The sequence below is a fragment of the Cryptomeria japonica genome, chromosome 3 (genome assembly GCF_030272615.1).
Source record: "Cryptomeria japonica chromosome 3, Sugi_1.0, whole genome shotgun sequence".
Classification (NCBI taxonomy): Eukaryota; Viridiplantae; Streptophyta; class Pinopsida; order Cupressales; family Cupressaceae; genus Cryptomeria; species Cryptomeria japonica.
Genome location: NC_081407.1, coordinates 705,562,470 through 705,706,648, shown reverse-complemented (window position 1 = coordinate 705,706,648; position 144,179 = coordinate 705,562,470). Strand labels below are relative to the sequence as shown.

The 144,179-nt window shown below is 34.9% G+C and overlaps 1 protein-coding gene across 2 annotated transcripts; it reads left to right on the top strand.

The window, feature by feature from the left end:
* The first annotated feature begins 54,959 nt into the window (after positions 1–54,959).
* Positions 54,960–115,224, top strand: LOC131066528 (uncharacterized). 2 transcript variants are annotated; one of them, XM_058001305.2, is made up of 4 exons: positions 54,960–55,117; positions 55,650–55,997; positions 56,090–57,410; positions 111,629–115,224. In XM_058001305.2, the coding sequence occupies exons 2-4, from the start codon at positions 55,711–55,713 to the stop codon at positions 114,968–114,970; spliced, it is 4,950 nt and encodes a 1,649-aa protein (XP_057857288.2). In that variant the 5' UTR covers positions 54,960–55,117; positions 55,650–55,710; the 3' UTR covers positions 114,971–115,224. The 2 variants fall into 2 exon arrangements, with proteins under 2 accessions (XP_057857288.2, XP_057857289.2); XM_058001306.2 differs by lacking the exon at positions 54,960–55,117 and adding an exon at positions 55,218–55,296.
* Positions 115,225–144,179: the final 28,955 nt, after the last annotated feature.

Here is a 144,179-nt window from a genome sequence, read left to right as displayed (position 1 = left end):
GCGCTATTGATTCCATTCTGGCGCCTTTGTCACAGTTCTAGCGCTATTGCAACTGTTTTCGCGCTTTTGACTTTCCGGATTTTTCTATTATTTCAGCGCTACTGTGTAAAATAGCGCTTCTGCGACCGCAGACTAGCGCTATTGTATTAATTAGCGCTTTTGTAAAAAAAGGCAGAATAGCGCTATTGCGACAGAGTGTTGTCCAATTCGCTTTGTAACCCAAAATCAGCATTTAGGCTTGTGTAAGCCCACACTAACGCTTTGACTATTGACCAGGTGCAGGTTCTAATCTTTTTGTGTGCAGGGAAAGGAGTTAGTAGATGCTCTAAAAAAAAAATCTTTCTTTTTACTTTCTTTAAAAAAAATTGGCTAAAAAGAATTCATTTTTCCCTTATTGCATAAGTTAAAATAAACCTCACATCTCATTTTGGAGTGCATAAAATGAACCTCAAATTTGTTTTTGGTGCTTAAAACAAATTCATCTTTCTTTATTTGCAAGGTAAAAAGAACAACAAAATTCAAACATTTGTTTTCTTGCAAGTTAGGAAACACACTTTATTTGGTGCTTAAAACCAAACAATTCCATTTTCTTGCATCAAATCTAAAAATCACAAGCCACACTTCAAATTTTGGTGCAAATAAAATACACAATCCACTTGTCTTCATTTTGGCAAAAACAAATTTTCCTTCATGCAATCGTGTTTTTCATTAAGTTGACCAGGACTTTCAACTTCTAGATTACAAAACATATTGCTTTGAAGTTAAAAAGAACACCATGGCTGTTGGAGCAACATCTCCAAATAGTTAGATCACATTTGCAAATGCTGGATTAAAAGGAACAAGTGTTTTACGTATTTGGCATGCTTGTGCACAAAAAGTCAGTCGAGTGGTCCTACTTCTAACACACACTATCCTCTCCCTTGGCTCTCGTGGTCCTAGGTGCAAGAGAAAAGTGTTAGTAACGCTCAAAATTTTATCTTTTTAAGAGAGGCCTGCCAAGGGATCGATACTCTTGGGAACGACCTCGAGCGGTAAATCCTTCGAGCCGCTATAGAAATCAGGTGAGAGCGAAAGCTGTAGCCTTGGGTATAGCTGTTCCTACAGTGTAACTGGCCGAAAGGACAAATGGGCCCCACCACCAGTTACAAGGCTCTTAAGTGAGTCACTGCAGAATGAACTTATGTCCAAAGCCATCGAACATGACTAAACACCTTTAAGTAGTAGCCCACCTGTTCTATTGATTGAGAATATTTGAGGTATAATTTAGTGCAAGAGCATAGAAGGTTTTGCTCCCAAGATACTCACCATACATATTTCCTTGAGTAGAAACATAGCTTTTTGAAAAGTCACTTGTGGCTTGATAAAAGTGGTGACTCCCCCATCATAGGGATCATCTATTTGTTATGCTCGTGCAAGACTTAGTATATCACATCCTTACCTGCCACGGCAGGATTCATAAGGTATGTAGTACCAAAGTCGAAGAAATATCAAGATGTGGGCTAAATTTATCACAACTGGCCATTGGACCATAGGGATAAAGAGTGTTTGAAGTGTGTTCGTTTTACAGACCTAGAGCAAATTGAGCCGACTTCAGGCTTTGGAATTACACCTTAAAATACATCTAAAGGAAGGGTCAGAAACAAGTCCAAAGATTGGGTTAATCTAGACCCATACTCATTTGTGCCTTTGGGGGGCAACAATTTTGTGTTTGTGTGCTTGCTTTGTTTTCTTGTCAAAGAAAAATCAGAAAATCAATCCCAAAAACAAAGTATTCATCCAACATCTGTCAACACAACCAAAAATACCAAAAACACAGTGCCAACAACGAAGAATCACATTTTATGACCATTCTTCACATCTTGCGAAAGAAGAAGTGTCATCAGAATATCACCTTGAAAAGGAGACCACTAAGCTCAAAGGCTTTGATCAAAAGGAGGAAATTCTTCTATATCAATCGACAAATCTTTGTCTCCCATAGAGTCTTTCTACATCGCATACGTCTCTATCTTCAAGGTAAAACAAACGAGTTTGATTCCAAATCATTGAACCGCAGAGCTTTTATGCAATATAGAGCTCTGAGTTATCACAAAAATCAAGGAGGAAAGATTAATCCCAACTTCTTCCCAAACATCTGTATCACCTACAACACAGCTCGAGAAATGCCACCAACGCCTGAAAGGGAAGAGATAGAGTTTGTCCCATTTGTGACACAAAGTTTTTATTGAAAGATTGAAGTTGAAAACAAAAACATCCATCATCTCACTCATACATCATCACTTCATCATCAATCCATCCCAAAACTCTCAAAACATTAAGAGGTTCTTGTCCCACGATTCCTTTTTAGATATTGCTTGAAATCAAACACATCACATCACTTTTTAGATTGTTTCTACATCTAGGATAAGCTCATCCTAAGAGACACATCTACGCAGGTTAAAACTAGTTCATGAGTGAATCCTCTCATTGCTAGGTAGTCAAAATCTGTAACACATCTCAGATTTCTCTACACCTTATCACATCAAATCTTATCAAAACAAACAAGCAATTCAAAGAAGGAATTTCGGTTGCATCTACCTTAAAGTGCTAGAGATCTACATACCACCAATCCACTAAAATCATCAATCCTTCATCAAACAACTCATCATCATCTTCAATCAACTTCAACACAAACTTGCAAACAAAATGGCTCAAACTCGATCACGGTCAAGGCAACGAGAAATTGAAATTGAAGGGCATGACCCAAAAACAACCAATAATGATCATCAGATGTTCAAGAATCCACTTCCATCGCAAGATCAAAGGGGTCCTTCGACGTCCAGTCGAGGTCCTGATACCACTGATTATACGCAAGCTGCGTATAATTACACTGTAAATCACCTGTATGATGCCAGTGAAAAAATTGCAACTATCACCTTCAAAAATCCCACCTCAAATTGCAATGTTGTTACGCGTCGTGGCAAAGTTACCATCAAGGCAGCTCCACAAGGCACCACCTCCATCCCAAAGCAGTACAATCTTGTGGAACAATTAGACAAAACCCCTGCACTTATATCCATTTTGGAGCTGTTACGCCTATCGCCATCTCATAAAACAATCTTGGATCAAGCACTCCAAGAGGCGTCAGTCCCTGCAAATCTAAATACGGACCAATTTCAAGCCATGGTTGGAAGTCTAAAGTCATCACCTTGTCTCACTTTTTCTGAAAGTGACAACTCTTCCTTCCAGCAACCTCATAACGCCTCACTCCACATTGAAGGCTTCGTCAACCAACACAGGATCAAGCGAGTCTTGATCGATAATGGAGCAGGCCTAAACATCTGTACACTACAGTTGGTCACAGCATTGGGATATGCAATAGAATCAGTGGATCCTCGCAAGAAGATCACCATCAAGGCCTATGATGATGCAGAGCGTTCATCCAAAGGAGCTGTGGTACTACCAATCCGGGTTGGCCCTGTGGTAAAACACATCATTTGCCAGGTTCTGGACCTTCCTCTGCCATATAATCTATTATTAGGGAGACCTTGGATACATGCCATGCAAGCTGTTCCATCTACCTACCATCAATGTATCAAGTTCCCACATAACGGGGTCGAGATCACAATCCTGGGCGATGCAAATCCCTTTGCATTTTGCCATAATATCAGCCATCAACCAGAGATTACCGTTCCTAATAATAGGGAAGCCATTTCCTCCACATCATATGTAAATCCCGCCTCTCTTGCTAGTTCAAACACCCCTATACCCAAGCAAGAAAAGCTTAAGATGAAAGTCGCAGAGGAAGGTCCTGGAGAATACAACTTGAGTCAGCTCTTTTGTGTGGGACAAATGCCCACTTCTCCTAGAACACATGGTAAACCACAGCAGTTGCTCCAGCAACCACTAATCACGCCAGCATGTGCCTTAACGCCTTTCATCCTTGGAAAGAGTCAAGAGGAAGAAACACAAGATGAGGACCTAGCGGACTGGATCTATAAGGATCCCATCACCACTGACATACCACGAGTTACACTTCCTACAGAACAGTATGGCAAAGGCCTCCTCATTATGCAAAGAATGGGATATGATGGTCAGAGTGCTTTGGGATACTGCAAACAAGGACGACATGAACCGCTGCTGCCAGAGTTCAAGCCCAAAGGTAATACAGGCCTAGGCTTTGAAAAAGAGATCCTTCCTAAACTCAGATTTAAAGGAAAACCCAATACACCATTGTGCCCACCTACTGCAAAGAGGACACCTTTCATAATCAAAGCACCATCAAACACTATCCCCACGGCCCCATCGAGGCTCACAACTCCACCACAACCATCTACAATACCAATCATCCCACCAAATGAACCAGTAATACCACCAGCAGTAGCAACTGCATCAAAACCCGCCACGACATCTATGGCACCAGCAGTTCCTGCAGAAACCACTGAGTCACCATTGCCGATACTTCCAATAACAAATCCTTTAAACCCCATCACAGTTCCTGCAACACCGATCACCTCAAAGATACATAAACCAATCACACCTGCCGTGTTTAACTCTAAAGACATCCCAGTATGGTATAGCAATCGGATGCTGGAGAGTGATTCAGAGACCGACTCACATGAGTGGGAATTCGATTCAGTGCAACTTAACACTTCAGATGAGGAAGACACATCACCACCTCCACCACGCAAAGACATCCCTGTTTACGGAGAAGCACAGATAAAGACCACTTGGGTACCTGAGCTGGAAACATCTTCCACAGACCCTACGTCTCATCCTACGCCTGATTCTGACAGGAAAAGTACCATCAATGACCTTCACCATAACGTCTTAACCCTCACTGATACCTCTAACAAACTTAACCTAATCGATGAAGTAATGCCTATTATACACCCTGAACTCATCGAATGGAACCAACCAAATCCCCCATGTCTTGACCTCTTCCAGAACGATGAGGCTATCATTGACTTTTTAGAATTACGGGATAATCTACCAAGCGGGGATCACAAAGCTGGATTCGCCATTCAACTTAATAGCGCAGCATACTTCGGGGCGGATGCCAAACCCTTCAGCTGCAAAAATATAACAATAAAACATGGATCTTCCAGTGAAAACCACACTGTGGCACTGTTTGATCCGACAAAAGTAAAAAGAAAGAGCGTATCCAATGGTGAAAACCTCTCTGAGGCGCCTGAGGATGAAGGGTTTGACATTCTTCCTGCTAGTACACAACAGGAACGATCGACGATTCTCATTGAGGAGACTAAAGAATACAATGTAGGGACTCTTGAAAACCCTCATATCATACATCTGGCATCTCTTCTCACTCCAGAGGAACAGCCTAAGTTTATAGAGTTCTTCCAGAAGCGTCAGATCAACTTTGCATGGTCATATGCAGACATGCCTGGGCTTGATCCTGATTTAGTCATGCATCATCTCACAGTAGCAAAAGGAGCCAAACCTGTCAAGCAGAAGCTTCGTAAGATGCATCCTCAGATTGCCGTGCTAGTCAAAATAGAACTCAAGAAACTCCTGGATGTTGGTTTCATTAGACCAATTGATTATGCAGAATGGATCTCCAACATCGTGCCAGTTGGCAAACCAAAAGGGGGCATCCGCATTTGTACAGACTTCAGAGATCTAAATAAGGCATGTCCTAAGGATGACTTTCCCTTACCAAATATCGACATCATAGTGGATCTAACAGCAGGACATGCCATGCTTTCACTCATGGATGGCTTTTCGGGATACAATCAAATAAAGATCGCACCAGAGGACCAACATAAGACAGCCTTCACATGTCCATGGGGCACATACTGCTGGAATGTAATGCCTTTTGGTCTAAAGAATGCAGGAGCGACCTATCAAAGAGCAATGACCACCATCTTCCATGACATGATGCATACTATAATGGAAGATTATGTGGATGATTTACTAGCAAAATCACTTACTAGAGAAGGACATCTTCACATCTTAGATAAAATCTTTGATAGACTGGAACAATATCATGTTCGACTCAACCCAAAGAAATGTGTCTTCGGAGTGACCTCCGGGAAGCTTCTAGGATACATTGTCTCAAGCAAAGGCATTGAGGTCGATCCAGCAAAGGTTAAAGCAATAATGGACATGCCACCTCCAAAGAATATCAGTCAGCTAAGAACACTACAAGGACGGCTTCAATCTATCCGCAGATTCATTGCACAATTGGCTGATAAGTGTCACCCATTCACACACCTTCTACACAAGAACATCCGCTTTCAATGGGATGACAGATGCCAGCAAGCATTTCAGGCACTTAAAGACTATCTCATGAATCCACCATTGTTGATGCCACCAGATCCAAGTAGACCATTATTGCTCTATATCTCAGCAACAAGTACAGCATTGGGTGTACTACTAGCACAACATAATGCAGAAGGTAAAGAGTGTGCTGTATACTACATCTCTCGCACACTGGTTGGCTATGAACTCAATTACACACCTATTGAGCGAGCTTGCCTAGCAGTAATCTTGGCAGCCACCAAACTGCAGCACTATCTATTAACACACAAGGTACAACTCATTGCAAAGATTGATCCACTCAAGTACTTACTCAGCAAAGCAGCATTGACAGGTCGCTTAGCCAAATGGGTAATGATTCTAAGTGAATTTGACATCGAGTATGTGGACCGTAAAGCTATCAAAGGTCAAGTTATTGCAGATCAGTTGGCCGATGCGCCTCTCATAGGCGATCATCCCCTCATTTCCAATTTTCCAGATGAAGAGATATTCATGATCACAAAAGTACAACCATGGAAACTATATTTTGATGGTTCATACACTAGGCACGGCTCGGGGGCAGGCATTCTGTTTATCACACCTCAAGGTGATAGCATCCCGAAGTCTTACAGGCTCACATTTCCATGCACAAACAACATAGCAGAGTATGAGGCCTTGATCACGGGACTCAGGTTAGCCGTACAATGGAAATTGCAAGAACTACAAGTATATGGCGATTCCCAACTAGTCATTCGACAAGCAACAGATGAATATCAGACCAAAGATGATAAACTCATGCCATATAAGCAAATGGTGGACACTCTAAAGACATCATTTACTACTATCACTTTTGAGCAGATACCAAGAGATCAGAATCGAGCTGCTGACGCTATGGCTACTATCGCATCTCTCCTAGATCTTCCACAGAATTCAACACGCTACGAGTTCTTGGTAGAACAGCTTTGGATTCCCGCTTATGATATCCCCGAATCCGAAATGATATGTCGCCTTGTTTGTTCTGAATCCCCATGGTATGGTGAGTTCTACACCTATCTTCGCGATCATACCCTTCCTCCCAACCAATCAAATAATCAACATAAAACCTTCATTCGCCAAACTGCTCGATATACCATTATTGCTGAAACCCTATACCGACGTAGTCTTGATGGTACTCTCCTTCGATGTCTGGAACAAGATGAGATAACAAAGGCTTTGGAAGAGGTACATGAAGGAATTTGCGGGACTCACTCAAGTGGTCCATCACTAGCCAAGAAGATCATGCGAGCTGGATACTATTGGCCATCTATGGAAAAGGATTCCTACTACTTTGTTAGGAAGTGCAAGAAATGTCAAGTTCATGGCGACCTGATACATGCACCAGCACAGGAACTACAACCAATCACAACACCATGGCCTTTTTGTCAATGGGGCCTTGACCTTGTGGGTAAGATTCATCCATCTTCATCCAATGGCCATAAATTCATTATTACCGCCACCGAATATTTCACCAAGTGGATCGAAGCTGTTCCACTTACCCAAGTCACCGGCAAGCAGATCGCCTCATTCATCCTCAATTACATCATCTGCCGGTATGGTGTACCCATGTCTATTGTCACAGATAACGGTCTCCCTTTCAAAAATCAGGATGTCCGTGAACTTTGTGAGAAATTTCATATCCAACACCGCTTTTCCACTCCCTATTACCCACAAGGCAATGGTCAGGCCGAAGCATCCAATAAAAACATATTGAGAATCCTAAAGAAGACAGTCAATGATGCCGGCCGTGATTGGCATGTTCAATTGAATCCAGCATTATGGGCATATCGAACTAGCATTCGAACCCCTGCAGGTGCAACTCCTTATTCATTGGTCTATGGTGCAGAAGCTATCTTACCTATTGAGGTCGAGATACCGTCACTACGGGTTTCCTTGCACAATCTCATCGATGATGAAGCATACAGAGTCTCACGCCTTCAGGACTTAGAGTTACTTGATGAGAAAAGACAAGCTGCATACAATCACCTCAAAGCCTATCAGCAGCGCATGAGTAGAAGCTACAATCAACGAGTTAGATCTCGTACATTTGAGGTAGGTGATCTTGTTCTTCGAGAGAATCCTCGCAACCAACCAAACAGAGAACATCAAGGCAAATTTGAATCAAATTGGCTCGACCCATATGTTGTCACTGCTGTATTCGGGTCCGGGGCATATCAGTTGGCTACACCAGAAGGAGAACCGCTCGCAGATCCAATCAACAGCATGCACCTCAAAAGATTTTATACCTAAGGTGTACAAGGCATCAGGCTCCCCTACATATCAGAAAATACAAAAACATTCAAAAAAGTAAAGAAAAATCATGCATCCAAACGGTGAACAACCACTCCGGTGGCACCTTGGGTAAGTACGATGGTGAAAACCTGGCAAACAGGCGCCACTCATAAAGGCAATGGCTCCAATATCTTTCAGGCTCGTTGCGATCACATTCATGCACACATACATCTAGCATTTCACCTTTTCATAGTCAGGTCTACAAACTGGGGGCAATACCCTTACCCTCGTGAAGGAAGTGGATTCTACATTGTCTTATATATCATTACGCTCTTCATTCAAGCAATCATCAAGAAAATACAAAAACATTCAGAAAATGTCCTGAAGAAAATACAAAAACATTCAAAAATGTCTCACAAAATACAAAAACATTCAAAAATGTCTCACAAAATACAAAAACATTCAAAAATGACTCACAAAATCCAAAAACATCGAAAAACCCATCAAAAATCACACACAAACATGACAACACCTTGTACATATTCATCCAATCAGATGCAAAACAAACATTGATAAACTACTCACACAAATGACCATTTACCAATCACACCAAACCAATCGACATCAACAATCCAAACCTGTCTTTAACCAAGGATGCATCCTTCCTTACCAAAACAAAGACAAGATGACATTTTCTTTGACAAGAAAATTATGTTAGGCTATCAAATACTTGGTTGATTTGTGAGTACAATCGTTTGTTTATCTGTATCGGGATCTTTTCAGCATTGTTTTGTTTTGTTTGCGCATTATTTCCGATGAAGTTCTGGGGCATGTACTAATGGTGTCTACGTGGGAAGTTCACCAAGCTACGTGATCTTATGCAAAAATACAGTCATAGATCACTACGGCTTGCTGACTACAGCGTATACCTCGACCATATGAACATGAACCATTACCAAGGATCCATATTCTTTATTCTTTATGTATATATGCTGTTTGGTTGCAGGTACAATGCTCATCCTTTGATTCCTCTTCCTCCAAATTGGATAAAGGTTTTATTTTTTTAGTACGGTATGTACTTGTCTCAGGATCTGATCAAGCCTAAGATCAAGGAGGACGATCCAAGTCATGCACGAAAGGAGATAATCCTTGTCTGTTCCGCGAGCAATACTCTGGTCGACTTGACCCTTATATCAAGTCGTTTGTATTAACTTGCTATATTAAACTCCATGAAAGAAATACTCAGGTCATCTTGAATCATTGTGTCAAGATGCTTGTATTCTCTTCCAACATTTTAAAGCTCAATGATGAAAATAGAGCACTATGGATCGTCATCTCATCTCATCTGTATATATTGCATTTCGTTGCATTCCACCCATCAATACATTCATAATAGTTGCATATCATGCATACATAGTCATAATAATGCATACTCTATTTTCCTCTTCTTCCATAGGAATGTAATAGGTCCTCCATTTCTTCTATCTAACATTGAACCCCTCCCCACCCTCCCCATCTCAATAATCACCATCACATACCCTACATCGTGTCCCAATCAACCTAATCAAGCCACGTTCATCACCATCCATCTCTAAATAGGAGGGATTGTGTTTCCTATCCTAAGTCATCCAATAAGTCAAGAAAGTTACTCTATCTGCATAGGTACATCAACTCACGCACACCTAGACTATCAACAGATACTCTGATCAAGTATCTTCGGGTCTCACCAAGTAATCGATCATGGCAATCCTAGACTACATCAGGCATTTATCATAATGACCTAGTCTCAACGGGGCTGCCATGATTCCCCACAACCATCCATCACACGCACACACTATCAATTGATCAACCAATCAAACACAATCCAACGGACAATTACATCAATTGTCTAAGTCTCAACGAGTATTTTGCTTCATATACCTTGACTTCATCGGGCAATTACATCAATTGTCTAAGTCACATCAGGTCACTTTGATTCACTTACTCAGACTTTATCATGTCCAAGCGACCAACTGACATCAACTGTCACGCTTTGACTTGACCGGGGCAATTAAACCGATTGCACCAGATTGTCCAACCAATTTTGATCAATTGTATAGCATCAATCAAAACCCCACACTACATCTGCTATGTATCTCTTGCATGACCTCAGGGTACTCGCTGGCTTGTTGTTTCTTCATATTCACCCCATTTTCTCTTATTCTTTCATCATTAGTTCTAATTTCTTCTATTCTACATCCCCTCCAATTTTCATTCTTTTTCGAGAGATCGCCCGGTTTTTCAAAAAAATTCGGCCCATCTCTCGAGGGGGCATACCACCCATTAAATTCACATTTTATGGGGCATTTCTTCACACCAGTTTTTCTTTCTTTGAAACGATGCGATAAACCGCACCGTCTCAAAGAGGGGCAAATGTAGTCACATAAATCTGTCCATTTTAATTAAATGAATATTTCGTATTTATTTGATTAAAAATCCACTAGCCATCAATTAATTAAATTAATATTTAATTAATTCATCCCCAAACATTCTTCTATTAATTAAATAAATTATTCAATTTATTTTAATTAATTCATTAAATCCAATTCCAATCAATTAAATAAATAAATCAATTTATTTAATTAAATCCCCCTTTTCCTCTTTTAAATAAATTAAATAAAACATTTATTTAAAACATTATCCCCACCCCACTTGCATTTTCCTACAAATGCAACTTGCACACATTATTGAAATAAATGAATTTTTATTTTAATTAAATCCTATTTTCCCTCACCCACCAAATCCACTTGCAAAATCTAATCCCCTTCTAGATTCTTCTAACCCCTTCCTAATTAGCCTAATCCATCCTCTAATTATTGTCACATTCCTAAGCAAAATGAAGTCACTTCTCAAATGGCCCAAAGTCTTGGATAACCATTGAAGGTTTTCAACCTTCAACCACCAAAAACCCCAAAGTCTTTGAAAACCATTAAAGGCTTCCAACTTTCAACCACTTAATCCCCAAAGTCTCCAATAACCATTAATGGTTAATTCAACCCTCCCACATGGTTAAAACATTTGTTTGACTCAACCTCTATCCAACCACAAAGGTCTCATCAAGCATTTAATACTTTGACCATGATTATCTCTTAATCATTTGCACAAAGGTTTATCCTTGGATTAACTCCTAATCCAGTGGGTAATCCTAATTTAGGCTTGACCCTTAGCCTTTAGATAACCATGAAGTCTTCTCAGGCATTCAATGCCTCCAACCTCTTCTCTCAACCCAATCCTGTGTTGACACTTGTCACTATTTTATTGGTGTCAATTGTGCACATGGATCCCCAACTTTCAAGCTTGACCCTTGATTAAACCATTCAATCCTGGCCATCCATTGCTCCATTTTTCCTATAAATAGAGCCCATTCCTTCATAATCCAGATCCTGAAAACTTGTAAGCATTTAGACTATAGCCATTTTAGAGAGCATTTAGCATAGCATAACTAAATCTTGTCTTTTTGGTAAAATCAATCATTTTAGCATTAAAAATAGCTTTTCATTTCATGTTTTGGAGCTATACTACAATCTCAATCCTCCATAAGCATCCATAGTGCAAAAAGCTGCTGAGAGCTACACTATTTTGGAACTTGGAGAGGAGAGGAACAAGGGAGAAGAAGCTAATCTCATGCTAAGAGACAGTTGGAGATGTCTCATTGTCTTACTTCTTTAGTTAGATTCATTAGTATGTGTTTTTAGTATCTCTCTTGGAATGTCTTCATTTGTGTTTAGTTTTTGATTGATTAACTCTAACGTCTTGTGTGTTTTTGTGTTCTTTGATCTTGGACTAATCTTGTGCCATTTAGGAGGGCATCAGTAGAATCTTTGGACAAGTTCCAAAGTCTTATTCAACCCAAAATGTCCACTTAAACAACCATTGTGCTTCTCTTGCATCAAATTTTCTCTCATGGACCCTCTAGGTACATAAAGTTGTCCTACTTTAAACAAAAGACCATCTTGTAAGGTAAAATTGTCATATTCACCATGAAAATAATTTCTAAACTCTTGACAAACCTTGTAGATGGTAGAAAAGTCTTCATCATCTTGGTATAACCCTTTGAAACTATCCACTCCAATGCTCTTGAGTTGCACTTCTTGAACTTTTAGCAACCTTCTACTTAATGTATCAGAAACTTTATTGCATTGACCTTTCTTATATTTAATGGTAAAAGTATAGGACTGCAAATACTCTACCCATTTGATATGCCTATGATTCAACTTTTCTTGTGAGTTGAGAAAACTAAGAGCTTTGTTATCAGTATAAACCACAAATTCCTTAGGTAATATATAATTCCTCCACTTCCTAAGTGATTGTACAAGTGCATATAACTTTAAATCATAGGAAGAATACCTTTTCTTGGCTTCACTGAGCTTTTCACTGAAAAATGCAACTGGTCTATTATCTTGACTTAGAACTGCTCCAACTACTATATTGCTTACATCACATTCTATGGTGAAGAGCTTGTCAAAGCTTGGAAGAACAAGGACAAGTTGAGTAGCCACCTTTTTCTTCAAGAGTTCAAATCCTTTTTGTGCCTCTTTTGTCCATTGAAACTTAGTCTTTGTACCTCCTTTGATTGTATCAAGCATAGGTGCACATATCTTACTGAACCCTCTGATGAACTTCATGTAAAATTGTGACAAATCATGAAAACTCCTCACTTCACTTGTTGTTTTAGGTGTACGCCAACTGATTATGGCTTCCACCTTTAAGGTATCCATCTTCAAATCACAACTTGAGATTACAAACCCAAGATATACCAACTCATGTTTCATGAACTCACATTTCTCCAAATTGATAGTTAGTTGCTCGACACATAATTTCTTCAATACAATCTTATTATGCTTAAGATGTTCATCTTTAAACTTACTAAAAGTCAAGATGTCATATAAATAAAGAACAAAAAAATTACCAATGTAATCCTTGAGTACTTCATTCATGAGTCTCATGAATGTGCTAGGGGAATTTGTGTGTCCAAATGGCATAACAAGCCATTCATAAAGTCCTTCTGTGGTCTTGAATGTTGTCTTCCATTCATCTCCCTCCTTGATTCTGATTTGGTGTTAGCCACTCTTGAGGTATATCTTAGTAAAATACTTAGCACCCCCTAAACAGTCCATCAAATCTTGAATTCTTGGAATGGGAAACCTATACCTGATTGTAATCCGGTTGATGGCTCTTGAATTAGTGCAAATTCTACAAGTACCTCCCTTCTTTGGTGCCAAAATGGTGGGAACTACACATGGGCTGATGCTCTACCTTATTAGACCTTTGTCTAATAGTTCTTGGATTTATTTAGCTACCTCTTTATTCTGCTTCGAGGTCATTTTGTAAGATACCTTACTAGGCAATGAGGCTCTGGGTATGAAGTCAATTTGGTGAATTATGGCATGTTGAGGAGGTAAGGTTCCAGGTGTTCCATCACTTATGATGTCCTTGAACTGATTTAGTATCTGTTGCACTTCATTAGGAATACATACTTGTTTGTCCTTATTTTCCTCTTTTGGTTTCACAACAAGGGCAAACCCCACTCCTTCTCCTTCCTTGAGAGTTTTTATGAAATCCTTTTCCCCAACTAATAGCACATTAGAACTCTTGAATCTGCTCTCTTCTTGATCTCCTATGGACTGAATTTTATAGGTAACTCCATCTTTTTGAAAAGTATAGGAATTCTTTTCCCCATGGTGTATTGGTTTCCTATCAAATTGCGAAGGACTACCTAGAAGTAGGTGGCATGCATCCATTAGTAAGATTTCACACAAGATATTGTCCTTGTAGCCTCCTATAGTAAACTCCAACCAAGTTTGTTCATTCACCAAAACATGTTGCCCCTTGTTGAGCCAAGTAACCCTATAAGGATCACTATGTGGAATTCTTTGCAGGTTGAGTTTGCTTACTGCTTCTTCTGACACTATATTATCAATGGAACCTAAATCCACCACCGCTCTACACACTTTACCCATGATCTTTCACTTTATCCTAAACAAGGATCTCCTTTGACTAGGTTCCTCCTTAACAGGTTCTTTGATCAAAACTCTTCTTGTCATGAGATTCTCTCCAATCTCAGAATCTAAGCTTACTCTTGATGTCTTCACATTTGATGCATCTTCTTGAATATAATTTACTCTCCTTTCACCTCCTTGGGATGAAGAAGACTTCTCAGGACATCTATAGGCTGGGTGTCCAAGTTGATGGCAATTGTAGTACTTCATTGTGGTGAAATAGGACCCTCTTCCTGATCCACTAGACCTTCCTCTACTAGAGTTGTTAGATCCCCTCCCTCTATACCTGCTCTTTCTATTGGAATCCCCACTCTTCTCTACCAACTTGGATTCCCCTTGGGATCTTTGGTGTACACTTATTCCACCATAGCTACCTCTATGACCTATGCCATCTCTTCCCCTACCTCTACCTCTATTGCTTTTCTCTTGTTTCTTTTTACTCTTCTCTTCCACCTTGAGTGCCAATTGATAGCACTTATGGACAATACTAGGACACAACAAACTTATCTCTTCTTGGATATTCCACCGTAAACCATTCAAGTACTTGGCTATGTTGATGCTTTCATCTTCCACCACCTTAGATCTCAAACACAACTTCTGAAATTCTTCAGTGTAGCTGCTCACATCTAGTTCTCTTTGTCTCAAATTTTGTCTCCTCTTGGGTAATTGAATTTCATAGTCTTCAGGGATATAGGCTTCTCTCACCTTGGCTAGCATTCCTTTCCAAGTGGCAATTGGGTTCTTACCCTCCTTTTTCCTCTCCTCTTGGATGAACTTCCACCATGTCAAGGTTGCTCCTCTCAATCTAGATTTGGCTACCTTCACCTTTTGTGCTTCACTAATTCTATCAAATTTAAAGTGATTCTCCAACCCTTCAATCCACTCCATAACAACTTAAATTGGTTCCATTTTTCCATTAAAAAGTGGCACTCCTTCTAGGAACTTACCTCCTAAGGCTTTGATGGCTCTAAGGAAAGGTTCTTCAAGTAGAATAGGATCTGGTTTAGGTGTGCCATCCTCTTCCACCACTTCTTTACCCTTTCCTTTATTGATTTTGATAGTTACTTGCTGAGTCTTATCTTCTACTTCACCTAGTTTGTTCTCCAATTGTTTCAATATTATCCTGAGGAGTCTATTCTATTCCTCTTGGTCTTCTACCTTTTTGGCTAACTCTACATTTGTCACCATCCTGAGGCAATTTTCACCTATAGACTCAGTCTCTGACATCAAGTGGTTTCTTCCCAAATCTTAACTCGCTCTGATACCACTTTGATGGGGAGGATCTCACAAAAGAGTTGCACCTTGTTTAATAGGTAGGTAAAAGATATTTTAATGGTCTTCCATCCTTGTTCACACCCTTCTCTTGTCCAATATCAATTCAAACCACTAAACTCCTTTGGAGTGCTCCCTATCCACTTGTTTTCTCCTATTACTCACAAGCATGGTTGGGATTCACTAGACTAAATCCAACCATCAAGTTGTAAAAACCTCCAACATACACTTGTAGGGGTCTCAAGGGGTGTAGAGAAGGTGTTTCAATTCCTTTCATGTGGTTCTTGGATTGGTTTCTCTCCATTTCCCATCACTTTCTCCTATTCCTATTTTTTAGGCCTAGTAGCCCTAGAGCCCCTACTAGCCCTACCTTCATGGTTTTTGTTCAATTGCTCTGAAAATTTCCAAAAGAACTCCCAAAATATTTAGTGATGTCAATACCCTTTTGGAAAAACTTTTAGATTCAGTAGGGTAGGCTTTTTGGCACGTCTGTATAGGTACGGGCCCGAAAAATGGCTCTTTTTGAGGGTTTGAGAGTTAATAGTCTTCTCCAATAGGGTTTATTGGTTTCTACAACTTTTCACACCTCCTTGATTCTACTGAGACTCCAATAGGATTCTTTCTTTCATTTCAAACACTTGGCACATCCACATTTTATCTTCCTTGCAAGTAATGACAAAATTGAAAGTCAAATTCCTAGCCAAACTATGGCAGAGCTCGCCTAGGATATGATGGAAAACGGCTTCCAAGAAACCTCCAGGAAATTACAAAGAATATGTATACTAAAAATAGGCTCCATGACTTGAATCCCAAGGTCCATTCAACAAACACAATGGGATTTCAAGTTGGAACCATGTCTACAGTCTTAAACCCTTGCTCAAACCGAGAGTAGTGCAGTAGAAGACAGTTTGTAATCAAACACTAAACCTTCACTAAGAAAGATTAAAATCACTTCCTGAGCAACACAACAACATATACTAAACCACCATGAAAGGATAGTACCAAGATCAGATCATCTGGTACGGATTGTTATTACCAAAATGACAAAATCTTATGCAAAAACCTAAAAAATTGCCTTCAAATATTATTTAAAATTTGATGACGGAACTTCCAACCCATTTACAATAATTGAAAAAGAATTTTATATGCCTCCTTCCTCATAACCAATCCACCATCAGTTTCCTAACCACCAATTTGATCAATTTTCAAAAGTTGCTCAAAAAGTTGCAAAAAGTTGTGAAGCAACAATGACAACTTTTGCTCCATTTTGCATTTTTGCAACTTATGCATTTATATTCACTCTAAACACCCTAGGATGGTTCCCTAACTCAAACTAACATGAACAAATTCCTATTCAGGCCTTACAAATATTTTTACACTATTTTACAAAATAATGCCATTTTTGGCTTACAAGGGAACATTAGCCAAAACTGAGAAAACAAACAAACCTTGTTGACAAACACACTTCAAATAAATCCAAATCACACTTGTGGACCTATCAAAAGTCCATTATTAATTTATTGATCCCAAACATGATCACTCACTCCAAAATTTTGAAATATGCATCAATAAAACTAGGTAAAACTAGGTGCTCCTGCACCAAGTAGGCTCAACCTTTAAAATTTTCTCTATACACTATCTCAGTGACATTTCAATAACTATGAAATAGTTGTTTTTGGGTAAATGTACAAACCTCTATCACACTTTTATAGAGAAATTTTTTGTTAGGGTTTAAAAAATATTGGAGGAATAAATATTATTAAATATATGGTACAATATATGAGAAAAAATAACAAATCACAACAAAAAAGAGGTTGAGTGTGGTTTACCCAATGTGGGCTTCATCTATTGAGAAACAACCATCTACAAATGTTGTTTTACAAGCCAAAATAATAGGTGATTCCTTTATTAAATAATGGAAAATTATTACTTCAAGGGCATTGCCCTAGATTTCCCTAATGCGGGCACTACCTCTAGCAGCCCCCATTAGGGGCATTGCCCCTAGACCCATACCTTGGGCTCTATCCCCAAGACCTTTCTACAAGTATGATCAACCTAGACATTACAAGAGGGGCTTTTCCCCATGCACTCCCTCGTTAATTGATTTGGGAAAAAATGTGGGCAAAAAAGTCACAAAAGTTTAAGCCCACTGACATGATCAATTGCCACATACCAACAATATCCCACTTGTAAATTGATCAATCTCCACACCAAACAATCTCTCACTTTGATACTTATCCTGGATGAACATTTTTTTTCCCACTCTATTAACGCATGTGGAAACTAAGGAGGAAATCAGATTCTCTCAAGTTATGACTTTGGTCAATATATTTGCAGGATTCTAATTAGTGTGTATCTTTTCCAGCTTCAATTGTACATCTTCTAAAATTGAGCATATGAAATGTTACCTAATGCTAGTTTTAGATGAAGTTCACAAAAACTTGCCATTATCATATTCCTCATAAGAATTTATGAAGTGAAGTATCTTAATTGATCCTACAATACTTTTATCTCTTTGACACGATGTGCATGAATGTAATTGATTTGATATGCCATTCAAATTTATACAGAAGAGTAAGATAAACTCTTAACATTTTCGCTTCATGATATCTCAATGATATTTTAAGAACTATGACATAATTATTTATTACAAGAAAAAAATATACTAAACCAATTGTAAAGTCATATTTGTAATCCACTCTTCCAATAAAAGTTTCTCCAAATAACGTTTGGAATATACCATAACTAGGATTAATAAGATAATAATAAAAGACAAATCTTGAGATCCCATATTTGTTCATTCTAAGGATATATCTCATATTTTCATCTATTATTTCCATTACTTCCCTCTTTCTTTTTGTTTTCCTTTCTCCAACTTAGGAATATATTGCATAGCTTCTATAAATTACACAAAGAAGATGAGAACTATCGATATAATTATATAGAACAAGGTGGCACCATGGTTCAAAGCTAGGTAATTTCACACTAAGTTGTTCTTAGTTAGTACACAGAAAACTTTCATTGCTTTTAATTTCAATGGTTTTCAGGTGATTCAAAATATCACTCAACAAAAATTCCAATATGAGCCCATGGCTTTTTTTTTCTTTTTTTTTTCTCTTTGGCATGATTTATACTACCTTTTTTTCTTCGTTCACTTTATCAACGAACAATAACTCAATTAAATGCATCCAAGCTCTAATCTTGCTCCCTTTATGTTTGCTTTACTGAACCTCTTTCCCACTAGGATGTAGCATCTTAAATGAATAATCAATCTTATATATATTACAATCTTAAACTTGTCTCTATTGTATAAAGCCACAACTTGGGTAGCTTCAGCGACCTAATGATTTGGCAAACTTTCAATAACTGCATTCCACGAGATGACACCTACTGAAAGCGTTTTTAAAAACAATTCATGTTCCTTGTCTATGCTTCCACATTTTGCATACACTTCTAACAGTGTGGCTAACGTCCAAGATACTCATTTTGGTGCGAGAGGATGTTAGAAAATGTTTAAGATCATAGCTTTATACTTTCCATCGGCACATTTTTCTAAAAGCTTCTAGAACCCCCTTCATCGAATCTATTTTGTAGATATCCTACAATCACAACGGCCATGAGAGCACAGCTCGTTGGGGCTTTATGCTAAACAGTTAAGGAGCAATGTCTATACCTGCACACTGTGTGTCTACTAGATATATTCCAAATAAATTACTCTACCATTTATGCTCTCATGAATTCTCATTCGCTATTTTTAAAGATCCCACTTTGGCAAAACTAGGAAGATTCTACCAGAGGTCCTGGAATTCGGCTTTATGCCTGCCATTTACATTTGCTCGAAAGTTTCTAAAGCCATTTCAAACAATCCATTTCATGCATATCTCATTGTTTCAGATCCTTCATTTTAGTACAGAACGAGGAGGAGGAGTCAATTGAAAAGGACTCCTCGATAGTATTCACTTATCTCACATCATTGGCATCATGTGGGTAGTTGCCAAGGTTGGGGAAATCACCAATTGGTATGAATTCATTCTTTCTTCAGTGTTCAAGGAGTAGTTGTCAATTGCGAACAAATCACTGAGTACACTATTATCTCCCTATCAACATGTCGTGGGAGTTTACAAAACAAAGAGATGATATCGATGAGCCTTTCCTTTGTTTGGATGTATATTTTATTGCAGCTGTAAATGTCGAAGGATGTACATATGGCAACTATATTCTTCACGTAATACTAAGAGATGGGTTAGCGACTTCTATGAAATGAATGATACATACTAATATTTTGTTATAATGTACGTTTCAAGCAATCACTGATGTGTTGCCATCCATTTACAATTATCTCGGCACCTCGAGGAACGTGGTCATTTATTAATCCTTTCTTATTTGCAATGACATTTAGGGTATCCTACGTAGCCATTCTTTAATCAAAACTATATTATTAACATCGATAAGAATGTCGACAACGGCTGGGATTAACCAGCACACTCTGAGCTGAAATGTCAGATGTGGGTCAAATCCTTCCGCAAACATCCATTTCCTTTGATCAATCACCGTTCCAATCCATGCTCTAACATAGCCGGAACCCTGCCACAGCTGCCAGCCTGCAAATATAATTGTTTCTCAGACGCGTCAAGCCCGGTTGAAACTTTCCTCGTTTCCGCCTAAAAACAAATTTTAATTTGCATCTAATGTTTCCATTTAACAGGCTGCAAATATCTTCTCCTCATCTCAACAATCCATTAACTCGAAAATCTTATATTTTTTAATCTAGTTTTTTCTTCATTATGCTTCTAGTTTAAGTTCTAATATAGTATATCTTATTAACGTACATAAATTGTGATAATATAATCTATTTATAAATAATAATAATTATATGATAATATATATTTTTTGTTAAGGTATAATAAGTTTTGATAATGCTCAGAAACTCATAACCTAGATCAAAGAAGGATAGTTGCTTAAAAGAATACGTCATGAACAATCAACAACACAAAATTATCTACTACTACAGAGAATACAACATGATTAAAGATTAGCAAACCAACAACTTACCATAGGCAAGCACCAACAATGGAGGGCACAAGAGCTCATCATGAAACAAACATCAACGTACCAGCAACCAAGAATTAAACAAATTGATAACTTGAGGAATGGGTTTTGAATGACTCCCATAACCTTCATGCATAACACTATTAGATTTATAAATCTAAACAACCTAGAAGCAAAAGCCAACCCCATAAGAGTCCATCATACAAACTATAGCACTTACTAAGGCTACCAAAACAAACAAAAGAAAATTGCCCATAATCCTTGCCAACATGAACTTGAGCACAAGAAACTGAGTCAAGAGAGCGAACCAAAGAGAAGGGTATAGGCAAAAGGATAACCAACCCATAGTGGCAACCTCCTCTTTGTCAACTACCACAAGAAATGAATCAACCTCCTCTATGCCAGCAAGAAAAGGGTTCTCGCAAACACCAATAAACACATAAATAGTAAAAATAGTTGTCGCCATCTGCAACACAACATTCCCAACAGAAGAAAGGAAGAGAAGAATTAGGTCAACATCTAAAAAGAGGGGAGAAAACAAAGGTAGAAAGAGGGTGAAACCAACAGAACAACCACCTCTATGTCATTCACAACAAGAACCTTTGAGGTAACCTCCTCTTTGTCACCTTCTAGACAAGCTACACTAACACATACAAGCATCCAGAACACAGAACAAACACAACACCCAAACTAAAACATAGAAGACCCATCAATATAATATTTAAACAAGGTGTCAAAAGCCACCCAAAAGATGACTTTAAAGAGAATCCCAAAACCCACAAATAGGTCACCAAAGGTCAAGAATAAGAAATCCTCCACCATAGAGAAAAATGGTAGAAAAGGCCAAACAGACTTCACCTAAATAGAAATCGAAGAAGAAAGGGCAAATAAAAACATAGGAATGTCAAGATGGCCTCCAAACATGTTATCAAAACCACCACCATAGCCAACATACCCCACTCTAAATAAAAGCCTCCTTAAAAGATCAACAAGGAAAAGACAAAAATGGGGCAAAGACAATAATGAGGTAAAAATGCCAACTCAATCACAACCTCAACCAACATCAGAAACACAACAAAAACCACTACTCCTTCAAGATCATCTTCCCCAAAACCAGAAACAAATCTTTTGCCAACAGAACCCAAAGAACCCACTCTACAACCACTCCCTCTAACAAACTAGCTAGGATCCACCAAACAACAAACAACAACCTGGAAGAGCTCCAAATACCAAAGGAAGAAGAGAAGAACAACTCCCAAAATTGTAGAGGGAAACAAAAATCTATCTCTTAAAAAAAGGCACCAATGTCCAAAACCTGGAATGAGCCCACAACCTCACCACGACAAGGAAAGAAGAACTCCCCAGTCATAGCTAAGCACACCTCACCAAAATCAATACGGTACAACTACAACAAGACTAGATAAGGGAGATCCAAAAGCTAGGAAAGGATAGAGGAGACAACCGGCCCAACCAACAAAAAACTATACACCCCTACAACAAGAGTCTCCTCCCAAAATACCTTAACATTGCCCTATCCATACAAAACACCTATGCTACCCATATTGATGGCGGAAGGGAAAAAAACATCAACCATGGTTTAAGGAAACTCCAAACAATCAAAACAGACATCAAAACCAATTATGAAACAACAACAAAGATCTCATGCAAAACATCAATAACAAAAGACAACAGAAGAAGATGTACCCTCCCTATCAGTGTCCAAGTCTTCATCCTCATCCAAGACACATTCCTCAAATGAAACCTTAGCTCAAGCTCCTCACACACCACTCTTCATCCTTATTTTTTTATAATTAAATTACTAGGAGGGCCAGCACCAATTTTGATTAAATAAAAAATTTAAACATTGTCTATAGATAATTCAAATTGAAAGCATAGTTTCAGAGCTTGAAACCCTTATGTCATCATATACTGCATCACTGCTATTTTATATTCTATATAAATTCATAATTTTTTGTGTAAAAATCCAAAGCAGATAACCCAAAAAGATTAAACATCTTGATGCATCTTCTATTATAGAGATATCTATCTATTATATATGTCTTGGGACCTAAAAAACAAAACCTTCTAACCTCTTTCTACTCCCTCTATTTCTTTATCATCTGAAGAAATCGCCACCATATCACTCTTATTCCTTACTAACAAATAAATAAACCCAGAATGACTGGCAACAAAAGCCCAAGAGAAGGCAAACCCTTTGCAATGGCACCAAGCGCCCATTGTAGGCAAAGCATGCACTCCCATACCCCAAATGTAACCATTGTCTTCATCCTCTCCCTCAAGAATATCCATCTGCACCTCTACTCTTCCCTAAAACCTTGCCTCTACCACTCTCGATCCCCACTCTCCCCATACCTCTAATTGTAACAAATCTTTGCTTAAATTAGTATAAGTATGTTACTACCTTATAATATATATTATTATTATGTTATATATTATTATACTATTGTATATAAATATTATATAATATACAATATATTAATATTATATTATATATTATTAAGGGTATATATAATATAATATATTATATAGCTATATTTATCTATTAATTATTATATGATTATTATTATTATAATGTAGAATTATAATATATATTATAATATAATAATTTAATAATGGTGTACCCATTATTTTTTATTAGGGGAAAACATGTTTTGAAGGGCCCCTGAAACCCTTTACATTATTAGACCAAAAGATAGACATTAGAGAACACTAGAAAAGCAAAAGACAGTAGACATACAAAAGACAGTTGGTTGAAACACCAAAAGCCAACAGCAGATTGACACAACACAAAGAAACTAAACACCAGACAGCAAAAAAAGAAGAGAAGAAAAGCCAAGCCTAGGTGAAGTTCTTTAGCAACTCGATAGCTTCCAACTCCAATTGCTCCAAGGTCTCAGCAGTCCACTTGCTATCATCAATGTCCTTGCTTTGGTTTTGCTTCTTTCTGGTACTTGCGCGTGTTCTTTTTCAAGGACCCGCCTCCTTATCTTCAGCGGTACCATCCTTCTCCTCAGCACTGTCGTCGAGGGACTTTTCCCCTTGGAGAAGTTCGAGATTGCTGATAAGGCCCTTGATGTTGTCAGAGGTGGCCTTTAAACTCTTGTAACTCTGCTCCCCAATATTTTTTAGAGTCTTCTCAACCATTTCCATCCTCTTTTCGATTGCCTCTACTCTATCTTCTAGGGTTTGAAAGATATTGCGTTGGGCATTTATGATTTCCTTTGCATTGTTGATAGCTTTAGTAAGCTCACTTAAGCAGTCAAGAAGGGAATTGAATTTACCAGTGCCAATAGCTTCCAAAGCTTCAATTTTGCTAGCCTCCTAGACCTGTTTGGCTTTTATGCTTTTAATTTCCATTTGAACCCATAGGAAGACCTTATTGAAGCAGTCTATGCCATTTTTGAAACAGAGGTTGATATCTAGAGGGGAGCCATCCTAGTCCTTGTCTCCCACAGGATCCAAGTTCACCTCCAGACCCACCTCCTTCCACTATGTACTCTTAATTTGGTTCATGGGGGTGTTCTCCCTAGTCAAGCCCTTACTGTGATCCTTGGAGCCGGTAGGAAGGGGCGAACGTTTCTTAGCTCCCAACTCCTCACCTCTTAGCATCTTCCCCTTTTTCTTCTGGCTTGAGATAATTTGAACCTCCTCACTATCTGTCTCCATGTCATCTTCAATTTCCTCTTCTTCCTCATACCAACTGTCATCATCTTCCCCCTTTTGCTTTCGACTGATCGACACTTTACCCTGATCCTCTTGCCCATTTTTCCTTTTATGCTTGCTCGACCTAGTGAAATGGGGGTCCACCTCAACATCTACCTCTGTGTCATATCCTTCAACATCATCATCATCAGAGTCGCCCAAATCCTCTTCTGACTCAAAAACCTCAGCAATATTTAGTTGAACAATAGTGGTGTTCTTGATATGATTGTCAAGAACCACCATAAGACCCTCATGTAGATCTGGATTGGTCTTGGGATTAGAGATAGCATCCATAATCCCTGCATTTAGGGCACATAACAAGTAGTAGGGGAGGGAAATTTTCTCCTTGTACCAGAAATGATTAAGAATAACAAAGTGGTAGCTATCAAATCTGGTATATCTACCATCTAAAGTTATGAATTTCATGATAGAAAACAAAATCCATTGATTACCTTAGGGGAGTAGTAAGTGTGGCTTCCCTTCACCAGTTTCACTTTCTCCTCCTCATCCTTGGGGAATTTCTTCACAGAAGCATCTGACAGCTTCCGGTCCCTATAGAATTTGATTCCATCCATCAGCAGACCCATAGCCTCAGTGATCATGGTTTCATTAACCTTAACCTTCCTACTTCCAATGGTTAGGGTGCCCTTATTTCACCCCTTTTTGAAAATCCAAGTGATTTCCAACCTTCTTTCTTGCAATTTTTCCATGTAATCCATCATTGTTGTTGCTTGCAGCACAACCCAAACTTGGGGACGATCCCGCCATTTATCAATTTTTGTAGCCTCCATGCGCTTGCGATTTCCCCCCATCTTCTTATCGATATTAGCCGAATGTAAATTCCAGCAAATACAGCTCTTATCTGCAGACTTTCTTTTTAGCAAGGAAGAAGCCTCTAGAATCAAATAGATATTTCTTAATCTTCCGCTCCAAATAGAAAGTATCACCCACAAAGCATACAAGATGATATGGCAATTAATAATGTCCCTCCCTCTTAGTTTCTTATGATACCATTTCATGATGTCACGACCACCCCTACCATTTCAAGAAATGATATCAAATCCTACCTTATGGCTTATTATTATTAGTAATTATGGTCTTCCACATATTATTATTTATTATGGGCACTGGCTCTAATATAATAATATATATTATAGTACAATAGTAGATATTATTAGATATCTATATTGTATATAATTGAATATATATTATTATTTTTACATCAACCACCAACCATCTATCACTACCTCTTATAACCTTTTCTCATTTGAACACAACTATTGTTCTAGATACTTGTACTCTTCATTATATGGTACTAACCTTTCCCATTAGTGTTGCACCTTCTCATCTCACATATGGGAAGTCTAGTTATGCTTCTTCATTGTATGTGTAAATTTTCCATTATTACATCATCATGATGACTTTACTAAGTTGTCATATCTTTATGTTGCAAATTTTACCACTCCACGGTTGCCTCAGCTCCATTTTTTCAACTTCTTATCATTCCTCTAAAAGAATTAGGTTTCTATGAGTAACTCTCATCCACAAAATCTTGATGTTTCTATAATTTTATGGTTACAAGTAGCCAAGTTTTCTGCAAGTGCCTCTACACTATTATGACTCCCTCACTAGAGGTTACAAGGTCATAATCTCCTCCAATTGACTAGTTCCACCCCTTTACTACATGCAAATTATTGATATGTAATGCACTTCAATAATATAATTTACTTCATTGTACTTTAAAATCATAAATTAGAAGAAACACAAATCTATTTCAAAAAATATTATTAAACTATTTAATAAAGGATGATTATAAACACCTTTGAATCTAAGTATGTATAAATGTAAATCTAAATATGAAATAAAATTTGTATTTCTTAATTTAATCAGCTTCTTGATCAATCAATAATTTTTGAAACCTTCAGATGGTCTAAATAATGTTATGTTCATGTTGGCTTGAATACTTTAATCAAGTAGTATTCATGAAATCTTTAGTCATGGACATTACCTTCATATGGTATTTTATAAATAGATTTATCAAGATAGTAGTAATGAGCTAAGTAACTTTTAGTGATCATATAGTGAAGCCAAATATTTATAAATTATTAATAATGAATAGTATAATCATAACATAAAGATAAATAATTCATATCTTTGTTATATGACCTTTAGGGTATTGCTCTTTATTATTAGCCTTAACCAAATAAAAAATTGCAAGACGTTACATGTTCCAACCTTTATAAATCTTACCATCATCTATAATTTTATAATGTTTTAATTTGGAGCCAAATATTAAGTGATGATAAGTATATCATTCTCATTAACAATGTCTATGTAGTTTTTTTTTTAACAAACCAAGTGATATAATTAATCTTTCTTTTAGAGGGTTTAATATCAAGCTTAGCTCATATTTGTAAATTATTGATATTGTGAGCATGATCTTAAGTTTGTATATCTTTAGCTAAGATTCATAGGTTAAAGGGTTTCTATTTTTCCATGTCATGAAAAGTCTAATCTTAGTATCATCCCTTATATTATATTAATCATGGATTTGAATCTTGATTAATGACCTAATAAAGGAACATACTATCATCCTCACTACTTATGATAAACCAATTAGACTATTACACTTCACTTAATATAAATATTAGAAAAAGGATAATCCAATAGCTTAACTTATTAAATAAAATGATTAATAACATTAAAATTATAGCATTGTAAATTATACTCCTTTAATTATCAGTCCATTTTTACACACTCCTAGCACTTATTTTAGCATTTCCAATTTCTCTATGCATTATTGGACCTTCTATGGCATTATATTAATATTTAATTTAATATTATGATACCTATTTTACTTTAATACATCAATACTCTATTATTTGGGTCCTTATTTTTAACTGTACCCTTTATATTATTTTATTTTAGGCTTATATGGGTCCTATGACATTTTAAAGTTTAACATGCATTTTTTCCTACACTTAAATATTATCATTTTTCATATGAATTGTATCTCTAGTATTAGGGCCTATTTTTTGGGGTCAATGTTACCTACCATTAGTGACCAATGCTTTTTGGCCAAAATTTTGGGAGTTTAAAGAGTCGATATTGCTAAATTTTCAGAACTATCCCCAATATAAAAAATGATTATTTTAAGTTGGCCAAAAGGCGATTTTACCTTGAGATCACTATATAACACATCACTCCTAATTCATTTCATCATCTTCCATTATCTCATTATTCTCATCCAAGAGAAATTATTATTATTTAAGAGCAGATCTGAGTTCAAGGAGTAGCAAGCTACAACAAGGAATCTTCAATTATGTTTTTATTGTGATTTCATGATGGAATTTGTTATGATTTATCATTATATTTCATTAACTAATGGAGGACTTATCCTAATAGAATTACATCATCAATTGAGGGTATAATCAATTCAATTTAATATTCTATTCAAGCATTTCAATTCAAATTTATATCTCATATTCATCATTATTGTAGGGTTGTGTCTCAACCCAAGGTTTGACTAAGGAAAACTCCTATATAGCCCCAAACACCATTTTTATCCTCGTGTACAGATCTATGTTCTACTATGGGTTTTTGACATAGACTAAAGACAAGAAAATTTTCAAGACCCAAAGATAGAGATCCACTACAAATATGGGTAGAAATCATCTTGATAAGCATGCCTAGAAACTCAAACCTTTTGGATAGGGACACCTAATATCCTTGACATCCTAGTTCTAGCTCAGGTTTGGCAAAAAGAATGTTCAAAGTCTTAGAGTCCTAGATCAACTTTCAATGTTCAACTATTCATTAGTTAGAGAGGGATTCTTAGCCATAGTAACCTTTCTGTTTCACCTTACATTTATAACATAGCTTCCTCTCTACATCCCCTTTCCAATTCTATACATGTTAGTTCATTTCCATATTTGTATTTTCTAGTTTATCTTGTTTATTGTCAAATTTGTAACTTTTAGTCTATTTCTTTGCATCCATTTCAATTCAATCAATTAAAATCAATAGACAAGAGAACAATCAAACAAACATAGTGATCATCTCTCACAAAAAGGTTTGTATAGTTGAGGCTTAATTGGTTGTTCCCTAATATAATTGATGGGATTGGTTTTGATTCCTAGTTTGCATGATTAGACTAGTGAATCATTATTTCACTCAATTACATTTTGGCGAACCCAACATGTCTTACACATTCACATATCTAATTTTTAGTTTGAAATCTGATGTTTGTATGATATTTTTAGATTTACATACATTCATTACTTATATAGTTATATTTTTTAGTTCATGAACAACCATTGCTTAGTTCATGTAGTTGTACTAATTTATGTTCTTGCATTACTTAGTTACTTTATTAATTCCATATGTTAGGAAGCAAGTTTGGTTTTATGGAATTATTTGTTTCATTCCATTCAACATAATAAACACAAAAAGGAGACATTATAAAAAAAAATTAGGGGTAGCATTGACCTTCAGCTAACTTGTCTTTGAATTGTCATATATTTTTAGATTGACTTAAGATCGTCAACCATTTTTCAGGCAAGAGGATGATTACACTAGAAACTTTATTAATTCTCTTCCTTATAAGGATGAACTATTGATAACTAATACTTGTCCCTCTCCCAAAATTGGTCATACACATGATGACAATTTGGTGCAAGAAGAGACTTATCAATACTTATTTCAAAAATCTCCCTCTTAGTGATGATAAATTGCGGAATGATATTCATCCTTCTCCTAGAAATTATGAATCTCATAAGGATACTTTACTGCAAGGGGATTCTGTTATCCTACATGGGTTTAATATAATTGGAAATACCCTTCAAGAATCATTCCCTTCTATTTAATCAAAAATGTCATCATGAGTTCCTATTATGTTGCTCCTCACTATGCGGCATCATTCATGGTGGTACAATTTCAGGTGCAATCATACTTGGTGAGAAACATAATATCTTATTTATTCTTTTCTCTATTCTTGGGAGGCAAGAACAATTTTTCAATCATTCTTTCTTTCTAAGGATTTGAACATTTCCTTTTTTGAGTGGCATATTTTATAACTCGATATCCTTTCTTGAATAGATTTTTCCTTCATGAGAGTACATGTGTGTTCCTTGATTAGGACCTTTTGCTTCCTTCAAACAGTTGGTCTTTTATGAATGATCTCCCCTTAGTGATAAAAAGTTTACAATCCTTCACTAAGAATTCACCTTTTTCCTAGCAATAGGGAAGGTGTGTATTCTTAATCTTTGTCTTCTTTCAAATATTTCATCCTTATTAAAGATTTCATCTCCTTTTGGAGGTAGATATCTTTAGGAAAGGATCTCTTACTGCCTTTTTGAAAAGGATCCCTTTACACTTGTTGTAAGACATCTCTTTTACAATTATCTCTTCATTGCTTAAAAAAATAAGGCTTCTACAAGGATTTTTCTTCCTAGCTTCGGATGCATAAATTTTTTAAGGATATCTCCTTGGTGGTGAAGGTACTTATCCTTGTTTTATTCTCTTTCAACCTTAACATATCAACATAGGACTATGTTGACATCTTAAGGGGAGATATATATGTGGCGTCCTTATTTCTTATTTTGCAGTTGTGTTTTTGGATTTCCAAACAAGGGACTCTATTTGGTTATCCTCGTTCAATATTTATTAAATATTATTTGTCTTATATGAGTTTTTACATTCTTGAAACTAAACTTTCCATCTTATAGGAGATGTTTCATTCCTAAAACTAGAAATTTTTTATTATTTTTATTGTGTGCCTTATATATAGGTTGTTGCATTCTCAAAGCCAAAGACTTGTCTTATACAATATGATTCATTCCTTAAACTAGACAACATCATGAATCATCCAATGTAACACAACTTATTTTATAGTGGAATTCATGTCTCTTTCTATCATCTCATATGGCTCATAGCAATAAAATCCTTATTATACCAATAATCCATATATCTTCTTCTCCTTTTAGTTGGTGTACATCCTTGTTCTTTCTATAATCCACTTGTGCTATTGAAATAATATACTAAGAATTATATTAACAGTTGAGACATGTTGACATTAAGGTCTCTTCAAATAATTGAAATGGAACCATTTGTTTAAGTACTAACATTGTTTTTTTTCAAGGTTAATTGTATGGATTGGTATGCCTCAAATATAGTGTTGTCCTAGCTTGTCTTGCACTTAGATGTTCTTTCTCTTCACCTCTACCTTGCCATGAGTATGAGTGTAATTTCATACTATAATCAAGTCATAACTAGATATAGTACCATAAATTGTATTCATTTGATTATGAGTTCAATTTCACACTCTCCTAGTACTCATTTTAGTATTTCCCATTCCTCTATGAATTATATGATCTTTTATTGAATTAAATTAATATTTAATTCAATATTATGAGTTATATTTTACTTTAAGACATCAACGCTTTATTATTTGGGGATTTAGATTTAGTTTTCCCTTTATCTTACTTCATTTTAAGCTTATATGGGTCCTATGTTATTTTAAATTTCAATGCAGTTTTTCTCGCACTTAAATATTATCATTTTTCATATGAATTACATTTCTGGTATCAAGACCCTATTATCTCATGACCCTAATAGTTTGATCCTATTTTTTTAGGTCAATGTTACCTACCATCAATGATCAACACTTTTTGGCCAAAATTTCGGGAGGTTAAAGAGTTGGTCTTGCCATTTCTTGAACTATCCCCAATGTGAAAAAAATTTCCAAAAGGTCATTTTAACTTAAGATCCCTATAGAATAAATCACTCCTAATTTATTTTATCATCTTATATTTTATTATTATTCCCTTCTAAGAACACTTATTATGATTTCGGAGTATAACTGAGTCCATGGAGTAGCAAGCTACAATAATGCATCTTCAATTATATTTTATGGTAATTTGAAGATAGATTTTGTTATGATTTATTGTGTTATTGCATCAACACATGAAGGTCTTATCCTAAGAGCATTGGATCATCAATTGGAGATATAATCATTTCAATTAAGAATTCCTATTTTCTATTCGTCATTGTTGTAGGGTTGACTCCTTACTCAGGGTTTGACTAAGGAAAATCCCTATACATCCCCAAACACCATTTTCTCCTCTTGTGTGTAGATTCAAGTTTAGCTATAGGTTTCCTACAGATTCTAAAGAAAATAAATTTCTTAGGAGCAAGAGATATATATCCACTACATATTTGATTAGAAACTATTTGGACAAGGGCACCTAGTGTCTCCAACCTTTAGGACAAGTGTAGATAGCATCCTTATCTTGGAAATATGTTGGATTTGGTTAAGTGTTGTCATTGATGTCAACAATGTATCTCGGTTGGAGGCTATCTTGGTTGAATCTATCCAGGTTAGTCTTGGTGATCATCTTGGTTTTGGCTATGATTCTGATCCGGTATGATCAGATCTTTGGAATCGGTTTTGGATGCTTACTCGGATGGTTATTTGTTTTCCATATTCTGTTGGTTCATCTTTTCATGCTTCGGTAACTATTGCTTATGTTCTCGGTTGGTATTTCTTGGTACTGGTTAGCTTTACCGATAAGTGATATTTGGTGCTTTAGTCAAAGGATTTTGGTCCAGCTTATGGAATCAGTTTCTATCATGTTGAAGGTGCTTCTTGATCATATTCTGAGTGTTTGGTAAATTTTCTTTGGTTGACGTGTTGTTATGGTGGTCCTATTTGGATCCGATTAGACTAAATTTGTGTTACTTCACTAAGGGTTTCTATTGGTTGGTGAAGAGTGTTGGATTTTGGTCTTAGACAAATTTTCGGTAGATGGAATTGTTTGGTTACTTGATTTGGGTCCATGATATGTAATGCAAATCATAATATTGGTCCGTTGATACCGCATAATGTAATTTTTGTTATTATGGGTTTAAGGGTTTAGGGTTTAGCTGACCTTGTCAATAAGGTTGATGATCTGTATTTATAGGTGACTTATTCATGTAATTTGTATATCGATGGATGAATGGGATCGATGGTTATTTCTACATTATTAGAGGAAGGTTTATGTGTGAACAAGTGATATATCATTCGGTGAAGGTTTTTGTATTGCAGGGCAGACATCTGTGCTTAACTGGAACTGTATCAAGCATTAGGAGATGCTACTTTCACATTTTATTCTTTTCGGATTGTAGTCTGATGTTTTGGTAAGTTAGTGAGACTTCTTTTTGTGATGAGAAGTGAGCTTTAGGCGGTTGGCCTAATTGCAAGTGCAATCCCCATTGTAATTTCACATACTGCTGTAGAAGTATTATCTGATTGTTGGTAGGGTTTCCCACCATGGTTTTTCCCTTTATTGGGTTTTCCACATCAAAATATTGGTGTTGTGTGTATTGTGCTTTCATGTTCTATCCTTCATTCTATTAGTTTATTTATGCTCTAGTTTAATGGTTTTGATATGCATTAGTTCTAATTTCTGATGGTAAATTGATTCATCCTCCACCTCCCTCTTAGTTTACTCCCGATATTAGATCTGTCTAACACCTTAATTATGCCTTAATCTCCTAATTCTTTCTTAGATTTGGTAGGAAGTAAGTACAAAGTCTCTAATTCCCAAATGCAAATTTATCATTCAATGACTCATTAGTTCGATAAGGATGCCTAACAACAATGACCTCTCAATTTTAGGTTAGATTACAGAAACGGGTTCCTATCTACATCCCCTTTCCATTTTTGTACATGTTAGTTCATTTCTAGATTTTAATTTGCTATTTTATGTTTCCTATTTTTAATTTTGCAATATTTAGCCTATTTCTTTGCATCCATCCCAATTCAATCAATTCAAATCAATAAATAATAGAACAATCAAATTACTAGATTTCCTAGCTCTCACGAAAAGGTATTTAGTTGAGGCCTAATTGGTTGTTCTCTAATGTAATTGATGGTATTGGATTTGATTCCTAGTTTGCATCACTAGACTAGTGAGTCCATATCTTACTCCATTAAAAAAATAGGAAATAAATATAAATATTCTTTTATTACTTTAGAGACGCATAAATAATTTTTATATTTGACCAAGTGTTTATGGCATAAGAAAAGCAAGTAGATTGATAGAGTGGGAGCCCAAAATTGGATGGTGGGCATATCAAGTAGATCGAGACCTTTCCCAACAACTATTAAGGAATAGGAAAATCCATTGGTAATGGAAAGAGAATTGATGGATATGTTGAACCAATCAAAACAAGATATCATGATATACGTGCTAGAGGATAGGATAATCAATATGTTGGAAATTTTTATGGTCCGGACAAACATTTGATAGGTAGTAGACTTTGTTGGAAGGAACGTAACATGAATATTCCTTAGCATCCTAATCCCTCCAATAATTGGTAATAAAGTGGAAAAGTAATGGGAGCTTTTAGACCTTCAACAAAAAATTCAAGGTTATGGTATGATCGACATTAGAAAAGTAAATTTGGGTGCCAAGGCTCTTGCAATTTTAGAGATTGTAGGCCAATAGGATTAAATGAAGGCATTCACAGAACCTTGATATTTTTTCTACTAGAAAAAAGAAGAAATCAAGCCAAATGGCCAGAGGTCAACGTTAAGGGAAAATCTCATCTCTAGTTAGTAGATTCAAGGTACCATACTGCAATAGGTTAGAAAATATATATTCACTAGTTTAGCACTATAAACAAGGAATTAACCCGACTTTCAATTCTAGTTACATTAAAGAGGGGTGAAACTAATAGATTCAATCTCAAATAATTATCAAGAGGATTGAATGTTGATTCACTTCTATTCCTTCTTTACTTGAGTTGAAAATGAATAATGGAAATACAAGATCTAGGGCTAATAATGTAAAATTTACAAGAATTAGCACGCATGATTAGTTTCATGTTAGATATGCAGACACAATGTATAGATCTGGAAATAGGAAGTAGAGAAGAACCAGTGCCTAGAATCTGCACTCAAAAATGCTAGATAGCATTGCTTTAGGCAACCTTGTCTAGGTGTCTAGATGTGGACAATAGATGTATTTTTAGAATCAAGATGTTATTCTAAGTGTTTTCCTAAAGTTTAATAAAAACATGTCAGACGATGTTTCTTGGGGTGACCTTGTCCTCCAATTTATGCCTCTACAAAAGCTAGTTCTTTGTGTCTCAGTCTGCTCTTTTAGAATTTGTATCTCTTGTCTTTGAATTCTAGCACCTACACATACAAATGAGACAAACAATATTGTTGATAGAGGTTTATTGAGGTTAAATCCAAGGTTTATAATTAACCCTATGATTCAATTAAAATTTAATCTAAAGCTCTAAAGTAAAATACTAAATATTATACCTCAAGCATGTTGAATTTGATGGTAGTTGATGATGTAATTCTATTTGACTGTGATCACAAGTGTTGATACAATAATCTGACAAAAATAAGGAAATAAATCATGAAAAAATGATTGCATGAAGATTGTTGTAAGTGTTTGCTCCATAATGCTTAGATCTAAAGAATACTTAAGGCATATGGTGGTATTAACTATCACCATCATGCTTGATGAATGTGGGTTTATGACAATGAATATATAGATTAATTATAATGTGTATGGATTGATGAGAATGGATGGAATAGTGATCTTAGATAGGGTTCTTAAGGTATTTTATAAATTAGGTCCACCTCTAATAGTGATATTGAGATATCATGATCAGGAACCAACTGGAAAGTCATGGACATCAACATATTCAAAATTGGTCCCAAATTGGAGGAACAAGGGCACAAAAAATACCCTTGTCTAGGACGTGGACACCCAAAAAACCCTTGTCAAACCAAAAACAAGTTAAATCAAGCATTAATTAAGTGCATCTAGTCTCAAGAAAGAGGTTAGATCACCATGCAAACATATGACATCATTTTTATGGTATAAAGGCGAAAAGTGGGCTTGGATAAGAACTAAGAGAGATCGCACTAATGAAAAGGCACAAAAAATAGCATAAAATTATAAAGGCTTATAATTTATGATGCTACAATTAGCCCCCACTTTAGTATGAGTATGAGTCTACACTTATACTCATGGAAAAGGAGAAGAAATAGGGAGAGAGACATGAGCAATTGGAACCAAGATAATAAAGAGATAAGACATCTCCAAATTTTATGGAAAAATCCCCCAAGCTTAGGATCTTTACACACACAATCACATACAAGAACATAAAATAAATTAAAATCCAAAAAAAAGGAAAAATTATAAACAAGGATAAAAGACACATAAAGGGGTTAGTACTAAAAACAAAATCTCCAAGTCAAATAGTTGAAGAGGACTTCATAATCAAAATGTCTCAGCCACTAATATCATTCTCAGAATATTATTTTAACAACACAAGTGATCACATGGAATTGAAATATCATACATCAAGTGGTGAGATAAGAAATTGTGATAGGAAAAATAGCAAGGCATGGTATGCTATGGATTCGTAGTGGAAGGAGAAAGGAAACATGGATTCTACAGGCTAGCAAGGTATTCTGTATGTTAGGTAATCCATGAGAGAGAGGAAAGGATCATGGATTCCATAGGCTAGAAAGTTGTGTTATATTAGGTGATTCATGAAAGCAAGAGAGGAAAATAACATGGATTCCATAGGCTAGCAAGTTGTGTTATGCTAGGTTATCCATAAAAGAAAAAATTCTTTGAGAAAACAAAATATGTTCTATTATTCTTGATCTATGTGGAAAGGAAAGGAAGTGTTGAAAAAGTTTAGCAAGTTATGTTATGCTAGTCAACACATCCTACAAAAGGGTTACTCGGAAAAACTTTCTTGTTACAAGCCAATTGATTGGTGCAAATTGAGAGGAAGTAAATTTTTCCAAGAAAAGATTTCTTATTACAAGGAAAACAACTGCAAAGGGGGTGTTACTAACATGCCACCACTAGGATAACCAAATAAAGTAATATTTGTAAGGAAATCCACAAGAATTGAATAAAGAAATACAAATTGAAAAAGTATAATGAAAAAAAACTCATTTTTTGTGAGGAAAACCTACTACATAGAATAAGGATAACCAATATTGAATAAGGATATCCAAACAAAGCCTAGATTGTTTGTGAGGAGGTCCTATAACATGGAATAATGATAACTAAACAAATCTTGTTATTGTAAGTAAATCCTACACCATTGAATTAAAAGTAAGAAATAAGGATGCCACATATATGCCCCCCCTTAAGATGTCAATATAGACCTATGTTTATTTCTTAGGGAAAATACCAAGGATAAACACCTTTATCACCAATGAGATATTCATTAGGAAAAAATGTACATCACTTCAAGCTAAATATGGCATGACTCCTTTGGAAAAATAAAGAGATAGTTGTGAAAGATATATCTTGCAATAAACATAAATGGGTCTTTTTGAGGGATGCATAAAAAAAGAAGGAAGATATCTTTCCTCAGATACATCTACCTCCAAGAGGATATCTTCAACAAAGATAATATATTTGAACAAGAATATAATTTCAACACCCAAAGAGATCATTTATAAAATTAATTTCAACTAAGGAAGAATTCCTGAAGCAATGATACACACCTCTAACCAAGGGACAAATAATTCTATGCAATAAAAAGGATTCGTATTAAATATGCTACTCACTAAAACAAAATCAAATCCCTAAAAAGAGAGGATATTGGAACACTATCCTTTCCCCCCACACATGGAGGCAAGAATAGGAAAGACTATTATGTTTCTAACCAAGTATGATTCTACATGAAATTGTACCACCATGAATAACAAAGAGCTCCCATAGAGGCAAGATACTAATGTCACATAGTGAGGAGAAACATAATAGGTGAAGGCAGTGCTAATTCACTACTATCAAATTTAGATTGAGAAATAGCATGAGATTAGGCATGATATGAATATAAGCTCCATCATATAAATCTTGAATAAATTCTATAAAAGCTCTACAATCATAAATTGAATGAGACTAGCTACAATGAAAGAGGCAAAACACACTACCATATTTATTTTTATAATTTTTCACATATCTTACGAAAGGAAAGCTAATACTTTATCATATTTGAGTCTCAAAAATATTCATGTTGGTAGTTTTTCATGGTTGTCCACATAGATAGGTCTTGTCTAGTAAAGGATAGGATTAATAGGTTTTGGTAAAAGAACTGATATAGGAGGGGGAGGTTTTTTTATTATCAGCTTCAGTAAAATTCATTGTGTAAGGACAAGTTGAAGGGCCAAAATCATGAATATATGAGGAAGCAATCTATCTTTTGTAGGAAGATTCTTATTTCCATCATAACTATTCATATCCAATTTGTTAGATTGGGAAGAAGTATTCTTATCATCTAAAGCTCCGTCCTTACTCAATGTTATATTAGGAGATAGATCATGAATAAAATGCATAACATCATCTTGTCTCAACATATGGTGACTAAGATAAGCTCTTGGAGAATAAGGAGGATCTAGACTGATAGGTGTACTAAGATTAACATGCTTACCTTGTCCCTCTTACACTAAAGTACCTTTGTGAGAACAAGATTCATCATTATTCTTTAATGTTACATCTCTATTGGAGAGATCTTTGATAGGAGCATTGATTTTTTTCTCATGAATAAAAGATAATTTGGGAGAGGTACAAGTAGGATGCATTTTAATATCATCTTTAAGACTATCAAGCGTTTCATTTGAAATATCTACAAAATATTTTATGAAATCTAAATATTCTACTAACTTCTTTAAAAACATCATCATGTAGCAACATGAAATATGTATCAAATGTTGGAGAAATGAATTAAATGTATGAAAAAAATTTGAAACCCTCATAATGCAATACATAAAAGTTGTATGAATGAATCCAAGCAACATAAAGTGAAATAAGTTATTATCCAACACATAAATTTGGTAAAAATAGTTAATAAGAAAAGTAATAACATGTGAAATAATAAAATAATGTGATTTTATAAATTCCATTATGAGAAATTAGATGTGAAAACACCCAATCAGAAATATGCAAAATGTTAAGAGTGTCGGGTTCAACAAAATGTAATAGGTTGGAAAATAGGTAATCACTAGTTTAGTAATGTAAACAAGGAATTAACCCTACTTTCAAATCTAGTTACATTAAAGAGGGATGAAATCAATAGATTCAGTACCAAATATTTATAGAGAGGATTGAATGTTTATTGACCTCTATTCCTTCTTTGTTTGAGTTGAAAATGAACAATGAAAATGTAATATGTAGGGATAATGATGTAAAATTGAAAAGAATCAACATGCATGGGTAGTTTTATATTATAAATGTACACACAATGTATAGATTTTAAAATAGGAAGTAGAGAAGAACTTGTTCTTGAAATTTGGATAGAAATACCAAGTAATGTTGCTTGGGGCGACCTTTCACACATGCTCAGATGTAGAAAATAGATGTATTTTCAAAAATAGAATGTTGTTCAGAGTGTTTACTTGAAGTTTCCTCAAAAAAAGTGTCGAATATGTCACTTGTGGAAACCTTTTCCTCCAATCTCTACCTCTGCAAAATTTAGTTTTGTGTGTCTCAATTTTCTCTTTCCAAATCAATATCTTATCTTTGGATCTTGTTTCTTGCACACACCCAGGAGAGAAATGGTGTTGTTGATAGGGATGTGCCTAGGTCAAACTCTAGGTTTCGATTTAACCCTATGATTAATTTAAAATTAAAAATAAACATCATGAATAAAATGTTTAATATTATACCTCAAGTATGTTGAACTTGATGGTGATTGATGATGAAATGCTCCTTGTTCTAGAGATTACTAATTTTAATCCACTCTCCCTACAAAAAACCCAGCCTAATACCTTAGTGGCTAACACTTTCATAAAATCCTTGTTTAATAAATCATTTATGGATGTACTCCCTAAACCCCTAAGGGGGTATTAGGTTGCACCAGTTAAATACCTCCCTTGTGTATATGTTATTCCAGAGGTTGTTTTGGGAAAGGAGGTTTTGGACTACATTGCATATTATGAAACACTTGTTCTCACTAGAAGATTCAACTAGTCGTGGTCTTCTCTCCATGCACTACACTCCTAGATCTTTGTCATTGGAACCCTTTGATTTTGGTGTCATATAACCTAGATATTTACCCTTGCACATAGGGTTTTTTATTTTATCTGATAATATAGATAATAGGCATGTTGTTCTTTTGATGGGCCTCTACAGATAGGACTCTCATTTTTTATTTATTTAACCTTGGATCCCCTCCTTCAATAGATCCTTATGAATCCTACTACCATCAGTATGAATCCATTTGCAAAAAAATGGGTCACTTTATCAAAGTTGACCCCAATACCAACATCTTCTCCCATACCTCGTATGCAAGAATCCTAGTGGATTTGGACCTCTTCAAAATACTTCTAGCTAAGATATCTCTTATTGTAGGTGAGCTTTAGAGGAGATAGAGCTTGGATTCTGAATGGATTTTGTTCAGATGTAGATGTTGCTTTATAGCTGGGAACCTCACATATTCCTATCCTTGCATTTGTCCACTCCACTCCTCTCCTACCTGGTGGAAAAATGTTGAAAGGTTTCATATTACTATCTTTCCTATCTATTTTTACTCTCACTCTCCTTCAAATTTTAAGCCCCCATTCCTGTCATCTTTCCCAGTTTTAGTGGTTCATGGCTTCTCAAGTCATGTGGCCTCTACTACGTATCCTCTTTCTCTACAACTAGTGTTGCTAATGCCGCAGTTTCTTCCACTCATTTTGGTCCCTCCTTGTGTATAGTTGACACTTTTTTGGATCCTTTAGAGCTCCTTCAAGTATAGGACTTATTCCTTCTTTGGTCTCATATTCCCTTTCTTTGAATTATTAGGTTCCCCTTTTTTGTTAGACAGATCAACTTTTTGACTCTATTGCTACTTCTGAGGGTTTCACCAACACTGCCCCTCTTATTTCTCCAAAAAAGGATTCCTCTTAGACTAATGTATGATAAAATAAAAACATTCATTCTCTTCTAACCCAAAATTCTTAGACTATTCATTTAGGCCTACTTATCGGTCCTAATATTGAGTTCCAATATTAGGTATGTTTTGTTTTGATTCAACTTTATATTTTTGTTACAAATGAGATCTTAGGATATTATACCATTTTTTGAAGGATGGAAACTTATTGGTTGCAAATGAGTGTTCAAGTGGAGGTATTGAGAAATATAAAGAAAGGTTGACTGAAAAAAAGCTACCCTCACATCGAGGGTGTTGATTGTGGTGAGATATTTACTCCTACTACAAAGATGACATCCATTAGATTTTCTCTTTCTATTGTTACTGCTTATCATAAAGAGGTTGAGAAAATGGATGTAAATACTACTTTCCTTAATGGTGATTTGGAGGAGGATATTTATATGACATAGCCAAAGAACTATGTGGTAAAAGTTAAAATAATTTTGGTTTATGAATTGAATAAAAAAAATTATAGCCTCAAACAAAGTCCAAGGATGTGGTACCAAAAATTTGATACATATGTGTTAAGTTTGGGAATTTATTTTTCTAAATCAAACAACTATATTTAATATTAAATTGATGGTGATTATTTCGTATGTATTGTATTACATTTTGATGATATGTTATTCATTGGTAAAGGGAAAGGTATGATTCCATAACTAAAGTCTCAACTTCCTATTAATTTGAAATAAAAGATCTTGGTGTAGCTAAACACATTCTTGGGATGGAAATTAGAAGAGATCGAGTTAATAGAAACCATGGCTAGGCTAGAATAAGTATGTGAATTTAGTTTTTACAAAGGTTTAAAGTGCATTATTGTACACCATTATGTTCTCCTATTACAGTTGGAATGAAGTTATTTGTTTTAGACTGTCCTAAATGCCCATTAGAGATGAAAGACATGAGTAGGGTGTCTTACCAAAGTGTTGTTGGAAGTTTGATGCATGTTATGTTTTGCACTAGACTAGAAATTGTCCAAGAAGTGGTATTATTTCCAGTTATATTTTTAGTCCTAGAAGAGTTCATTGGATTTAGTTAAAAGAGTCTCTAGATATTTATAGGGTATGTCAAATTATTCTTTTTGTTATCATGGTAATTTGATAGAAGAGAAAATATTGGTTGATACTCATGGTTATGTGGATTCGGGCTAGGCAGGTGATGTTGATAATAGAATATCCTCTAGTGCTTATGTGCTTACTTTATTTGGCGGTGCAATTAGTTGTATAAATAAGTGATGTGTTGTGGTTGGTTTGTCCACTACTAAAGTAGATTATATGGAAGTTGCTCATACTTGTAAATAAGTCATTTGGCTAAAGAGACTATGTTCAAATATTAGAATAAAACAAGGTGAGTGATAGTGTATTGTGGTAGTAAAATTACAATCTTTAGAACTAAGAACTTGACATTTCATGCTAGGACTAAGCACAATGATGTTAAATATAACAATTTTTTAACATATGGATAAGGATAGAAAGGTAAAGAGGGTTAAGGTAGATACTTTTGATTAATTTTGTATGTTCTTTAACTAAGTTTGTGAGCACAGAGAAGTTTAGATGATTTTTGGAGTCTATGGGCCTCTCGACCCCTAGCAATTAAAACATTATTTTGGTATCCCTCTCGTTGCTCTTGCAAAGTGTTTAACATGTTCGATATATCTTATTAAAATGGTTTACCTTGCACTAATAAAAGGTTACTATTGATAAATGAGTATGGGGGTACCCCCCTTGTGGGTTGTCGGGGGACATGGGGTCTCTAGGGATCATGTATCAAATTTATCATGAATCCACAATTTATGTATAATCTATTATTATAAATCTTCACCATTTATCATTAGGTCATAGATCTAACAGTGGATATTTTATGTGTTTTATTTTCCCTAGAAGGTGAGTTTTTTATTTTATGAGGGCAATGCATTATGACTAAATATTGTGATGTATTATGAGAGTTTGATAGCTATTGAGTTTCCTTTAGATATTCATTGTTCATACTCATATGAGAAACATTCTTTGCAAGTATATTTTAATTTATTGTTCAATTTGAAAAATATATTGGATGGCTTTTCAGGTGTAGGTTTTTTTTCTTGAGTTTTCCCCATGTAAATCACTTTGTTTTGGTATTCATGGTATTTATCTATTTTTAATTAGGCTTATATATTTGTTATAAAGATCTGAAAATTTTGCACAACCCTCCTCTCAAGGTAAGTGTAGGGAGTTGTTTTACTACCATAACAACCTTAAGAGTCATCTACACAATGAGTGCTAGTATCTAGACAATCCCTACTGAATTAGAAAGGAGGTTATCAAGTTCATGATTAGATTATTTATAGTAGGGAAAATTTCAATGAGGAAAGGGGTTAAAAATTATGAACTACAAAAGCTCACGAGCTACCTTTTATGGGAAGATCTTGAATATAACAATTTCGCCAACAAAATAGTGTTATATGCCACCAAAGTGATCACCTAAAAAAATTATTCTAAAAAGTAGGAAATATTTTCTATGGTGGTTCTAATTCATATAGAGAATTAGATGGTTATTTAAGGGAAGGACTTTGGCCTGTGTGAGGTCCTCATAATGGATATCTTGTATAATGCAACCTAGACAAAGAAAATAGGATATCAATTCCAATATGGCTCCCTATTAATTTGCATAGCCTTTTATTTTATCTGTCAACTATCACACCATGTCTTAAGAATATGGGCCACAACTAAACTAGAAGCTACCTAAATTTTAGAATATTGAAGAAATTATCGAACTCCTAATGCCTATATACAATTTGTTGGTAGATAATTTGAGGATTTCTACAATAGAATGCAAGATTAGCGAAGAATATTAAACAAAATAGTGAAAAAAATATCTAGATACTATAGTATTTGAAGTAGATAAATATTTTACTAGATAATGGATGCATTGGATCCTTAGACCTCATGGATACCTCCATTGCTCCATGTGATGTATTAGGTTCAGAATTTACCACGAGGGTTGCTCAAATTGCCCAAAGGTCTAGAGGCCGAAAGAAATCAGACCACTAGAAGGATTTTTTTGATTCACTAACTAAGCATAAAGCAATAAAAAAGGTAGAAAGAAGAAAAGACTAGATAGATTGAAATAACTGAGTCAAACTTCTCAAGAGGAGATGATGTTGGCAAAAGAAAAAAGTATAAATATCAGTTCAGAGATACTTTTATATCTCACTGGAAAGAACACTTTGTAATAAATGATTGAAAAGATACAATATAATCTAGGAATGTTATCAAGGGTCATGTCCCCGATTGTAACAAATAGTTGATAGTGAGATACATTCCCCAGTAGTATGGTAGTATAGTGTAATAAGCTAGAATATAAGATATAAAGAGATATAAGGAATGTAATGAATACATATTGATATATGAATACAAATAATCCTAAATTTTGATCTATTGTGTGTATAAGTTATTTTATTCTGATTTATAATCAAGCTTAGATCTAAAACACCTTTCCTTATTCTCTCAACATGATTGAGTCTGAGGTAGAAGACTACAACACCAAGAATCTTAGAGTACATAACTCTAGTATACATCCCTCGGATTTTATGCTAATACTATTTCAAACTTCAAAACATCAAGTATTTTATATTTAATCTTTGCCAATTTAAAAATTGGGTTTGGATTCAAAATAAATACCCTCATATCTCGCATCCCACTTTTTCCAGACCTATATTTGGTGGCTATATGGAGCATCACTCCATAGACCAGAAAAAATTTCCTCAAATTTTGGGGATTTAATGTGGCACCTTGACATTGAAAAATCTAGTCTCAATTTGTGTATATGACCATCAGAAATCGGCCTAAATTGAAAGAATACCTTTAGAACCCTATATAAAGACACCATCTATAATTCATTTGATCATTTTTCATAATCTAGTGATCCTATTTACAAGCATTCCTCAATTCCTTCAAGATCATATCTGAGTATATAAGGAGTAGCAAGATACAACATGTTATCTTCAAGTATGTTTTCGTGATGGATTTTGTTATGATTTGTCATGTTATTATATGAATAGTTGAAGAAATTATCTAAATAAAACTGCATCACCAATCTAGAGGTACAATTGTTGCAATTCAATATTTCATTTCAAATTGAGCCTTTACCCTACCAAAGGTAAACTCTCATTTCTAATCAATCATTATTGTAGTGCAGGTGATAACTATCTACAATTTAAATTAGGGAAGCCCCTTTACATCACAACCATTTTCCTCCTTTTTTATGCATTTGTATGTTTAGATATAGGCTCCAAGCCCAATTTATAGTTACAAGAGAACAAATCATATTGAGACAGAGATTACCAAAAGAAATCGGCAAGAATGGTCTAGACTATGGCACCTAGCATCATAGTCCTACTATTCTAACCTAAGATTCAGAGGGCATGTAGTTTGAAAGTTCATGGCATCAAATCTAGCACCTATTTGCACTCAAATACATGTCTAGACTATACCACCTAGCTCCACAGTCTAACACTTTCAGATCTAGATTTGAAATACATGTTGCTCTTTACACACCAATTTAAGATCTATACTTTTGAGTTGACTTTTATTTTTGTATCTATTTGGTTATGATGATTATTATCAATTTCCTAGTATCTTTCCTAGATCTTGCATCATTTCTTATCCTCATCATGTCCAATCATCAACATTCAAATATTAGTTATAGTGCTCAGCTATCCTATAAGACTGAAGTTTAGCCTAGTTGGTTGTTCCCCAATCAAAGAGTTTGGAAATGGTTCCTAGTTTGCATTTTTAGGCTAGGCTCCATTTTCCTACATTTTATTATAATCATCATTTGAAAAGTAAATGTTCAACATCATCAAGTGGAATATAAGCTAAATTAGTTACTAAATATTTATAGATGTAGAATATTATTTCTTAACATTATCATTTATCATTACTTCTTTGTGGACTCAAAATTGTCATAATACTCTCTTTTGTATATTCTATCATAGTAACACTAATACACATACATTTGTTTCCATAGATGTGCTCCAATCACTCCATCAAGAAAACATTGACTCGATCAATTATGCTAAGTGGATCAATAAGATAAATAAAATAACACAATCAACACTTTTTTAGAAAATTAATTTAAACTATCATCCATGACCCTCTCATTAATATCTTAATCATGTCTATAATAAGATACATCGACTTTAGTTTTTATCAGTCAAAAGTGATATAAATTGAAGATATTTAATTTTATTGCATCTATTTTACAATGTCACATAACTATATGTACCCTCTAAATTCTCATATTTAATGTCACATAATTGTAATGGTGAAAAATTTAGGGTCCATTAGAGAGGTGAAAACCACTAATTTGTCATTACATTCAAAAGAGGGTGAAATCCAATAGATCCAATCCCAAATTAGGAATGATAAGGACTAAATACTAAATGGATTTAAGGGGTGTGTGAATTTATTGACCCTCTTTTGTGAGTTGAAATGTTGAATTATGGTAAGATGTTGAAAAATGAAGGTAAAATTGAGAAAATAGTGAGCTGCAAACGCGAGATTTTTGCACAAACCTGGATCTGAGCAATATATGCAAATTCAAACCTGATCCCCAAAAAAGATCCAAACATGTCAAGATTGTAGTAGTGGGTGCCCTAGTCCTCCTACTCTTTTGCATTTCGAAAAGGGTTGATTCGTCTCTGCAAATATATCTCATTCTGAAGATCACAACTCCATACCTATTTCCTACACATAGAGAGAGGGATAAATAGGTTGCGAATAGGGGTTTGCCTAAGTCAAACCCTAGTTTAGGAATTAACCTTGAATGAAATATTGTAAATACTTGAAATTAATGATTGAAAGGTATACCTCAGATCTACAATGAATGATCACATATGTTGTATGAAATGACATGAACATGACAAAACCCTAACACACACATGCTTGCAAATGAATGATGTAATGTTGCTTCACAATAGATAGATGATGAATATGCAGCCTTGAAGACCTCTAGAAATGCTTGATGATGAATATTTCAATGCTTGATTTCTTAAATGTCCACCTATATGAATTTCTTTTATATCTAAATTATGGCCCAATTAGGGAGGACCATGGGATGGTAGCATGGTCCCAGTGAGGACCAAGGCACCACATGCTGGTCCTACCCCATATTTGGGCCAGGGTTAAGGCTTCCGACAAGGTATAATGTGAAAATATGGCCATTATTGCATGGTGAAAGCATAAATAGGTCCTAATCAAGTATGAGGATGAGAACACTAAGGTGAGTACCCCAAATGTGGTTAAAATTGCAAAGGGTGTAATTTTAGGATGCTACAATAATATCCATCATCTCTTCTAGTATGTCACATAATTTTGTGTCCTCTAAATGCTCATATGTGATCATTGGAATACCCCTTGCTTTCAAACATGTGTTCAATCAATAATTGTAAGTCATAAATCCCTTACCCCATGTTACAAAGAATAAGCTCATAAATCATTTTATCACTCCAAACCCATCTAGATATATGTTTTGCATGCATACCTATCAAGGAATTCATAATCACATCAAATTAAAAATTATTACTTTGTTGGATCTCCTCACTATGTTTGAAACTTCCATGTTTTGTACAATCTAAGAGGATGATAACAAAGTCTATTGAGCTTAACATAAATCATGGAATTTATATTTTCAAAAGATATCTCCAAAGATTTATTAACATAACTATATATGTTTGACTATAACACATCAAATTACAGTATTTTATCTAATAAATCTAACTCCTTTTATATTTGATTAAAAAATTATGGCACCTTCTTCATGATCCCACTTTGTGCTTATCCAACAATAATTATAGTACATAACATTATATTTTGTTTAATAATTAACGTAATTTGTATATGCCTCTATAATTTGTATGCATGTCCATATTTTATTATCATGCATTAAATCGCACTTTGAATATTCTTATCTAACCATAATTTCTATTCACCATTTTCTATTTTCCTAATCTACAATAATAACAGAAGAACAAAGAGCATACAAATTTCCTTTAAAAAATAGAATGCCAAGAACCAGAGACATCATGCTTGTAATTAATACCACATGACATTGAACACAAGTTAAAAGGAAAAAAATGCATTGTACATGCCCATCCTTTCCGCTATAAAATACTTAATCTTTTATCAAAGTGAGAAAAATATATATTTAATTTATTAAAAAATATATTCTAAGAAACCTAAATTGATCTAAGAAAACTTTATCTCAAATAATGTGGAGATTCTAGGAATTTCTCTATACACTATCGATGATCAATCATCCATTATACAAAAAAATTTTAAAATAAAACATTTTTTATTTATGTCTTTAACTCTAAATCTCATGGCCTACAAACCTGAATGCACTTAAAACATATATGTCTAAATAAATAAGACTCTAGATAGATACTAATACTCCTAAAGAAGAAACACTATCATAGCTTGATCATAGTAAGCACACTTGTTCTGATAAGACGTGCAACAAGTCTATCCATTAGTATAAATGATGTTTGTTATTTGTGCACCAAAATAAAAAGGCATTAAATTGAAACTATTACAAAGATTCTAATTCTAACAAAAAAAGTATTTTGAGAGAGTTTTTACGCTCTGTTAGGGTTTTTCTTGCTTATGTCTACTGTCTATTTTTTTGAGTAGGTTTGTCATCACACTAAATTATATTGCTAGATTTTTTTGGGTTTATTATGGCCTCAGCTAGCCTTAGCCCTACATTTGAGGCTAGTATTGGAGCTTTGACCTCTGGCAATCACAACACCCCCAAATAAATGACCCTAGAAATTTATTCCCAAAGTCTTCTATAAGGTACATTTGTTGGTTCCCATGATGTTGTTTTTCCTAGATTCAAGATTCTGATAGTGCATGCTAGTGGCTTGAATAGTTTACTTTGATTGGGTATTTTGCAGAGAAAGTTTCACCCAAAAGAATGTTCTTTGATTGGGTTGCCAAGACCTAGCCCCCTCATGGGGTCCATCTTGATGGAGTCCAAAACCTTTCCAAAGGTTTTTTTCTATTTTGTTTTGTTGAGTCAAACCATGTCCAGTCCGTTCTTTAGCATGGGCCTTGGTATGTCCATTTGTTCTTGCTCATTTTTCATCCATGGTCATGAGACTTTTATGTCTCTGATGACAAGGAACTCAATGTCTTAGTTTGGATAAAATTTTCCATTCTCCCTTTGCCTTGTTGACCATTTTTTCAAACCATTACCCAAGTTGGCAAGGTGGTTTGTGTTGAGCCTAACCGATTTTACCATGCCCACCCTCAAAAGAGGGTATGTGTTAAAGTAGACATATCTTGTAACCTTAAAGAGACTATTGATATTCAAATAACAGGTATCTATCACTAGCAATGAATTCTCTATCTAAATTTGCCCAATACTTATTTTTTATTGTTAGTCTTTAGAGCACAAGATCAAGGATTACCCATTGGTTGATCCATGAGTGAAGGCTCCTTCTAAGGATTTTGAGCCTCCATGCTCATTTAAGGTCCCTAAAACTAAGGAAGGATGGAAAACTATTGCTCATAGAGGGAATAATTCTTCATTGGATTTTGCTTCTCAAAAGAAACAAATCTGTGTTGCCTTATAGCTGCAACCGTAGCTGCAACCACAATCACAGCCTCAATCTCTATCTCAATTGCAAGTACAACCTACTATTTCAAAGCCTTATTCTAAGGGAAAGGAGTCTCCTGCTCTAGTGACTACTGATGGTTCAGTTCATACAGCTTGGCTTCGAACTCTTGAATTTGCCTTGATGTTATCAGATTAGCCTAACTTTCTATGTTATTCTCGGAGCTCTTTTAGGTGTGCGGAGCTAGGAGATGGTACTCTAGAAAAATGTAACATTTCCTATCCTGGTTTTCTAGGAAACATCAATTTTTTTACAAAATAGATTCTCCTCTATTGGGGATGAGAATACCATGCATGAATTTGAATCATGAATTGTTTATCATAGAATGTTAGAGGTCTAACTAACCTTGCTAGGAAGTATTCCATGTGGGATATACAACATTAAATATCCCAGTTTAGATGTCTTTTATCATTAAGAAATCAAAATTGTTTCTTTCATGAATTTTTGTTGCATGCATATTTGTTTGGCCAGTTGGTCTAGTTTTTGCCTCCAATCATGAGGTAAGATGAAGAGGTGTTTTCACTCTCCTTGTGTAACATCAGTCAAATCCCATTCAAAAATTGACCTAGATTACTTGCGTGTTGTATGACGACTTTAATAAGGTGGAGATTTCCTCTAACAAGGGAGGTTTAATTTTCTTTCGATGGATAGCTAGTGAAAGGGAGGTGTTGTTTTACATTCAAATTAAATTGGGTACTTTTATCCCAATACAAACCACTACCATCCTCAAGGCATTTGGCATATAAGGAGTAATTTTTGAGTTAATATTGACTAAGTTTCTAAATAGCTTGATCATTCTATGATGACAATACAATCTTTCTTCTTCTTTAGGGACTATCAAGATCTCCTAGTTTTACCTCTCTCAACTTGGTTACCCTATTAGACCACTATCCCATCAAGTTTAGCATTCAATGCCAAGTGGGTCATGTGTGTCCATCCAAGACTCATTTTTTTCTAAATACTTCCTTGCTAAGTAACCAATCCACGATGGCCCACATTCAATAGGTTTGGATTTTATAGTGCCTTCTTACTTAGCAAGTCAGATGGATTGCTTGGTGGAATGATTTTATTCTGAGAATGGCTCATTTTCTCCATATTTATGGTAGATAGTTGGCCATGTATCACCGATGGTCATATGAGGCTACCACCTTGGATGTCCACCATGCTACAAAGGCTCTTACAACTAATTTTTTTTCTCTCACCTTGCAAGTTAAGGTTGCTCAGCTCCACCATCAGAAGTAAAGTGTTGATAGTCATGTGGCTCATGGTGCCCAAATTAAGGCTAGGCTTCACTACCTTCAAGCTAGAGATCATGCCTCCAAACAATTTTTCTTAGCTCTTTGTTCTCATAATTCTTCACTTGACATCAAGAAAATTAAGGAAGGACAAATGGTGCTTTCTAAGCTACCAAACATTCTCCAAGCATTTGTTTGAAATTATGAGGTCTTCACAACTCAAGATGCTTAACCTGAGCGAGATAGGGCTATGCAAGATTTCCTCAATGTTAATCCCTCTCATCTTTCTAAAGTCCAAAGGGTTTTCAATGATCAATTACTCACCATTAAGGACCTCAAGGAATTTTCCTTCTCTATGGTTGATGATAAGGCTTTTGGGTGCAATGACTTTCCTTGTGAATTCTACAAAGCTCTTTGGCCTTATGTGGGACCTGATTTGCATAAGATCTATCTAAAATATTTTCAATCTCAATCTTTTAGTCAAATAATCAATAAAAAAACATAAAGTTCATACCTAAAGTTGGAAACCCTGAAGACATCTATAATTGGACACCTATCACCCTATTGAATATCTCTTATAAGATCATTACTAAGCCCTAGTGTTGAAAATTCATTATCTTCTCCTACAGATTATTCTCCCTATAATTTAAATAGTCTAGTTTCATTAAATATATATTTATTCTAAACAACATCATTACGAGGTGGGAAGGCATGGAGTGGGCTCAATAATATAAATAGAATGTCATATTTGTTAAGATCAACTAGCCAAAACCTGTGATAGAATTCAATGGCCTTTCATTCCTACCATGTTGGAGCTCTTGGTTTTGGCCCTCGGTTTATCCAATCCATGAAAATTCTTTTTTGGGGATGCTTTTTCTTGCATCACCATTAATTGTTGTCAATCCTCATCTTTTGGGCTTTTCAAATTTATTCATCAAGGTTTCCTTTTGGATCCTTCCTTGTATATTTTGGTTGCCAAGGGATTTGGGTATTTTCTCACCAATGTCATTTCTATAGGGCAAGTTAGGGGCATTTCACTCCTTCAGTCTCCTTCTCATCTTGTTAATGGCCATTTTGCAGATGATTATTTTCTCACCCTCATTGAAGATGAAAAAAATGTCTAGGATGCCTTGCAATGCCTTCATGCCTTTTTTTTAGACTCCTTGTCTACTATTCAATGACATTAAACTTAATGTTATAGGCTATCCCTCCTTCTGGCTCCTTTTTGGATGCTCTAGTATGGATGGAAGTGTATTGGTCATGGTAAAAAAAACATTTGGGGAATCCCCTTTGCTTTCCCGAGATCTTTGCAAGATGGTCTTCACCATAATTGAGAAGAAGTTGGCCTATTAGATAACCAAACTAGTTTCTCTTAAGGGGAAGTTTTAGATTTTCTCAAAAAATTTGGCAGCCACTCATATTTTCTTGTTGGGCTCATTCTAAAGCCTCTTATAGTAAGCTTGAGAAAATTCTCAAAGAATTCTAATGGGCCTTGTCTACAGACCACCATGGCTTTCACAAAGTGGTCTGCGAGTTTTGTTTCGTCCCTCGGGAATCTAGTGGCCTTGGGCTTCTTTCTACTCAATGACAGGGCCTTTCTCCACGTGTCAAATGGATTATACAAGCTATTTCTAGTAATGAAGTCTACACAATTATTCCCTACCACTACATTTCTTTAGGTTTTCCTACTACCAAACCTTCTTGGAAGGGGATTAACTTTTAAACCCTTCTCACTCTGAAGCATGTTCTGCAAATAATAGGTGCTTTTACTGCCAAAAGTATTTGTCATGCTTAGGAAGTCGCCAAACCTTGGCTTTTGTGGGATGGATCCGGTTTCAAAGATGATGTCTCATTCAACCAACATAACATTTGATGGTCTCCACTCATTTATATTTAGGGGCTCCCCTTGGCTAAGGTGCTTCGAGTCTATGCTATGTACTTCCATAAGCATGCCATTTGTACTCCTTGGTACTTTTGAGTCTTCACTCATGGGAGGATATCAGAACACAGTTCCAACTTGGCCAACCAAATCGATGGATATTTAATTTTGTCATTTCTACTCTACCTTTGAATATTCTACATAAGCTAGGTATTTATTCTATGAAACCTTGGTGGAGAGACTGGTGTTGGCTTCCCAACGCCACCTTTTGCAATTGTAAACCTTGGATTGGTTACAGTTGGTTCTCTTTGCACCTACCTATGGTGCCTCTCTAAACCTTCGATGACATTTACAATCTTCCCAGGTGGTCTAGAGTCACAGATTTCATATTATTTGGTCTGGTATCCTTGAAACCAATATTTCTCATTTTACTTGGTGTATTATTTTACAAGTCTTACCTTTGAGTGCTTGTCTGAGGCATATGGCCATCGAAATGTGTCATTGTCATTTTTGCGGCCAACCTAATACTTCGATTCACCTCTTCTAGGTTTTTTTTTTCATACTTAGATCTAGTGGAATTAGATTCATGGTATTATTTGGCCCTTCTAACTAAAGCCCTTTTCTTGGCATATGGCCCTTCTAAAGGATTCTCTTTGTATCCCTTTCAAATTTTCCTATATTTGGCATGCTTTCAGGGTGGAAATCCTATTAACAATTTGGAAAGATAGGAATTTTGTTTGTTTTATAACAACTTTATTGACATTCATGTTTTACTTTTTACTAAAGCCTGTATTTGTAATAATGTCATTCTTTAGATTCAACTGGAAGCTAATAAAGTTGCACTGGCGGTGGCCCACCTTTAAATCCTTCTAGATCATTAGGAAAATGCCCCTTGTATGGTATCCAAAGTGCCTCTAGATCCTTATTTTGTTACCTCTACTAGACCCTCAATCTCTCAAGATCAGTCTTTGCCCCATGGCCACCGACATGGATGTAGTTCCACTTGTTGCTCTCAGACCTCGCAGTCCCAAGCTCTCAACTACCAATTTGGTGGTAGCAGTTCTTTCAACAAGTGATGCTTTGTCTCATGGGGGTTCCTCTTTTGGGTGGAGATGGTGGGGGTGGATCCTACCAATGGTGGCGCTAGTGAGTGGTCGACTTAAGGTGGTAGTAGTGGTTGGTCAACTCTAGGTGACGATAATGGATGGCCTGGTTTGTCTAAAGACTTTCCACATTTGGCTTTGGCAATCCTGCCCTCTTGGACGACTCATGACAAGGAGAAAGAGGAGGCTACTATTGAAGAAGGGTGGTCCCTTCTAGATGATAACCCTAACCCCACTGATGTATAGGGTCCTAAGGATGACATAGATCCACCTCCTTCAACCACTTCTCTAGCTGCTTAAGCGGTTGTTTTATGTGTATTTCTCTCCACGATTAGTTCGTGTTGTTTTTTTTGTTTATCTTGGTGCTACCCTTTTGACTCCTTAGCGATGATCTCGTATACCCCTACCTTTTTTGTGTGAATAATGTACTTTAACTCTTTTGATGACTACCATTCATCAAAAAAATATTGCAAAAATAAAAAATTCAACCTAAAATAAAGAGAAGATGATTTGCAAAGGGCTAGTAGAGGAAAATGCATTTAATAGTTGGGCCTAGGGGTTATCAACACTAGTAGAATCACTACTTTGCAAAGGGTAAGTAAAGAATGATACATTTTATACTTGAGTCTAGTGGTCATCAATGCTAGTAGAATCATTGGCATTATCCTCCTTTTGATGGGGTTCTTTGAGAGGGAAGTTTTAAAGCCATGGTAAGAAACCAAATTTGCAAAAAAAAATCTATGATTAAGTTTTGCTAGAGAATTTGAAGACTAACAACCTAAATTAAAGAAATAGAGGGTATTCTTAAATGACAAAAAGTGAAATGTAAAACAAAATTGAGAAAAATTAAACATAATCATTAAATATTCTAAAAATTAAACAAAAAAATTCAAATAATATAGTATAATTTTTAATTAGTCAACAAATTTAATTATAACATATTCAACAATATCAGATTTTCTAATTAATACAAATATTTAAAAATTGATGTACGATAAGTGAATCGAGTGATTAGAACCTTCCTCCTTCTCGTTTATATAAACTCTAAGATTGTAATTTAATTTTATATCCACTTTTAATGTATATGTATAATATTATTCCTATATAATTAATAATATTCACACTTACTCATAATAATAAAAAATTAAACCTAGGAAGAAAATTCATGACAGAATTGTCTATCGAGAAAAATAGACTAGCAGAAGGGTAAGGTCCGTTGATTTGATTTAACGCTGTTGATTAGGAAAGCGTTGAAAGGCATAATGTGTGGGACCCATCCTGCAGTTGAATGCTCTCCAGCTTTGAATAAACCCTAAAAAGCTTTTTGAGTCTCAACCGTATTTTACCCGACCCGTTCGGGCCTACGCAGTAAACATGGCATTCGCGGAGAAAGCAGGAGCAGCGGGGCCCACATCAATGTCCATACCATGCCTATCGTATGGATGACATGTTCCGATGGATACGAGAGAAAAAAGTGGACTGACATACACATTCATACATGATGGGGTTGCGTAAGGGCTACATCCCCAATCCGCTCTCTTTTCATCCGCCAATAAATCCTCCAACGTTTTTTTCATTATATGAGCTTTCCGTTAGTCCAGGCCATGAAAATACAGACGGAAGAATTGGCGCGCTCTCTCGTTCTCTCTGCTATGCGTTTTCTGAGATTCTGATCCGTTGGTTGGTTGGATGTTTAGCTTCTTGCTCAGGTGAGTTTGTTGAAATTTTCTTTCCTTTCGTCTCAGCTGACTTCTGTTAAATTTTTCAGTTTGTTTCTTTGCAAATGCCTTCTATTTTAATGGCTGCGGAGTTTTCTTTCGCCAAAAAGGGTTTCTGTTGAGAACAGCTCAACAGCTTTTACCTGTAGCGGAAATATCGTTATCGACAGGTTCTTTTATGACCGCGTTTATTCTGTTATATTAGCCGATTTGAATATAAGAAATCTGTAACTTCTGATCTTTACGGCGTACGATGTTTCCATTGGTGTGCTGTCGAGAAAGTAGTTACTTATGATGGGTTCCTGAGTGATCGAAGATTTATTTTGTTTTAGGCCACCAATTTTCTTCCGCCTCTTTTTTGGGCATATTCTTTGCTGAGGGCTTTTGGCTTGGATATTACACTTTGTAACGTGATGAATTGTAGCGTTGTGTCATTTCAGTTTAAAGCATCGTCCTGTAATTATTCAAGATTGTAAGTTGTTTTCCTTATGGATTTTAATTAGTATTTTGACTGGTTTGACAGTGGAACGGCTGCAAAGCATGACTGCTACGGCCTTTTTCAATAAAAATAGTCTTAAGACCCTATGAAACTGGAGTCTCGGTTTCCATTTACACACGGACCCGGACAATTTAGGGAAGAAAAGTGTGGGGACTTAAAATTACTGTTGAGGGAGGAATCTGCTGACGGTGTAATAATGGAAACTTTGACCAGCTCAAACGCATGGGCGAGAGAAAATGCTTCCGAAATTTCCATTCTGAGTCAGAAAACTCGCCAGTCTTCACATGCATTCAGAAATCTCAGTGATCTACTCACCGCTAGATCCGGGTTTGTTCATGATAAAGGCGTTGAATGTCAAGGTTTCTCCATTCGGTAAGTTTATCGCTTTGGCTTACAGCTGTAATTTTGTTTCATTTCAATTTGAATATGCAGATGGTGAGCATATAAGGTCATATATTTTGCAGTGAATATGTGATGAAAGTGAGGAGCGTGAACATAAGGAAGTGTTGGCCTTTTTCGGAGGGTTTGCTGGAAGATGGATTAAACGGAGGTGTAGAGCATCTGCTTCCGCCTCTTAACAGGCCTTATAACAAAGCCTGCGCCTGTCAAAATTGTGCTGAGGAACAAAGGAACCTTGAGACCTCGTTTCAGAAATCGCAGCTTCATGGTGATCCGCCAGAAAGTTGTTTCAGCACGGTCGATGGAACAAAAGACAGGCAAATGACCGTCTGTTTAAGTCCTTGTTCAGAAGCGGCTCTCAACATTTCTAAGGATCTGGAAGAGCAAATACGAAAACTGAGCACAGTTCAAATCTCCGGACAGGACGAGAGCGGTGCTGAAGGAGAAGATGATAAACAGAAAAAGGAACCTAAAGATGCCAGATTTGGACGGCCATTTTTCAGAGCAGAGTCTTCGAATATTGGAACCCTAGATTGTACTACGCAGTCTGCCGGAGATGGGAAGCCGGCACGAGAGCACAAAAAAGAAGAGGCTGTCACCAACGATACGGCAGTCGAAAACCAGGACGGGAAACCGGATACTGCTATATGTAAAGATTCCCCAAAAGAAAGGCAGGGTCGGAGTTTCAGATTTGATTTGACGGAAAGCGATTGCCAGATATTTATGGATGTAGGTATCCGTGAAGAAACAGAAAAGGCCAAAGAAGTAGCGCACGACCAGGTACCAGGAGGATCCCTATCGAAGCAATCTGAGAGAAGCAATATTGAAAATCTAAATTCTCAAGCAATTAAAACTGAGTCCGTTACGCAAAGTCTTTCTAACATTAGCAATGATGAAGTTTCAGCAATCAAAATTATCTGCCCCGTTTGCAAGACATTCAGTTCAGCCACAATAACAGCTGTGAACGCTCATATTGATGATTGCCTTGCCCAAGCATCTAAGGCAGAGAAGAGACACGATAGAATGCAAAATCACAAGTCAAGGAAACAGAAGAAGCGGTCAATTGCTGATATCTGTGCTGTTGCTCCACCAAATCATACTCATTTTGATGACCTACAAAACTTGGGGACGAGAGAATCAGTGGGTTCACCCACACCTAATTGCAAGCTAAAGAAAACTATTGGGACGGTACAAAGAGGTTTAGCAAGTGCTATTTGTGATGACTTGCCAAGTTTCAAGTGCAAGCGAAAGAGGGCAAGTCGGGGTAGTTCACTTATTCAGCACGGAAAATCCGGAAATGGAGGAGCTGGAGCAGCTGGATCGTTGGACACGAAAAGGAAACGTCCACATCTTGGTATAATACCCAGTATTTCGAAAGGAGTTGAGGTATGTTGGAAATCTTTCTCATACACCTGTCGGTTAGTTCATTGTATCTGCTACATCTGAGAGTTTCGTTACTGTTTCCTCAACTTTATGATAAATTACCATTTGCGAAATTTCTCTTTTTCTAAGAAAATTCTGAACGGAAACTGCAAATTTGTTTCTTATACGATGGTTCCATAATCGCTCCAAAACATAGTTATCGCGGCCTAATTAAACCGATGCCATTTCGTATGTTATCGCCTTGATAGTCTTATGGTAATAAATAATTGAATTTAGGCTACGTAACTTATAAACAAAATTGATGGAAGGCTACTCATTAACTGTAGGAGTTGATATTCCAAGCTATACTGTTCTAGGTCAGGTCTGTAAACTGTTGAGCTATGTAGAATATTAACTAACAGGTTAGGGCAGAAGGTTTCCTGGTCAGTACATTTAAGAATGAGTTTTTTAAATTGAAGAATATATCCATTATATGTCCACAGATGACGGCTTTGAAGAAAAACAGTAGCAAGTAATAGGCTAACAATTTTAAACATTAAATACAGGAAAACACCATTTTATGTTAAATTACTGGGGAAATACATCCGATTTTACTTGAAGCTTTTTCCCCCACGTTTATAATTACATATTCCAGTACTTTATCAATGAACAAATAGAAAAATATGAACTGATAGTAGTTGTCCTATTGTACATTTCATTCCTTCAACTGTACTGAGCATTGATAATTTTACCAAAGGAGGATGAGTATAGAGGGACGAGCCATTGTTACCGATATCACCAAAACTTTTAGGTTTAATTATGTTATGATATGGCCATAGTTATTCATGGTTTTAGAGTAGTGTCAACACTCAACCCAAGTCGGGGTTTTTAAAATGGGTCACTCTTAGATCACACACACTCTGCAACATATTAAGTCTAGAAAATGTTAGTCAATTTTGATTATTTAACATTTTTAAGTTTAGAAATCTATTTTTAGTGTGATCACACACATTAAGCAACATATTAAGCATAGAAATGTAAGCTTAATGTGTGGGGTTTAAACCATTCCCTGTTAAACACTCAAAATTGACTAACATTCTCTAGACTTAATATGTTGTTTAATGTGTCTGATTTAAAACTGACCCCTAAAATGCCATATGAAAAATAATTAACTTCAACCTACAATATTTCCCATCATTCTTGTTCCCAAGTTTACAGTTATTTAAATTATCTCATCTCTTTGTTTGGTTGATTGAGAGAGGTTATTTCGATGACATCCAAGCTTTCGTTAGTTTTTGTGTAAAGCATAGGCATACCTCGAATTTAACCTTCGCCAATCCCATTCGTGTGAAAGTTTAAGGATTTTAACATGAATCTAAGGTACATCTTAAAAAGTAACATTTAGAAAACGCTTTATGAAAGGTCAAAAATTCTGAAATTGTAGTGCTGGTATTTTTCAATGCAACTTCCCGTGCTCTCAGAAAATTACATCAGAGCTGAATGTTGCCCTCCAAATTTATAAATTATGAGTCTTCGAAGTGGAGGAAAGAAAGCAAATGGATGTACTCAAGCATCCGAAACTACTACGAATCGATAGTATAAGCAGAGGGAAAATCCCAAGAAGTGTTACAAAGTTTTGTGTTTCACCAAATAACATATGTGGTTCTGAGGAGACTATCTACCAAGTAGATCAACTCCATTACTATTACTTCAATAACATTATTATGCCATATTCTAATATTGAATTGAAGTTACAAACTACGTACCGGTAGATCAATTCCATTACTACATCAACAGCATTATTATGCCATATCTTAACTTTGACTTTAGGAAATGTTACTGAAAATCTATTTCACAAATTCAATTTTTGTGCAGCATTTCTATTCATAAGATATATATTTAGTTTTGATAATTTTTCAAATTTTAATTCAAAATCATAATACCATATAAATAATATGTCCAAACCATTCTTATAAATAAACATTTATTTTATCATAATTTTTTATGAACAAATTTTAGTTTACTTCTAACTCAACTCAAAATCATAATACCATATAGATAATATTCTTTCCTAGGATCAAACTCACACTTAGCCCTTTCTTTTCAATGTACCATTTCTACTATATAACTATTTGAAGAATAATATGATCTAAAAAAATTATTTTTTGTCAATTATAAATTGAAATTTACTTTAAATTAACTTGTTTAGTTTCCATTTTTTTAACTCATTTTCCTTCTTTAGAGGTAATTTAATTTGACTAGAGTATGTCATCAATAACTAAATATCTTCCACAATAGTAGATATTATTATTTATTTTCACTTGTTTCTAATTCTTATTAAAATTAAATATAAGATTCTAAAATATATCTAAATTTTGATGTAGATTAGGATGGATGATATTGTGATAGTGAAAGAATAGTTAGAAAGAGGCTTTAACTACTAGCCAACATGTCTATAGTTGTCATCATACATATATAAAGAAACTATAAGAAAATGTTTCCCAAACTTAAATTATAACTAATTTTAGTAATAGTATATAGTTATATTGAGTATGATAATGGGAAAAACTTGGAAAATAATAAGAAATTTATAAAATCAAGGTGTATATATAGTAATATATTTATGTGTATTTAGAATGAACTTCTTACACCTAACCTCATCAAACCCTATTTATTATAATGATATTGCATTTTCTCATTCTCATATATGGTAACATAGATCTTCACTAGCAAAAGAAAATTTAACAAAATCATGTCGAAGTCACATTACATGTTCTTTGTTTGTAGTTTCATAAGTCCTAACTAGTTAATAATCTTCAAACAAAATGTCTCAATATCTTATTCTCTCAAATGAAAATGAATTGATCTTTCAACATAAGATTGAGTAGAATTTTTTTGACAAAACTTTTATAAAAACCTTACAAATGTTTTGCTAAAAACAATACATAATCCCATGGATTATGCAAAATTCAAATATCATTTCCCTTAATAGATCAAGGATATTTTGTTTATTCAAACAAATATTTTAATATCAATATATAAATTTATTACAATCAATTTAAAATAAATAAATTTTTAATATATAATTCAACTAAAATTAAAAGCCTACTGCAAAATTCATATCTTAAATATGTTGATTGAGTTATATTGGTCATTATATGTCTTAGAAGCTTTGTGAATAGATAAAAAGATTATTAGGTGGAAACCATTCTCTCTTTTAAATGAACCAAATCACTTTATAAACAAAATTATCACCATTACAATAAATACTATCAAAAATCATTTGAGTTCTTTCTGAGATAATATTCAATTATTTAATATTAAAAATTTAATTCAAATTTAATAATATTTTTTCAGAAATAATTATATCTAATTTTGAAAGCTGTTTTTACAGCAAACTTAGCATAACATAATATCATTAAGAAATGATTATTACGTGATTAATTGTTAAGCCTGCTTTACGTTCAACCATATAAAGCCGTTTCTTTCTGAAACCCTAAAGAAAAAACATAATAAAAGCATGGTAAATACCCCGTTCGATCATATAATGTCCTTTCTCAAACCCTAAAGCAAAAAAACCCATAATAAAAGCATGGTAAATACTCCGTTAACCTGTCCGTGAATTAAGGAGGAAAGGAATCATTGGCGGTCCCGATCGCTTTTAGTACTTCTAGAATTATTTTATGCGTTCAGTAAAGGCGCAATGTAACAACAGAATATTGTCAGGCGTACCAGGCTGTGAAAGTGTCCACATGTGTGTGGATCGGCAATCGGTATGCGTGCTTTCCGTATGACTGAGATTTATTTTCCGCAGTATTCGGTATGTAATACATTTCGAGATTTCAGAATCATTAAATAATAATAAGTAGAGGTAATCAGTGAACTTTAATGCGCACAGATAAAACGTTAATATGAATAAGATGCCTAACAATAGTAGAGGCTTTTCAGAAAATTTCTTAACGTAAATCTTATCTTTATCAGTATTTACAACACAATTATACCTGTGTTTAGAAAATACAGCTGAATGGGGCTACCAATAATATGAGACAAGTTGTTTCAGGTTTCAAATGAACTGTACTAATTCAAACACAGGCTATAAAACAAACCGCAATAAAACTATACATTTGAAATGACAGAGGGAGGACAAATGTAACGTGTCGACGTCTTTGACAGTCGTATCTTATTCGGCAAGTAACAGCAAATCGTTATTACTTTTGTATCCACTCAAACTCACGCGTCTCGTTTAATACACATAAACCCTAAAATCGGGCCACCTTAATCCACATTCTTTTGTGCTCATGTCTCTGTCAAACGATAAAACTATAGGCCCCATTTACACAACAATACCAGTTACACTTACAATTATGAATAAGGGCATTGACAATACGTAATGGATATTCCAATTGTCGTACTAATTACGTTATCTTGTGTAGAAGGAAGTTGCCTCTCTTTCTTTTCAACGTAGTGTGGGCCAGGCGGCTCTAGTGGGAATAGGAAATCTGCCATGGTGTGCGTTGTGCCTTGAACAGCACGTCAACGTTTTTCTTTGTAAATATTTCTAAATACTTTTGTTTAGCCTTTTCTTCTGTAGACCTGATTGTTACGGCCTCGCCATCGATTTTATTTCATTCGATACCATTTGCTCGGAAACGCACCAGATTATATTAAGCGAAAGGTAGCGCTGTGAATCAAAATTAAGTAATTACAAAATAACGCTATTGAAACTGCCGTTTCACATTTAACAGCGTTTCATTGGTCAGTCGTCTGACATATCGATCTGTTGAATATAATGACCCTGAAAGAAAGCTTAATTGTCTTCCACTAGCATCGATTGTTTGTACGTATGGCAATCACTATCTCTCGTAGGTCAAATGAAAATCAACGTCATTGAAAGTAATGTAAACTTTGTTAAAAATTTGCAGGCCCAACGCGCCCTTATCTTGTGGAAGGGTCAAATCTTCTCGTAATCACATTGCTGTTGTATTCCAAATCTGTATGACAATTGTAAAAGACATCTCAATCTGTTATGATTATTACGTTTGTATTCTCAATTGATGCGAGGCTATTGTCTTGACTCTTGAAATTTATGAGAAATAATCTCAGTCCATTAATATTACGGTTTTGCGGAAAGGAAAAAAGAAAATAGTAATCAGGAAATAAGCAGACTTTAAAGGATTACAAGCACTTCTGAATATATGCTAGTAATGGTTGAAATATAATATTGGTGGAATGCTTTAATGTAATAATATACCAATAAGTGGTATGTTGTTGTGATAAGTTTCATGTATAATCTGCCCGTTATTCAAATCTATTTTATCTTCATTTACAATTATCATCATACATTCTTAATGTATTTGTCAATAATCCATCTCCATTTTCACTTACTTTCACACATGCACTCCACATCTCAAAATTATTCATTTATCCTTAAGATTCATTTGGCTAAGGACTAGCTTGGTTCAATCATAAGGAATTCAATAAGATTCCAATCATTAAATTCAAATTCAAGTATCCTTGCCCCTTTCTACTAGTTGCTATGATTTAGCTTGACACATGTTTGCATAACATGTTACATCATCGTATTTAACGACAATCATCTATAGATTAAAATATGATCAAGAAATCAAAGAAAAATGTCAAAAGAATTATTATAGCACACTTTAGTTCCTAAAGGGACAAAAAATTAGATCCACATCCATATATGTTATCTACATCTTAGTAAATATTTTATTTCACACTATTCAACATCGTTAATCCATCATATTAAACTTGTTGGTCTAGGAGAATATGCTCAACTATCAATTCAATGATATTTGTAGACACCACCTTAACACATTTTATTTCCTAGAAGGCAAAGTGAAGTTATTTTGAATCATATTCAATTAAATCATTCCCATGAGACACAAGTCAATTTTACATGTTAGATGGAGTTCATGTTGGTTCCCAAAATTGTAACCCTCCAATCCTAGAGCAACAACTCAAGATCTAAACCCAAGAACTATATCAATCTAGTCTAATGAAGTAAATAGATAATTATATTGTGGTAATTATGGGCCAAAAGATAGTGATAAGCAACTCCTCTACAAGGCCAATTAGAGTGATCATAGTGGTCTACAATAGAATAGTTAAAGAGAAGTGATAATACAAAAATCCTTGAGCAAGTCATAGCCTGTGTATACAAACACCCCATATTTAGCATATAGGGTACTATCATACATACCTAAAAGGCCTCTTACAAAGTAGATAAACAACAAACTACACAAAATGGGAGGTGTGAAAGTGAACTACATGCCCTTACATGGATCTTACAAACTCTTCTTAATTAATGAGAAACATGGATATCTAAACAAGTACTCTATGTAACTATCAATCATTAGCTATCAAATGTTTTAATACATATTTTTTATATTGGGTTATTAAATTAGGTGGGACATAATTTACACTAAACTACTAAATAGGTTAGTGGAAAATAGTTCAACAAATATTTCTCATTTAACCCTTTAGATTAAGCCTATTCATTGAGAAATAGAGTCTTGATAGTTATAAAGGGAGAGAATTTTATATGAATTATCAAATAGCAATACAAAACACATGCATATATGAATCAATAACATAGGATACGTTATATGACTAGATTTTCTATTTAAATCTATGTATTAAAATATCTCATGTCACAAAGAAAATTTCTTCAAAAAATTTTAGAACATTTTTATATGGACACATCTAGTCATAAAGTGGTCTTTATAAAATTACACATTTCTAGACTCAACATAAACTTGTCTCTCAACATATCAAACTATTACATATCTCTTTTGATTCTTAATATTAAATTTAGGATAACTCTTTCCAAATATTTTTATCCTAAGAGAAACATGTATTTTTAGAAAAATACTTCTATCCTAGATCTTAGCTACTAATGACACGTGTTATAATATGAATCACTATATGACATTCATATGTTCAAGTTGCATTCCATTAGATTTGATCTTCATGTGTAGGGAAATGTTTATTGAATAGAAAACTATGTAGGTATGGGGAATTTTTTTCCTCCATTCATTCATGCAAGCTAGCTTGTAGCTTCATCTTCTATTATTTTTTGTAGCTAAACTGATTGCTAAAATCATAACCCATACCTAATTAGGAACTTTTGAATTCCTTACTCTTGCACATGACAAAAGAAGAGTAACTTTTGATAGTTCCCCAACAAGATATCTCTTCACATAGTAAGGTGATCACACAATAGTGTCACATTTTTTGGCCTAAGTCGATCACTTAAAATTACAATTTTCTAGTATTTCTCAATTTTTTAAAATTAAATAGACTTTTTTAAAAAAAAATTCAATTATTTTAAATTATTTTATTGAGTGGCATTATTCCATATAACATAAATTTCAATACAAACAAAAACTTTCATGATTTATTCGAGTTAGATCATTGAATCTAACTTTTAGTGCATAATTTTTTGGTTATTTTAAGTTAATATTTATGACTTTTTATTTAGTCTTAACAAAAAATTTAGGGCTATATTATTCTATAAAATTATTCTCTTACCATCTATATTGACATCATTTTATTCATTTTTATTTGAGATGGTATCTATATGGAGCGCACTATATTTTTTTGAAAAAAATCTAATAATTATATTTATCCTAATTTCTTGAATAAATTTCATTATTTTTATAGTGACCATAAATCCATTATAGAATCTAAAATTTATAATATTAAATAAACTAAAATACATAGTATAATTTTTATATAGCTAATACTAAGGACTAGATATTTACAAAATAATATTTTTAAATAATTTCACTCAATTTCTAAAACATTAAGTGATTACTTTTGGTCAACATTGTGATAGGTGCAAAGGATACTTTATCAAGGATTTGATATAAACCTAAGGATTTATATCTAAAGGGGTTTGATCTAATGAGTTATGATTTAACCCCTTTTAATCAAACCCCATTAATCTGTTAGATTTTCATTGAAAGCATTGATAGAAATCACATGAGCTTGGATCAAATTTATAAACAAAAATAAAACTTCCACACAAAATTTGAATATTGTCAAATATCAAGCATAATATTTACAATAAGATCAAAAGAATCATATGGGACTGTCATAACAAAGACAAAGAAGAACCTTACTCTTGTATACAAGGTGAGACTTGGTATGTAATGATATTATGATAAGTGTCATCATCCTATGATGTGAGACAACTCAGGATAACTTGCAACCTTATCTCCAAGTCAAAAAAGATAAAATATAATCTTATCTTAGATGATTAAATAATTAACCAATAATAAGTCCTTAATAAACTTAAGATTCTATGTGCAATATTATACTTAGAAAAAATACATCTAAAGTATAAATATTACATTAACACCCCCCTTAAGTGCAACTTAGGGAGGCTGCACACTTAAAATAAAAAGGGAAGGATGGTTTCTAGCAATAAGGTTTGATTAGGTACCCATTTATAAAATGATGGGAAAGAGAAAACCCATTGGGAATAAAACTCCTAACTAATTATGTGCAAACTCTAGAAAGAAGATGAAGAATCTGCAACTATCGATGATGAATTAATGACAATACAACACTACAAAAGGAATAAGAATAGATTCCAAGAGACCTCTGCATGATTATTAATAATATACTCTTAAATTCTTGAAATTATAGATTTGTACATAGTCTACACTAGTCAACTAGATATTAGTTGAAAATATAGGTACCAGTTTTTTGGACATAGAACCTAATCTTTTGAATATATGAAGATAGCTTCCATAAAAAGAGTTTCTATATGATATCATGTCCATCATGAGTGAAATTCATGAGCACCACTACATTCATAATGTATATAGAAATTGACACTTATACATAGATCAATCTAAAGAAACATGTAGTAGTAAAGATGTGAAAGATTATAATAAAGTTGTAGGTCCCGGGGACAACTGGGAGGGGGGGGTGAATCAGTTGTCGAATAAATTCAAACCAAAATCTTACTAACCAACTTAATGCTTAATACCGGTAAGACAGTTAATTGTGCCGGTAAATAGTGTTAATAGGAAATGTTGTACTGGTAAGAATTAATGCATGAAACATAAGCACAAAGTCAACCACAACACATGACACAAATATTTGTACGTGGAAACCTTGTAAGGGGAAAAACCATGGTGGGAAACCTTACCCACAATCAGATGATACTACTGTAGATAGTAAGTGTACAAAGAGGGGTCTGCACATGCAGAAAGGCCAACAGCCTAGAGCTCACTGCTCAAACACAAATGGGAGTCACACTGACTATAGTTGGATGGTTAAATCTAATGAAAATTTACTGCACAAAATAGCATCTTCATATGTTGGATTCAGTACTGGTGTAATGCTGATATGCTTCTACAAAAACCTAACTTCACCTTCAAATGATGTCTTCATGTATATCTCTGCTTGATCTCACATATATCCTTCCTTAAATCTTTTTCACATTCCACAATTGATCTTACAAATAAGATCTTACATGTATACCATACCCTAAGACCAATTTTAGTAGGTCGGCTCTACAAGATATTACAATAAAACATTTTACAAATAATACAATATCCGATGCAATAACCGATTGAACATGTCGGCTTAATGCTTTTATAACAATAATAAATCATCTCCATAGCGTGCCATGCTGATCTGGAAAAGATAAACCTATCGGTGTAACCCTAGATAACTTGGACCTATTTGTTGGTAAAAGCAAATATGCAAATAAGAATATACCAATGATATTACTTCAAGGAAAAGTGTCCACATGATGTCTTCGACATTACCAAGTGTCTTCCATGTCATTGCAGGTATCGGGGAACATTATATCCTATCGGTAACCGTATACCAGTGATTGTTTGAACAGTTTACTGATTGCCGGTGAATGTTGCTGGATCTCCAAAGTAGGTGTATTTAGCAGGTGTTGACATCAATGACAAAACCATACCAAAATACCAACAAAAGTGACAAGATTGTGGAACTTTATTTTAGTGTGTTCACAACATGTCTTTTACATACAAGAGTTGGACTAAAATGACATGTAATGTCTTACAAAAAATGCATGCATGTTAGGTTTTTTAGTCTTGATTATCTAATGCCCACATGATATGTATGGACATGATAATAGGAGACACCTCCTGAAACTTATTAGTTGGATCTTCAATTCAGGAAGCTAGTTGCAGCATAAAGCTTTGGAAAAATGCAATAATTTTATTGAATGGATTGACAACAATCATAGGAGCCTAGATCAATTCTACAAATAAAAATAAAAATTCCACATAAGATCTAAATATTGCCAAATATGCAAGCATATTATTCATAATAGGATCAAAACAATCGTAGTGAATTGGAATAACAAATACAAAGAAGAGCCTTGCTTATATAGGCAAGTTGAGACTCGGGATATAATAAGATTCTAACCAATGTCATTGTCTTGTGATATGTGATAATATATGAAAATTTAAGACAACTCACAACCTATTTATAAGTCAAATAAGATAAAATAATCTTATCCTAGATGATAAGATAGATAGCTAATAATGGCTCCCTAATTAGCTTAAGATATTGTGTGCAATATTATACTTAACATAGATATGTCCACAATATAAATATTACAAAAACGAGATGGAACCTCCCCAAGGCTAAATCATAAAAAAAAAATATGTTGTTTTAGATAAAAAAATAAGCTGCCCCATAAGTGGGACAAACTATTGTGGGATTATCTAATACATTACTCAAAAAATTAGAGTTAGAAGTTATAGATTTATATCATCTCATTGGATACACTACAAATTCCTCAAATGATCATACATAGTTTTTGTGCAATTAAAACCCTCAACTATCTATGTAGATTGTTATTTATATTTGTTGGTGTAAATAAATATTCATTTTGGATATTATTACACTTACTTAAGTTAACTTAGGATAATGCATCTCTTCGTAGTTTGGATTTGAGACACTTAGGGAAGTGTGCACATAGGGATAGAGCTTGTAGGAGAAATTTCACCTTTTATGGTCTTATTTTGCTATTAAACTCCACATTTGGTGGGTCATCCACCTCTTGTGGAATATTATATTATTTCTCCTACCTACTCCTAGTATTTCTTACCTACCCTTGTTTCTCATTGAACCACATGTCATAATTGTGTGCTCGTACATCCATATGGCCTTGCCTATATAAGCAGGCCTATATTCATTGTATTGGTTAATCCAGTTGATCATTTTGCATATTGATGAGAATACAGTTTGTTCTTGTCATTCTATTGTCTCTTTTTATGCTTTTCATTGTGCCCTTGATCTTGGCAAAATCCTACATGGTATCAGAGCTATTGGGGCTTCATTGATTAGTTTTTTGGAGACATTTTGGAGGCTTCTATTTTCAGATTTGGGGATCTTCATTTTTTGGGGGCGTCGTATAGTGATTTAGACATCACCGTTGAATCCGAGAGGTCGTTTCCATAAATTTTGACTATAAAGTCGACCTATTTTGGTGAGAAATTTTTTTCCCCCATTTTGGCTATTATCGTACGGATTTCGAAAAAAAAATTCAAAAAAATTATTTTTCGAAAAAAAATCGAAAAAAAATTAGAAAAAAGGTGATCAAAATTTTCGGAAAAAAAAAAAAAAAAAAGAATTTGCAGACCCCCCCCGTGCCCTTTGTACCTACGTGTTGCAGGTTGTGTACCTGCGCTGATGCATACCTCCCGAGCTGTCGCCGCTGTACACCTCCCATAGAGACCAAGTCTCCCATCGCCGGCACCCAGGTTTCCCGCCGTTGCCTCGGCTCCCGGCCCCGCTCTCCAGCTCCACCAGCTCCCTCCTCCGGCGACGTCGATCGCTGCCGGCCAGAACCTCTAGCACCGCCCAGTCACCGCCGGTCGCCACGCGGAGCCCAGTTAGCTGTCGGGACCCCGCCACGCGGCACACGCGCAGTCCATTCGTACGCACTGTCAGATCCGTACGCACTGTTAGATCCGTATGCCACATCAGCCTGCACAGTCAGCAGTCCGTACGGTACAGATGCCCAGTCAGCAGGGAGGCGAAGTTTTCACGATGGTCATACGGCCATCAAATTTAAGATAGTGAATTGCTGACGTCAGTGCCACATCAGCAGTTTTTTGAAATTTTTCAACCCCTCTCCATTGAGCTTTTCAGTTTTGCAGTCCAACTTTGAAAGGCCATATCTTGCTCATTTTTGCTCCTTTTTTGGTGCAATTTTTTTTGAAATGGGCTAAAATTTCATGATCTTCGCAGTGGTGTGGTTATTTTCTGATTTTGGTGCACAGGGTTTTTAGAATTTTTGGATTCTCTCAGCTGTACCTGTCCAATCCTCAATTCTGCAACTTCAAAGGCCTCGTTTGAGCTCATACGACCTCCTTTTCAGGTGTCATTTTTTTTTAAAGTGCATGTTTTTTCGTCTACTTTCATAATCTATGATCAGATTTCAGAGATTTTGAGTGAAAATTGTACTTTCAGACATTGGTCTTATTTGGCCTATTAGGTGCTTGTAATGTGCTTGGATCTTAGTTTAGATCTCTTGCATTATCAGTTTGAGTCTCTTTTGGCCTTATTGAGGCAATTGTAAAATTGTAATCAGAAGTCCACTTTGCCATTTTTTGCAAGTGGCCCATTGTATATGCACTAAGTATAAAGTGTCAAATCATCACTTTTGGGGGGGGATTCTTTGATTGAGTGAATTTGGGGGGGTGTCTTGTGTGATTGTGCCTCTCTTTGTGCTCTTTCCATTTTTGTTGCAATGAGTCCTAATAAATTCCCACCTTTAACTCCACATAATTATGCATCATGGAAAATTAAAGTTTGGAGTAAATTAATGGAAAAGGGTCTCACACATTACATAGATGAAACAATAACAGCACCACCTGATCCTAAGGCTGATCCTAATGCTCAGTTAGAATGGCTCACTAAGAATTTCATGGCTCTTGGAACTTTGCGCAAATATGTATCAGATGACCTCATTTTTCACATTGAGAAGTGTAAAACAATCAAAGAGGCTTGGGATATGTTTTAGAAATTATATGGTCAAGTTGATGAAATCAGAGGCTATCAGATTGACAATGAGCTCACCAACTTGGATCCCAAGAGTTTTGATACAATCCAAGATTATGTCACCAAAGCAAATGAGCTAAGAGCAAAGCTTAAGGATTGTGGAATTGACAAAAAGGATGCTCAGTTGATATTCAACTTGTTGGACAGGCTTGCACCAGAATATGCAGCATTTGTATCTAGCTTCCAAACTCATTGTTTGACAGTGGGGAGTTCCTATGTTATGCCTTCATTTGATGCTTTCACAGAAATGTTGATATTGGAACAATCTAAGTTGTTGAACATGGGGCTTCTCAAGTCTTCAAAGTCCAAGGCTTTGGTGGCAAATCAAGTGAATTAAGGAAGTCAAGGAAAAGATTCCAACAAGAAGAAGAAGCACTCTAAGTCTAAGCCACACCAAGAAAAAGGACAATCATCCTCTCCATCACAAGGCGATTTTTCATCCTCTTCCAAGAAGGGGACACCACCTAAGAAGGATAAACCAACTTGTGCATATTGCAAGAAGTATGGTCATGATGAGCATCGATGCCACGCAAAGCAAGTTGATGAGTTAACTAATCTTCTTAAGAAAAACAACATCAACTTGCCATCCGCCTACACAAAGAAGGATTCATCTCCTTCCTCTTCCTCACAGTCTAAGGGAAAAGGGCAAGCATTTGTGGCTACAACACATTCTTCACAGCAATGGATACTTGACTCAAGTGCCTCATATCACATCGGTTCTACAAAGGAGCAGTTTTCTTCATTGGAGCCATCTAAGATACCTCACATTTACATAGGTGATGATACACAAGTAGAGGTTGAAGGGAAAGGTTCAGTTGACATGGATGATGGAACATTTGAGAATGTTCTCTATGTTTCTAACTTGTCTACCAACCTTCTCTCCATCTACCAAATCACTCACTATGGGAATGGGGAAAAGGTTGAGTTTACACCAAATTCAGTTATGGTAAAGGAACTTGATGATGATGCCCTGTTATCAGTGGGACAAGTCAATGACAATTCAAGGCTTTATTCTTTCTCCCACTTTGTGCCAAGTTCACCTTCTAGGGCCTTGCTTACTCATTCAAATTTAGAAAGTAAGCTATGGCATGAGCGGTTTGGTCACCTCAACTACCGCTATCTTCAACAGCTCAGCACTAAAGACATGGTCACAAGTCTACCTCGAATCAGTTTTTCAGAGGGTATATGTTCAGGTTGTTCCATGGGCAAGCATCCCAAAGAGAAGTTTGATAAGGGGAAAGCTTGGAGAGCTTTCGAAGTTCTTCAACTTGTTCATAGTGATGTAGCAGGTCCATTTCCAGCACCTTCATTTAGTAAGGCCCGCTATGTTCTCACCTTCATTGATGACTACTCCCGCTTCACTTGGGTCTACTTTCTCATTCATAAGAGTGAAGTATTTGATAGATTTCAGGACTTCAAGACTCGTGTGGAGAAGCAATCAGGGAAAGTGGTCAAGATTCTTCGCACAGATAATGGAAGGGAATATGTGAACAAAAGACTTGAGGATTTTTGTACATTTGAGGGGATTGATCTTCAGCATTTTGTCGCATACACTCCACAGCAGAACGGGGTTGTAGAACGCAAGAATAGAACTCTCAAAGAAATGGCTAGCTATATGATACATGCACGTTCTCTTGATCCCGCCTTTTGGGCAGAGGCTATCAGTTGTGCCACACACATCCAGAATTGGATTCCTCACAAAGCTTTGCAAGGTATTACTCCTTTTGAGGCTTGGGCTGGTAGGAAACTGATTGTGAGACATTTCAGAGTCTTTGGGTGTCCAGCATGGGCTCGCATACCTCTGCAGAAATGCAAGGCATTGGAACCACAGAGTCGGCCTTGCATATTTGTTGGATATCCTGAGGGTGTTAAGGCATACAGATTAATGGATCCAGAGACACATGAGGTGTTCATTGAGAGGAGTGTTCACTTTGAGGAAAGCTCTCCTAGCTTAGCCTCTCTACCTCCTCCACCTTCCTCCATTGTGGATAGTGATGTTAGTGATTCAGATGATGAGACTCCTCCAACTCCGACTCGCAGGGTAACACCTCCGCAGGGTCCACTTGTAGTTGAGGAGCCTCGTTCTCCACCTCCACCTAGACCTCGTTGGGCTCGACAGACACTTGAGTTTGCGGGTTCTCTTGTTGGGGATCCTTCAGATACACGGCAAACTTGATCACAACATCAGGATCTTCCACATGCATTCATTGCTACCGCTTCTGATCCACAGACATTTAGGGAAGCATCAGGGGTTCTTGAGTGGGACCAAGCTATGGAGGAAGAGTATAGTTCCTTGATGAGGAACAACACATGGGATCTAGTCCATCTCCCTAAGGGGAGAAAGATGGTTCGATGTAAGTGGATCTATCAGACCAAGTATGTAGCTGATGGTAGTGTGGATAAGTACAAGGCTCGGCTTGTTGCAAAAAGGTTCTCGCAGGTTGCAGGTGTTGACTATACTGAGACCTTTGCACCTGTAGCCAAGATGAACTCCATTCGTTTGACACTTGCTATTACTGCAGCTCATGGTTGGGTTGTACATCAGATGGATGTGAAGAGTGCTTTTCTTCATGGTGACCTTGATGAGGAGATTTATATGGAGCAGCCATAGGGCTTCATCCAGGATACTTCCTTGGTTTGCAGACTAAGGAAATCTCTCTATGGCCTTAAGTAGGCCCCCAGGGCTTGGTACGCCAAGATGGATTCCTTTCTTCTCTCCGTAAGGTTCGCCAAGTGTCATTTCGATCCAAATGTCTACATTTTGTGATAAGATGACTCTCACTTGATACTTGTGCTCTATGTTGATGACTTGATCATTACAGGGAGTACTTCATCCATCATTAGCGGGGTCAAATCTGCTTTGCATGACAGATTTGCTATGACTAACTTGGAACTTTTGAACTACTTTCTCGGGATAGAGATTTCACAGTCACCTTCCGGGATTACACTATCGTAGCCCAAGTATGCTCTTGATCTACTTGCACACTTTCATATGGCTGATTGTAAGCCTGCCCCGACTCCCTTTCTTTCAAGAGTCAAGCTTGAGGCTTAGTGTTCTTCTCCACCAGTTGATGCCACTTTGTATCATTAGCTTGTGGGTAGTCTCATCTACTTGACTCATACACGCCCTAATATTTCATTTGCAGTTGGCATGGTTTCCCGCTTCATGCAAGAACCACATGAGCTTCATTGGAAAGCCGCCAAACACATCCTTCATTACATCTAGGGTACACATCACTATGGGATTCACTATGCAACAAGCACAGGACTTCGCTTGGTTGGTTACACAGACTTCGATTGGGCTGGCGATCTTGATGATCGTAAGTCTACTTCTGGTTACAGTTTTCACCTTGGTTCGGGCCCCATTTGTTGGCAAAGCAAGAAGCAACATGCTATTGCTCTCTCTTCGATTGAGGCTGAGTATCGAGGTGTAGTTAACACAGCAACTGAGAATTTGGCTCCAGCAGATTCTCACAGAGTTTGGTTTCACCACTCCACGGCCGACAGTTCTACATTGCGACAATTAGAGTGCTATTGCAATCTCAAAGAACCTGGTCCAGCACCAGCGGACCAAACACATCAAGATTCATATACACTATATCCGAGAGCTCATCCAGGAGCAGGTCATTGATTTGCAGTATTGTCCTACAGAAGAGTAGGTTGCTGACATATTCACCAAACCTTTCACCGAGAGTAAGTTCTAGCAGTTGCGAGCTCTCTTGGGGGTGCGGGATGTGTCATTCGGAGGGGTCAGCTGACTTCTCCTTCCTCTCTCATGGGGGGGACTTTTTCCTCTTTGAGGTTTTGTCCTCTTCTTTGAGAGTCTTTTGTACATTCATCTCTCTTTTGGGGGGGATTTTTTTCCCACTGGGTTTTCTCCCTTTCTCCGTTTGTGAGAGATTGCATTGCATGGTTTTGCTTGCATTTGCATATTGTACATGGGTACCTATCATGGCCTAGTAGCCGGGACCCATCTTGCATTGTTGACTTGAGTCTTCATTCCCCTAAGTTGCACTTAAGGGGGGGTGTTGGTGTAAATAAATATTCATTTTGGATATTATTACACTTACTTAAGTTAACTTAGGATAATGCATCTCTTCGTAGTTTGGATTTGAGACACTTAGGGAAGTGTGCACATAGGGATAGAGCTTGTACGAGAAATTCCACCTTTTGTGGTCTTATTTTGTTATTACAAGTAACCAACTCCAAGGACAATCACCACCACAAATTTAATATCTTTGCATCACAAAACTTTGTAAATGATATGGTCATGAAAACACTTTCACACATATTCTAATTTTCACACTCACATCACAATAATCACATTTTGCAAATCCAAATTGATCTTCTATATATACCATCTTCTTCATTACAAATATCAATTAGGTCGACCAGGCAAGGGAGAGGCATAGGTCTTATAAAGTTGACCACCAAACATAATTATGATGAATGTGGTCCAATCTAAGAGATAGAGAGAACCTAAAACATTATATTACACTTCTCAAAGTAGCTACAAATAATACACATGGTGGTGCACCTCATCCAATGACACCGACAAGAAAAGATGTAGATAAACAATGTAGCACATAAACAGACGGCCCAAAAATAATAGCATCTAAAAGAATAAACTCAATGTGAATCTCCACATGCCAAAGGTAGGAACCAAATAGAACTTAACACACTCTCCAAAGTCAGCATATATAATTAGATCATAGAATAAGCTAGAAAGTAAAAAAAATTTGGCCAAACCAGAGTAATTTCCCAAAAAGACAACATCAAACATAATACATCATCAACTTGAACAATCAACATCGTGCAAAGCACACAAGGACATTCCTAGAACATCCAACAACATTCCCAAATACTTTTTTCTCAGCCACCTCTATACATGCCAGTGCAACACAAATAGATACAAAACACTTCATATCCAGAATGCCAAGAAACATAGTCATGAACATAACTTAATAAATCTTCTTTCAAAATACACCAACACCTAAAATTGTAATTGAGACAACACAAACATTACAAGAATGTCCTCCAAGTCATAGCACCTAAAATATCAATATGGAGAAATGCAGAGCATTTTTTGGACCAATCAAATTCACTTCTGACAAACAACCAGACTATCAGCAAACAACAATCACTAGCCACATTAGTTGCAACACTATGAACCTGAAAAGATAACAGCGCAATGTCCACAAAGGTTATATATCATGTCCAAATTTGCAAGACCAAATAATAAAATACAGGGGAGTGCTAAGCATTCTTCTAGCCAAACTTTAAATACTTTTTCTTATATATCACATCTCCTGATACTCGGAATATTTCAAAAATAACATTAACCTAAACAAGAGTGTTAGGGCCAAGGAAAGCACATCCTAGTCAACATCATCATGCCATAAATTCACACTATTATACTACCACCATTACCATCAGTACCTCTGACTAAATGTAGACATTAGACACCAAGAAGGTGAACATCCACAACTCAAAGCAACTAGAATCAATAATAACCATCTCCTCATACTTTTCCAAAACATATATGATATCCCAATACAAACTGCAAGTTGACAACAAATGCCAACACTCTCTCCATTGGCATCACAACAACATGGCAGCATCAATGACCACATAACAATTGCTCATTATCAAGAACATGTCATAAGGACAACACATATTGTCAAACATCAGGTTGACATCGATGACAACACATATTGTCAACAATCTCCCCTTTGTCATTGATTGAAACACCATATAATATAAAAAAATATATACATAAATTCCCCCTATCAGTAATAACTCTTCTCTTTAGTTGGTATCTCTTATTTAGTAGGTCTCTATCCCCCTTTGACATCAAGAACAAATGGTGTACAAATACATCATCATCATTTCAACACCGACATAACATTCCCCTTAACTAATATCTCTCTCCCTTTGATTTTATATTCAAATCATTCTACCTCTACAACAACAACAATACCAACCACTTGATCCCATTGAGAGAAACACTCAACTTCAAGCCAGGATTAAGGATATATCTTGAAATTATCCCCCTGGACAGATGTACCATTATATGCATCTTAGTTGGAAGAAGGGGTAATAACCCCTAGCTTTTGTCTAAGATACTCAAAAGTATCCTTTGGAAGTGCCATAGTAAATATGTTTGTAGTTTAATCCATATTGGGCACATACTCTTATATGACTTCCTTCTTTGCAACTTTCCTCCTTAAGAAGTGATCTCCGATAGAAATATGATTGGTTCTTCAATACATATTTATTACACTAGTATTATCACACATAATAAGAATGTGCTCATCATAAACAACTTTCATATCTTTCAAAGTCTACTTCATCCACAACACCTAAGTGTTGTAAGATGTTGTAGCAATATATTTTGCTTTTGCAGTTGATAAGGAAACTAGATCTTGCTTCTTAATGAACCAAGAGACCAATATGCCTCCTAAGAAAAATGCACTGCCACTAGTATTTCTTTTGACATCAATACAACCAACCCAATCAACATTTGAGTAAACCATGAGAGAGAAATCACTATCCTTTTTTATACTATAGACCATAATTTAGAGTCCCTTTCAAATACCTAAACATCCTTTTCACCACCACATCATGAGATTTCTTTGGATTTTCTTGTTATCTAGAAACCATACATACTGCATGTATAATATTCAGTCTAGAAGAAACCAAGTACAATAAACCACCAATCATAGATCTATATTGAGTTTGATCAATCTTTGGAGATCCATCATCCTTACTCAAGTGGCAACTAGTAGTCATGGGAGTACTCACCAGTTTAGCATTCTCCATTCCAAACTTCTTTAACATCTCCTTAACATACTTTTCTTAAGAGAAATATTCCATTGTCTAACTGAGCAACTTAAAGGCCAAGAAAGAAGGATAACTCACCAATTATTGACATCTCAAATTCCTTCTGCATTTCTTCTATGAACCTTTTGTACATGCCTTATCTTTTTCTCCAAAAATGATATCATCAACATATACAACTACTATCAACAAAAACATTTCATCCTCAATTTTGAAATAAACGTTACTATCAATTGTACTTTTCTTGAAATCTTGTTGTAGTAGATAACTATCCAACCTATCATATCGAGCCCTAGGGGATTGCTTGAGATTGTATAGTGCATTTTTCAATCTCCATACCATGTCTGAATCTGTTTCCAACTAAAATACATTAGGTTGTTCTATGTAGCCATATTCTTCTAGAGATCCATTCAAAAAAGATAACTCGACATCCATCTAATATTCCATAAAGTTTTTGTGAGTATCAAAAGATAAAAACATTATGATTGCCTCCATTCTAGCCACCAGAGGAAAGGTCTCCTCAAAATCAATGCCTTCAACTTGAGAATATATCTTACATACAAATTTGGTCTTGTTCCTTGTCACTTTTCCTTCTTCATTCAATTTGTTCTAGAACACCCACTTGGTTCCAATAGCATACTTATTAGTGGGTCTAGGAATAAGTTCCCATGTCTAATTCTTCTCAACATAATCAATTTCTTCCATAGCTTCCATCCGTCCTTCCTCCTTGCATGCATAAAACAAAATCTTAGGCTCAAGTTTTGATAGAAGACAAATATTTACATGTTCACTTGCCTTGACAAGTCTCCTCCAAGTCTGCACTACTTCATTCTTGCCACCAATAATCTAATCTTCAGATTGATTCTTTTGAACATGTCTAGTTGGAGTCTTGGGGGTATTTTTTTTATTCCTTTTCCTCTATTTGTTTTGCTTCTTCCTCTTTAGAGCAGGGAACAACATCAAGTTTCCAAGATCTTCATCTCTTCTGATATAGCATTTGCTTCCAAAGATTCTGAAATGCTTGACAGTAGTAGGTCTTTTATGCCAAATCTCATAAGGGATCTTTGAATGATTAACTCTCACCTTTACTCTATTAAGAATATAAGTACTACAATATGTGCAACTTCCTTTTAATAAATATCCAATAGATTAGCATCTTTTAACATTATTTTAGCCATCTCTTGAGTAGTCCTATTTTTTCCTTTAGGATCGCATTCTATTATGGTGTCCTAGGAGCAACAAAAGTCTCCTAATACCATGCTCTTCACCAAGTATTTAAATCTCATATGATATAAATTCACCTCCTCTATCAGACCTTAAGCATTTGATCTTAGTATCCATTTCATTTTCAACCATAGATTTGAAAACCTTAATTCTATCTAAAGCTTCTAATTTCTCCTAAAACAAAGTAACCCATGTCATTCTAGAATAATCATCAACAAGTATCATAAAGTACATTTCACCAGTAAGTGCCCTTATCCTAGTGGGTTTGCATAGATTAGTAGGTACCAACTACAAAGAATTTGAAGTATTAAAATCCTTTCTCTTGAACCTTGTCTTTGTCTATTTTCCCATCTGACATTCCTTGCATACAATTTTTGCAAGCTTATTAATCTTCGACAAATCTCTAATAGCATGTGTGGAACTAATCTTCACCAAGTTATCAAAATTTATGTGTCCCATCCTCTTGTGCCAAAGCGAACACTCGCTACTTTGAGAAATTAAATAGATGGCATCTATGAATTCCTTCAAGTAATACATATTTTCATCAATTCTTATTCCTTTTGCAATCAGTCTTCCAAAGTCACCTTTTCTAGATCTCACAACCTTTATCATAAAATGTAATCCTATAGCCTTTATTGCACATCTAACTAACGTTGAGAAGATTGTGCCTCAAACCCTTAACACATAGAAAATCCTCTTTCTTAATCTTCCCATCAATGGATATTATCCCTTCGCCACAGACCTGAGTAGATTCTATACCACCAAGTTTCACTGGTCCACCATTTATCTTTTTAAACGAATAAACTTTCTTCTATCATTTGTCATTTGATTTGAGCAGCCACTATCAATCACCCATGCATTTGACTCCTCTTTTGGATGTAGATCATACCATACAATCCTTCATTGTTCTCATCAGATTATTGGATATCAATTTATTCATCATCATCAACTTTCATAGTCATAAACAAGATTGTCACTAGAATCATCATAGTCCTCATCTTACATGAATGGCTACTCTCTTTGGTGTTAAAAATTCTATTAGGCTTATCTCCATTTTCTCTATCATCTATCCTCTTGTTTCTATCATTTGTTCTTCTATTTCTTTCTTCTCTCTAAGAACATCTAGTAGCAAAATGACCAATCCTACCACAATTGAAATATTTTAGAGGTAACTTACCTGTGTATTTACTAGTTCCCTTTAGTAGTCTTCTCACAAACTTTTCTTCTTCTTCATCTAGGTCAACATCATCTTCATCTTTCTTTTCTTTGAATGTAGCTTCCCTCTTAGGTTTATCCGGTTCAACATTTCTCATCTTCAAAGGTAGGGAGGGCTCCATGGAGTTGATCCATATTATGTATCCAAATCTCTACTTTCTTCAATGGCAAGCACCTAGGAACAAAAAATTTAGGAAGAGTCCTAAGTACCTTCCTCACAAATTCATCTTCTTTCATTTCTCCACCAATACCTCTAGTTCTAGAAACTACCTCTATTACCTAGTTCATGTAACTATCAATACTTTCATCTTATGATACTTGTAAGCTTTCAAATTTTCTTTTGAGATTCTACAACTTGACTTGCTTTATCTTCTTGTCTCCTTCGTATATAATACTTGGTTTCTCCTAGACATCCTTGGTGGGTTTGCAATCCATCACCTTCAAGAGCTCATTATCAAAGAATCTACTTATAATTACTTTCGTCACCTTTCCATTGTTCACATGTGCCAAGTGATCTCATCTAAAGTAGTAAGTAGAGTAGAGAGAGAAATATAACCATCTACCATAGAGTTCCAAATTCTAAAATCCATAGAGTTCAGATGTGATTCCATCTTCATCTTCTAGAAAGACTAGTTTGAATCATCAAACTTGGCAAACTCGCAAGATACATCTTGTGGCATCCTAGATCTACCTCAAGTGATTAAGCTTCTTCTAGAGAAACTCAGCTTCGATACTAATTATTGAACACACCTTAGGATGGAGAGGGAGGGTAAATCACTTTGAACCTTAAAAATATTTAACCTTAATCCTTATGTTTCCAAAACATTGTCAACTTATCTTTAACATAATCAACAACAATTATAAGTAGAACAATGAAACATAGTGCATATTAGATCACCAAATTCACCTAGAAAACCCAAATAGGGAAAAACTAGAGTGAGAGTCAACTCATAATATATGAAATACTCTTTCTCACACATCACATCTCCTCATACTAAAAATATTCTAGAAACGTTAATTTAAACAAGAGTTTTAGGTCCAAGGAAAGCACATCCTACTCATCATCATCATCATCGCTACAAATCCACAATATTATAGTACCATCATTACCATCAAGACCTCCAACTAAATGTAGACATCAAACACCAAGAAGGTGTAAATCCACAACCCAAACCAACTGCAATTAGTAATAACTATCTTCTCATATTTTACTAGAACATATTTGACATCCCAATACAAACTGCAGGTTGACAACAAATCCCAACACTCTTTCCTTTGACATCAACAACAACATAGTATTATCACTAATCACATAACAACTTCTCATCATCAAGAACACATCATCAAGGACAACACATATTATCAAACATCAGGTTGATGTTAATGACAACACATTGCCAACAAAGTGAATATGTTATTCCCATTCACTCTACTATGCTCCTTTTAAAATATTTTTTTAAACCAAGAAAACATAGTGAACCCATCAAATGTATCACCACATAAGACAAATCAATTCGTGTGCTACTTCCCCATTTAATGTCATAAATAATGATCTCTTAAAAGTAAATGTGCATTAGGCTCATGAAATAAAAATCATCCTTGTGTTTATACATTTTCATCATAATCCTTTTATACAAAAATAATATTCTTTTATACCGATGTGATGAGAAACATTATGATATATTAAGTCAACTATCCTAGAAGATTTGTGAGAATTAGAATAAAATTGAGCATAGTTTTTTTTCATATATGTAATTTTTCCAAAAATGAAACTCAAGTTGCAACCATTCAATCCTTCAACAATTTTTTTATTTTTCATGGTTTTAATCCCTTCTCAACTATGTCAATAGGTATTTAGTGCCAATATATTATTTTATCTATAGTGTCTTTTATTTGCAAAGAATGAACACCCTATTATATCTAGAAATCATCAACAACAGAAGTGGATGCAACAAAAATTATTATTATTTCCAATGGTATACCTAAAGAATCTACAACTATCTTCATTATAGTACAATAACTATTACATTGGTCTATGCATGCACTAAGCTAAAATAGAGTTTCTATCTAAACACCTTTAGAAAGCACCAGAGCTCTTCTAACAATATTGGATTATCCAATCAAGAAAAATAAATCGCATACCTACATCATTTAATTTACCAACAAATAATTTTTTTGGTGCCAAAACCAAGGATATGTAGCACACCATTAATCCCCTTCATATCATTTATATCAAGGTATCAAATCAAAATTCTTCCATGACCAATAATCTTTAGATGAGACTCATCGCCATCGTCATAGGAGGATTTATCAAATTCATCATAAGAATCATTCTTTTCATTCTCTCTCTTCTTCCTTTCTTGCTCTTCACAATCTTTTCAAAAGTACCTTGTTTTTGTAGTTCTAACATCATGCGTTTGACTTACCATCTAAATAGATACCTACCAAAAGAAACACTTTTAGATGTAAATTATAACCTTTTTTGATCCTTGATGTTTTCATCTATGAGAACAACACAACTAAAATCTTCATAGAGACTTGAGGGTTTCACCTCCTTTAAAATAATATTTATAGTCACATGCTCTATAATACCAAATTTTTCACATGCTCAAGGATATCCATTATAACTTGAGTAACTCTAGTAACAAGAATTCATAAATATAAATTCATTTGTGTTCCTCTTAACACTATAAAGCTCTTGAAGTGAAATACTATGACCAATTTTATCTTTGTAGTACTCATTAGAAGCTAATATAAATGCATCATAAGATGAAAAATAATGGCTTGTGAAACCATTAAATCAATCCCAAATTATGAACTTCCTCAAAAATAAATAATTTCAATTGCACATTCGTAATTTTAAGATAGAACTATTAAATTAAATTGGCATAAACTTGTGTGTATATAATAATTGATGCTAAATCACACCCATCAAATGTAGGTAGTTGAGCAAGGATTTCACTAGGTATAGGATTAGGGAAACTAGATTTCTAAGAAACCCAATTTGTTTACACTCGTAAAAAAATCAGAATTCTTCAAGGTTAAATACTTTAGGCTTTCAATTGAAAACAATGGGTTTTTAATTTTCAAGGCTTTTTATCAAACATATTAGATTTTTATGATGGTAGCAATATCTTGTACTCAAAAAGTTGGATATTAATAACGATAGGGGTGTTGAGGTCAACTCAAACACTCACAAGAGCCAATAACCCTCTACAACAACCAATAAACTTTTGCAATAGATAAGAAAAATAAATTTTTATAGCTCCAATACTAATAAAATAGACAGTAATGTAAACTTATTCCTTCGACCCATATATGTATGAGAATGATAATAGTATTTATAATAAATACTCTAGAGAAGTACAATGATATGACAATTAGGTTAATTACCATGTGATTGACTATCAAGGAGAATAAGTAAAACATGGATGGTTAATAATATAAGATGTTTTGATATATGGGTACATGAAGATGTCTTCCACAATGTGGCACATGTTCAAGTCAAACACCTAAGCAAGATTATTCTATACATAATAAACTTAGGATCATAAGATAAATATGTAAATATATTATGAACTCCAAGACCATTAGAAGAAAAACTTAGATAGGTAGTGATGATGATGATGGGTGATGGAAACTTGATCTAATGAGGTACCCATGTACAAAATAATCTCTCACAATTCAATAAAAGATGAAAATGTATAAAAAAGTATCCTTCGAAAATGAAATGAAACATGTGACGGACTACAAAGCCTCCTCGAAAAATATCCACACAATGGTTAGGAACATGAGGATGAACATGAAATACCCCACTAAAGCATTAAAAAGTTATAAATAACTAAGAAAGAATAACCACTAAAAATAAATTGAATATCATGATCAAAGAGAAGCATATTTACATGGGTAACCCCAACACCACTACTTGAACTATACATAGATGAAAAAGAAGTAAAGCTTATAGAGTAAAAAGTATTGGTGACACATTAGTATACGAGCGAAGCAAAACAATACTACTTGAACAAAAATATCAGTGGAAAAAATATAGTAGTTGAAAATATATGTGCGAATAGATTCATAAATTATCTTATGATATGAGGTAACTTTTAGCATCTCCTCTCTTGTTATAGACTAAGTATTACCCAAGCTCTAAGATAACTAGGTTATAAATATACCAGGATAACTGAGAAGCTAATTTTGTTTTGTTTCACAAAGGTCTATGATGATTGATCAATATTTCTAGACTTTAGAACACACTAACTAGTTATTTCCCTTACCAAAAGATAACCTGCAAAAAATGTAATGTCTTAAGGTACTAAAACAAAATGCTCTAGTTAGTTATATGTTTAATATAGGTCAAATATTATCTAAATCTATAATTTTCTTTATCTATCATAGAATTAAAAGGAGAAAAAGATAAAGTGAGAGACAAAAAGGGTTAAGAGAGAATAATGTGGGGATGCAAGAGAAGTAAGAGTCCATCAACTAAAAGGAAACCGCCATTTACAATACTCTTATTCAAACACAATAATTTTCTCAACCTACCATAATTTGAGGATCAACATGAAGAATGAACAATGCAATAATTTGAAGGAAGGAAAAAATGATTGGTCTAAAAATTAAAGAGATAATATAAAATCGCCACCATAAAATCATGTGTAGGCTATAGATAGCATAATCAATATGCATATGTACTAAAGAATAATATCATTTTAATAACTTAACAAAAGCTCGTATATGTTACAACCTTGAACTACAAAACACAGTTTGGATAATGAACTCTCCACTAGTTAATTTCATAGGAAAAATTGTTCTCCGCGAGTTTTCATCCCAACTCTAAATAAAGATCATCTGGATAGGACTTCTAACTAGATAATGGCAAATATCTCCATATATATATTGACTTACATGATACAAAATACAATAAGATTGCATGTCCCTTTGAGTTTGTGCATTTTTTATATTTTTAATATTAGATAATTTTATTAGAACCAAGTTAAATTTTAGCATCTAGTATGCTAAAGGGCGCCATATTTGATTCGAACCTTGTCAATAATGAATGGCATTTATAAGATCCTATATAGTATAAATTCTACCTTTGATCATATTTTTGTCATGCTTCTCAAAGTCTCTAGGATGTACTTGACCACCATAAATTTTGTTGTTTTAGTTAGTATCAATCAAGCATTTATTAAATCTTTGGTAATTATGTTATTATTGAATTCATTGTCTCAAGACCTATAGGCATAAAAAATGAAATTAGATTAATAAAATTTATTACTTTTGTTCCCTCTTAAGTAAATAATCATTAAATTGAGATTCAGATCAATCCATATGTTAGGATCAACAAGCGTACATAGTGGGATGCTTGTTAGCTTAAAACTTAGATCATATAATATCATGTAACAACAATCGCATTAGTATGCACTTATACTAGTCACAAAATATATTTAAAGTCATGGATAGGCTATAAAATTAGTTCAATTAAATTTAATATATGTCAATTAGGTTATAGGACATGGTGATAGGTTATAGGTTGTATGATAGAGATGGGTAGATATCTAGCCAATGCAACGAGAAAACAATAACCTATCAAGATATACTATTAACTTTTTAACTACAGAATTTTCTAGGTCTAGATTTAAATTGAACCCTACTACAACAATGACTATTCCTGCATATGACTTTGGGGAATTCTTTCAAGGAAATATATTTGAATTTTTTATGTGAGAAACCTATTGAATTTGGCTCTAAACTAGTTCTAGATATAGATTTCACTACTGTTTACCGATTAAGAAAGGATGAGCCCACTACTCAATCAAAATTCATAAGGACCCAAGGGCTTGAACCTCACTAGATCTCAAATATTTTACAAATTTGGGTTTTAAAGCCCTAATAAAATTGTGAAAAAAAATAAATTATTTTCTAGGGTGACAATTACAATATACAACCATGTTATCATAGTCACCTTAAACAAAGTTCTCTAGTTGAGTGACAAAGTTAAGTCTATCATAAGTTTACCCTAATTCAAATTGTCTATTATCATACTTGAATGCAAAAATATAGACATCAAAACATAAGATTAGTAGATGTGAGTCCCTTAGTAAATTTAATTTCATGGAAACCTTGTCATTTATAGGATATTCATGTATATAAATCATTTAACAAGTAAAATGTAAAATCTAATCATTCAACTTTTCCTATACATTTTCTAAATTCTACATGGGAAGAAATAAGTTTATCATTAGACACTACAACTAATATGGTTTAAACTTAACTTTAAGCTTTGGCTTCAAATATTAATCAATCATTAGACATAAGTGTTCGGAGAAGATAAGGTTAATAAACTAACTAGTCAAGTCCAAATTTCACACTTAAAAGTAGATTAACAAACACGAGCCCCTCATATAGGCTAAATTTAAATGTATTCTAGGTTTTTGCATGGCATGCATGACAAAAGAAAGAAACAAGTTTAAGCATAAAGGTGAGGGTATGGATGAATTCAAGCTTGTACTTATTTAGGGTCTAATAGAAACAACAAACTCAAAAACACCATAGAATCTTAAGTTGGCTAATTAATCATAAGAGATGTATTGAGAAGCTATTTGCATGGAAAAGATAAATTCACATGAATGAATCCAAAGCATAGGGTATTAAAGAATAGGATTAAGAAAGAAAAATAGAGGTTGAGGCTCAAGGACTTGGATAGAGGAATAGATAATTAAATCTAATGCAGAAAATAAAAATCATAAGTTTAAAGCACAATGAATCATGAAGCATGAAATAAAATTAATAACATGAACCTAAGAGACACCTAGTAAGTTTATGAGTCTATAATGGCGGTCTCAAATAAATAATTACCAAGATGAGCAAAACTGTTATAAAACATCAAAGACATGCACAAAGTTTAGATTCAAATGCTACATTCACTAGAGCCAAAACCAAAAGTGGAACCCTAGTTTTTAGGAGAAATTAGAGGTTGTTGCACAAGAGCTAATATCCAAAATTATAGCTTTGACTAATCATTGCTAGACACCATAGTCCACATATTATCAATGTTGCTAGTAGACACTATCACCTAAGCTACTTTAATTGGAGGTGTAATATACATATGTCTAATATGGAGGTGTCTATACAAAGATGGAGGATATAAAATTGGTCAAAGCCATTTTTTTATCCATTCTGAATACAATAAAATAACATTATAATATGCCTATAATATTGCTTCCTAGTGGCTCAACCACTATGAGCCATAATATGTGCATTATAAAAGAGTATGTTATAAAAAGTTATCTTACCTTTCTAATAATATAATTATTGCTACATTTCAAATATGATGAGATTGCAATCTTTAATTTGTTTTGCTAGCGCCTTTTTTATGTATAATATTTTTATGTACTTTTTATTTTTTCATCCAAATTTGAAATAAATTACATGTTTGACATTCTACACTCCATTCTATGTATATTAAAATATGTTTTTATAATTTTTCAAAAATACTACAAGGGAGTACACTCAACTTTTCATTTCCTAAGATGTGTCCACTTTGAAAATCAATCAAAAATATTTTATTCATTAAAAAATAGGCATAAATTGCATGGTGTTAGATAATTTTTTACAAAAGACTATGAATACTTTTTAAAATTTGACATTTTAGGGGAGCTTTATATAAACTATGTTATACATTTCTAACAAATGTAAAAGAAATTTATGTGCTACCCCCTATTTTAACCACAATTTCAACCTCTTAATCTCAACCATTTAGAAAAAAATAGTAGTTACAAACTTGTATCTAAGAACTAAAAATCTTGTTCTTGTCATATCTTCAAATTTTGAGCATGGATATTCTCAATTTTTTATCTAAGATTATTTTTATTGATTCTAAGAAATATATGACCACTTTTGAATGACTTTTGGTTTCCCATTTCTATGCACATACCCATGGATGACATTCAATGCTTATGCATTCATATGAATATCAATCAATCCCTTCACCATCACCCTAGTAGCCAATACCTAGTAACTATACAGGAAGGAAACTTACAATTAAGTTATGGGTGACCTCTAATAACAAGTCACATTTGAAAAATAAATAAAGTTAATAGATGAAGTGAAATGACTTTGAGCAATTTAATTAGGTCAACATAAGAGTATAAATAAATTTCAAAAATGACACAAAACTGATGTGTAGGGAAAGGGACCCTAAGCTATCATGTGCATTAACATAGGTCAAGTCCTCCCATACAACATTAGAGATGTGGCTAGAATTGACTTATTGTCCAAAAGGAAAATCCATGTTATCCTAGACTCACACTCTTTTTGTTTGTATGTGATTAGGATTGATTGTGTGTGTGTGTATGACAAACTAGGTAAAGAAAGGCTAAATTACATAAGATTGATGGTATGCAAAAAATACAAAATAGAAAACAACAACCGAGCTACAAAATTAGAAATGAGATATAGAGAGGAACGTATTGTTGAAATATAGTGTTGGTTATGTCAAACACAAATGCTAGGCACCCTTATACTGAAGGTAGTTTCATCATGAGTCAATTACAAAAATTGGGTCAAGAGCCTATAGGGTTTATATCTTCCAAATTTTATGAAATAAGTGTCTAGAAACTACTGTGTATGACAAGTTACCTAGGGTTTTTCACTATTGAAAGCATGAAATTGTCTATCACTATTTGCACTTTTTGACTATATCGTTGTCTCAATCTTATTATTTAGATTTAAACATGCACACATGAAAAGAGTGGACAAGATTGTGTTGTATATGAGATTTCCTAAGTCAAGCCCCATGTTGGTGTTCCCACCTTTGCAACAATGATGAATGATTGATAAGAGTGCATGCCCTCATGGGGGTATAGGAAAATAATTGAATAAAATAATAAGAGATTACCTGAGGCATGAAATCTTTACTTGATCTCATGTGAGGTATTAACTTTCTCTCATGAAGTCCTACAAAAGGATTATTACAACATGATAATAATGATAAATCATAAACAACGAATGATACTTGACTACAGATTGTTGTATGTTAGATAGTGCCCTCAAACTTGTTCACTTGATTGAACTTGATTGCTTAGGATTTGAAAGATATTCTTAGAAGATCTTAGAAGGTGTTGTAAATGAGAGGGATTTTCTTTTATATGAAACTAACACCTTTTTACAAATTACCTTTTCAAGGGAATCCAAAAAATAGATATATTCATTAAAAGCTCAAAGACAACATCTACATATTCAAATTTTAATAGATGGCGAGAGGCAGGAGTGTAGGTAGAGGGGGTTCTAGGGTTTCTGAGGCAGAGGCACCTGGAGATGAAGATATAGAGCTAGATGGCGATGAGGTGGATGGTGTTCATGGCCCTTCTTTTGCATTGTCTTGCGAGTCATTCATTCCTTTCCACCTAGTGGGGTCTGCTCTTTTCTTGGTGCGGTCTTGCTTTCCAAGGTAGATGTGCATTGTTGGTTGGGACATTGGTCATCGTCACGGGAACTTTGGAGGCTGGTCAACGAAAGGAGCCTCTTTGCCTATTTTTTGTTTGCCTTGGAGTGATAGGGTTTTGGGGGGAGCTACGAGTACTGGTGTTGACAATGGGTCTTGGCCTATGGTGTAGTTGGAAGCTCTGCCCTATTCCCCCTCTTTGCGGGCTGAGGTTGATCAATTTCAGATCGTCTCCTAGAAAGGTGGGATGTGTGCAAAAGGAGGGTTGTATTCAAAAGATGGAAGCAAAGGCGGTGAAGGTGCTTGGGATGGGGTAGATTTGACTCATGATGATGATCTTGATGAGGATGGGGCCCTTGTTTCTACATTGTTTGTCCCTATTCTATTTGGTGGGGACTTCCTGCATGGAGGTATGGCTATTGACTTTGGTCTACCCTTTAGCGTTCTGTAGAGTGATGGTTTTTCTACATCTTTGTCTATAGATGTGACTCTATCTCCTATAGAGGTGGAGATGTGTTTTGCTTGTGAATCTTTGAGTGGATGCAGGGAGTTGTGCTTGGTGGCTAGTTCTTTGGTCCTGCATTGGTAGCTCCTATGAAGGTGGAGCCCTCCTATGCAAATGTGGGTGTTGTGGAAGTTATGGATTCCCCTTGTTTTCTTTTGTCTTACTTATGGCTGGAGGTTTTTCTAGTTTTGTTCTATTATGGTTTTGGGAGCCATGCTAAAACCCAGTGCTAATGGTTTGGGGAACATGTTAAAACCCCATGGTGTTGAAAATATTGATGTGGGGTCTAGTTTTCTATGTGTATATCTTTTATCTCCTGGCTCTCTTTGTGATGAGGATTATTTTGTCCCTCTCCTTCTTGATTCCATGGATTTGTTTGTTGTGCTTCATTTTCTACATCTTGGGGTTACTCTGGTTTTTCTATAGAGGTTGTCCTATCTTCTATGGAGGGGGAGATGGATGTGGCTGGAGGTGACCTTTCTCCTATTGAGGTGGAGCTGGATGCTACTAGATATGCCTAGAAGTGTTGTTGGGGGGCTAATAAAGCCCTGTCTTTTGGTTGCAAGGGAGTTGATGATGGCCTTTTTGTTGTCTTCTTTCCTTTATCTCCTATTGAGGTGGAGATATTGAAAAGAAAGATGCTCACCGTGGGGATCACTCGCAAGGATAAGGTTGTGGGAGCCTGGATAAAACCCATGATTATGGTTGAGGGAGCCTTGTCCCCTATGTTCATGTTTGTCTAAACTCTTTTGGGGTGGCTTAGGCCTTCTTGTTTTGCCACTAGTTCTGTAAAGCTTAATCTGTATTGTTAGGTTGTGGTTGGGCTACTATATGTCTATGTTGTATCTTACTATAGTGTTCCATTGTTGGTTTTAGATCCGTGAAAAATCCAAGGGTTTTAGGTCCCTTCAAAACTTGGTGTATGGGGTTTTGAATCCCCTCAAAGCCTATTTTATCCTTGATCAAAAACATCTGCATATTCAAATTTGAAGCCAAATTGGGAGGATAGGGGTATTGGGTACCCTGGTCTAGTCGTTTCTAACTGCATAAAATTTGAAGTGCAAGAAGGGAGACCAAATATTATATAGCTAGACCTAGCTGGAGCCTATTTGAACTAAGTTAAGTACAATCTCCAAAATAGGTGCTAAACATAGCATAACATTGAATAGGGTATACAATTTATAACATTACAAAAATACAAAGAGTTATACATGGACGAGGAAAATAAAAATTTGGTACAAATGTAAATCTTGATAAGGGAATAAGAATGAGCCCTTATTCTCATACCTAAAATTATTTATGAGTACTCTAGAATAACTATGCAACACAATGACTTTAGATTTAGGCAAAACTATAATGGGTACCAACATATCCTTACCTAACATTGATCGATGAGAAATTGTTGATTAAACATACTCAAACACATATATAAAACTAGAAGCAATAAGCTTTTACATAGTCATCAAGGAAATCAACATATCATCAATAGTGTTCTCATATTATTTGTTCTAGAACCAAGTATCCATAAGCCTACAAAATGATAGATCTAATCTATTAAAAACTAGTTATTTGTATAAACCTTTTGGTAACCCTACTTCATATGCATTTATTGAATCAAACCATATCATAGTACTATAAGAACCATTATTTTTATTTTGAACGTATTGTATGTCTCATTTTGAAATATTTTATTTCCAAGATGTAACATTACTTCTTCCTCAACTAAAAAATCCTTATTCTTTCTTTCACATTATTCTCCATCATTCAGCATTTCCAAATAATTCATTACATACACATGGACTCCCCTCAAGTAATTTTTAAATTATTCTACATATACACTCATCTTCTATACATTACCAATATCTCTCAACTATAATATATGTCTTGGACTATGGTCATATGCAACCACAAATGATGTTTTTCATGTAGTCGTATTTACTAAATTACTATCTACAAAAGAATTTAGCAATAAAATCATTTCCCAATTTCTTATCATTCTTCCTATCAAACATCTCAATAAATTATCAAAATGCATGTTCATAACATCTATCTATCCATCAATTTATGGGTGATGAGCTAAACTAAATCTCAAATTTATCTTCATATTCTTTCACAATAACCTCCAAAATTAATCAACAAATTTAGCAAGTCCATGTATAAAACAATACTCCTTGGTAGCACATACAATCTCATAACTTTTTAATAAAATAAATTAGCTAAATGTACCACATCATTGTTCTTCTTGCATGGACTAAAATGAATACTCTTAGAAAAAATTAAACTACCTTAATCATTAAATCATATCCTCTCTATGTTATTGGCAAGCCTAATATAAAATCCATATTTATCTCTTGGCAAGGACTCTCTAGAAATGGTAATGGTTATGCAAACCTATTTTGACTACTCTATTTTGTAATGTAAGAAGCCTTGCAACTTTAAATGAGTTTCCTCGCATCCTTGTATATTTACAACAAAAATTAGTTCTCATCCAATAATACTCTTTTCTTGCCTACCCTAAAATATTTGTTCAAACTATTGTTATCCTTGATCAAAATTTCCTTGCCTAGGCTTCTTATAATGCATAATCGATTAACTTAAATTAACATTTTTTTAATCAAATAATCAAACAACTTACCCTATCCATACTTATTGGTCCATTGATTACTTTTCATACTTTGGATAAATCAAAATAAATTTACAATGTGTATTTCAACTATTCAAACCCAACTACCTTTACTCTTATTTTGTTAATAAATTATCTCTCTTACTCAATGTCTCAACAAGCTTGGTTGTTCTTTCAAACATATACTTTGATAGAGAATTATATATTTGCATTGACTAAACTAATCTCATGTGTCTTTTATTTGACTGAAATTGACTATTTGAATATTACAATGATTAATCATCAATGCACAACACAAACTCATTTTGTAATTAGTACTTTCTTCATTTTTTTAATGATTGAGTTACAACATAATATTACTAATCATATATTAAGTATCCCTACATTCCATAATTCAACTTCTCATTGAAACAACCGACTAGTTTGTCTTATTTTCTCAATACTATGTATATCAACCAAAAATACCTTGTCATTTGAACTTAGGTAATACTAACACTAACTATTTTATCACTTTCCTTGTTAGAAATTCAAATTTTTATTTTCTCATAATGCTGAATTAAGCATTTTCTTATTTCCCCTCATTGTCTCATTTAGTGGTGTACAAATGCCACAAAAAAATTTTAAGAACTTCCTATCAAAACTCATTAATCTATAAAATGATATTTACCTATTCAATATTCACTAGTGTAGACCATTCTCCTATTGATATAACTTTCTTAGTATCTATCTTCAAATTGTCAACTAACATTACAAATCCCAAGTATACCAACTCCTTTATAAACTACATTTATTCATAAACAACGTTTCTTGTCTTAATGACTACAACACCAGTTTGATCTCTAAATTTTTCTCCTTAGACTTACTAAAAATTAAAATATATCTTCTAAATACAAAATCATAAAATTGCAAAAAAAATTAAAAAATCAACACATCATAAATGTGCTTAGTGTGTTTTTCAACCCAATACTGCATAACCAACTTTATAGTGATCTTCTTTATTATTCTTGAGTCTTTGCACATCCTCCACTCACTATCATTTTTAGATATTAGTATTGTAACTACTGCATTTTGTCTAAAACTCTCTATAGTAAATCATTTTGTCAACAACTCTTATACTTGTCTACTTAATTCTTCATTTCTTGATAGTGATTGGTATTTTGTATTGTTAATCCATCCAACATATTGTTTGATATGATGCCCTTATATTCCATCATAAATTTTGATCTCTTCCTATGTTATCTTCTATTTATTTTCCATGGTGTCTCTTGTACTTGTCGGTGTCACACAATGATACAATAAGTGCAAATAAATAATTTTTTATTTTTAAAATCATTGATAGGTTTTATTTCATCCACAAAAAATTACAGCATTACTGCAAACTTGACCATCCCTATCTTTTGATGGAAACAACTTATGTATTTCATCATTCTTTGTCAAGTGTAAAAACATTTTCACCTATCATGTATAGCTATTATATCAAATTCATGTGGTTTCCCCAAGAAAAAATGGCATAAATCCATTGGCATTATATTGCATAAAACTTCATCATGATATGTTCCTATTATGAATGTTGCTAAAAAAGACTCACTCATAAACACCTTATGTTCTTGTTTCAACTAAGCAATCTTATGTGGATTGGGATTTTCTAATCTTTTTAACTTCAATTTGTCAACCATTTACTTAAACACTAAATAATAAGCATTTTCTCTCTAAATAAATTTTTTAGAACATTTACCTTCAAATTTATATATAATTGTAAGAAATGGATTGCTCTACATTGTTCTTCTTTACCATCACACTTCAATAATGCTCTTCTCATGAAAAATGGTTCACCATTCTCTTATTCATCATACAACCTAAGGTATCTCTTTAGTTCTTCAACTACACATTTAGTTATTATTCTACCTAATAACATTATTTTTGTGCTTCCTTAGCTTTTGTAACATTCAAATGCTCAGTTCCCTTCTCCTTCACACCTTAAACATGTACCTTTGAAGTATCTTCAGATATTGCTACTATAAATATTCTACTTTGTTCTTTAATTATTCATCTATTTTATTCATACTATAGTATGAATTGCTATATACTCTTCTATTGTGGTAAGAATGAGTACTTCCTTCATTATGATATATACTAGACTTTCATTGCAATATATAATGTCACCTTTTCTTGATTCCATATCTAGTCTTCTATCACTATGTTGAGATCTTTCTCTTTGGGGAATTCATCCTCTTCATCTTTGATAGTTTTGTCTACCTTAAAATATCTTATTAGTTTCTCCTCTACCTTTATTTCAAGTTGGATTATTTATATTTTTTCAATCTTACCATGTTTAGTTCTTCTTAAATGTCTCCTCTCAATTCATTGATATTTTTTTTTCTTTCTTGCTATATCTAGTCCTACTTATCACATTAAAAAAATATTTAGTATATTCCTTTATTGTCCTATCTTTTTACCTCAATTTCAGTAACTTCAATAATTTTAACTCATAGTTAATAGGTGTAAATCTATTCTTTGATTCTCAATCATCCTATATATAACTTTGTTATATCTTATTTACCTCTCCTATTTTTCTTTAACTACACTTCTTTCCACTAGACAATAATATCTCCTTTCAATTTAGTTTTTACAAATAGAACCCTTTTCAAATCTAGAATTTCCTCTTATGCCAAATATTCTCATAAATCACATATCCAATCAATCAAGTCTCCATGATTTAAACTACCAAAATAATTAGAAATCTCAATTCTACGTCTCTTATAAATTGTTTGAAATAGCCTTCAATATGTTTACATAATGTATTTATTCCTCTTATATGTTTTTAAGATTTTTCTTAGTATCTTTTGTGTCTTCTCTTTCACTCTCATCACCATGTCTATGGTTTAGACCCTTTTTTTGTCTCCTTACACAACATTCATTTAGATTTTCATCAACATCATGATCTCAAAACTTCTTCCATTTTTCCAATGATGTTAGTAATTCCATAAAAAAATTTGGAGGTATCCCTCCCTAGTATCAAGAGAATATTGCCTCAACTCTATGATTTTCCTACAATAACTTTTTGCAGCTACCTCTCAGATGATGCTCTATTGTTGTGTTTCTTGTAGACTACAACAAATCAATGGACTAATAATATGAAAAATCTTAAGGATACAAAAAAAATTACTCTCTTTCTTTTTAGAATTCTTAAATTACTCTAATGGCACTTGATGATAGTCATAGATTGTGGAGGATCTAATGAAGGATTATCCAACCATGTTATAAAATAAAATAGTAACAATGATATTGTGAATTTCCAATCAAACAATGAAACAAAAATTTGACCCTTATTTATTCATAGTGATAAACAAGTCCCAATCTATCACATACACACGCACATGTATATGTATATGTATATGTATATGTATATGTATATGTATATGTATATGTATATATGTGTATCTATATTTATATGTGTATGTATGTATGTATGCATACACATATATATTTGCACACTCAACAACACACATGTATGCATGTATGTATGTGTGTATGTATAGATGCATACGTACATACATATGTATATGTAATATATACATACATACATATATATACATACACACACCTATAGTTGAACATGTCAATTTTGAAAACTTAACAACTCTTCTCACTATAATCTAAATTACTTTCAATGATGGTGAACAATGTTTATATAGTAGCTTCTATTCTTAAGTACAATTTTAGTTAGCTACAAGGTGGTACAAACCTTAATACCTTATGAAATGCATAGTGTCATTAAATGATCATGGGGTACTTTTCTTTGCTCAAAAATATAGTCATCATTTGAAGAAATTCTAAAATTGAATGAGAAGTTGCATTATTTTGAGATGGCACCATGTTTAAGAAATTTACATAATGGGGAAATCCAAACTACAAAAGAGTAATGCAAAATCATAAAATATTTCATTTTTTCATGGATAATTGAGATCTTAAAGGAGCACAATAAATTTTGTATTTTGATTAAGATTATTAGATATTTATTTTATTTTATTTTATGAGAATAACATACAACCATCATCAAAAGAAAAATTTCAAATTACAAGATTATTGAGTAGGAAACTGCCTTAGGTGAAGTATATTTATAGGCATGGCATAGGAGATAACTAGGAGCATTATTTATGTGTAGATTTAAAGATAGAAAGCTAATGGGAATCCTTGTTAGATGGATCCTTAAAAATATTTAATAATGTCAATATAGATCCATTGAGAAGAAAGCAAGCATTCACATCTTTGAAAGGAGGTTGAAATGGTAAAATAAATCTTTAATGAAGGCCTAGGTATTTGAGCATTTTACGAATTAATTGTCATCTCATTCTATTGGTGTGTTCTATTAAAGTAATTTAATCACCTCGCAAGCTAAAATGAGATTTTCTTGAATAAATATTTCTCCCAAGTAATCAATTTGTTTTAGTTAGATAATCTCTTTAGTGACACACTTGATGCTCATAGCTACAACTTTGGCTACAATCATATATATAGTATTAGGAAGAGTAATAAGCATCTATCTTGAAACTATATTAATATTTTTAGCATTACACCCTTAGTTAATGTTGAGCCCTAGAGAACCTTTTTCGTATGCTTTCAAATATATTATAAACATGTACATAGAGCTATAAATATTTTAAAGATTCATCGCAAAGCCCATCTAGTCAAGGGATTTTTCACTAGGCATGACCTATAAAATTGTATCAAACCCTTAGATTATAATGATTCTATCAAGGAACTGTTGTTGTTCCTTATCAATTTTGGTTGGGATATATTTACCAACCACTTATCATATTATCTCTTGTATACAAGTATTTTGACAGATTAGAAAAAAGTTTTTGAAAATGAATTCAAAACACTTATTGAATACTTTTGATTTATATATGCTCAACTAGTTGCGCATATCGTTAATTATTTGTATGCATATATATATATATATATATATATATATATATATATATATATATACATATATATATATATATACATATATATATATATATGTATATATATATATATACATATATATATATATATATGTATATATATATATATATATGTATATATATATATATATGTATATATATATATATATATGTATATATATATATATATGTATATATATATATATATATGTATATATATATATATATATGTATATATATATATATATATATATATATATATACATATGTATATATATATATATATATATATATATATATGTATATGTATTCATTGGAATGAAAACTTTGTGCCTTATCTCCATTTTTTACCCAATTATCTAGTTGTAATCTAATCCCTCGGCCTTTGTATGCCTCTAATTTTCTAAGATTGTGTTTGATAGTTACCACCAGCTTTTGCATCTGCTAGTATTAGTGGGGGAGGCAATAAACGTTTCTTTATTCTTTTAGCTAAACTTGGATTCAACTTAATTTTTTTTCCAAGCTAGATTGTGGACATATGATTGGAGAAAGATAATACACCAATTAATAGCTTACCCAAATAGTGCACATGGTAAAGAGAGGGAAATTGTTGGAAAGCATGGCATCCATATCTAACTAAAAACAATTCCATCATTGAAAGGGAGTATGAGGGAATTGAGGAGGACAAATAGTAGTAATCAAGATGCCTAATGTTTTGATGAGAACATTGGTGATATTTGACTTGGAGAGCAAATTGCATTGGTGGGAATATTTAAGGCCAAGAAAAATGGTCAAACACGTATAAAGCATTACAACAAAGTAATGAAGCATCAAATTTTGAATGAGATAATTTGGTGCTACAACTATAAATTTGAGGGATATTCAATCATATTAAAATCACCATTCATTACAAAAGTACAAAGTCATACATACATTTACACAATTGCATTCTTTCATGAACATCATTAGATGCATAGATGGAGTTAAATTTTGTATTTAGAAGTCCAACCTTGAATTAGACATAAACACCAACCACAATAATAAATATAATCTACCCTTAAGAAAACCATAAAATTAACAAACTAAGAACAAATACCTAATATCACAACCCCTCACCTTCCATATTAATGATTGAAATCGACAAATATACTATGTTTAATTAACTAAAGAGCCAACTCTAAATAAATCCCATAAATTTTAACTTATTTAAAAAATAAAAACCATCATAGTTATCAATATCTATAAATTATCTTATTAACCTTGCGACATCGCTAGGGGATTGATAGGCCCCTCACATTCCATCTCTGTATTTTGTACTTAGATTGGATGTTGGGGGTAATTTTATCCTCTTCATTCGCTCCAACAAAAGATTAAGAATTGTGGGAGAAACTAAGAAGTATTGAATTGGCTCAAATTAACAAACTACTGTTGAGAAGAGACGGTATGTTTGAAACATCCAAAAATCAAAGTAACTGTACCTTTACTTCTTTTACCACCCCAAACATTTCTAATCTCCCCTTCCTTGATATCAAATTCACTCCTCTTCCTTTCCCGTGTTACCTCGTATTATATATTTAGTCAGGTTTGCTAATGCCATGATTTTTTAATCCCTCGACTTACTACGACTACGTTCAGTCGTATTATATATAGTCATTTGCGTTGGTAGTCAATATATTTAAAGTACATTATGAAAAAAGTTCTAAATATTTGTAAAGGACCGGGTGTATCTCGATCAAATTCGTTGTGTCACAACTTCAGACGGTTGGGAAAAATAATATCATATAAACAACCTAGGAGAGCTGTGGTTGTCAAAGGAAAACGAAATAGTAGAAAAATTGCAGCGTCGAACATACAACGAAAGAATTGTTTGGCCAGGGAAATACGCAGACTCTCACCGTTAGATTCATTCCTTTAATGACGAGAACAACAACAGTAGCTCACTCAAACATGAAGTCAATACGGTTAGTTTTTTGTAGTATGACCGCTTGCGGGTCACCGGCAATTTGGAGCGTGCATATTCAAATGTGCAAGCCAAATGAAGAGGCGCTGGATGTAAATCTTGATTTGTTTATCAACTTGCCTTGTCTGTCCTTTCCGATAATAGTTAAACTAAAGGGAAAAATAAAGCAGAGTGCCGATAATTATGTGATGAATTAAAAAAAATATACTGGGGGGCATCCCTCCCTCACACGGACTCGGACTCGGACTCGTTCCGGCTGGGTACGTGAGCACCTGTGACCGATTTTTTTTCATAAAATGTCTCTTTTTCTTCTCTCTCACTTTTTTATAAAGAATAAAACAAAAAATTATTTTAGAAGTGCCCATAAAAGGTTTCTCTCCTAAGACATTTCTTTGAGAGGCCTTTGAAATATTGGTGCTTACCTGTTTCTCATAAGTCCTTTCCTTTTTTTTGCAAACAAGATTTTGAACATTTACCCATTCCATATTTTTCATTTGCTTCTTGTCACACCTAACAAATTATCAATCTACCTTCTCACTAGTAATCTTGGTTTAGTAGTTGAGAATCTCTTTCATGACTTCTAATGATGTAAGTTGTAATTATTTGTCAATATCATTGTTATCTAATTATCTAAATTATAATGTTAAGAGAAAAGTGTTTCAGTCTGATATATGTCTTTAGTCATTTAATTGTATTGCATTGTTTTTTAATAAGGGAAAACAAGTTTTGAAGGGACCTAAAATCCTATACAAAATAGGTTTTGGAAGGACCTGCAACCCGAACCGAAAGATAAGCCTGAAAGTCCACCCCAAGAAACAAAACACAAATGAGACTCAGCACAACCATACAAAAGATGGGGTACAACACAAGAAGGACCCCCAACAAAAACCAACGGGCTGCAAAAACCAGTAGCTCCAACCCAACCAAGACGAATCAAGAATTTGACCTAGCCTTGTGGGATCGAAGGGTCATATCAAAAGAGGACCGGGATGATTTAGATTTCTTACTTTTAATGGTAATCCATCCCTCCTCAACCCTAGCAGCAGCCTTTTGCCAAGAAGATGGGTCCAGAATAGAGGACCTCCCATCACCAGGAGGAACAAAGGCAGCATCCGGAGAGGCAGGGACATCAGAAATCTAAGAATCAAACAAAGATCCAACAGCAATCTGGGAAGCGAGAAGGTCATCCACCAAAGAAGAAGATCCAGCATCCTTCAAACGATCAGTCAGGATGCCACCACAAGCATCCACACACTCCTAAGGCAAAGCAACACCTAAATCAGAGGCAGCAGCCAGAGGTGCAATACCATCAGCCTGAGGAACCTGCGCAACCACTTGGGAGAAGCTTTTCTTTTGAACAAAATAATGTTCAGAGGAGGCACCCTTCTACCAAGAAATGGATCTTCTTTTCTTTTTATCTGTTTCACATAGTGCAACAACATGCCCAGTCTAGAAGCACTTTCGACATCTACAGGGGATACCCTCAAAGTCGAGCAGTTAGACCCAAGGCCCCAAGGAAGATTCAATCTCTATCTCAGTTGGGAGCCCTTTAGAAACATCAATGTTAACCAAAATTCGAGCATAAGTAGAATGATAAATATGGTAAGAATCCTTATCAATCATTAGGAATTCACCTAAAGCCTCCTCCACTTCCTCTAGCAGAGAGTTTGTCCATAGATGAAGGGGAAGGTTAGGGAGCCTAACCCAGATAGGAATCTCATTAAATGAATCAGTAGATGGGTTAAAATCCGAGAACCGGGGTTTAACCATCAAAACAAATTTGTCCTCCCAGCTAAAAGGATTATTACATAAAATTTTCGATGTATCCTCTGCATGTTCAAATTTAGCAATGAAAAATCCCTTGGCTAAAGGAAAAATGTTAACTGAACCCTTTAAGATCGGTTCCCAACTTTGGGAAATCCAAGTGTGCAGCTGAGGAAGGCTTGGCCAAAAGCCTCGAAACCTGCAAATCAGACCATGAGACTCAAACACAGAGGAGTTGTGGATGATCTCCTTTTCAGTATCAGTAGACACCCTGAAAGCCAAGGGTTTGCACATGGTAACAGCCACGGGCAGCCCGATCTGTAGCAGAGGGCGTCGGATGCACGGGATCATTGTCTGCCGTATTAGCGACAGGTGCATGATCAATCTTGGACCTGCAAGGTTCAGCCACAGGAGCAACCTTTTTCTTCACACCAGCAAGGGTACCCCTAGGAGGCGGAGTAGACACAACACCCACCCCTAAAGAGGATAAGGCCCGCGCAGAAGGTTGTAGTCGAGTAATCGAAGCGAGAGGTGAAGAACCCCCTGAACCCCCCGCAATGGCACAGACAAAAACCCCTGCAAAGCCCCCATTCGCAGCACACCGAGGGTAAGCACCACCGGCACCAGGGGAGCAAATGGGAGTCACAGGCTGGACACTAGCCTCACTAGGGGATCGAACAAGAGGTTGGACGGCAGCAGCAGCCGGCCTTAGGGCAACGACAGACGGCATCGCAAAAAAGTCGTATGTATTGCATTGTTATAAATAGTTTAATTTGACAATATGTAACTATCACTTAATTCAGACAACTTATAAGGTGGATAAAAGCTATTAAACTAAAAAAAGAATGAAGTGGATTTAAATCTTAACTTGGATATGATAAGGAATATCTTTAGTTTGCATATGCATGCATGTTGTTGGAGCGATGCTCCCAAGCCAGGATCACGATTGCAGTTCAACTTCCATAGAGAGAGAGAGAGAGAGAGAGAGAGAGAGAGAGAGAGAGAGAGAGAGAGAGATGATACATTATTGTTGAGATGATGAATAATGTTCAATAACCTTTCTTATAAAGGCAAAAGTGGTAGGTAGGATATCACATGATATGGACATGTGTCTCAATCAAATGTGAGGGTAGGTAGAGACAACTATCATCAACTACACAGTTACAAATATTAATGCAAAACAAAATTATTAAATTATAAATGCCTAAGTTGGATTTAAGCATGATTAAATAGCATTTATTCTAACATGCCCCCTTATATGCAACTTAGAGAGAAGAATTATTATCCATAATGAGATATGATATGATGATGGATCCCGACAACTAGGCAATGTTAAGTGCCCATGTACAACTAATCTCTTATAAGTGGAGAAAGGGAGAAAAAGCTTGTGGGAGAAAACTCCTCTCCAAAAAAGAGATAATACAAATGAAGATAAGTGGTGATAGGATGAGTGATGAATAGAGGTCTCAACACTAATAGCCCCCAAGAACTACATCCATCACGAGAATCCAATCAATAGCCCTTCCGTAGGAGGGAAAGTGAGAGACAATGTAGCTCCCCACAATGAATACTCACCTACAAGAATGATAAGTGTTTGAATACAAAACAAAATCCAATGCTTACAAGCCACTTGTCTCCCCTTAGGAACAAACGAAACCATGTATAGATGCAAGTATGCTTCACAGTTAGGATATACTAGAAAAGATAGAAGGATGAAGAATGAAAATTATGCCTCTGAAAACTACTCATGTGTCTCCTTATCCATGAAAGATGATGATGCTACAATCCAATTAGGTACATGCCCAAACAAAGGAGAAAGTGACAAGTTGGACCTATGTGGAAACTAATTTAGAACAAGCAAGATAACAAATGGAGTACTTTAGGTGAAAATGAAACTCTCTAACTCAAGTATCCTCTTAATTTGGATGTTAGCATTTGAAGCTCATGATTTTAGAATATATATATATATATATATATATATATATATATATATATATATATATATATATATATATATATATATATATATATATATATATATATATATATATATATATACGTATGTATGTATGTATACGTGTATATATATATATATATATATATATATATATATATATATATATATATATATATATACGTATGTATGTATGTATACGTGTATATATATATATATATATATATATATATATATATATATATATATATATATATATATATATATATATATACGTATGTATGTATGTATACGTGTATATATATATATATATATATATATATATATATACGTATGTATGTATGTATGTATGTATGTATACACACACATATATATATGGTTATACGCTTTTATAAAACGTTATGTTGCAAAAAAAAATTAAAACCTTTATTGTTTTTTTCTTATGAAGGCTTGAGTTTACTAATGTACTATAACATGCTTTCTGTTGTGACAACATTGGTTTGAGTTTTGGAGGTTTGGTTATTTTATTGAAAGGATCTTCCAACAATAAATATTGTGTCATCGTGGTGAATTCCTTTGTATTTGTCTTTCTACTTTTTGAAATTGTTAGATCTTCCATGCATGACTCTCATATAATTTAGTTAGTGTAGGAATCTTTTTTTGCTATTTGCTTCCTTTCATTTTGCATCCAAGCTTGATCAACTCTATTGCCTAAGTGGTAAGACATTTCTTTTATGAACTAATCAGTGTTTGAGTGGGAACCATATCCAAAAGATATTTTATTTTTTAGGAAACTTCAAAGACATCAAGACGAAGATGAACTAGTTATGGTACAAACTTTGAGCTATAGAATTTCCAAATAGAACATTTTTTGATAGATAGAGATCTATGAGAGGTAGTCTCTAGAAGTAAACCATCAAATACAAAGGATGAAGATTTGGTTGTGTTAGGTCAAAAAGGCAGAATAAATTCCCATCTCTATTTGGTTTATTCAATGCTTATAAAATTTATAGAAGAATCCTCTAGCAAAATCACCTACAAAAATTACAAAATTTGTACTAGGAAAAATCAATAGTGAACAAGTTTTTTAAGAGAATTTATCATTAAGGATGGGTGACGAAGAGCACTTGAATACATTTAACACTATTATAATATAATTAAATTCAATTACTATAAAGATGGAAGAAGAAAACCAATACATGGTCCTATTGTGTCATTTTCCAAACATATTGAACAAACTAGTGATGGCCATTGGAAATACTACTTCAAACATTTTTCCCGATGACCAATGGCTTCTCTTTTCCAGGAGTAAACAAGACAAAGGACTTAAATTGAATTAGCTAGGGAAGCACTAGTTGATCATGAATGGTCAAAGGAAATAGATGGAAAGAAGGAAAAGAAAAGGATAAGGGTAGATCTAGGGCTTAAATAATATCTAAATATCTTATTTAATCTAAGGTAATATGTGGGAAATGAGGTAAGAAAGACGACATAAAAAAGGATTCCAAATAGAAGAAGAAAGAAAATAATAATTTAGATGATGATTTAGATTGTAAATTTTTTTGTGCCTCTTCTCACATCACACTGCACAGAGATTGGTTTTCTAATTATAAGGTCTCTCTTAGTGACAACTCATTTCTTAGTATTATTATGCATGGTCAAATCAAGATTAGATTCTCTAGTGGGGGGATAAAATGTGTTTCAATATTTTTGAACATCTAAACTTTTGCATGAAACGTATTATTTGTTAACAAGATGAATGATGTGGATAGTATTTAGTGGTGGTGGGTGATGTTGATAAAAGGAGTTTAAGTTGGAACTCTTTTTTCCCTTGATACTAGCACCTACATTCAATGTAACAATTTAGTGGTACTTCTTAGATGCAAATAGTCATTGGAGGTCTTTAGGTGCATTTAGATTGTCATTTATTAATATCTCCAAGAATAATTTATATGATAAATCTCTTAGGAGTCCTTCTACTTGGTCAATAAATTCCTTATCTTATCTAAATGTTGGCATAAACCTTAGTTTTTCTAAAAGCTACATACATAGTTCTGGAGGGAGTCCTATTTTAAAAAGGAAGCTAAGTCTTGAAGACCCACATAGGTTTAGGTTTCTATTTGAGTTAAGCTAGATAATTAGGTTTTGAACTAACTTGGAAAGTCTCCCAAGTCATGATGGAGGTATAAAAAATATCTATACCCTTGGAAGCCATGAAGATGCAAGCCAGAGGAATCATTAAAATTGGTTTTGATAAGTAGATGAAATGACTCTTAGACTTGGTCTCTTGTAGGTCAATTATCACTCCATGCATAGCATAATTTTTGAGATGTTAATAACTTTGTATCTTATGGAGGAATGGTCAATCATTAGAAGATTTGGGCATGTAATCAAGAGGAATACTTTTCTGTTTTTATTAGAATTGCATTAAAGTCCATTTCATCCCTATCAAATATGAATAAGACTGTTACATTAGATATTTCTTAATGGTGGTTTGATTGAAGTAAATCACGTGTTTATTGCCTCCTATATTTGACCCTTTCTCCATAAATGATAAAGATTCACAAATTACAATTGTTCATCAAACCCTAAAAGCACTAGCAAGCCATTGAGAGATTGTGTGCATGTTGTTTTATCAACATGGAAAAGTCTCTAGATTTGATATTAAGGATTGTATGACTTTGAACAACTTCATGCATGGGTTATATAAGAATAATATATTAATGTTTCAATGGCAAGCCCTGTGAAAGGAAAAATGTTGAGATCAAAGCATAGTTTGAAACACTGGAAAACTCATAATACTATGTAGTGGTATGCTCATCATAAAGGTTATTGTTAAGATTTGAAGAACCTAGGGAAATTTTGTCATGAATGCTAGAAAGATACGAATAGTAGAGAGAAGGGGTTGGTGAAGACAAGAGTGCAAAGCTAAGATAATGTTATCAACAACTAGTACCTTATAATAAATCTATAGTGATGTATGATAAAGAATGATCATTCTTAGCTTATGATTTCATGACAATTAGGGTCTCCAATGCAAGTGCACATTTTTTTAAGGTTTTGCTAGATGTAACTAGTGAACACTAAACCAGCCATTGGTAGTAGTTAGTGTGAAGGCCTATCTAGAACAGTGGCATGGATATAAGATTATCATCCACATAACAATGTTCAACATGTCAAAACCTTGACAAATTTGTACACTTGATTGTCAACACTTCAATTATCCCTAAAGATACCTTAACGTACATCAATGATTGAAAAAAAAATTCAATAGTTGACATGTATTCATAACCCCCTATCAAATCCATAGAAGAATAAATTTGTAGATAATCTAGAGGTTAAAGGTTGTCAAAGCACTATTTGGTTATCAAGCGATATATTATGAAAAGGTTTGTCTACTTAATCCTTCTTTGGTTTATTATCCATGCAAGCCTCTTGATTCCATTTTGAATAGTGATTAATTAAATTGTAGCTGCCTAATAGGAATCCAATGAAACCTTTGTAATAATTCTATCTCACATTGTGTATAATGATCGAATAATCCCTAAGTCTACTAAAGGCCTATGGAAAGTTCAAGCTTCTTGATGAGTAAATGATAATTAGGTCTATAAGAGAATAGTCTTTTTCATATGAATACTACAAAGGAATATCAAAATTATAATAGTGAATGAGTGAATGGCGGCTTGATTTATGGGTCAACAACATAACACCAAAAATATTGTCAAATAGTAACAATATTATTGGGGTTTCTTCATGAATAACTTTGCCCAGTGTTGTTGTCTATGTGAAAGAGATATATAAATGTTTATTTCAAACCATACATAACCTCTAAACCTTAAGAATATGTGCATGCATGGAGGCCTTTAAACAATATCAATGGTTTGTATAGAAGATGTTCAGGAAATCGTAGATGTGAATTAAAGATGGATAAGATGGAAGAGTGGAAGATAAAAAATTAAATAGGTCTATGAAAAATGTGGAGGGTACATAAATGCGTTGAGTGTATTATTGATAGCTCACTATCGAATAATCAACAAGCAAGCATACCTTCCAAAATATTTTCAAGGCCACCCAAGGGGTATGAGTATAGAGCATTGAAGGTCACTATAAAGTCAAAGTATAAGGGAATTTAGAATCCCAATGCATGAAGTTCTGGGATGGTTTTCATACCATTTAAATCCTATGAAACATTTATCAACCTTGACAAGCATGAAGGTATATCAATGACTATGTATAAAAGGAAATAAGGAAGAATCTTGTAGAACTATGCAAATACCATCTTAATCTCATAAAATGTTAAATCCCTACAAGAACATTGAGATGTTGGTAGTATCCTTGATGATGATCTAATATAGATGTCCTTCAAATATCATTTGGTGCATCACCACAAGTTAATTTCAATTAAAAGTTCTTTATCCTTTTCCATTGATTAAAAAAAATAACAAACTTATTAGTTTCAATCTTAGAAAATATAAATAGATATAGAACCAACCCTTCATCTAGAGGTTCATCTCAAGTTTCAAGTCTAACAACTTGAAAGATCATCTAATCTTCACTAAATAGCTAAAATGAGTGTTTAGTAAGGTGTATATTATAGTGAAATAATACCTCTGTCATCTACACGTATAAATTGGTACTCGCAAGAAATGGATTAGTTGCATAAACACTTACAACAAAGATAAACAAAAAGGACATTTGTAGTAAAGGAAAACAAAATGTGGGTTCACAAACATGTTCAAGGTGTTAAGAATATACAACTATGGAGAATATCATCCAGCCAATTTGGACAAGTTTTCTAAAGAGAATGGTATTGCATGACATAAGACACCATTCGGTCCTTATCAAAATGGAGTAGTAGAGAACATGAATTGGTCATTGGTGGAGATGGTAAGGAGCATGCTCAACGTGACTAGTTTGGGACAAAAAGCGAGGGAAAAGATAGTTAGCATTACATGTTGCTTAATTAACATGTCCCTTTCATCAACACTTTTGGATAAAACCCCCTTTGAGATTTGGATGGGTAGAAAACCCTTACTTTAGCAGCTTCAAGTATTTAGTGGTGAAGCATATTCTCATGTGTTGAAGGATATAAGAGGTCAAAGTTGGATTAGTAAATTGTATCTTCATTTATTATAGTGATGATGTGAAAGGGTACACGTTACAGTGGGATCGTGTGACTAGAAAGGTATTGTATAGTCAAAATGTGATCCTTAAAGAGATTGACTCTTCTTCCATAGTTGAGCAATTAGATGGGAGTGTGAAGTCTATAATGTGGTTATAGCCAAATATTTAGATTATTGCATGCAAGGCTTACCAATGGTTTAGGAATGACCTAATGATGAATCTAATATAGAGAACTCAAAGAGTTATGAAGAAGAACCTCCACCTCAAGATTTAACGATATCCACTCTACAAAGGAATAAAACAAAGAGGTATAGTTTCCTTGATTTTATATGTTATTTTCTCCAAAATTACTAACACTAATTAGCCTCAAATTATGATTGAGACAATAGAGAGATTATAGAGAGCCCTAGACGTTGGTCATGGGTGATAAAATGGATTCTTTAAAAGACACTTGGGATTTGGTTAGGTTGCGCCTATTAGATGCAAATGATTTTTCAAGAAGAAATTTGATTTGGTGGTGTTGAAATGTGCATGGCTAGATTGGTTGTGAAGGGATATTCTCAATTTGAGAGTATTGATTATTATAACACTTTTTCTCCAATTGCCAAGATAACATCCATTCCATTCATATTATTATTTGCAATAAGTTTTCATCTTGATATTGAGAAAATGGATGTGAAGATAGCTTTCTTGCATGGTAAAAGGTAAGGAATCATGGATTTGTAGTTGAAAAAAATATGTATATGTTCTCAAATAGTCTCCAAAAATTTGGTGTTAGAAGCTTGATTCATATGTTTTGAATTTGTTATTTGTAAGGTCTAAATTAGATCATTGTGTGTAATTTGAATAGGATGATAGTTATTTCCATGTTAACTTTGTATGTTATGTTGATATTTGGTAACAATCAAGTGTTGATAGAGATCTAAAGTCTCATGTTTCATTATAGTTTGACATGAACTTGGGGGTTATTAATTTGATCTTATTCATGGACATTAGAAGAGAAAGCTAATAGAAAGCTCTAGCTGGATTGGAGTAAGTATGTTAAATTTTGATATAGAGGTATAGCATGGGAGATTGCAAATTGGCAAGTGTTCCTATTTTAGTAGGTACCTAATTATCAATTTAGCAATGTTCATATCCAATCACAAAAATGGAGGATACATCTCATGCTCCTTATGCTATTGAAATTGATAGTCTAATATATGTTATGATCTAAAGGACTAATCATAACCCAAGTAGTAGGAGTCAAGTCATTATAAGAGTAATCCTTATAGAGAGCACCAAATAAAAATAAAGAGATTCTTCAAGTACTTGTGAGGCACTACAAAGTATGTTATTTATTACTAGGGAGAATACTCGCAACACTAAAGATCCAAGATTTTGTTAACTTAGATTACATAGGAAATGTGGATAGTACAAGCAATTATGTTTACAACATATTTCTTTGTGCATCTAATTGGATGAGCAAGTGAAAATATTTGGTTGCTTTATCCACTATAGAAGCAAAGCATGTGATACCTAAGCATGCATATAAGGAAGCAATTTGATGATAGATATTGCATTTGGATGTTGGATTAAATCAAGGAGCAATCAAAATTGAATTTTACTGTTAGAGTGCTATCATCCTATCAAAGAACCTAACTTTTCAAACATGAATGAAGCATATAGATCTTCAATATTATTTTGTTTGTGACTTAGCAAAGGAAAAAATGATGATAATTATAATTATAAAGGTAGAAGTTTAGATAGTGCAATTAATCTAGGACCTCACAATTCTAAGAAGTTAAAAGAAAACATGCATCTTGTTGCTCATCCTTTAGACACTATGTCCATTGTAAGTGTTGTTGTGGATGGTGATCCTTCTTTGGATGTCTCTACCAATAATTGTGACTCGTCCTCAATTCCTCTTGACTTTGTTTGGAGGGGTTTGAAGAAATCTAGTTGAGTGCAGAATTTGGTTGATGTGGACATGGCTAGTGCTTCAACATTTTCACTCTCCAAGTGCAATAAAACAAGGAATATGACCACGGATGAGATGTTAACATGAAGTCTAGAGAACTCTCATTATTTAGGAGTGGCAATAAAAATATGGAATGTTGTCAATGCAAAACCTATCATATAAGATTCTATGGCTAACTCTAGCTTTACGCCATTGTGATTTTTAAGTTTCTTGTTGTATACATTGTTCTAGTCGTTTTCTTATCCTTTATTAAACAATTTTGCGGTTGTTGATGTTTCAAATTAACCTTAGGACAATAAGATCCTAGTTGTGGTTCTTTCTTTGGATACTAATCTTAAATGCTATATTTTAACATGCTTTGTATAAAAGATTTAGAGGTCCTTTTAAAACACCCTTTATAAAAAGACACATTATAATTGGCAAATACAATCAAATACATGATGAACTCAATATATGATAATTTAACATAAGACTTACAAGCATAATTTAGCCACATTAACATGCGTTTTAAAAAAGATTTACAAATTGTGGGTCATAGAAGGAAATACAAGGGAATAGTGAATTCTCTAAACCCCAGTTTCCACAAGCTTGATCAAATATTTTATTTTATTTGTTTTTACTGAGAGAAATCAAGAGTTTAGCTCTTTACAATGTGAGCCCCCTATAACCTCTTGAGCGATGTACAACAGACCCTCATCCATAGCATGAACAAATTAGAAATTGAATCCATTACCTGAACTAACTAAAATGGTAGCCGAAACCAAATGAGCTAACAACAGAGATCAAGCTTGATCAAATATGAAATGCAACGTTGCTATTCTATGACAAAAACCTTTCTTTGCATTGCTGGTCAAGGGAAATCAGTCCATTAAAAAAATATTTCACTTCGATTTAAGAAACGAAGGTTTATTAACTTGTCTGCTCATTTCTCTCTGTAATGAGCAGACATGTAATTAGAGGCATGGTAGACAACAAGCTGTGAGTTTTAGAGAATCTAAGTTTCGAAATTGAAATTTATATATTATTGTCCACCAGTAACCAAATTGTGGGCTGAGAGTCTTTAAGTCTAATAGTTAGAAGTTATATACATATGTCTTTATTTAAATCATTTTAACGTTTTAAACAAAGATTAAATTGATCTGTTTTGGAATTTATATTTTTGGCATGTTTAATGTTGCCGTCAAATATACTTGTTGACATGTTACCTTTATCTCTAGAATGTTGAAATAGTATCCATAAATTTAATGTTATTGATTGAAAATACTTCAATTAATAACCAGGAGCTACCCCTTAACTTGATCTGCAAAATCAAGGACCCCATCCCTGAGGAAGTGTATCTCTGTTTTTTCACACACTGATAATATGTGATCTATTATTAGATGCAAAAATCTTCTACACAATTATTAACAGAAGTGTATTCAATTACTTTCATAGACTGTAAAAATATCAGGACTATTAATTAATACTTATATCAAATTATATCAAATTAAACCCCAATCAATGCACACAAAAGATTGAACATAATACAATGGATAAGAATGCAGGGGCTATAAGAATTTAGTATTTACCATTATGTCTATTGCATTTCAGGATCTTAGAATGCCATTGGCTGCTTCTCATTGCCCAAGAACTGATCATGGTGTGGAACATCATCTAAGTATAGAAGAAGAATCCAGAGATTTGAATTTTGAGCAATCACAAAGCACGGAAGTGAATCAAGTACAGAATTGTGATTTACTTACCAATCATCATCAACTCTCTGACAAGCGTATGGACCATATTCACTCTGTATGTATGTTACCTAAAGAGGAGAGGACCAAGGAAGGCATAATTTCTAATTGCACCACACAAGTAGATGAAAGTGGAATGATACTTGGAGATGATAACACTGTAGATCCATCTGTAAAGCCCACAATGGCAACTTCTGCTACTGATGTTCACCATTCATGTGTGATGAGTGACACAAAGATTCTGAGGAATGATTTACATAATTCTAACAATGAGCAGTCCAATATTTTGTGTGATGGTACCAGATTGCATGTAGAAGAAACATCCAGAAAAGGAGATCCAAATTTGGTGAACTTGTCGAACAAGTCTCCTGTAAACAAAATGCTTACATCTTTCAATCCAGAAAATGCAGGGGAAGCTCAGAAATCAAATGGCATCTATGAAAAATTGGAATGTCGTGTCATGGACTCCCTCAAGGAAGACTGCCCTTTGATAGAGACAGAGATTTCTGATAGCCCTGCTGAACCTGTTAGATCCGAGTATAAATTTGTTGCTAAGACAGATATAATAAATGTCCAGGTTGAAAATACAAAAAATATTTTGGGTGATGCAAGCACTAGCAGTAGTCTGTCCATCCAAAGTTTTGAGAGGGGAAAAGAAAGCCCTATGGAAAATGGAAGAGTTATTTGGGATACCAGAAAGGTAACAGAAGGGGGTCACATTCAAAATATTCAATTGGATCTCAACAAAAAGGCATGTGTTATTCCAAGAGATTTTAAAGGACGTTTCCTTAGTTCTCACAGTACCGATGGGAGCCAAGATGATAGTCTTTATCCTCAATGTAATCAAGCACCCAGGCGTAAATCTACAAAGCCACCCAGGAGTTTGCTTAACAGTTCTGTAAAGGAGGAATATAACAATGTGGAAGCACACCTATCTGAAAATGGGAATGCAAAGGACCGTGTAGATTTAAGCATCCATGGAAATTGTTCTGTTAACGGTTCCATAGGTTTACCCCTGGATTCAGAAAAGGAACTTGTCAAGCCAATCTCCTATAGTGGACAAGGATTTAATCAACGATACAAGATTCCAAATTATGCAGTTTCTAATCAGCCACAAGGTACACAGCGAGATTTCAATTTTGTGGAAAGCAGTAAAACTTGTCATGATGCTACTTCAGTTAACCAACCTCTTCAAACATGGAGTTCTAAATGCCTATCGCAGGAGAACTACTCCATTCAGTTTAAACAGCCTGACTATCAGCAAGAGTACTCAGTATCTAATACTAATCAGTCAAACCCTGATAAGGGCCTTTCAGAACACTCTTCTCTGCCTGACAAGATCCAAACCAGTAAAATGTTGTGTGAAAGTCCAAGTCTTGGAATCGCCAGTTCATCAATCGCATCACCGGATGCATTCTCAATGTTTGCTATGCAATCAAATGTGCAGTCTGAATACAATGAAGATCAGAGTCAAAAAGCTTCATCGTTAGAGAAAATTCATCCTCAGTTGGATATCACAAAACGGAAACAATCTACCACTCAACCAGTCATGAGGTTAATGGGACAAAGTTTTATAATTGGGGATAAAAATGAATTCAAGAATTCCTTTAAGCATCCTCAGCAGTGCAATACCACAGACACAGACACACAAACTCCTAGCAGAAGCCCCATGGGAGCCACAACATGTGTCTCTTCTACTATGCAGAGGATGACAGCTTACATTGGTTGTTGCACAGCATGTAATACAGGTCAATTTGGTCTTCCATGTCCTGAAGGTAATGCTTTGTGCCCACATTGTAGAGTAAAAACAAATACATCAAAAAGTATTCAGCATAACTTCAAAGAAGCACATAGTCTGGGTGTTATGGAAAGTATTGCAAACCATCAAAATAGAACATTCGATAACAATGTTCCGAAACTGGTAGAAAGAAAGGTGTCGACAAATTATGTTCATGGGCATTCTTTAAAAGAACGAAGCTATTCTGGTAAAGCTTGGATATCCAATCTTCCATTCTCAGCTCCCAAAGCTAATATGCTTATTTCTCCTGTCAGGGACTTGTGTAACAAGACAGACCTAAATAAGGGACACAAAATAAAATATAAAGATTCTCATGTAAGTAATTGGGATTGCTCTGTACAGAAACAGACTTACAGACAGCTGTTGGATTCGTGTTTAGAGAAGAGCGCATTCCAAAAACAAGAGTCCAATGGTTGGTCATACACCAGTAGTTCATGTTCTCCTCAAATCTATTCTGATGTATGCAAATCATCGTCCTGTCCCATTGACAACTTTGGTCACTTGTCTGGCCCTCCACATTCTTTTACCTGTGCCATTGCTCATATACCTTATTTTCCATTTAAAAAGCAAGCTCACTGCCAAATACCTTCCTCCTATGCATCTATTGCCGATTCTCCAACGTTGGTGATGCCAGACCAATACATCTATTCACCAATTACTTCAGATAAAAGTGATGAACTGGTATTGAAATTTCCCATGATTACTACCATAAAAACAAATGATACTATCCATCAGAAACTGGGAGTAACAGATGCTGCTATTGCTGACAGAAAGCGCAAAGGCAATCCAAGGACAAGAGAGTTTGTTACAGAGACAAAAGGATTGCTTGGAAAATGCATTTCTGAAAAGCATGAAGACTGTGGGACAGATCCAATGGAGAAGTCTGTTACATTCTCAGAAACAGAGGACATGCACAAACGAAAGAGAGTAATAAATCAGGGAATATTTCCTTCCAATGTAGCTTCTAAACATCTCAGAAGACCAGAAAAAACAAAAAGTAACATGTTGGGCTTCAGGCACAGTGAAATATCCAGAACGAATAAGACCAGGGTTGAATCTTCAAGTGATGGAGGAAACTCCTCGAGCATGGTGGAGAATGAATCGATATTGAACGTTCCTTCTCATGCCGGGTTCTCTCAAAATTGCCCGGAAAATGAAAGTGAGTTATTCATGAAACCCGATAACAAGTGTACAGAGACAAAAGCATCAACAACTGAATTGCATTGTTCAAATGCAGGATCATCACTCAAATTTACAGAACCAAAGAAATTAATTGGAGGCATGAAGCACATACGGAAACCCTTTCCTCAAAATGGAAATGGAAAGCAATTCTTGCCTATGCATTTTACTCTGCCATATGCTGAAACAAGTGCGGGGGAAAGAAACAAAATTTGGAAAATGTAAGCGTATACAGATATACTGACCAAGAATCGAGCTCACCTGGTATCAACATTGACGAAGACGATGAGCACTAGCAATTCCCATTGGCAGTAGCAATAATAGATTGGAGAAGTTAGTAGCCCAAACCATAGTTCATAGACAGATGGTGCCTGTAATTAATTATACTGTTATATTTTATTTTTATGAATGTCTATTAATTTTCTAAAGTTTGAAGGTAGGAGTTTTGATGAAATAGAATAAATTTTGTTTCAGTACTATACACATGACTTCCATTGGATCTAAAATACTGTAACGTGCATTGAATTCCTTTTTATTTAATCGACTGTTCACTTGACTTTGCCATGATTATATGCTTTACTGATTATCTCCTGCTGTCTTCTGTTCCCTAAATGGTGTCCTTCGCAGATCAAAATTGCCCACAATGTCACGCCTGTAACATTTTAAATATCTGGCCAAGGTTATTGAGACAATATGCACACCCATGAATATCGCGTGCTTAATAATCTCCAATGGTTTTTCAGAAGGCTGTGCGTATCCGGCAGTGACGGTAGTGTTTAAAACCACTTTTCAGTGATGCGTTTTGTTAAACATGCGGCGTGCCCTAGGAACGCTTCCATCTTTAATAGTTTCAGAACCCATGTCTCAGAGCTATTAAAAGTAAAACCCCTAGCGGAAGTCTCTCAATCAATACTTTTGCAGGGTCTGTAACTTTACATAATCTAGTTCAATGCTCTTAATGTAGGGCATCCTTCAGAATACTAGGGTTTCGTGTCTATAGAACACTATGGATTCAATAAAAGCAAACCCGGTTAAACCCTGATTTGAAAAGCCTGAACACCCCATACAGAGCATTATTTTTCCATCATTCCGCCATGCCATTTTATTAACATTAGCAAATTTTTCACATAAATTTTTTTTATTCGTCCTCAACTGATATCACCCCTTAATTTCAAAATCTCCACACTTACCTAGTTCACCTTTTCACTGTGCTGCTATGTCGACGTTAATGGCGTATGGAAGTCAGGCGTCGTTCATAGGACATTAAAAACCGATGTCCTGGAAAGGATTGCCATAAAATCAGCGAAAATTTAATGGTGAGAGATTACCTGTCTTGAATGCTTGTATGCATCTAATGATACCTAGTCGTTACTCCTATTTTCTCTTACATGGAGCCATTCTGGTTAATAGTGAAATTTGTTAGAATTTTAATTATTGCAACTATTTTGTTATTATATTATTTTAATATTCTTAATTAAGTGAATGTAAATAATTGAGCATAAATCAATTTAGATAAAGTATTGATAATTGAAAATGATAATTTAGATAATTGTAGCAGTTGATTTAAGAAAATAGGTATAAAGAAGAAAGATAATTAATTTGTTGATGAAAGAATGCATTTTTTAATGAAATTTTTTCTATTAATGACTTGCTTCAAATTATGTACTATATTTATATTCTATTTAGGAACAAGTTTAAGTCAAGTTCATTGTTGTAAATCTATCATTTGCATCTAAATTAGACCGTGTTTAATATGGAACTCTACAATATGATTTACGTAGTTGGTTTTCATCTACTTAGTTCTTTTATAATATTTGAAGATTACTGATATTTGGAGGTATTTTGGAAGGGTTGTCATCATATCATAAGGATATGTGTTTTTCTAGGTTAACCCTATGAAAATAAATGTAAAATGTCAAAGATAATAGACAAGAGCCATAGAATGATGTATGTAGATTCGATACTCCTTTTATTGCATTGAATTTGAATGCTTTTCTATAAATTGCAACTTTGAAGCTCAAAAATGAGAGAGAATATTTGATAGATAAGAGACATGAAATGAATAATAAGAACTTTAAATATCATTGCATATAACATCAAATTTTTAACATGTGTATAGAGTTGGACCAAGGGAAAAACTAAGTATGCCACTTAGCCAAATTTTGAATTTAAATTTGAGGAAGATAAGGGTCAAGCTTGTGACCATAAAATTGACCTTAGATGCGTAAGCACTAATTTGAGTGTATAACAACTATATCTATGTATTTGTATGATTACATGTAATAAATGTTAAGATTTAAATTGAATATGTCATTCATAATAATGCACAAGGATAACAGTGGGCCTAAATATGTGGGCGTGTGTGCATAGGGATAGGTAAAGGATTAATGAGTGAACCTAAATTGCACAAGATTGCGTAATTTGTCAAAATATACATGTATAAAAATATTTTCTAAATAAAATAAAAGGTAAGTTGATAACAATAGTAGTGATCCCCCTGAGTACCTAATCTAATCATTTTTGGAGGTTGTTGTGGCATATAATTACATCAAATTGGTACACAATAGAGGATTCAATAAATTATGTGTGGAAGGGGATGTTTTTGATATTATCAAATGCCTAAATGAAAACCAATAATCTAGTTGGGTGATTGAACCCCTTTATAGATAACTTTATTGAGCTTCTTATTCATACCACGAAGGTTGTCATTTCATGTGTTGCATGAAGGGAACAAGGTGGTTGACTTCTTCTCCAACTTAGGAGTGGCGTGTGATAAGGTGATGTATTGGGAGGATTACAATTCCTTACTCATGCAAGCTAAAGTTGTTATTTCTAATGATATCTTATGCCTTGATGATTCTTATGGAAGAATTCCTTATAATGATGACTAATCAAATAATATTTTTATGGGTTAATTATCCTTTCAGTTTCATAATCAACTAGAAATAAACTCTATTGATATAAGGAAGAATAAGTTTAAAAGTGTCTTTCCTAATAGTAACACAATCGAGAGTGGGTTCCTTGGTAAGGAGATTGGGAATAATGAAAAAAATGATGGGTAGTGATAGGAACTTCATAAAGCCCACCTATTGTGTAGCCATCCAGTGTAAACCTAACATTTGGAAAATTTTGGAGAAGGGTGGCCTTTCCCAATACATGGAAAACCTTCATAGTCATTAACTAAAAGCCACCAAAATCATGGCTACCACTTGGAAAAAATAGAATTATTTCCACATTGGTAAGGCATTGAATGAGGAGTTGATTATCGAGGTGTCAATGCTTCCTATGTAGTGGAGGAAAAGTTTTAAAGACAAAAATGTAGATGAAGATGCTTGTTGACATTTCATGTCAACCTCAGGCCCATCCTTCACAATCCATCTAAGGCATCAGAACTGAGCTAAACCCTTTGTAAATGACTAAGTCTTAGGTCTAATCCTAAAACCCTAAACCCTAAGCCTTGCCTTAGCCTTTTCTCATCCTACATTATAATTTTGTGTTGACCTATTCAACTAGTCACACTCACTTAAATCCACCAACCAAACACCACGTTATCAACCAAATGACTGGCCCCTCATTACCTACTTATCGAATACTTAATTTGTTTACCTCATGCCCCCATGTAGCTAAGCCTTTGGCTCCTTATTTCCTTATGAAGCCACATGGTCAATTCCTTGTGCCTCATTATTGGTCCCCATGCCCCTACGGGGGTGATGACATCATCAATCTTATGGTTGTGGGATGGCAAGATAGAATAATAGGGCCCCCATGCCCCTGTAGGCTATGTGGTGGGTCTCAACTAAGTGTAATCAAGATGTAGGATGATGTTGTTTGAGAATCCAAGGGACATCTGACGTGGCGCTTATGTGTCGATGGTGGTCTGACTCCAAAGGGTCATTATGAGGGATCTTTTAGATGATCTGAGTTGTTTGTTTGCAACAAGAATCTAATTGATGACTACGACATAATCTTCCATTACAAGGACCCTCCAATGCATCTCAATTGTTCATTCTCGTGCCAACTTGATAATTGATGACTAGAATTCAATTCTCATGGGCCATAATTCAAATTCCAATGATCATAATAGTGGTTATCGATAGAGGGTTGAAATTGAATGCCCAACAACCCCAACTACTCTTTGCTCCATATAAATACTCTAGGACGATGTCATTATTCAAATTCAAGCTCTGTCAATGTAAAAAATGACCTCCCCTGCTCATTTATGGTCTAAAGTGGACTTTTTGTCCTATCAGAGAATATTTAAACTCCATCAAAGTGATAGGATTGTCGTAAAATATTGATATTTCATTGACTTCAACAACACCCTTCTCAGTCCTCAACTTCCAAAAGATTAAATGCACACGCAAGATCAAATTTCTGATTTGATTCATCTGATGGCCCTCATCTATACACTTAATGTTGAACCCAAGGCAGGATTGAGAGGGGGGTGAATCAATTCAAACAAAAATTACAGTAGGACATAAACAATTAATGAACAACACATGTATCCAACACATGAACACCAATATTTATACGTGGAAAACCCAAACAGCGAAAACCCATGCTGGGAGTTAACCCATAAGAATATATCTACTATATATAAAATGATTACCAAGATAGAGTTTGTTGCTCTGGACTTGTACACCAAGCTTAATTGCTCATGGGACAAGACACAAAGAGGACTTGCAAAGCCTGAAGCTAACTGCACTCGGGACAAGATACATAAAAATAATCTACAAAGAAGGATCTCCTAATCATGAAGTTATCCTTTAACTTTGCATCAAGCGACCAACATCAACACACACAACTCTAATCTCAACTACCAACACTCTGTCTCAACTCTCTGTCACAGTCACTACACAACTTAAATATCATTTGAGCACAACTCCTCTTCATTGTTCACCCTTCTTCTAATCTTTGCACTTCACCACATCATCCACACTCTCTCATTTGGATTTATTTTAACTCAAATATTCAAAATGTCTTATATACAAGATAGATCATCGAAGTGTAAAACAAGTCAACCTAAAATAAAATATAATTTATGAACCAAAAACACACACAATGATCCACTCTAGGAGAAAGAGAGGACCAAAACACATCTTCCAAAGATTAATTCACCGATCCACAATCAGCAGAACCTAACCAACAACATATAAAATTATTTCTAAATACCCACTTAGTTCCAATCACATTCTTGTCCACTGGTCTAGGTACCAGCTCCCAAGTCTTATTCTTCTAAATCAAATTTAGTTCTTCTTCCTTTGCCTTTACCCAACTTTCATCTTTGCTTGGTTCCTCATAATTATTTGGCTTAGTTACTGATAAAAAAATGTAATTAGTTTGATCTTGAGCTTCTCCAATCTTCCTTCTTGTTTGACCACCTTTTGTTGTATCTCCAATTATCTTATTCTCTGAATGATTTTTTTGAACATACTTAGCAGGAACTTTCACTGAATCTTCCTCTTCATCTTCTTTTTCTTTATTTTCATTTGATTCCTTCTCTTTTCTTTCTTCCAAATCACTTATCTTCTCTAGAATTGCAAGAACAATCTCAATACCTGTCTCAATATTAGGTTTAGTTTAATTCCATTCTTCACATACCTTCACATTTGTAGTTTCTATTATTTTATTCGGCCTTTGTTGAAATAGTGGTAAGCTTTTGTTGTTTGTAGCATATCCCAAAAATATTCCTTCATCTGCTCTAGAGTCAAATTTCCCAAGATTATCCTCATCTCTTCTAATATAACATTTACTTCCAAATATCTTAAATTACTTCATAGTAGGCGGCCTTCCATTTCATAGCTCATAGGGGCTTTTGGTATGATTTACTCTGGTCTGCACCCTATTAAGAATATATATAGTAGTATGTACTACTTCTTTCTAATACACATTAGCCAGATTAGCATCTTTTAACAAAGTCATATTGTTGGATATTGTTGGCATATGGGGAGATTGTTGGATATTGTTAGCATATGGTGAACCGGTATGTTGATATGATGATAATGTATGTTGTCATTGATGTCAATTAAGTTCAAGTGAACCGGTATAAAGAGGTATGAGGAGATGCAGTGAACCGGTGTCAAGGCTTCACTAAGTGTGACTACTAGTTGGCAGTCTCAGCTCTATGGTTATTGGTTTGGCGATCCAACTTGTGCGATGCAACCGATGATACTCTGTGATGAGTTAGCTAAGAGATATGAATGAGATTGAGGTGCCACCTTAGCTTTGTGCACGTGAAGGATTGAAATATGAGAAGATTGATTATGTTTGAAGTCTACCTCGGGAATGATCATTCTTCTTAGTTGTATGAGAAGAAAGCGTGATGGGTTACTGATTCCCATGAGCAGTGATGAATGAACGATGTAGATTATCTTGTGATCTGTTTGAAATTGTAATACTCTATGCAATGTGTTTGGACGGTCAGGATTGGACCGCCTGTGTTTTAAACCTAAGATGCTTAAGGTTTACGGTTTATGCTACCAACCTATCTATTGTCTATAAGGTCGATGATGTTTGTTATTGTAAAGTTCTTGGCAAATGTTGTGTGTATTTGAGTGATGAGATACTTGCCAGACCAGTAAGAGGAAAACTACAGAGTGTGATTGCAGAGTCGAGGAAATGAAAAGGATCTGCCTTGGCATGTAGTGTTGTTATCAGATCAGAAGTTTTACCTATTGTCTTCTAATCATTTCAACAATTGGAAAATCCCTTTACCAGGTAGCTTTAATAGACTTATTGTAAAACCTATAACCAAGTGACTCAAGATCATTGAATTCTTCATATCCTCTAGCGAGGTAACCTCTAACAGGGTTTCAACCTTTAACAGGGTATATAGCCATCCCTTAACCGAGTTATCTCTAACAGGATCGGTTCCTAGCAGAACCTTATTGTAAAGTCTTTAACTGGACTAGGCTCCTAACAGGGCAAGCTTCAAAAGAGTTCAAAAACAAGCTTGTGGGTATTCATCCCCATCGTGGTTTTTCCCATTTGGGTTTCCACGTAAAAAATTTATGTGTTATGTGTTATGCATTTTTCATGTGATGTTTATGAAGTATTTGGTTGAAAGATTATGCATGCAGGGTTAATAGGTTATGGTATTACCAGTATACTACATGCATATGTTTTTGGGTGAAGTTGATATCAAGTATTGATCATATTTGAAGTGATCAGACTTATCAGTTTATGGTATCTGATGTCTTACTGTGTTTAACTGATGTTGCCATGGTTAAGTTCAGTAATGGTGACAACTAGTTGGTATTGCATTAACTAGATAAGTTGTTGAGGAACTTTTTCCCTATACTGATTCACCCCCCTCCCTCTCAGTACAAGTTGGGGTATCTGTTGTTCATCATTATTCATCAATTGGTATCAGAGCGCCTCCAGGTCCTCGGTGATATAAGCTTAACCGCTTGAGGTAAAAGATCCTGTTGTAATGATGAAGAGGGAAGGTCCTAAGTTCAATAGAGATAACTTTAAGATATGGAAAGACAGAATGAAGATTTACATCAAGAGTATGGGTTCTCAACACTGGAGCTATGTTGAGAATTCCTATGTGACTCCCACTGGCACTCTGACTGATGATCAGAAGAGAGAGATCTAGGAAAATGGGCAAGTCATGGAAGCCCTTATCAACAGCCTATTAGATATTGAGTTTATTGATGTACAAGACAAGGACACACCTAAGGATATATGGGATGCACTAGAAAACATCTATGGTGGTGATGAGCATGTAAAGAAAGCTAAGGATGATAGCCTTAGAGGTAAATTTGAGGATATGAGGATGGTTGAAGGTGAGAACATTCAGCAGTATGGCATTAGGATTAAGACCGTGGTTGGTGATATCAAAAGCATTGGTGGAACTATTGATGATACCACTATTGTTAGTAAACTCCTTAGATCATTGTTAATAATCTATGCAATCAGAGTTGCTTCTATCCAGGAACTAAGATCTATTGATAAAACCAAGGTATCCTTAGATTCTATTATTGCAAAGTTAACCACATATGAGTTGAATATCTATGATGGCAGTGTTCAGAAGACTGAGTCAGACTTTAAAGCATCTATTCTACCATCCAGAAAAGGAAAAGAAACTAGTACCAGTTATGAATCCAGACAATGCAGAGATATGGATGATGAAGAGATTCTGATGGAGTTTGAAGCTCTTCTTGCTAAAAGACTTCCGAAGGGAACTAGAAAATATAGAGGTAAACTTCCTTTGAAATGTTTTTCTTGCAACAAGATAGGACATATAGCTATTAATTGTCCTAACAATGACAATAAGGATAAATCGGAGAGGTTTATAAAGTATAAAGGAGGAAACAGAAGAAATTGTCTAGTTGCTATGGATGAAGGTGTCAATGACGAAGAATCAGAAGATGAAGAAAATGAAGACATAGTGTTTGTAGAAGTAAAGGAAGAAGTGTCTGACAAGAAAGCTCTTGTCTCTCGCATTGACAACTCTAATGAGTGGATAATTGATAGTGGTTGTTCTCACCACATGACCGGTGACTGGAGAAAGTTTTTGTCTCTAGAGGAATATGATGGAGGTGTTGGTAAATTTGGCAACGATGCACCATGCTTGGTGAAAGGTAAAGGATCCATCTCACTGAATGGAAAGAGCAGTGCAGATGATGTCTACTGGGTAGAAGGTCTTAAGCATAACTTGTTGAGTGTTTCTCAGTTGAATGACAAAGGACTAGTTCTAGAATTCAAAAGAGGAGTCTGCAATATAATTGGGAAGAGTGGTGAACTTATTGCCACCGGTAAGCAGACTAGAGGTAACCTATTTTAGTTGAATGCCAAGATAAGTCAGTGTCTAATGGCTAAGTTTTATGATAGCTAGATATGGCATAGGAGACTCTGTCATATGAACTTTGACGACATTGTTATAGCCGGTAAGATCAAGGCGGTAAGAGGATTACCTTTGCTGAACAAACCTGAGCATCATTTGTGCAGAGAATATAAACTTGGGAAGATGTCCCTCAACTTTTAAAGGTAAGTCTTTCTCAGCAAAAAATTTACTTGATCTTGTGCATACTGATTTGTGTGGTCCTATGAAAACTAGAAGTATTCAGGGAGATAGGTATTTTATGATTCTTACTGATGATTGCTCAAGAATGATGTGGGTCACATTCTTGAAAGACAAGTCTGAAGCATTTGGAAAGTTCAAAGCTTTCAGAGCATTAGTAGAGAAAGAAAGTGGTTAAAAGATAAAATGCCCAAGAACTGATCAAGGAGGAGAATTCACTTCTGATGAATTCAATAAGTACTGTAAAGTTAATGGTATCAAGAGGCAGTTGTCTACCCCAAGGACACCACAAAAAAATGGTATAGTAGAAAGAAATAACATGACTGTAGTTGAAGCGGCCAGAACAATGTTGATCCAAGGAAAGGTTGCTCACACCTTTTGGAGAGAAGCGGTGACCATTGCAATCTATACTATGAACCAGGTACTCATCAAGAAAGGAAAAGATAAAACCCCTTATGAGTATTGGACTAGGAAAAATCCCACTGTGAGTTACTTTAAAGTGTTTGGTAGTAAGTGCTATATCAAGAGAGGTGCGCATTTGAGCAAATTTGATGCAAAATGTGATGAAGGAATATTTCTGGGATATTCCACTAAGAGCAAAGCTTTCAAGTGTTACACCAATAGAACTCAGAAAATTGTTGAAAGTATCAATGTTAGGGTTGATGAATCCCCTGAGGACCCTGAGGAAACATGTAGCGAAGAAGTGGAAGATGAACCAGGTATAGCCTTCTGGGAACCGGTTAAGAAATAAACTTGTAAAGATCTCAGTGTTCCTGTACTGGTAGAAGTTGCAGTAAGAGAAGAAGAAGAGGTTAGTGAAGAAGAAGAAAAGCTAGCAGATCAGACTAGAGTCATTCCTAGATATGTGAAGTTGCATCATGATCCAAAGAAAATCATAGGAGATAAAGATGCAGGGATACTCACAAGAAGAAAAGTGAAGGAGAATTCTTGCATGATTTCTGAATTTGAACCCAAGACCTCCAGAGAATCTTTTATAGATGAAGACTAGATTAAAGCAATGGAAGAGGAGCTAGACTAGATAGAAAATAACGTGACATGGTCTTTGGTGCCTAGATCGGAATATAAAAATGTCATATGTACCAAATGGGTCTTCAGGAATAAGTTGAATGAAGAAGGCACAGTCATAAGAAACAAGGCTACGCTTGTATGCAAGGGATGCCCTCAGGAGGAGGGAGAAGACTATGGAGAAACCTTTTCTCTTGTGGCTAGACTAGAAGGTGTTCGAATGCTACTTGCATTTGCAGCATTTAAGGGATTTAAGGTTTATCAGATGGATGTGAAGTCTACTTTTCTGAATGGAATCTTAGAAGAAGAAGTGTATATAGAGCAACCAGAAGGGTTTGCCTTATTAGAAGATAGTGACATGGTGTGCAGATTACACAAAGACCTGTATGGACTGAAACAGGCACCTAGGGCATGGTATGAAAGACTACACTCTCATCTTGTAAAGATTGGATTTCAGAGAACAAGTGAAGATAGAAACATCTACTTGAAATTAGGAGGTGATTAGATTCTGATCTGTGAAGTGTTTGTGGATGACATAATCTTTGGAGGAGATGATAAAATGAGTCATGCGTTTGCAGATGAAATGAAGAAAGAGTTTGAGATGTCTTTGATAGGAGAGATAAAGCTCTTCATTGGTTTACAAATTCAGCAAATGAAAGAGGGTATCTTTATTACCCAGTCCAAGTATGTCAAAGAGGTATTGAAGACTTTTGGCATGGAGGAAAGAAAACTGGTTGGTACAATGATGGTGACTGGCTGTAAACTGACTAAGGAAGATGATTCAACACTAGTGAATGGAAAGGAGTATTGATCAATGATCGGTAAGGTGCACTATGTGGTACACAACAGACTAGATATTGCTCATGCAGTGGGCATAGTAGCTCATTTTTAGAAATGTCCAAGAGAATCCCACTTGGTAGCTATCAAAAGGATTCTTAGATATCTGAAAGGAATAGTTGATTATGGATTGTGGTATCTATATAATGGTGACTATAATCTCAAGGTGTATACTTATGCTGATTGGGCAGGTAATGTGGACGACCAGAAAAGCACAACCGGTGGAGCGTTCTTTCTCGGTGGAAGATTAGTATCATGGACAAGTAAGAAGCAGAGCTGTATTTCCCAATCTAAAGTTGAAGCAGAATATGTGACAGCATTTATGAACTGCACTCAAGCAATTTGGATGAAGCATGTATTGGAAGGTTTCAAAGTACCTGCATCTGAACCGGTGAATATATTTTGTGATAACACAATTGCAATAAATATTTCCAGGAATCTGGTATTGCATGGTAGAACTAAGCATATTGAGCTTAAATATCACTTCTTGAGAGAGAAAGTTCAGAATAAGGAGGTTGTACTACAACATGATTCCAGTAAGGAGCAACTAGCAGATATATTCACTAAGCCCTTACCGAAGACTACATTTACCTATTTGAGAGGTGAATTAAGGGTTCTTCCCCTTCATGAAATCAATTAAAGACGTGTTCTCTGCATCAGTCAAGTACTACAGTGATAAATCTTTCAAGATTGATGTGTTGAAGGATGCTACTCCTTAGGGGAGCAGCATAGTAGATTTTGGAAGCTTGTGCCTCCACTTTGGCATTGTTGTCAAAGGGGGAGAAGACATCTGATGTATGGAGGAAAAGATATCTGATGATGAAGATACACTGGTCTATGAGGTTTTCAGTTGCAATGCTACACTAAGTATTGCCATCAATGTCAAAGGGGGAGATTGTTGGATATTGTTGGCATATGGGGAGATTGTTGGATATTGTTAGCATATGGTGAACTGGTATGTTGATATGATGATAATGTATGTTGTCATTGATGTTAATAAAGTTCAAGTGAATCAGTATGAAGAGGTATGAGGAGATGTAGTGAACCAGTGTCAAGGTTTCACTAAGTGTGACTACCGATTGGCAGTCTCAGCTCTATGGTTATTGGTTTGGTGATCCAACTTGTGTGATGCAACCGGTGATACTCTATGATGAGTTAGCTAAGAGATATGAATGAGATTGAGGTGCCACGTCAGCCTTATGCATGTGAAGGATTGAAATATGAGAAGATTGATTGCGTTTGAAGTCTACCTTGAGAATGATCATTCTTCTTAGTGGTATGAGAAAAAAGCATGATGGGTTATTGATTCCCATGAGCGGTGATGAATGAATGATGCAGATTGTCTTGTGATCTGTTTGAAATTGTAATACTCTATGCAATGTGTTTGGATGGTCAGGATTGGACCTCCTGTGTTGTAAACCTAAGATGCTTAGGGTTTACGGTTTATGCTACCAACCTATCTGTTGTCTATAAGGTCTATGATGTTTGTTATTGTAAAGTTGTTGGCAAATGTTGTGTGTATCCAAGTGATGAGATACTTGCCAGACCAATAAGACAAAAATTGTAGAGTGTGATTGCAGAGTAGAGGAAATGAAAACGATCAGCCTTGGCATGTAGTGTTGTTATCAGATCAGAAGTTTTGCCTATTGTCTTCTAATCATTTCAATAGTTGGAAAATCCCTTTACCGGGTAGCTTTAACAGGCTTATTGTAAAACCTATAACCAGGTGACTCAAGATTATTGAGTTCTTCAAATCCTCTAGTGAGGTAACCTCTAACAGGGTTTCAACCTTTAACAGGGTATATAGCCATCCCTTAACCAGGTGTTCTCTAACATGATTGGTTCCTAGCAGAACCTTATTGTAAAGTCTTTAACCGGACTAGGCTCCTAACAGGGCAAGCTTCAAAAGAGTTCAAAAACAAGCTTGTGGGTATACATCCCCACTGTGGTTTTTCCCATTTGGGTTTCCACATGAAAAATCTGTGTTATGTGTTATGTATTTTTCATGTGATGTTTATGAAGTATTTGGTTGAAAGATTATGCATGCAGGGTTAATAGGTTATGGTATTACTAGTATACCACATACATATGTTTTTGGGTGAATTTGATATCAAGTATTGGTCATATTTGAAGTGATCAGACTTATCAGTTTATGGTATTAGATGTCTTATTGTGTTTAACCGGTGTTGCGATGGTTAAGTTCAGTAATGGTGACAAACAGTTGGTATTGCGTTAACTAGATAAGTTGTTGAGGAACTTTTTGCCTGTACTGATTCACCCCCCCCCCCCCCCCCTCTCAGTATCGGTTGGGGTATCTGTTGTTCATCATTATTCATCACATATCCATGTCAATAACAGTTCTATTCTTCCTTTCCACAACACCATTCTGTTGAGGAGTCCTTGAAACATAAAAGTGCCTTCTAATCCCATGAATTTTACCAAAAATTATCAAATTCCTATGAAGTAAATTTTCCTCCTCTATCGGTAAGCACTTAATCTTAGCATAAACTTGATTCTCAACCATAGATTTTAACATTTTAAATATATCAAAAGCCTTAGATTTATCCTTTAGAAATGTAACCCAAGACATTCTAGAAAAATCATTAATGAGTAACGTGAAATACCTTTCTCCATTTAAGCCTCTTGTCCTTGTAGGTCCACATAAGTCTATACAAATTAGCTCCAAATGTTTCATAGTGGAATATTCCTTATTTATGAATCTTCTCTTTGTTTTCTTTCCTAATTAACATTCTTTGCACATAGTATCAATAGGCTTCAGAAGTCTAGGTAAATATCTAATTGCCTCAAATCTATAAATCTTGATCATGTTATCAAAATTGGCATGCCCCATTATTTTATTCTATAACGAACATTCATTCCTCTATGTTAGAAAAAATTTGTTCTCCTCTTTATCTTTAATGTAGTAAATATTTCTACCTGTTCTAATTCCTTCTACAACTTCCTTACCAGTCTTATCCTTTCTAATCACACATCTAGTATTGCTAAATAAAAATTTATACCCTTTTCTACACATCTGACTAACACTTAACAAACTATGTCTCAATCCTTCAACATAATAAACATCATCAGTCTTATGTTTACCATCAATTAAAATGCTCCTAATACCTCAAATAGTTGCATCATCTTTTCTAGCAAACTTCACATATCATCCATCATATTTCTTCATATTAATAAACATGTCTTTGTCAACGGTAATATAATTTGAACATCTGGAGTCTATAATCCATGTATTTGGTTCTATCTTAGCATGCAACACAGTCTTAACGGTCTTCTCATCTTCTAGTTTCTCCAAAGCACTCTCCTTATCCTCAATTGCTAAAAACAAAGATTCTTTATTTGAGTCATCACTAACTTCATTTTTAGATGTATATTCTTTAATAGAGCACAATCCCTTCTTCTCAATTTATGTTCAAATTGCATCTTCTAAACTTGTTCTTCTTCTCATCTTCATCTAATTTCTTATAATCTTCTTTGTACTTGCAATTAGAAGAATAATGTCCAATTCTACCACAAGAAAAGAATCTCAAAGGTAACTTACATTTATATTTTCCAGTGCCTCGCTGCAAACTTCTCACAAAATTTTCTTCAACTTCATCTAGGTCTCCATTGCTTTCTAGATCATCAAACCTTGAAACATTAAATGTTGCTTCTCTCTTTTCTCTTCCTCCATTTCTAAAATCTCATAGGATACCAAAGTACCAATAAGCTAATCAATAGAATATTTTCTCAAATCATTACTCTCTAGTATAGAACATTTCTACGACTTGTAGGATTTAGGTAAAGTCAACAAGATCTTATGCACAACATCACATTCCTCCAAATGTGCTTTGATAGATCTAGTGCCATCAACAATATTAGTCACTCTATGAATATAATTCTCAACTCCTTCATCTTCAAGCATTCTCAAGTACTCATACTTCTGCTTCAAATTCATCAACCTAGCCTTCTTTGTCTTTGCATCACCTTTAGATGCCAAATACACCTTGTTCCACATAGCTTTAGCTTCCTTTAATCCTTTTACTCTTCAAAACATTGAATCACGTATGCAACTCAGAATTATAGCTCTAGCCTTTGTATTAGCTTCCTTCGACTTTATCTCATTCGAGGTCTTAGCACAACCCTGTGGCTCAATATATCTAGTCTGAATGATCTCCCAAATATCATTATGCAATGTCTCCAAATGTGATTCCATTCTCTCCTTCTAGTACAAAAAATTTGAACCATCATCTTCCATTCTACAACTCTTTTTGGCTATTCACACTTCCTCTAATCTTTGCACTTCACCACATCATCTACACACTCTCATTTGGGTTTCTCTTAACACGAATATTCAAAATGCTTTATCCACAAGATAGATCAACAAAGCTTAAAACAAGTTGGCCTAAAATAAAATATACTTTCTGAACCAAAAACACACATGTTGATCCACTCTAGGAGAAAGAGAAGACCAAAACACATCTTCCAAATATTAATTCACCGATCCACAATCACCAGAACCTAACCAAGAACATATCCACATGTTGCACAACCATATAAGCAATTTCCAATCAAAACATACTCTCCAAAGAAAATAACTCAAATCTGAATCTCCACACGCTATGGTGAGACCTATAAAACATCAAACACGCTTCCATAAATCATATCTAGACCTAAGGATAGGTCAAACACAGAATCTCACAACTTTCAACAAACAGTACCACAACATATGAAGAACACAAAGATGTTTTCGAACCTCAAAACCATCATATCCATGATACCAAAATAATATCCAATGTAGATAACAATAATATTCAACACCAAAATCATATTCCAGACCCAAGCACTTCTAGAACAACCATCACATCAACTGCAACAACAATATAACAAGATAACTCTACACCATAGATGTTTCGAATCAAATCAGAACAAGTTTGACATCAGAGACAACCAAAACAACACATCAACTCATATTTACAACACTTAACCTTAATTAAGATAGGGTTTTGAACTCATTGTAAATTAGAGTTATGCCTAAATTGCAAAGGCAAAGTTGTAACATACTTTAAGGGTTCTTTCCTTGGATCTCTTATAGAAACTCATGTTTTTCTATAATTGTAACTTTTGCCTTTCCTTATATCAATAAAATTCTTTGTTTACCTCCTTCTAGTGCAAATACTCTATGTAAATCATCTTACCTTCTTATTTACATGTATTTTCCTATGTTTTTAGATTGTATATTGTGTTAATCATGCTCTTAAATGTTGCATTGTGAATGTTCTTCTTTCCTTTCAAAGGATTTACTTTTGAAAAAGGATATTAGTGAAAGGAGAGATCAATGGATAACCAAAGTCATGGAATATGACAATAACATCAAGATCACCAAGCTTGTAAGGGACAAGGGCTTATGTGAATAGTGTGTTTCATCATTTGAAACACCTTAAGAGGCTACCCTTATATTACAAGAAGAAGAACCAACCAATAATGCTAGTCAAATGAGTTGGATAGAAGACATGACTACCTTCTTACTAGAAGGTAAATATCCTCAAGGTCTAGATAGGACCTATTGGTGTAAATTATGCCTCATAATTGCACTTTACTTAAGTTGACTTAGAATAATACATTTCATAGTAGTTTGCATATGAGATACTTAGGGAAGTGTGGACATAGTGAAGTTGCTTGTAGGATAAATTCCACCTTTTGTGGGCTTATCTTGTTTTCACATTCCACCTTCGGTGGGTGGTCCACCTCTTGTGAAATACTTTATTATTTCTCCTACCTACCCTCACCTACCCTTGTTTCTCATTGGGCCACATGTCATGATCGTGTGCTCACATATCCATATGTCCTTGCCTTTATAAGTAGGCTCATCTTCATTGTATTGGTTAATCCAATTGAGGGTATTTTGCATCTTAATGAGAATACAATTTGTTCTTATCAATATTTTTGTCTCTCTTGTTGTGCTATTCATTGAGCTCTTGATCTTGGTTATATTTGACAAAGTCTTACATGGTATCAGAGCCTTTGGGGCTTCATTGATTAATCTTTTTGGAGACATTTGGAGCATTACATTTTTGGATCTAGGGAGGTACACATTTTGGGAGGATCCTATGGCAATTTCGACCTCACCATTGAGTCAAGGAGTCCATTTCCATGAATTTTGAGTATAAACTTGCCTATATTTGGTGAACATCAAATTTGGGGCTTTGGAGGAAAAATTTACCAAATTTGAGTAGTATAGTACGATTTTTCCCCAAAAAATTAAAAAATATTTTTTATTTTTTCTACAAATTTTTTTAATTTCCATATCTATTACATCATTTTCATAGTTTTTAATTATATGTAAAAAATTTATTTATAAAAAAAAAAAAGTCAAAAATTTTTATTGTGGGAGGGTTGTATTTCCCCACCTTGATTGTACCTATTCCTACGAATTTTGCAGAGATCATACACGATTTTTGGCCCCCACCAGCCACTATTTCTCCTAGCCCTTTTCATCCACTACTTCTCTCATTGGCGCCCCTGCAAGCTCCCACCGAATCTCCTTTTCAACATTTGTTTTTCAGCCGCAACATCAGCGATTGTTGTCCTCCCTTTTCGGATGTGATCCCTGCAACTCTAGAAATACTGCATGACCACTGACCTTCTTCGCCAAGCCCTTCTACCTCCACTTGAAATTCCACTTGGTGGCTAACTATTCCTTGAACCCTCCAGCAAAGTTGCCATGCGGTGTGATTTAATTCGGCCATGCAAATAGACATTGTATTACCATGCAACATCAACGTCAATGCACAAACACCCATGTAAGTGTACATAAACACAATCAGCAGTGCCACATCACCCAACCATATAGACATGTCAACGCCAAGTTGGATTCATACAACCACAAGTTAGTTATTGATTCATGTGTACATCACATGTCAACTTTTTTGTACTGTATGGGCTGACACATAGGCAGGGAGGTGAAGTTCTTGCAATAGCTAGATGTCTTTTAAATTTATGCCTACGAATTGTTGATGCCAACATTGCGTTAGCATTTTTTTGAAATATTTAGACCCCTCACCATTTGAGTTTTTGAATTTGTAGTCCAACTTTGAAGGCTCATAACTTGGTCATTTTGAGGCCTTTTTCAGTGCAATTTTTTTAATATTTGGGCTACTTTTTCGTGATCTCCATACTAGTGTGATTATTTTCTAATTTAGGTGGACAACTTTTTCAAAATATTTAGTTTTTCACAATTGTACCTATCTAATCCTCAATTTTGCAACTTTAGAGGCTTCGTTCGGGCTCATCCGACCTCCTTTTCAAGTTCCATTTTTTTAAAGTGCATAATTTTCATCTACTTTCACATGGTGCTATCCGTTTGTCACCAATTTGAGTAGAAATTATAATTTCAAAATTTGGTCTTTTCTGCCTATTTGGTACTTGTAATTTTCTTAGATCTTAGTTTAGATCTCTTGCATTGTTGGTTTGAGTCTCTTAGAGCCCATTTGATGCAGTTGTAAATTTGAAATCAGAAGTCTACTTTTCCTTTTTTACAAGTGACCCATTGTACACACACTAAGTATAAAGTGCCAAATCATTATTTTTTTTCATTTTTTATTTTTTGGGGGGGAGGGGTTCTTTGATTGAGTGAATTTAGGGGGGTGTCTTGTGTGATTGTGCCTCCCTTTATCTTGTGCTCTTTCATTTTGTTGCTATGGGTTCTTCCAAATTTTCACTTTTAACTCCACATAACTATGCTTATTGGAAAATTGATGCTTGGAGTAAGTTAATGGAAAAAAGATTAACTCACTACATTGATAAAACTATTGTGGCACCATTTGATCTTAAGGCTGATCCTAATGATCACATGGAATGTGGAATGGCTCACTAAAAAAATTATGGCTCCTGAAACTTTGAGGAAGTATGTATCAGAGGATCTCATCTTTCACATTGAGAAATGTATAATAGTTAAGGATGCATGGGATATCTTGGCAAAATTATATTGCCAAATTGATGAGATTAGGGGATATCAACTTGATAATGATCTCACAATGTTGGATCCCAAGATCTTTGATACAATCCAAGACTATGTCACTAAGGAAAATGAGCTAAGAGCACAACATAAGGATTGTGGCATTGACAAGAAGGATGCACAATTTGTCTACAATTTGTTGGGAAATCTTCCATTAGAATATGTAGTATTTGTTTCTAGCTTCCAAACCCATCGCTTGACAGTGGGTAGCTCTTTCACTATGCCCTCATTTTATGCATTCACAAAAATGTTGATGTTAGAGCACTCAAAGTTGATGAGCATGGGGATTCTCAAGCCTTCAAAGTCCAAGGATTTGGTGGCTAATCAAGGGAATCAAGCGAATCAAGAAAAATATTCCAACAAGAAGTAGAAGCAGTTTAAACTAAAGCCACAACAAAATAGAGCACATTCATCCTCTCCACAACATGGTGATTCTACATCCTCACTTAAGGGGAAATCATATAAGGAGAAGTTTTTTTGTGCATATTGCAAGAAGTCAAGACATGATGAACACCATTTTTACAAGAAGGATATTAATGAATTAAAATATCTTCTTGAGAAGAATAAAATCAGTTTGCCTTCTAGAATGTCTACTTCAACTTATTCTTTCAAAGAAAAAGGAAAGGATCACACTTTTGGGACAAGTAAAGGACAAGCTCATTATGCTACTGCAAGTCATGATTCAAGGAGATGGCTTCTAGATTAAGGATCTTCTCATCATATGACATCTTCGTAGTCTATGTTCTCTTCATTTGAGCCTTGCAACATACCAACAATTTTGATGGGCAATCATACCTATATGAATGTGATTGGAAATGATGTATTGCTATTGGGGATAGCTCCTTCAATGATTTATTGTGTGTACCTCATCTGAAAAACTATCTTCTTTCCATCTATCAGATCACTCATGGGGCAACAAGGAATATTATGGGGTTCACACTCAATTCAATTATCATTAGAGACTTGGAGAGTATAGCTATCATTACAACTAGGGTTGTGGATCATGCATCTCGGTTGTACTCCTTTTCAAATTTTGGTCCTATTAATGAGGTTGATTCTTCACAAGATGATCACACTTATTGTGTGGATTCCAATATCGAGGATAACTTTGGTTACTTGAACTTGGGTGTTCTCACATGTGACCCCATTCTTGAGCCTTGCATTTAATCTCCAATTACTACAATTTTTCCTTCTTGTGATTCAATGCAGTAGGATGTGCCTTGTCTTCTAGATTTAGTTCCTTGGGATGACTACTTGACAGACATTGTAGGTTTGTTTATGGAGTCCTACATTGAATATTTGGGAGACATCGTTGATAATATTCATCTTCTCTTCTCTTTGATGATCCTTCTATAGTTGTTGTGAGGGAGCACTCTGACCCTCTTGTTCATTCTCTACATGATCACTCTTTCGAGGTTGACATGATTGTGGATACTTATGTACAACATTTGGAGGAGGTCTCTTTATCCTTAGAGGAGACATGTGAGTTTTTGGAGTACGTTCTACATTCATCCTCACTAGGTCTTGGAATGTCCTTTCTAGCAGTGTGAACTAGTACACCTAATTTGGAGGGGCCAACTTTCAACATCGACATGGGGACACTTGAGCAGTTTTTAGAGACTCCATACATCTTGAGTTTTTTTCCTACATCTTCCCTTCATGATTGGGGAAACTTCATGGATACACCTATTGTTTTGTTTATTTCTAAGAGGAGGAACATTGTTTGATGACCATGGAGCAACTTATTCATTCAGTTTCAAGATTCTACCATTGGTGTAGATTCTACATTGAGGGGGGGCTACTTGGTCTCTCTTCTTCTCTCTTATGGGGGGGACTTTTTCCTCACATGGGGTTTTGTCCTTCTCATTCTTCATTGAGAGTTATTTTAAATTTTAATCTCTTTTGGGGGGGAGTATTTTCCCACATGGTTTTCTCCCTTTCTCCATTTGTAAAAGATTGCATTGCTTTGTGTGCATTTGCATTTGTACATGGGTACTTAACATGGCCTTGTAGCCAGTACCCATCTTGCAATGTTAACTTGAGTCTATATTCCCCTAAGTTGCACTTAAGGGGGGCTATTGGTTTAAATTATGCCTTATAGTTACACTTTACTTAAGTTGACTTAGGGTAATGCATTTCATAGTAGTTTGCATATGAGACACTTAGGAAAGTGTGCACATAGGGAAGTTGCTTGTAGGAGAAATTCCATCTTCTATGGTCTTATCTTGTTATCGTATTCCATCGTCAGTGTGTGATCCACCTCTTGTGGAATACTTTACTATTTCTCCTACCTACCCTCACCTACTCTTGTTTCTCATTGGGCCACATGTCATGATCATGTGCTCACATGTATATATGGCCTTGTCTTTATAAGAAGGCTCATCTTTATTGCATTGGTTAATCAAGTTGAGGGTATTTTGCATCTTAATGATAATACAACTTGTTCTTATCAATATTTTATATCTCTTGTTGTTCTATTCATTGAGCTCTTGATCTTGGTTATTTTTGACAAATTCTTACAGGACCAAAAGAAGACATTTTAGGTTCTAGTCCATTCCCTACGTTTTGGTGGATGGCGTACTTTTCAAAAAAGACTCTAATGGAGTCTTACTAAGATGAATAGATAAAGATTAGGTCAATAGATTGTTAGAATAATTTCATGATGGCCCCTTAGGTGGCCACTTCTCTACAAGGACTACAACCATTAAAATAATGAGGGCCAACTATTATTGGCCAACCCTATTCAATGATTCATATAAGTAGGTGAGGAACTATAAGAAGTGTGCCTTCTTCTTAGGCAAGAAAAGATTAGCGAATACTTCTTAGAATAAACTTCAGACATAGAGACACAACAACCCTTTTTGGTGCATGGAAAATTCGGAGGACTGTGTTGCCGCATCACGGTCCCTACTTTTTCGAGGCATTTTCATAGGGCAAATCTGAATTAGCTTATATTTCTCAGATCCAGGTGCACGATAAATCCCAAACCTATAGCTCATTATTTTCTCAGTCTTGTCCTCAATTTCACTACTTCACCCTAAATCAAAATTTTAACTTACAAAAGAGGGAAAAACACATCATAATCAATCAATCCACTTAGTATTTAGTCCTTATCTGATTTGTGATTGAATCTAGTGAATTCCTCCCCTCTTTTGAATGTAAAGGAATTTCTCTCCCAAAGCGAAAATTGATTTGGTGATTTCTCCTCCCATGTTGCAAATTGCTAAATCAAATTTGTTCCTTCATATTTTGGTGAATCCGAGTTCTTACACCCTTAATTATTATTTGTGTTCTTAGATCTAATTGTTTATGTAATTTAAAATTCAAGTTTTCATTTACAAGTTGATTTCCTTGCAAATTTTAAAAATTGGAGGTTAATTTCACTAAAACCCTAATTTTTAATTTCAAAATTGAGCTTGTGAATTGCTTAATTAGATTAATTATTTCAAATTTGAGTATTTTTTAATTTCAAAAATTCAAATTTTCACTTGCAAGTCAAATTTCACATTTAAATTTTAAAATAAAGTGGTTTATTTCAAAAACCCTAATTTTTAAAGTTTAAAATTGAGCTTGTGGGTTGTTTAAATTTTGATTTTCCCATTTCAAATTTGCTTCAAAATTCAAAATTGCAATCTTGGATCAAATTTTAAATTTAAATTTTTAAATTAAGTGGTTAATTAAAAAGACTCAAATTTTTAAATTTAAATTAACCTTGTGCATTTCTGAATTTTGGATTCATCATTTCAATTTCAAAATTGGATCTATTTTTAAATTTAAAATTAAGAGGTACTTTTTACAATGCCCTAATTTTTAAATTAAATTTCTTGTGGACAAATTCAAATTTAAATTTTAAAATTAAGTGGTTAATTAAAAGAGCCCTAATTTTTAGATTTAAATTGATTATTTCAATTCCCAAATTTCAACATCACATTTTAAATCTAAAATTTAAAATTAAGAGGATCTTTTAACTAGGCCCTAATTTTAAATTTAAATTTTCTTTAGATGATTTTAAAATTAAGAGGTTTTTTTTTACAAAGCCCTAATTTTAAATTTAAGTTTCTCTTAGGTAATTTTAAATTTCTAAATTCACATCTCCTAGTGGGTAATTTTAAATTTAAATTAAGAGGTTATTTTAGCAAAGCCCTAATTTTAAATTTAAATTTCCTAGGGGGTTGCATAAATTTTCACAATTATTCTTTATCTTTTCAAACCAATTTGTTTAAATAATTGAATAATTATTTTTACAAATTTTTGCATTGTTTAATTGTTTCAAAATTCAAAATTCAAGTTTTCCCTCCTAGATCTCATTTGAATTACATAAATTTAGTGGTTGAATTTACAAAACCCTAATTTATAATTCTAAAGTTAACTTGTGTATTGCATAATTCTTCAATTGTGTTTTTCAAATCTAGTTCATTGCATTCACTTCTTTCATTGCAAGTTTCCTTTTCTTAATCTGGAAAAATGTCAAATTTCTTTTTGAAAGAAGAGGTTTTTAAGTTGAAAGCATTTAAGATAGATGAAAACCCCCTTTATGAGCCTTTCAATGATTCCTCTCCCAACGTTTCTCTCTCTAAAGAAGACATATCGATGCAAGAAGATATTTTTAACACTTCTCTCAATGATCTCCCTATTTGGGATGAGCCATTGGAGGATGGTGTGGATTATTCTCTTAATATGTTCCTCCCCCATGAGGATACCTTAGTGAAAGAGGATGATATTATGGTAAAAAAAGTTGAAATGAGTGAAAATTCTTTTGATAACACTTCACCTTCTAACCTTCCCCCTAGAGATGAAGCATTAATTACATATGATAGTCCATTTCCTAATGTTTGTCTTAATCACAAAGATACCTTAGAGAAAGAGGATGATCCTATTACCTATCATTATTGTTAGAGTTATCATGTATTAGCTAATAATTATTTATTTAATTATTAGTTTATTATCCTCTACACTTAATTCCCTTTAGGGTTTCTTTAGGGTTTCATAATCTCCTTTTATAAGGATTGTATTGTATTTCTTTATTCATTCCCTCTCTAAATGATAATCTTTTTCTTCAGAGCCATTATTGCTTTTTTGCCTCCATTCTTCCCTTGTGATAGTTATTTTGCTTACAAGTGTTTTTGGGATCTTTGAAGTTGTATTTCTCAACTTCTTCATGGTATCAAAGCCTAGATTTGTGGCTACTTGTTCTTGATTTTTTTCGAAGATTTTTGGAGGCTAGGGTTTCAAGTTTTTTCAAAGTTTTTTATTTGAATCTGGGCATTTTGGGCTCAAACCAACCTCACCGTTGAGCTCAAAATTCCCCAAAACCCCCATTTTCATAAATTTGTCCAATTTGGACAACTTTGGCCCTTGGAATTTTTTGCCCTTTTTGGGCACAAATTTCAAGAAAATTCATACAAAAAAATCACAAAAGAAAATTACTAAAAAATTTTTTTGGGTAGGTTTTATTACATAGCCAAGCCGAAATGCAAAAAAATTGTGAAATTTTTTTTTTTAAAAGCAAGAAAGGGGGGGGGGGGGGGGACGACCTTTAACAGGTCATGGACCCTACCCCACCACCATCGGTTGGCCTTGTCTCCAACCCCCATGTCGCCTATTGCAGAAGCCCCTCTCTGACCTCCCGCCAAGCAACCATCACTGCCCTTCCGCTCGTGTTAGCCCCGTGTCGCCTTCCATCTGGTCTCCACTACCTAGGGTCTATCGCCCAACCCCTTTTTCCAGCCCCGGCAAGCATTTTTCGGCAGTAGGCATATTTTTCTAGCGACATGTCAATTTTGGTAGCCACATGTAGCGGTCAGAATTTTTTTTGCCAGTTTTTTTTCAGGCAGAGTTATATTTTTCGATGACAGATTTTTTTTTGAAAGACATGAAATATTTTGCTGATGTCAGCATGCCATCATGTTGACGTCAGTAGTACGGAAGAACTTCATGGCCCCTTTGACCCTCTTTGTGCCCTAAAAGAGAGTTTTTTTCTTTCTTTTGGCCATACTTGGGCATACGATATTGTTTTTTGGAAAACAAGATGTCAAAAAGCTAGTTTTGTCTACTTTCTAGATTTGTGGGTTTTATCACCTAGTTTTGTTGCTAGTACATTCTATAGCCATTTGAAGTCAGAGGTGTTGTTTTTAGTCCTAAGCTCATTTTTTTTTACCATTTTCTTCATTTTTCATGAGTCCAGTGGCATTGGGACAATGTTTCAGATCTCTTCACAGTCATCCATGCACTTTTTCCAGATTTTACTCCAGGTACATTTTATTCAGTTTTTTGTGTTTTCACACTCTGGTGAATTACTTGGACATATATGAGCTGGTGGAAACTTATAGTTTGTGTGGGATGACTCTTTTTTGGTTGTTCTTCATGTGTTTTCAGTCTTATGTCTTTTTTTAACATTCTGAGCTTTCATTGTAAGCACTTGTGATTTTGCAAATGCACTGAGATAAAGTGCCACTATGCTTTGCATGCTTGGGATCTTGCACATCTTGTGCCTTATTGTACTCGCACTCCATTATAAAGTGCCATGGGGGGTTGATGTTTGCCTTTTTTTACCATGTACCTTTGTCACGTGAGTGTTCCTTCCACAACATTAGCCTCATGATGTGTGTCAAGTGAGTGTTCCTTCCACGACACTAGCCTTTATATGTGTTTGTAATTTCTATTGCACTCTCGATGTTCCCGGTTCTTCATCATGTAGTTTTTCTTGGCATTTAGTTTCAGTGTACCTGTCACCTCTCCATAGTCAGCATTATGGGGGGTTTCTCCTATTGGTTGTTGGCTCTAATGCTTCCTTGGTTCATTGGAGTGAGCTATGTATTCAATATTTGTTCCTATGTACTAGGCAGATGTAGTGGCTGGTTACCTATGCATTTCAATGAGATGGATCATTTACCATATGGACACTCTTTCATTCCTATTTTTGGAGGTGCAACCTTCCATCTTCGATTGATCAGCTCTTCGGACTTTGGTGTTTTTGCCATCTATATCTTTGAGTTCATTTGTTTGTCTTTGTTTGCCATATGATTCGAGTAGTGTTATTTGAGGGAACTCATGCAGATTACAATCTTCTCTACCTGATCATCTTCTATTTCAGTGGAGGTTTTTTAGATCAACAGTTATTCTTTGACAGTGTTTGTAGCTTCATGCTTTAGTGGTGTTCTTCATGTTCAACCTTTGTTCCTTTTTTCTGGGACATTATCTTGTTTGGAGGCTTCTTCAGTCATTCACTTGTATTTCTCTCTTTAGGAGAGGAGTTTTTCCCATGAGGTTTTCTCCTTTTCTCCAGTTGTGACAGATCTTTTATACTATGGTACCTCATCAGGCCTAGTTGTCGGGACCCATTGTTACTTTCATGCATTTTGGTTACATGATTTTTTTTGTCCTTAGTTTTTTTTAGCTACTCCCTAAGTTCATCTTAAGGGGGGGTGTTAGAGTTATCATGTATTAGCTAATAATTATGTATTTAATTATTATTCTATTATCCTCTAGACACTTAAGCCAACTTAGGGATTTAATAATATTGGAGGTATTTAATAATTATTCTAATTATTAAATACACATTATCCCTTTAGGGTTGCATAATCTTTTTTATAAGGATTTTATTATATTTCTTTATTCACTCCCTCTCTGAACATTTGATAATTTTTTTCTTCAGAGCCATTATTTCTTTTTTGCCTCCATTCTTCTCTTGTGATGGGTGTTCTTGGGATCTTTGAAGTTGTATTTCTCAACTTCTTCAATTATAATATTTTCAATTCTCTATCTCCCAAAAATGAAGAGCCTAATAAGGATCAAATCAATAGCATTCATATTTCTAAGAAACCAAAAACTGTTCTTGATTATCATGCGGTGCCTTACACATATAATAATGAAGTGTTTGCTTTGGAAACTGATGAAAACATACAAATTGAAGCACAATATGCTTTCTTAGTTCCTACAATCCTCTCTCCAATTCAGACAAGTACTCCATCTCCTACTAAAGAACTTCCTAAATAACTCTTGAAGCATGATTGGGGGTCGGGTAAGTGCACCAAGATGGTGAACAAAAGAGTTTCCACATGCAAAAAAAACAAAAATTTTCATAACCCGTGCGTGTTCTAGAAATTAAAAATTGTGCTAGGCTCGGTAACACCAAGCCTAGCCAAAAACAATTAAAAAAACAAAAAGTTTCTCAAAACCCGTACGGGTTTTGAGGAACATTATATTTTATAATAAAAAATCAAAAGTTCCTCAAAACCCGTACAGGTTTTGAGGAACATTATAATTTATAATAAAAAATCAAAAGTTCCTCAAAACCTATATTGGCTTTGAGGAACATTATATTTTATAATAAAAAATCAAAAGTTCCTCAAAACCCATACTGGTTTTGAGGAACATTATATTTTATAATAAAAATTCAAAAGTTCCTCAAAACCCGTACGGGTTTTGAGGAACATTATACTTTTTAGAAACCTGCAGGTTATGCAAAACTATAAGTTTTTGTCTTAGTTTTGCATAACCCGTACGGGTTATATAGAACTAGGAACCAAATAGGAAGTGGGGAGAGAGAGAGAGAGAGAGAGAGAGAGAGAGAGGAGGGGGGAGGGAGGGAAATTGGGAAAAGGAGAGGAAGAGAGAGTTAGAGATAGAGAGAGAAAGGGATATGAGAGAGAGAGAGAGAGAGAGAGGATAAGGACAAGGGAATGGAGGGAGAGGGAGAGAGAGGGAGATTCAAAAAAGATAAGGGAGAGAGAGAGAGAGGGAGAGAGAGAGAGAGAGAGAGAGAGAGAGAGAGAGAGGGACAAGGGGATGGAGGGAGAGGGAGAGAGAGGGAGATTCAAAAAAGAAGAGGGAGGGAGAGAGAGAGAGAGAGAGAGAGAGAGAGAGAGGGAGAGAGGGAGATTAGGAAAAGGAGAGGGGGGAGAGGGAGAGAGATGGAGATTGGGGAAAGGAGAGGGGGAGAGGGAGAGGGAGAGAGAGGGAGAAGGAGATTAGGAAAAGGAGAGGGAGAGAATAAGAGATATATATAGAGAGAGAGAGAGAGTAGGGGGAGAGAGAGAGAGAGAGAGAGAGAGAGAGAGAGAGAGAGAGAGAGAGAGAGAGAGAGAGAGAGAGAGGGATAAGGAGAGGGGGAGAGGAAGAGAGAGTTAGAGATAGAGAGAGAAAGGGATATGAGGAGAGGGAGAGAGATATGGATAGGAAGAGAGAGAGAGAGAGAGAGAGAGAGAGAGAGAGAGAGAGAGAGAGAGAGAGATAAGGAGAGGGGGAGGGAGGGAGATTGGGAAAAGGAGAGGAGAGAGAGGGAGATTGGGAAAAGGAGAGGGTGGGGGAGAGAGAGAGAGAGAGAGAGAGAGAGAGAGAGAGAATAGAGGATAGGAAGAGAGGAGAGAGAGAGAGAGAGAGAGAGAGAGGATAGGGACAAGGGGATGGAGGGAGAGAGAGGGAGATTCAAAAAAGCAGAGGGGGAGAGGGAGAGAGAGAGAGAGAGAGAGAGAGAGAGGGAGAGAGAGAGAGAGAGAGAGAGAGAGAGAGAGAGAGAGAGAGAGAGTAGGAATAGGAGAGGAGGAGAGGGGGAGAGGGAGAGAGGAATATTGGGAGAAGGAGAGGGGGAGAGGGAGAGAAAGGGTAATTGGGAGAGAGAGAGAGAGAGAGAGAGAGAGAGAGAGATGAGAGAGAGAGAGAGAGAAGAGAGAGAGAGAGAGAGAGAGAGAGAGTAGGATAAGGAGAGGGGGATGGAGGGAGAGGGAGAGAGAGGGAGATTGGGAAAAGGAGAGGGGGAGAGGGAGAGAGGGAGATTGGGAAAAGGAGAGGGAGAGAGAGAGAGAGAATAGGATAAGGAGAGGGAGGGAGATTGAGAGAGAGAGAGAGAGAGAATAAGAGAGAGAATAGGAGATAGGAAGAGTGGGAGAGAATAGAATAAGGAGAGGGGGGGAAAGAGAGAGGAGATTGGGAGAGACAAAGAGGGAGGGAAAAGATGGATGGAGAGAGAGAGAGACAGAGACAGAGACAGAGAGACAGAGAGATAGAGATAGAGAGAGAGAGAGAGAGGGGGAGGGAGAGGGGGGAGAAGGAGAGGGAGGGGGAGAAAGAGAGAGAAGTGGGAGAGGGTGAGAATATGGTAGGATAATGTGTGTGTGTGTGTGTGTGTGAGAGAGAGAGAGAGAGAGAGAAGGAGGAGAGGGTGAGAGACACGAGGTAGAGAGAGAATGAGAAGGAGAAAAGGGTGAGAGACTCAGCAAAGAGAGAAGTGTGAGGGGGAGAGAGATGAGATAGAACTCAAGGAGGATAATTAGGGCTCAGAATAGACAAACATGGTGATGGAGAAGGAAGATGAGAGAGAGAGGAAACAAAAGGATACATGCATGTATACAAACATATATACATATATCTATATTAATATATGTATATAGAACTATAGATATGCATATATACATACATAAACACATATTATATATGTATGTCTTTATATATTTGTAGTAAATGCTAAGTTTATAAGCATACATTGTTATGTCTTCATAACCCATACAGGTTTTGTGGAACACAAAATAATG

Excerpts from the sequence above, each read along its gene's own strand:
- LOC131066528 (XM_058001305.2), top strand. The coding sequence starts at position 55,711 with ATGAAACTGGAGTCTCGGTTTCCATTTACACACGGACCCGGACAATTT. Across the intron at positions 55,998-56,089 it reads TGTCAAGGTTTCTCCATTCG|TGAATATGTGATGAAAGTGA; the intron begins GTAAGTTTATCG and ends TATATTTTGCAG. Across the intron at positions 57,411-111,628 it reads GTATTTCGAAAGGAGTTGAG|GATCTTAGAATGCCATTGGC; the intron begins GTATGTTGGAAA and ends ATTGCATTTCAG.